General features: G+C 38.4%; 1 protein-coding gene and 1 pseudogene across 4 annotated transcripts; both read left to right on the top strand.

Annotated features, from left to right (window-relative positions):
* The first annotated feature begins 17,798 nt into the window (after positions 1–17,798).
* Positions 17,799–20,637, top strand: LOC101711736 (testis-specific gene 10 protein-like; annotated as a pseudogene).
* Positions 20,638–75,637: 55,000 nt separating this feature from the next.
* Mrap2 (melanocortin 2 receptor accessory protein 2) lies at positions 75,638–143,784 on the top strand. 4 transcript variants are annotated; one of them, XM_004860251.4, is made up of 5 exons: positions 75,638–75,757; positions 75,979–76,077; positions 101,705–101,838; positions 135,534–135,633; positions 143,260–143,784. In XM_004860251.4, exons 3-5 carry the CDS (start codon positions 101,712–101,714, stop codon positions 143,648–143,650), a joined length of 618 nt encoding a protein of 205 aa, XP_004860308.1. In that variant the 5' UTR covers positions 75,638–75,757; positions 75,979–76,077; positions 101,705–101,711; the 3' UTR covers positions 143,651–143,784. The 4 variants fall into 4 exon arrangements, with proteins under 4 accessions (XP_004860308.1, XP_021096392.1, XP_087044205.1 ...); XM_087188079.1 differs by lacking the exon at positions 75,979–76,077 and adding an exon at positions 100,019–100,124 and having other exon boundaries at positions 75,673–75,757; XM_021240732.2 differs by lacking the exon at positions 75,638–75,757 and adding an exon at positions 100,019–100,124.
* The last annotated feature ends 395 nt before the right edge of the window (positions 143,785–144,179 follow it).

The raw sequence follows: 144,179 nt of genomic DNA, 5'->3' as shown, positions 1-144,179 counted from the left end.
CCTGTCTTGTCGCAAGCAGCCTCATGCTCCCCCAGGAGGGTCTTGTCTGGATGCATCTTGAGACAGAGCAGCTTACCTAGAAAACAAAGACCTCCACCTCTAGGACAAAAACACAAGTACCTCTCACACAGCTGTTTCATGAGGCATCCTTACACACACACACATACACACACACACAAACACACACCACACACACACAAAAGATGATCAGAAGAAGGCTGAGAAGAGCATTCTCTAAGAATAGAAATTACTCACAGAAATGAAACTGAATGCAGGAAAAATAAGTTCATACTGGGAATAAACATTCTGGATTATGTTACAAATCATGTATATTTGGGACAAGTCACCCTGCCTAAAATGATCAATGAATCTTCTTTTCTGTCTGGTGTACACTCTCTTCAGATACTGTGAAGTTGATTTGACAGGGCTTGTTTGGTGTCAGCCTTAATCTCTGGCTGTGGTCTGTTCAAGAGATGCAGGTCATCATTATAAACTTGAGGTAGTCACATTATGTTAGCTGCACCTTCAAATCACTTCTAATTGGGTTAGTTGCAAAACTTTTTTCCATGTTTAAACTACAGTACACAGAGTGCACATCTGTTTAATTTCCTATGAGCTGTTAATGAGGATAATGTTCTTCCAGGTTAGAATAAAGGAAAAATCATCTTACATAAGCACTTGGAGGCCTAAGAAATCTTAGGAAGTATTATGCCCTAGAGATAAGACCCAGCCATTATAGAAGAAATATTTTAAGATCAAAGTTTCACATGATCTATTCACCATGTTTTGTGTTCTAGGCAAATACCAATAACTAAGCAAGAAAACATTTGTGGTCATCAACAAATGTTTGAGAAGACCCTAGAATTTCTGCATTTCTCAATGGATGACTTAAGAAGCAGTCTGTTGACCTGCAGAAATTGACCATACCTCTCTTCCTGGTGTTTAGAAGCCATTAGCCAGGTAATGGGCAGCAGTGCCAAAAGATGGAGAGGAGGAGCCTCTAGTGTAGCTGTGCAGAGCACATCTGTGACCTAGTGACAGCACTTAGTAGACATGCAGTAATGTTAGTGTCCTTTCTTGACTTACCCCCAAAAACACTTGACTCCAGTTGCTTGGGGGATGCTGATAATCCATGTGATCTGTGTCTACCTTCAGAGGCACTAGGGTCCCATCTAAGTTTAGTCATTAGGTTTAAGAGAATAAACAGTGTAAGAAAATATAGTCTCATCAATCAACTGTCTGGCCTGGTGCTTGATGTGTTTGTTAGTAAGAAGAGAACAGCAACCTCCACAGAAGGCTAGAGATATCTTCCAATGTCCCCAGTTCCCTCTAATAGCTCATCATGACTCTACCTTACCATTAATTTATCTAGCATTAATTTGTCTTTCTATAGTCTTCCACATACTGTTCTGTCAGCAGCTCTGTGTTTCCTTTCATTTATTTTCTAATGCCTCTCTGTGTGGCCTTCCTACCTTGTTCAGGCATTCTGAAGCTCAGTGAGCAGGTGCGCTTGTACTATATATGTATTGAGGTGGTAAAAGACTTCACTACCCCCCACCAGGCCTGGACTTGTCACATCAATAAACTCTAATCACTTAGTTCTTCTGTGGATGTGCTTACTGTTTTCCTGTTGCTGTTCTTGTTTCTAATCACTTGGAATTGGCCATGTCATCCTCTCATCCCATCCCACAGCCATGCAAGGAGATGGAAGGGGCAGAGTAGTGTTTTGGAGAAAAATCCTGAGAGAACTCTTCCTCTCTCTCCCTTTCCCCTTGATTTTTAATTTTTGGGCAGAGTTTCCCTAAGTTTTGCAGGCTGACTTCAAACTTGTGATCTTGCCTCAGCCTACTTGGTAGCCTGAATTATAGTCACTACAGTTTTCACTTTGATGGAATGTAGGCCCAGGAAGTTTGTTTTGTATGAACAGAAAGTAGCTTTCTAAAGATGATTGTTTACAAATTTTGGTTCAAAACCTTCAAAATTAGTTCTTGACCTCAGGAGATCAGCCTGAACAAGATTCCATATATAGACATGGTTTAAAAGGAATTTATCAGAAACACCTAAGACCAGATGCTGGGAGGGAAATTTCTTTTTCAACTGCACATCCTTTTATTGGTGCATTTTAGGTGTACAATATAATGACATTCATCATTGGAAATTTGCACCTTTACATAATCTCTCTTGGTTCTTATTTTTTCCCTCTTCCCCTGCTCTCCCTTCAACCCCTCCATCCCTCCCTATTTACAAAGACTTGGTTTCCTTTTTTTCATTTTCTCATATTAATTCCATTCCCTTCCTTCCTTTCCCCTACCCCTCTCACTTCCTCTTCCCCTTTGCCCCTTTTCTTCCTATTTCACATTATCTATTATACCTTCTAGTCCTTATTTACCCTTTCAGTTTCTCACACTAGAAAAACTATTCGGTATTTACACATTTGTGTCCTATTTATTTCACTTAAGAGTATCACCTTAATGTGCATCCATTTAGCTATAAATGTCTCTAATTTCTCATTTTTTATGGCTGAGTAGTACTCCATTTTATAAAAAAAAACCCACATTTTCATTCTCCTGTCTCCAGTTGATGGGCATTTGGGCTGTTTCCAACTTTTACCTATTACAAATTGTGCTGCTATGAACATGGGTGCACTTATCACTGTGGTATGATTCTTTTAATTCTTTGGGGAAGATACCCAGCAGGGGAATAGCTGTGTCAAATGGGACTTCCAGTCCTAGTTCTTTGAGGTATCTCCATACTGATTTCCACAGTGGTTGCACCAGTCTACACTTCCACCAGCAGTGGAGCAGTGTTCCTCGTGCTCCACAGCCTAGCCAGCATTTGTTGTTGGTTGATTTCATGATAGCAACCATTCTTTCTGGAGTGAGGTGGAATCTCAGCATTGTTTTCATTTGCCTCTCTCGAATGACCAGTGATGTTGAACATTTTTTCATATGTTTATTTGCCATGTCTACTTCTTTCTGTGAGAAATGTCTGCTCATTTCAGATGCCCATTTTTGGATTGGGTCCTTAAATTTGGGAGGTCTGATTTTTGTAAGTTCTTTATAGATTCTAGATAGTAGACCTTTGTCTGAGGGACTGCTGGTGAAAATTTTTTCCCTCATTGTGGGTTGTTTCTTCACACTGCTGATGGTTTCTCTTGCTGTGCAGAAGCTTTTTAGTAAAAAGAGATCCCACTTGTTTATTGTTTGTGCTAGTTCATGGGCAACTGAGGTTTTGTTCATAAAATATTTTCCTACAACAGTGTCTTCAAGAGTTCTACCTAACCTCTGTTCCAGCCTGTTCAGCATTTCTGTTTTAATAGTTAGATCTTTTATCCATTTCAATTTTAATTGAGTGCATGGTGAGAGATACAGGTTTAGTTTTAGTCTTTGGCAAGTTGAAATCCAATTTGTCCAGCACCATTTATGAAAGAGGCTATCTTTCCTCCAGTGAGGGTGTTTGGCTCCTTTATCAAAGATGAGGTGGCTGAGTGTGTCTGAAGTTGTTTCTGCAACTTTTAATCTGTTCCATTGGTCCTTAGGTCTGTTTCTTTGCCAGTACCATGCTGTTTTTATCACAGTAGATTTGTAGTATAGTTTCAAGCTGGGGGTTGTGATACCCCCTGCCATGTCTCTGTTACCTAGAATTGATTTTGGTATTCTGGGTCTCTTCTTGTTCCAAATGAATTTTTGGATTGTTTTCTCAAGGTCCATGCAGTATGCTGCTGGAATTTCAATTGGAATTACATTGAATCTACATAGCAGTTTTGGAAGTATGGCCATTTTCACTATGTTGATCCTTTCTACCCAGGAGCAAGGGATGTCTTTCCATTTTCTGATATCATCTTCAATCTCTCTTTTCAGAGTGCTATAGTTTTCAGAGAAGAGGTCTTTGATTTCTTTTGTTAGCTTGATTCCTAGGTATTTCATTTTTTTGGATACTATTGTGAAAGGAATTATTTTCCCTATTTCTCTCTCAGTGAGTCTGTTGTTCACGTAGAGGAAAGCTAATTGACTTTTGTGGGTTGACCTTGTATCCAGCTACTTTACTGAATTTGTTAATTAAGTCTAGAAGACTTTTGGTGGAGTTCTTGGGGTCTTCTATATAGAGTATCATGTCATCTGCAAAGAATGACAATTTGACTTCTTCATTTCCTATCTTTATTCCTTTTATTTCTTTCTCTTATCTAATTGCTGTGGTTAATATTTCCAAGACTATATTGAACAGGAGTGGTGATGGTGGACATCCTTGTCTTGTTCCTGATTTTAGTGTGAAGGATTTCAGTTTTTGACCATTTCATATGATATTGGCTGTTGGGTTTTCATAGATGGCTTTTATCAGATTGAGGCAGAGACCATCTATTCCAATTTTTTGTAGGGTTTTTATCATAAATGCATGTTGGATTTTGTCAAATGCTTTTTCTGCATCTATGGAGATAATCATATGGTTTTTGCCCTTGGCTCTATTGATATAGTGTATTACATTGATTGATTTTTGTATATTGAACCATCCCTGCATCCCTGGGATGAATCCCACTTGGTCAGAGTGTATGATCTTCTTCATGACCTTCTGCATTCTATTTGCCAGTATCTTAGTAAGGATTTTTGCATCTATGTTCATTAGTGAGATTGGTCTATAGTTCTGTTTTTCAGTTGGGTCTTTCTCTGCTTTGGGGATCAAGGTGATGCTTGCTTCCAGGAATGAATTTGGGAGTATTGTTTCCCTTTCAATTTCATTGAAGAGTTTAAACAGTATTGGCAGTAGTTCCTCTCTAAATGTCTTGTAGAATTCAGCAGTGAAACCATCAAGACCTGGGCTTTTCTTAGTAAGTTTTTAATTATGTTTTCAGTTTCATTGATTGATATTGGGTTGTTTATAATTTCTAGGTCTTCCTTGTTCAACTTTGGTAATTCCTACATGTCTAGGGATCTGTCCATTTCTTTTGTATTTTCCATCTTATTGGCTCATAGGTTCTGGAAGTAGGTATTGATGATCCTCTGGATTTCTGCTGTGTGTTGTAATTTCATCCTTTTCATTCCTAATTGCATGGATTTGGGCCTTTTCTTTCCTTTTCATGATAAGGTTGGCTAAGGGTTTGTCAATTTTGTTTATCTTTTCAAAGAACCACCTCTTAGCTTCATTGATTTTTTTGTACTGTTTTCTTATTCTCCATTGCATTGATTTCTGCCCTGATCTTTATAATTTCCTCCTTTTTATGTGCTTTGGATTTGTCCTACTCTTCTTTTTCTAGAAGCTTGAGGTTCAGCATCAAGTTGTTTAATTGGGCTCACTCTGTTTTCCTAATATGCGTATTCACTGCTATGAATTTCCCTCATAAGACTACTGTCATTATGTCCCATAGATTCTGATATGTTGTATTGTCATTGTCATTTAATTGAAAGAACTGTCTTATTTCTTCTTTAATTTCCTCTGTGACCCATTGGTTAGTCAGATGTGTGTTGTTCAATTTCCATGTGTTTGTGAAATTCTTGCAGTTTCTTTTGCTATTGATGTCCAATTTAATTGCAGTATGGTCTGATAATATACAGAGGATAACTTCAATTCCTTTGCCTTTACCTAAATATGTTCTATGACTGAGTATGTGGTCTATTTTGGAGAATGATCCATGTGCAGCTGAAAAGAATTTGTATTGTGATTTTGTGGGGTCAAATACTCTGTAAGCATCTGTTAAGTTCATTTGTTCAAGAGTTTGAGTTCTAGTATTTCATTGCTTGTTTTTTGTCTAGTTGATCTATCTACCTGTGACAGTGGGGTATTGAGGTCTCCCACTACTATTGTATTAGTGCTTATATGATTTTTCATGTCCATTAGTATTTGTTTTATATAGTTGGGTGCACTAGTGTTTGGTGCATACATATTTATGATTGTCATCTCTTCGTGTTGGATTGTTCCCTTTACAAGGATGTAGTGTTCTTTGTCTCTCTTAATCAGTGTTGGTTTGAAATCCACTTGGTCTGCAAAGAGGATAGCTACTCCTGCTTTTTTTCAGGTTCCTGTCACATGGAGTATTGTTTTCCACCCTTTAACTTTCAGTCTATGAGTTTCTTTTTGAATTAAGTGTATTTCTTGTATGCAGCCTATTGTTGGATTTTACTTCTTGATTCATTCTGCCAGTCTACTTCTTTTGTTTGATGTGTTGAGACCATTAACATTAATGGTTATAACTGATATGAATTGAGTTATCAATGTAGTGACTTTTTCTTTTTGTTAGATTCTCCCCCTTTGCTTTTAGTTTCTTGTTGTGCCTGGTGGATTCATTCTGCTGCATTGTCTTTTCCTAGGATTTTGATGGGAAATTTTTTGACACCTCCTCTGGTCCCTTGGTAGTCACTGAGTTCTCTGCTTGGCACAGAGGTGGAGTCAACAAGGTCAAGAAAGAAGACACAAATAGTGTAGAAACTTGTGGTGTTGCCATAAAGAAGTGGATTTGGTATAATAGGGGAAAATCAGAAAAATGAAACTTTAAAATGAAAACTTAAACATAAAGTTTTGCTCAGAAAAACTCTGCAAAATAAAGAACGGATTTTGTGACCAGGAGTATTAAGTTCCAGTTTTTAAAAATTACAAAACCATGTAGAGGAGAGTCTTGTGGGTGTAGATACAACAGAAATTCTTCAGTGGAAGCACTCAATACTCTCAGGTATCTGGTATGCGAAGAAAGACAGGCAAGTCCCACTAGAAAGGGCCAGGTTTTCTAAACCCCTGTGATGTGAGTTCTGTTTTCACTTTCACTAGCTATATGACCTCAAGTTACTTTGGCTAAGTCTCCATGATATAGGAATTATAATGCCACTGACCTTATAAGATTTTTTTGAGGTGAGCTAACATAGCAAAACATTCAACTGAGTGTTTAGTGGTGAGCACTCAATAAATGTCAGCTTTATCATGATAGTGTCTGACCGAGCTGTGCATTAAGCAATCATCTCCTGTCAGAGTCCTCCAACTTGCTTCAGCATAGCAATCACCAGTGCCTTTACTACTAATTCTGAGGACCTACCTGCATTGTGTTAAACATGCATTTCTAGGGGAGGGGCCTGGGAGTTTGCTTAACAAGAACCTCAGGGCTCCAGGCTCATTTAGGAAACAGAAGTTGTGTGTAAAATTCTTTATTCTCATGCTATATCTGTGAATCTCATATTTGAGGATGCATAAGAATCATCTGGGAAATCTGGCCAAAATACATACTTGTAGAACACCCTCTCACCAAGATTCTGATTTAGGTCTGGGATGGAGTCCAAGAAACTGCATTTTAAACAAAGCTCTCCCTATAATTCTGGGACCATGAGCTCTTAGCCCATGTCTTAAAAATCACTTAAGAACAATACCATTCTACTCCATTCACCATAACAAGAGACCTCTGGGAATAGTCTATCATCCTGGACAAAGTATTCTACACCTTTGCTTCTGCTACCAATTCATGAAATATATGAATTAAAATGAATCACCTTGTGACAAATAATTTTCTTTCTCACTATCAATTGAAATTGTTCGCTTTTATGCCAAACTCTTTGGCTTGAAGTTAAAGTAGTAACTCACTAATCTATTCCGCATTTGATACATCCATTGAGGGCTTTCATGATTGTGCCTGTGTGGGCCTTTTTGCTGGGTTGGATTACTTACTCTGATTTAGTGCCTTGAAGGCATCTTGAAGGTAAAGACTGCTTGCTTAAGTTGGGTGTGATGTTGGGCACTTCTGAGGCATTTCTGGTAATCAGAGGCCTTGAGAAAAGCATGAAGAAGAGCAGTGAGAGCTGGCTGGGCCCAGAGGACTCAGTTTATGATGAGGCTTAGTGGTGCTGTCCTCATGGTTCTGGGTTCATCTGATGGGCTGAGAAGAAACAGCAAGCAAATCCTAACAGTCGAGTCAGGCTACATGGAGATTATATGTATGGACTTTGTTGCATGGCATTTGATGAATCAAAGGTAAATGCTCAGGCATGTGAGTAACCATGAGACAGGTCTGGGAAGATGTGCCAGTATGTCTGAGCTTAGAAATGCTGAGGCTTGGAAGAGAAGCAGAGAATAGCTGAGAGCTTTTCTTTTAACCCTTTGAACTTAACCATGCACTGAGAAGTCATTTCACAGGGACATATTGCAGCCATTCATCCACAGGAAATTAAGAGCCATAACAAAACAGGATTTAGGGTATAAGTAAACCAAAACCGTGCCACTGATTTGAGAAAACAGTTCAATAATAATTGACATCTTCCATATGTGTATTCTACGTGAGCAATAGATCCATTTTATTCATCTCTTTTGGAAATGGATTCAGGTTATTTTTAGAAGCCAACCCAGGTATTCAGTTTCATTTTTCATAATGTTCCATATTGAAATTCTATACATAGTTCTTAAAGCTCATCTAAAATAAGAATTTAAGAAATGTTTATTTCTGCAGCTATTCTTTTTTTATATATATATGTGGTATACAATAAACTTGTAATTTACCTCTGATAAGAACCATAATTTAGATTGAAAGTTAAACTAAAAAAATAACAATTTGGGAAACACTAAGGTCTACTCCTACTTTTTCTTCTCATTTACTGGGAAAAATCCTGGCAAGTGACTTTCACCCTTTGTTACTGAATTTCTTCTTCCTGCTCTATATCCAGTATCATGTTCACACTAGATATCCAAAACATGAGTTCATGTTCTCTAAAATCAAAGAATGAATTCTAGAACAATGGAGGTTAAGAATAGGAAAAATTTATCGAAAGAAAGCTTCTGTCTAAGAGAAACAGGAGGGGGACTGGAAAATAGGTTGCCCTCCCACCCCGCTTTTCAAAGGTGTTTTATATGGCAAAGCCATGAGGGGAGGTGGGTACAAAGTGGGGCAAACTATGAGGCCCAGTGGAAAAATTACAAGGTGGGCACGAGGTGGAACAAAACCATGATCAGCCAATAAGATTACAAGTACAGTCACCGAGGTATTATTGATGAAATGGGGATCCAATGGGAAAGCAAGTCATGTACAAGGGATTTCTGGAAGGGAATGGGCTAGGGAGATTGATGTCTATTTAGAATATCACTCACTGCTATTCATCTCTAGGAGAAGTAGTAACTCTTTTCTTTTTATAATGCTCAATTGAGCTCCATGTTGGCTCTCAGCTGTCCTCCATATTGGTTCCTTGAGGGCCGGCCCTGTCTAACTGCCTACAAGATATCTAATTAACTTACATATCTATAATAATTACAGTGACTCCACAGAGATCACATCTATTGAATAATAAAGAGGAAAAATAATCTACAATTTGAAATGTAAGAAATATTGGGAATTTTCAAGATGTAGGACTTCTTACAAAAGTTCTAGGATACAGTTTACTAAATGAAGGTGGTTATTGTATTTTTGTTGTTCATTTTTAAATGGCCACATTGTTACACTCCAGTAAACAGAAAATCTCATTAATATCCTTCCCCATGCTAGTCCATATAACTTAGAAGCAAAGGAAAGATTAATTCATTTCATTTTCAGGGACAGAGACCTATTTAAAAAGTTAAGCCATGGATTAATTTGAAGCAGATTCATACAGAAGTGACCTCATCATTAAGTAACATTTACTATGTTACCATATTTGGATAACTTTTATAACTTACAGAATTCAAGCTGTAACCAGCAGTTCAAAATGGAACTTTAAAAGTTAGATTTTTTTCCTTTTAGAGATAAACAACTTCTCCAAGCTTCCTCCTGCTGAGCACATAACCAACACCCGGGCCGGGGATTAAGCTCAGTGGTGCTGCACCTGCCTCACAAGCAAGAGGTCCTCAGTTTGATCCCTGGTACTGAGAAAAAAAAACCATAAACAAAATACCCTCTCCTCTCCTCAGGCCAGATGAAGTGACAGAATATGCAGACGCTGGTGTCAGGAGGCTAGAGCCCAGTTTCCTTTCTATGAGGAAGGAGAAAGTGAGCTGAAGAAGCCAAGAAGCAATAAGAAACTAGAGGGCCGAGGATTTAGCTCAGTGGTGCCACCGCCTTCCTCACAAGTACAAGGTCCTGAGTTCGATCCCCGGCACCAAAAGAAAAGTGTAGAGATCTGCATTATTTCTCTGTACTCTTGCTACACTCAGTTCCTTCCTATAAAAAACCCTTACCCACCTATACATGGTGAGCTGGTGATTGAAGCCAACAGGTCTCACCATCTCCTCAGAGCTAGATTTTTCCTTTTTACCAAAATATTGTACAGTGGACCCTCTCATTACACCCAGCCTGACATACAAACAACTTGGGTTATGATGGGAATTTTAGTTTCAACTTATGAACAAAGTCTTGAAACATGACCCAATGCTGGCCACTTGTGCTTCCAGATGGTCTCAGATACAGACTTAACCCTTAAAGAGTTCTGGAAGGAACATTACAACATCCTTTCCTGTGTGAAGTTAATTGAGAAATCCTGAGCCAATGTCTCTCTAAGGACACTGAGATCTGCCTGTACACAGGAGAGAGACTTTAAAAGCTGTGAAGAGGAGCCTGAGCCACCAATTTGGCCAACCTGAGTTATAACCAGCCCTCATGAATGAATTGAGTTTGTAAGTCAAGGGTCCACTGTATATGGTCTTCTTTGATTTGGTCAGTATTGAGCAAACAAATCTGAGCTAATAAACCTAAATGGCCAGTAACAAAGCCAGTTTATAAATTTCATGCATTTCTTTCTTACCAATCTTCTAATCTACCCCTACCTCCCTACATATTATCAGGAGTGGTTTTTTGCTGCAAGAAACAATGCCCAGTTAAGGGTCACTCAAATCATGAAAATATTGTTTACTTAACAAGATGTCCTAAGTAAATAGTCTCATGGTTGTAAATAGCCTATATTATTATATTTTCTCAAATGGGAAGGGGATCAAGAGGTGGAGGGAGGGGAGCAGGAGGGAAGGGAAAGGGGATGGAAAAGGAATAGAAATGTCTGAAGTACATGTACAAACTTCACACAAGGAATGTAAACATGTACTGACTGCAAACAGGTACTAATAGAAAAAAATTTTAAATTTAAACTATTGTAACTATATTATAGAATGTTTAAAAAAGAGGAAAGATGAAAGAAATGTTTGAAAAGGAAAAGAGTTACCCATAACCCTACTACCAAGCACAGATGATTATTTTGGTATAGTTCCTTTAAGTTATTTTTTTCCAATGAATAGCTTTTAAAGGTTGTAATCACAATATATAATCAGTGGCCCTTTTTCACAATCATTAAAAATTACTTATTTAATATCTTTAAAAATTATTTATTTATTTGCTTATTTTTATGCTCTAACTTGGACCAAAGTGCACTAAACCAGCCTATAAAATTACAAATGTCCAGCTAAATGAAAGCTGGATACCAGTTGGGGCTTTGTATTTCTCAGAGATTTATGTAAACATACATGGCAAATGAGAATCCAGGGCCCCCCTAAGATCTTGCGATTTTTTACTACTCTGACTTATTCATATTGTTCTAGGGAAGTAACACCCAACCTGTTAGATGTTCTGAGTTCACGTCTCAGGGTGCTGCAGAATGGAATCGAATCAAAAGGAGGTTAAGAGTAGGAAAAGTTTATTAAGAGAAAGCCTCTGAGAGGCAGAAGGGGTCCCGAAAGTGGGTTGCCTCTGAGACTGATTGTGTAGGGAGGTTTTATACAGTAAAATCACATCACAGTTTACCTTGGGTCAAACTACAATCAATCTATGCTACAAGATTACAAGTACATTCACTTAGCTAATTTAATGTAATAGAAAAAAACAAGGTACATGGAAGGGTACATAGCAGGGAGAAGAACAAAGGCATTTCTGGAAGGGGTAGGAGTAAAGGTCAGAGTGTTCTGGTCATCTACCTACATGTTCATTACTTTGTTTCTATGTGTTTGTTATATTATTCAGGTTTATTGGACCAAATGATGTAGTTACAGTACAGATCTGAGCTGTATGTCTGGGGAGGCTTGCAAGTGTAGCCAGTGTGTCTCTATCTTGAGGCCTAGTTTCTATCAATTCATCTCTTAACCACAGGCCTGGTTTGCCTTATCCATGTTCTGACTCATCTTGGGCCTGGTCCCTTTCTAACTGCCTATCAATCTCTATGTAATGTAGTTATTTATAATAATATCTTTTTCCTCAGCTCCTTTGTCTGCCTGAGGGCAACAAATGGTATCTACATCTTATTTATTTATTTATAATTTATTTTTATTTTATTAGTACACATTTGTAGTTCATACCATTTATCATCATCTTGAGGAATGGTTACATGTGCAAATTACAGCTTGTTTTATTTTTTTTTTAAATCTCCTTTCCTTTCCCACCCCCTCCCTCCTCATCCAATTTACCTATACCTTTTTTTTTTTTGGTACCAGGGATTGAACTCAGGACCTAACACTTGCCAAGCAGGTTCAGTGCTCATTTTTCATTTTTGTTGCTTTATTAATCTTAGCTTATATATAGCATATGAGGTTATTAGGTTCTTGTACATGGCATATCTTTATTCTTATTTCCCCTTCCCCTCCTCCTCATCCCTCATGTTTTTTTCCTTTGGACCACTTCATTATTGCAAAAGATCCATCTCCTTGTCCCCTTCTATCCATCCTTTATTATTCTCTTTGTATTTTGCCTCACTCAAATGAGAGATACCATGAGGTATTTAAGCTTGTGTGTCTGGTTTATTTCACTCAATATTATTGTCTTAGTTACTTTCCTCATTGCTGAGACAAAATACCCAACAACCAAAGTTAAAGGGAGAAAGGTTTATTGTAGCTCACAGTTTGTAGAGGTTTCAGTCCATAGTCAGTTGGCTCCAAGGCAGGGCAGCATGTCAGAGGGTATCACAGAGGAGAAAGATTTCCTGGCAGGCAGAAGTCAGGAAGATAGCAAAGCTGAAAAGTAGCAAGGAGAGCGGTAGCTGGCCCTTTATGGTTAGGTATCCAGGGTATCCACCCTTTGGGTGGTGCCATCTACCCCCAGGGTGGACCTTCCCATTATCCACACCCAGAACTATGCCAAACTAATCAGTGGATTAATTTAGTAATCACACACTCTTAATACCAGCATCACAAAACTTAATCCCAAAATTACAAACCCTAGAACCAGCCACCTCTGAAAAGCCCATCTACAACCACATGAGGCTTTGGGGAAATGTATAACAATATAACAATTATACTTTCCAGGTTTATCCATTTTCCTACAAATATCTCAAATCTGTCTTTATAGCAGAGTAGTATTCCATTATATATAGATACCACATTTATTTTATGATGAGTTGTGCTGCTATAAACGTTGGTATGCATGTATTGTTGTAGTATGATGTTTTAAGCTCTTTAGGGAAGATACCTAGCAGGGAGATTGTTGGGTCATATGAAATTTCTAATTTCAGTTCTTTGAGAAATCTCCATACTAATTTCCATAGCAGTTTGCATTCCTACCAATGGTGAAAGAGCGTTTCTTTTTTACCTAGCTTCATCAGCATTTGTTATTGTTTGATTTATTAATAATTGACACTCTTTCCAAATTAAGATGCAATTTTAGCATTGTTTTAATTTGCTTGTCTCTAATGGCCAGAAATGTTGAACATTTTTAATATATTTGTTGACCATTTATATTTCTTCCTCTGTGAAATATCTGTTCATTTCTCTTGCCCATTTCCTGACTGAGTCTAATTTTAGGTGGTTTAATTTTTTGAGTTCTTTTATATTTTAGATATTAGCCCTCTGTCTGAGGAGTAGCTGGCAAAATTTTTTCCCGTTCTGTAGGTTGTCTGTCCACCCTACCGATTGATATGATCAAGATGTAGATGAAAGAATCAATCTGAATGATGAACACAGCACTTTCACTGTTTGCCACACATGGAGACACACAAAAATCACAAAGTAGACAAAAGAAAAAAAAACATTTTAATTGTGCACCCTGTGACTCTGTTCATTTCACTGTTTTGTAGACCCAATGTTTTTGGTTCCTACCTTCTTCCTCATCTGCTGAAGTGACTGAAGAATTCTTCCCTTCACCCCATGCAACATCATGTAAGACCACCCATTTTCAGGCCCTTCAGACTGAGCATCTACCCTAAAGCACTTTATATACGCATTCCTTCAACAAGGCAGGTTTTACCCTACAAGGGCTTCTCGGTTTTTAAAAATTAATAAAAGAAGGAAAAAAATATTAAAATAAAGAGGTGAGAAAATAGGTCAGAAAGAAAAAGAGAGTAGAGAGAGTATGATACCAGGAGGTTAGCGCAGGAAGTATGTTTATGAATTTTCTGCACCTGAAAAGTTTCCAGGGAAGGCAGAGGAAGGGTTGAAGTCAAACAATGAAGTTGTTGTTGACCAAGTTGATATGACCAAGTTGTATCCAAATAACTCAGCAGCTGGTGGAACCTGTGGAACAGAACAGGCAGGGAAGTAAAAAGTTCCAAAATTATAAATCTGGGGCTTTTTGTGAAAGTGGCCCTACCATGGGATGAAGTGAGGAGGGAGAGCCACTTTGGAGGGGAAGATGAAGCATTTATCTTCACACATGAAGACCTGGCTGAAGTTATTGGTCACTGGACATGAAGTGTGGATGAACAGAACTCTGGTATAGTTATTAAAGCTGGCCTAATTCCTGTCTGTCTATGAACATCTAGGAAGAACTAGAGAACACCAACACTATCGATGCAGTCCAAACAGAAGGGAGATTTGTAGCAAGGGGTGGGAGTAATAAAAGAAAACTATTTTTGGTGGATGTCAGGTGCTGGGGTGATGTTTGGAAATGGATTAATGGAGCAAGTTTCTGTAATCTAGAGTGTACACAGTTAAGGATTTATTTTTCTCTTAGTTTTCCTGATTAAAGTGGGCTGACAATGAAAAATGATGTTCTGTCACTTACTGCTGGTAACTGTTACCATAGCAACTGATTTCCCCAGCCAGGAGGGAGGATTTTACTACAGAGACAGCCTACATGAGAATGTTGTGATTGCAAAGGGAAATATTGGCAGCTCTGTCAGAATAGCTACTTTAGTTGTGATTACAACACCATGGCAGATTAAACTGTTTCAAGGATTTCTAAAGCATTTATCCATTATTGACTCCAAACAGCACTATTTCTGACCCATTACCAAAAACAAACCCTGCACATGGACAGTCTGTGGTACCAGATTGTCTTTTTCCTTTTAGTTCTGTTGGTGAAATTAGCAGGTCCCCTTTGGGGTTTAAATCAAACCAAAAGGTTAAAATTGTGTGGAACAGATGCTAGGCCTTATAGACAGCTTTTGTCTCACTGCATTCAGAACTCAGGTCTTCTTATTCTTCCAATAAAAAGCCTCTCTGGGGGGGGCTGGGGATTTAGCTCAGTGGTTTCGCCACCTGCTGCACAGGCGCAAGGAGCCGAGTTCGATCCCCAGTACCAAAAAAAAAAAAAAAAAGAATTAATACAAATGAATGCTGGAATGACATTTGGGCCGGGGATTTAGCTCAGTGGTTTCGCCACCTGCTGCGCAAGTGCAAGGACACGAGTTCGATCCCTGGTACAAAAAAAAAAAAAAAAAAAAGCCTCTCTGGACATTTCCCCAAGGCTTAGTGGGGGAGCAGGTTTATATCTCAGAACTCAGTACCTTTCAGCTCTTCTCCTTATGGGCAATATTTCCTCATGCCATGGTTAAGTCTCTCCTGTTCTCTGCCTCTTTCTTCTTCCCTCCAAGCCCTTCTGCCCCCTACATCTCCATTCCTAGACAGAACAATGATAGCACAGATTTCTTCAGGTGAGGCTTACCGTAGTCATTTTTTTTAAACACTCTATAAAGATAGAGATAATCATACATGAGATGCCAGTGGCTTTATTTGTGTTCTGCAAACAAAATCTTTTTTTCTTAGGATTCATTTTCTTTGGAAAACTGATGATAATTATAAATATACATTTTAAATCTATTTATTTGCTGTGTTTAAAAACTGAGTCATTTGAGGTCTCTGCATGTCTTTGGTTTGACAACTAGGTTTCCTGGGCTTCTGAAGTAGACAGAGCACCTCTCTAGATTCCTACCACCTCAAAATCTGGATCTATTCTTCTGCTCTCAAAGTACAAAGAATGACAGTAAGAGTCTGAGTCCTTCAGATTCAGATTTTTTCCATTCTCTTTCAGTAAGATTGACTATGATCTTAGCTAGCAGTAGTTCTAATTATTGTAGCATTTTAATGATTATTTTACTTACTCCTTCCATTTCCCAATGGGATTTCCCATTTTGAAAGATGATCTTGTTAATTAAATTAATCTTTATTGATGTAATATTTATTTGGAAGAGGGATTTGAAAAGGGAGATGTTGAAGACTCTTGAGTATTTCCAGCCCTATGTCTAGAATCAACATTATTCCACTTTCAAATAGTTCATCAGAGAATTAAATACTACATACCAAATCACCTTATAAACAGTCATCATTGAATCTTTTAAAACTTTCACCTAACACAGAAGACCTCTCATTCATTCTGTTTTCATCTATAGATCCATTGAGACATTTTTATGACCTTTGGACATGATGAACATATATTATGGTCATTATGTGAGTCAGCTTTCTGTCACTGTGACAAAATACCTGAGATAAACAACTCATGAGGAGGAAAAGAAACCTTATAAGATTTATTTTGGATCAAGTTTTGGAGGTTTTGGTTCATGGTTGGTTGCCCCATTGCTCTTGAGCCTTTAGCAAGACAGTACATCATGATGGAAGTTCATGACAGAGGAAGCTGTTGACCTTATGGCAGACTGGAAGTATAAGAAAGAGACAGGAATGAGCTGAGGTTCCAATAGCTCCTTCAGGTATGCATCCCCAATGACCTAACTTTCTTTCACTAAGCCTCATCCCATAAAGGTTTCACCACCTCCCAATAGTGTAGCAGGCTGGGGGCCAGGCCTTTAACACAGGAACCTTTAGGGGACAAGCAGTCAACATCCAAACTGCAGCAGTCATAGTTCAGGTTATGCTTGGATTTGTCTCTGGCAGGGTTGCCATTTTATTTTACTTACATGGCAATTAAGGAAAACACTGGGCCAAGAATCTGAGGTTCTTTAGATTAAGAGAAAAAATTATGCTGTTATTTTTTCAAAGGTAACTAACTCAGTACTTTATTTATTTTTTTCTCTCAGGAATAAAGGGCTTTTCCTTTAAGGATTTTTTTTAGCAAAACACTTATTGGTATAAATGAAACTTTATATTCTCTAATATCTCCTGTTTTTCTTCTCCTCTAGATTCTGTCAAAAACCACCATTCTACTATCTGCTACTATGAGTCTATTTTATATTTATGATATAAATCCCATCAGATAGTATTTGCAAAAATGGTGCCTCCTCTCAAATATATGAAAAAATGTTCACACACAATAAGATAAATGCAAATAGTACCACTAGATATCATTGTCTGCCTGGAAATAGAAAATTGATAACCTTCTTTTGATGAGTGTATGAGGAAATAGAACTCTCATTGTATTGCAATGGGAGAATGCAATTTGGAATTATCTATCAAATTATAATTACATATATCATTTGACATAGAAATTCCACTTCTAAAAATTTATTCTGTGGCCAGGGATTTAGCTCAGAGGTTCTGGTGCCTGCCTCGCAAGTGCAAGGTCCTGAGTTCAATTCCCGCTACCAAAAAAAAGAATTATTCTGTAGATATATGTGCATATGCGAAACTGTGACTCCAAACATGTACACACAATCTAAGTGCCCATAAACAGAGGGTTAATTAAACAAATTATAGTCCTGCACAATGAAATATTATGGTTATTTTTTAAAATGCAGATAAACTCCAATTACTTTGGGAATATTTTTAAGATGTCAAGTGAAAGGCGGAGGATGGAGACCCAGCGGGACCTGGACGGACTGTGGTGGCCTGGGCCTGGCAGTCACAGGAATAAGAACCGGGGAGTACATTGGGCCTGAAAGCCCAGGGAGGGCCCCAGAGCTCCAGGTCACCACCAAAGAACATTGTTCTGGGCTCCAGTTTCTGAAGCTAAAAAAACCCAGAATACTTTCCAGCTAGAACAAGAAGTGAAAAACCAAGATAAATTCATCTCTACACTGAAATTACAGATTAAAGATCTCAAACAGACAAATCATGGCATGGAAGAATATGTTAGGAAACTCTTGGATAGTAAGGAAGTGGTAAGCAGTCAAGTAATGATTTAACCAGCCACAATGAGCATCTTTGTAAAGAATCAATTAAAATTGACCAACTAGCAGAGCAACTAGAAGAAGAGAAAAATTTTGTGGTGGATACTGCTGACAAGGAACTTGGAGAAGCAAAGATTGAACTAATATACCAACAAAATAATATAACAGTATTGGAAAATAAAATAATAAGGCTTAGATCTATAATTTTAGAGACTGAAAAAGCACAAAAATCAATCTCCTTCTAGACTTGATTCTTTTGTCAAGCCTTTAGAAGCAGGGAGACTACTATAAAAAGTGAAGCTCAACACTTATGAAAAATGCTCAGAAATACAACTAAAAGCCCAAGATGGCCATCTCCATCTTCCAGGGGTGCAAACTGTGACATAGAGCTTTTGAAGTCAACAACAAGAGATTGTGAAGAACTCAAATGCATGCTGGAAAAATACCAGCATCATTTGGCAGAAATTCAGGGTAATGTCAAGGTTCTTACATCTGAGAGAGACAAGACCTTCCTTCTTTATGAACAGGCACAGGAGGAAATTGCCCGACTTCAACAAGAAATGATGAAAAACTGTAAGTCTCCTAAATCAACAACAGCGCATGCTATTCTCTGGTAGGTGGAGACTGAGAGAGAAGCAGCCTTCACTGATTTACAAAGAATGACCACAGAGAGAGACAGTCTGAGGGAAAGGCTAAAGATTGCTCAAGAGACAGCATTTAATGAGAAGGCCCACTTTGAACAAAGAATGGAAGAGCTAGGTGTACAGTTCATAATCTTGATGATGAATGGATGGAGCAAATGTCAAATATGACTTTGATGGAGGAAACCATAACCACTGTGGAAAAAAATGAAATCATTAGCAAGAAAGGCAATGGATACTGAGACTGAACTTGGCAGGCAAAAAGCAGAGAATAATTCTTTGAGACTTTTATATGAAAACATACTTTTATATGAAAAAGACATTTCTGATACTCAATGAGAACTTGCTAAGAAAAAAATATGAGCTACAGATTACTCAGGAGAAAATTACATGCTTGGATGAAAAAATTGATAATTTTACAAGGCAAAATATTGTACAGTGAGAAAAAAATTAAGCATTCTTGGTGGAGCCGTCAAAGATCTGGCTAAAGAAAAGGAATGCCTGCAAGCATGTATGGACAAAAAAAATCTGAGAATATTGCATCCCTTGGAGAGAGTTTGGCCATGAAAGAAAAGACTATTTCAGTCATGAAGAATATCATTGCTGAGATGGAACAGACATCAAGACAGTCTACTGAAGCCCTCATTATGTGTGAACAAGATGTCTCTAGAATGCGTTGACAAGTGGATGAAACAAATGATGAGCTGGCTCAAATTGCTAGGGAAAGAGAGATCTTGGCTCATGACAATGACAATCTCCAAGAGCAGTTTGGCAAAGCTAAGCAAGAAAACCAGGCATTATCAAAAAACTGAATGATACATGTAATGAACTTAATGAGATAAAACAGAATGTCCAAGATACTAGCTTGGAAGTTAACAAGCTGAAGAATATACTAAAGTCTGAAGAATCTGAGAACTGGCAAATAATGGATTAACTCCAAAAAGCCAGTGAAGATGCTGAAAACTGGGAAAATAAGGCCTGCCAATTAGAGGCAAATAACAATACCCTCAAATTGGAACTTATCACTGCTGAAGCAGAGGGTAACAGATTGAAAGAAAAAGTAGATGCCCTCAACAGAGAGTTGAGCAACACTTAAATGCAGAAAGGTCTTACAAGTCCCAGATTTCAACCTTACACAAATCTCTTGTAAAGATGGAAGAGGAGGAGCTACAGAAGGTTCAGTTTGAAAAGGTGTCTGCCCTTGCAGATTTGTCTTCTACCAGGGAGCTCTGCATTAAACTTGACTCAAGCAAAGAACTTCTTAATCGACAGCTGGTTGCTAAAGATCAAGAAATAGAAATGATAGAGAATGAGTTAGATTCTGCTCATTCTGAAACAGAACTAACTTCTCAGGAGTCAGATAACAAATGAGAGAATCTCCATGTAGAATCTAGAAGCTTTGCTTGTGGCCAATCGAGACAAAGAATATCAGTCTCAGCACTTCAAGAAAAAGAATCTGAAATTCAGCTTCTTAAAGAACACCTTTGTTTGGCAAGAAATAAAATGACCATCCTGAGTAGAGACATGGCCCAGTTCAAAAATGTTGTAACACAACTGGAAGCTGATTTACACATTACTAAGTGACAACTAAGGACAGAAAGTTTTGAAAGGGAGAGGGCTGTCCAAGAACTTCGTCACCAGAATTACTCAAGTAATCCTTACCATTTGAGTTCAATGAAACCAAATCAAAATATCATTCACCAGAATGTGCTCACCATCGATCTCCTTTTTTTTCTTTCTTTGGTACAGGCAATTGAACTCAGGACCTTGTGTTTATGGGGCAGGTGGCAGAACCACTGAGCTAAATCCCCAACCCTTGATCTCCTGACTGAGGCCTAGATTGATCCCTAGAAGAGAATCTTTGCTATAGAGATTTCTAACATGCAGAAAGATTCTTCCCATCCTCAGAAAGGTTGAAGTTACAGATGGATTTTTTTTTGCTATATAATTGCATTTATCTTTTTAATGCTTAATGATGTTAAATGTATTTATTAATGTTGTGCCTCTGTCTCTGTTCTTGTGTGCCATATCGCTGTGATCAGAGATGATTTATACAAACAAAAGTGCATATGGCTGTTTCTATCCATACAATAATAGTGAGTGCAAAATCTGCTCACTTTGTTGGACACTGTTTTGTCAACTATCTGGAGTAAATAAAGAAGCTTAAAAAAGAGGGAAAAGTGTTTCTACAAAACTGATTTCCTTTCCTTCCTTAGTATCTCAAGTAATTGGCTGGTTAAATATTTTTCCCTTTGATTTATGTTATCATGGCTGAAGAAGTTGTGCCCAAACAGCACAATTTACCAGTAGTGGCCTAGGACCCAATATTGTCCTTTGAAACTAACCTGACATAAGTTCCATGCCATAATCTGACTTCAAAGCAGCAGGAACTAGGAGTGTGTCAGGATTTTAAATCCATACTATTTTATCACTCAAAGACTGGCATGAATTTTCTACAGTTGTGTTTTACTCCTACTAGTTTTAGAAAGGTAGGTGATAATAGATGTTGAGAATGTAAGCTTTTTTAAAATCTGTATTTTTAATAAATTTTCTTTGAAACATTAAAGTACTTCAGGCAACCTAAAATAAAAAAGATGTTAAGTGAAAAAGTAAAACAAAGTGAAACCTAGTATTTATAATTTAATAAGAGAAAAAATAGTATATATTTGAATTGGCTTTTATATGCATAAAAATTCTGGAAAGGCAAATAGAAAACTGACAAAAGTATAGTTAATTTTGGTATTTCTTTTCTTTTCTTTTTTTGGTACTGGGGATCGAATGTGGGACCTTGCACTTGCAAGGCAGGTGCCCAAACCACTGAGCTAAATCCCAGGCCCTGTATAGTTAATTTTGGAAAGAAATTGTAATAAAGGGATAGATAGAGGGTAGTAGAAATGATACTATTGGATTTTATGGCTGGATTGTGTGTATTCCCTAGTCAAAAATTATTAAGTGATTTCATTTAAAAAGATTGAGGGCCAGGGATTTAGCTCAGTGACACTATGCCTGCCTTGCAACCACAAGGTCCTGTGTTTGAATCCTGGTTCCCCCAAAAAAAGAAGATTGAGATGGGTGGTAAAAGAATTTGGCAAAAGGCAAATATTGAGTGGAATGTTACGTGTGCAATATCAAATGGCTTGAAAATAAACCACAAGAGGAGTAAGGAGAGAGTTTCTGTTTCCTTAGCTCAGAAAAGAGAATGATGAGTTCATAGAACTCCTGCATACAAGATGACTGCAGGCCACTGACCATCTTCCTTGCAAGCAGAAGGCAGTAGGGATGAAGCATGAATAGTTTAGCTTGAATACCCAAGTAATACTATGAAAAGGGGAAATAGACTCAACTTCTCTGAAGCCAACCACTCCTCTCCATGGGCTGTTCTGACACTCCCTCTTGCCTTGAAACACAGAGTTCTCAGTTCACTGAGAACATACCCTGTATGACTTTTGCCAGAGTCTGGTCACTTTAGAACAGATTACAGAGCCTGCACCAGCCTAGCTTTTAGCCTAGGACAGTGATGGGGAACCTTTTAGCACTTTCAATGATACAAATAGCCTGCTGCAGCATGTGTGCCATAGGTTCACCACCATTGGCCTAAGAGTATCAGTGGGTGCTTTCTGCTGTTTTCTTTTAAGCCTGGTATAATTTCCTGTTTTCAAAACCTACTGTGCATTTTTATGCCTTCATGCTTTTGCTGATGCTGACTAGTTGGGCTTCTTTTGAAAAGTTTTTCTTTAATTCATTTACCCATTTATTAACTGTGTTTTAAAATTTTTGAATTCTTTATGTATTCTCGATATTAATCCTCTGTCAGAAGAGTAGCTAGCAAACATTTTCTGCCAATTTGTAGGCTTTGTCTTCACTTTGCTAAATGTTTCTTTTGTTTGTGGAGTAACTTTTAAATTTGATACAGTCCCATTTATTGATTCTTGCTGCTATCTTCTATGCTTTTAGAGTTCTATTCAAGAAGTTTTTGCCCTGTGCCTATGACTTCAGCTGTTTCCCCTATGTTTTCTTTCAGCAGTTCCAAAGTTTTGGATCTTTTTAAATTTTTTAATGAATACAGAGCACATCTAAATTATTTCATCTCCTTCATTTTCCCTCCCTTCCCTTCCCTCAGTCTTTGGTCCCCTTCCCTTTTTAAAAGATCTATCTCCTTTTATGGACATGTAGGTCACTTCCAAGATTTGGCTATTATGAATTGTGCTGCTATAAACATGTATATGCATGTATCACTATAATATGACATCTTTAACTCTTTCAGGAAGATACCCAGAAGGGGAACAGCTGGGTCAAAGGGAATTTCTAATTTTAGTTTTTTGAGGAATATCCATACTGATCTCCATAGTTGTACTAGTTTATAGCTCCACCAAAATTATAAATGGGTTTCTTTTCCCCCACAACCTCTCTGGCATTTGTTATTTGATTTCTTGATAATAATCATTCTTTCTGAAGTAAGATGGAATCTGTGTTGTTTTAATTTGCATTTCTTTAATGTTGAAATTGTTCTCATGTATTTATTGACTATCTGTATTTCTTCTGTGAAATGTCTATTCATTTCAGTTTTAGGTCTTTTACTTAGAGCTTTAATTCATTTTGAATTGATTTTTTTACAAGGTGAGAGACAGGGATCTAGTTTTAATCTTCCATATATGGATATCCAGTTTTTCCAGCACCATTTATTAAAGAGTCTGTCTTTTCTACAACATATGTTTTTGGCTCCATTGTCAAGAAATCAGACACCTGTAGTTGTGTGGGTTCATTTCTATGTCCTATATTCTACCTCAGATCTACATGCCTATTCTCATGCCAGTGTTGTGTTATTTTTCTTACTGTGTTATTATTTTTGTTTTGTCCTTCAAAGTACTTGTTAGTTGCTGCTGAATGAAACCAAATACAGGGCCGAGGATTTAGCTTAGTGGTTCCGTCACTTGCCTTGAAAGCGCAAGGACCAGAGTTTGATCCCTGGTACCAAAAAAACCCCAAAACAAATAGTTGAAACCAAATACAAAAAAATATTGGACTCATAAAGCAGAAATAGCCATCTCTTAGAAGCTCTGATTACCTAGTGTGGCTCATTTTGATTAGAAAGGCACCACCTTCTGCAGGTATGCATATAGAAATGTATGAAATGACAGGAAGAAATGATAACCCATTTTAAGATGAACATGAAGGTCCTTTATACTTACATAATACAACTTAGAGAACTATGAGTTGTGTCCTAGTGCCAGCTGCCACTTACTCCTCATTAAAAGAATGATGTTGGGCAATCCACTTTCTGGCCCCCTTCTGTCTCTCTTAGACAGAAGCTTTCTTTTACTCAATAAATTTTCATACTCCTAATCTCCATTGTTCCTAGAATTCATTCTTCAATTTTAAAGAGCTTGAACTCACATTTTGGATATCTAGTAGGTTTGGGAGTTACATCTCTTCCCCTTATATCATTTTGAAGGTCTTCCACTGAGATTACTGGTCGGAGGTAAGAATTTTCTTTCATAGGTTCTTTGTTCTTTTTGCTTCATAGATTGTAACCTATTATTTCATAGGCCCTGGACATTTGTTTCATAGATTCTGGTTTTTGTTTCATAAATTCTGGCCTTTGTTTTGGCTTTTGCTTCAAAAATGTCTTAAATTGTGTTTTAAATGTTTGCAAATTTGTTTTTCTTATGCATTGTCTTTTGTAAAAATTACATTTTATTTTGTTTTGTATGTGTTGCATTTGAACTTAGTTCCTTAAAAATGTTGTAAAATGGGTCTCTTATAAAATTGTCTCAGATAAAGACAGTTCAGGCTTTTATCTGTCCCTTATAGAATGCCAAGGAGTGGTTACTCTGCCAGCTAGTAATTGCCTTTAGGGCAGCTGCCACTGTCAAAGCAGAGGACAGGCTTCTCCAGTTGCCTTCTGGTGAATTCCCACTCCTATTGACACCAATGGCGGGTGGAACATTGACCAGATAGGCAATTGGGTTCCTTTCAGAGACAGATCTCTGATTGCATGGAACTAGCAGAAACTGAGATGACGAATGAGGGATCATGGCCAGGGCTACACTCTGGCAGATACCCAAAGGTCCCTCAGAAGAAACTAGCTCCCAACAGCCCTTCACTATGTAGACTGTGGCCACTAGGAGGACCTATGAGTTTCAAATACTTAGTAAATTTAAAATGGACCTTGAAGGAGTAGCCTTGTATTGCTGCTAATAAAACTTGCCTAAATGACTGGATAGACAACAGAAATTTCTCAGAGATTTCTCTGCCCTAGGGCCAAGGGCAGAACCTCTGACTTACCGTCTCTGGAGGTGATTTCTTTTGCAGGAAAAGTGACCTAATTTGACTGTTGACCTATTTTCCTCTCTCAAGGAACTAGAAAATAGTGGTTTAAATTTCTTGGTTTGCTAGCAATACTTCCTTCTCTAAACATGATTGTTATGGCTGAAGTCAATTGTAACTTGCACTTCGAGAGTACCTACCAGTAAGGCTATGAGTTACCTGAGGAAGATAAGATCATGCACTGGTAAAGAGTAGATAGTCCAGTCCAGTTTTATTTTTTTGGTTCTCTCTCCAGATGGTAGCTACCTACCCTGGAGTGGTATAAACCTGGGGGACGCCCTTGGGGGCACAGGAATCAAGCAGACTTATGGGACACCATATTTGTTTCTCTTATTTCAGATTAGGAACTCCATATTTGAACCTTCTACTCTTTTGGAATGTATTAAGGAGCAATTTAGTATTTCCCTACACCCTTGCATGGTGTGCCTACCTCCTAAAGCCAAGTACACAGAGAAAAAAGTACTATGATGCTATCTCACAATTAAAAGTATACTTTAAAAGAGAGAAAATGGTCAAAATCATCTTATGTTGAGATTTTCTTTACATTAAGAAGTAATTCTTGCTTGTGTTCAAATGTACATGTAGGCCATAAAAAAAAGGCATTGGGCAGCTGCTCAACAGCCTGTAGGGTATTTAAATCATAAATTAGATATTATAGATTCAGAGTAATTCATTAAAAGGGTAAGCCCTAAAAAACATAGAACACTTTCATTCCCTTTCAAGAGGCAAAAAGCAGCCATTTGGGCTCTTTGATTATTCGTTTGATTTTCTGCTTGACAATTCAGTTGGAGTCAATCATAGCTTTTGTCTCTGAAGACAGGTTTTGCTAAGGATTGCAGATCCACTCTAAAAAAAGCTCCTGATCATAATTGTCCTTCTATAACTGAGATGGTTATGATTTAGTTCTTGTGCCATACTTAAAGACACTCCTCTGTCCCTTCTCCACTGCCCTGCCCCTGAAAACACAGTTTGTTCAAGGCACTTCCCTCTTCTGTGGCTGTGGATTTCAAGACAAATCTTCCAGAATGGTGAGTTTCCCCTCCCTGGAATCCTTCTAGAGTAAAGCTGACCTTCATTTATCTCTGGGCCATATAGAAAACTGGTCTAGGTTTAATCCTGAAACTTTCAAAAAATAATAATAGTTTTAGTTCAAATTTATCTGTCTTTAACCCCTCAGGCAAAATTAGAGAATGGTAAGAACAGCTAACCTGGCTCTGGACACTTCCTTGCACCTCTAGTCTGTTGCCACTGGCACTGGATGAAATAAAGTTTAAGGGACACCTTACATTGGGCACAGAAGAAGAGGGATACAAGGGGATGCCTTCTTTTCTTATGTCTTTTTTTCAAAATGGGAAAAATTGTCATAGGTAGACATCTGAAGCACAGCAGGTTGGACCCTTGGCAGGCCTTTTTCTCTCACTGCTTGGAATGCATAGATAGCTCCAAAGAGTGCCACCTAGTCTCTTCTACATGCAAACCTGGCCTGAGTTGACCCCCACTGGAGGTAATTGAAATTGCCTTTAATAATCTGACCCTTTAGAGGGAACAATTACATGTGGCTATCAAACAATTATGGTTAACAAAGCAACAATAAACTGTCAGCTTAGGGCCCATCTTAAAATAGGTTTTTTCCCCCATTAAGTTTATTGGTACATTTTCGGTATAAAATACAGTTACATTCATCATTGGGATCTTGTACCATTACATGAGTCTCTTGGTTCTTATTTTGTTTCCCCTTCCTTTGCCTTCCCTTCACTCCCTCCACCCTTCCCTATTTGCAAATACTTTGTTTCCATTTTTTCCATTTTCTCATATTTTTTCTTTTCCCATTTTTTCTTTCCCCTACCCCTCCCACTTCCCCTACTCCTTCAGACCTTTTCTTCCTGTTACACAATATCAGTTATACATTTTTTAAATTACAATATTAAGATCTAGGAGACATTACCACAGATTTTACAGAATTTAAAAGGATATAGAAAGCATATTACAAAAATCTTTTTTGAAATAAATTTGACACCTTCTAAGAAGTACCTTGGAAGACAAATTAATGAAACTAACTCTGGAGGAAATATAAAATTTGAATAGCACCTATTAAAGAAACTATATTCCTAGCTTGAAAACCTACCTACATGACAACAGCAGGCTCATATACATTTTAACTGATAAATTATATCAAACAATTAAAGCAGAAAAAAGAAGGAACACTTCTCCCCTCATTTTAGGAACTCAACATTGTGCTAATCCTAAAACTGGATAAAGATAGTAGAAGAAAAAAGTATGAACATAGATAGAAATTTGTTTAACAAAACAAACTATTGGAAGTCACATCTGGCAGGGATGTAGAAAGTGGTTTTGTTATAGGGATGGCAGTGTTGGTTCAGCATTGGAAGATCCACCCCCAGAAGTCATCATTTTAACAGAGGAAAGGAAAAAGCCATATGATCCTGTCACTAGTTGGAGAAAAAGTGTTGGACTAAATTCTACAGCTGTTCGTGGTAAAAGGTATCAGGAGACTAGAAGTAGAACAGAACCTTCTCAACAGATTAAAGATATGTACTCCATACTACCAGTGAGAACGCCTTATATGAATGGAGAAGATACAATGCTTTCTCCTTAAGGTGGGGAACAAGGACAGATATGCTTACGCTTTATCTCTCCATTAAACTTTGAAATCTAGTCCGCACTAAAATAGTCTGGCAATAAAATGAGACAAATAGGATAGGATTGGCATGGCATAAGCAAAATCTTTATATGTAGAAGAAATGATCACCTACAGAGAAAATACTAAGAAATCTCTAGGAGGCCCTAGAATTTGTACATGAATTTAGCAGGATTAGAAAACACAAGGTATATATAAAAATTCAGGTCTGTGTATACTTGCTATAAATGAAGAACTGGATATTGAAATTTAAAAGTTATGTAGGAGTACAAAGGACCTAGAAAAGTTAAAAACAAAAACAGTGTTGGAAAACGTTTAGTACCTAATTTTGAGATTTCTTCTAAAGCTACAGTCATCAAGGCAGTGTTGGTGTAAGGAAAGACACATAGATCATTTGAATAAAACAGAATCTAGAAATAGAACCACACATGTACGGTCCACTGAGTTTTGAAAGATTATTCAACATTAGCATTTTATAGAATATAAACTCAATTCAAGAGCCGAGGAAGAGATAGTGTTTTCAGCAAACAGCACTAGAACACCTGGTATCCGTATAAAAAAATTAACCTCAACCCTTTTTTTTTCATACATGAAAATAACTTGAAGGGATCTATGAGCCTAAATAAGAAAGCCTAAAAGTATAAAACTTGAAGAAGAAATTATAAGGGAAAATGTTTATGAATTCAAGGTACACAAGGACTACCTAGTATACAAAAGACATGATGTATAGAAGAAAAAAAATTGATAAATGAGATTCCATCAAAATGTAGAACTTTAAATGACATCATTAAAATGAAAAGTAGTCCTTAAACAGACCATATTTACAATGCATATAACCTATGAGCAGAATATATAAAGAATTCTTAGAGCTCATTAATAGACAACCCAATTAAAATGTAGACATAAGAAGATGATAAATAGCCAGTATAGCACAAGGAAAGGTGTGCAACTCTAGAATCAGAAAAATACTAATCAGTACAATAACAAGATTGAATTATGCACTCATTAGGGAGATGAAGTTAAAAGTTTTAAAAGCCTTGTCATGACTTTTTCTTTTTGTTGGATTCTCCCACTTTGCATTTAATTTGTCATGCCCAATGGATTCATTCTGCTGGGTTTCCTGGGGTTGTGATTCTCATTGTCTTTTCCTAGGGTATTGTCCAAAATTTCTTGGAGTGCCGGTTTGATATCCATGAAGTTCCTGAGGTACTCTTTATCATGAAAGTATCTTATTTCTCCATCAATTTTGAAAGATAGTTTTGCAGGGTACATCAATCTAGGTTGGAGGCTGTTTTCCTTTAGGGCTTGAAATACATCACTCCAAGCTCTTCTTGCCTTGAGGGTTTGCATTGAGAAGTCTGCTGTGATTCTGATGAGCTTTCCTTTGTATGTGATTTGTTTCTTTTCTCTCACTGCTTGTAGAATTTTGTTCTTCTGTTGGATTTCTGGAATCCTAACTATTATATGCCTATGTGTAGATATTTTTTGAATAAGGCTAGCTAGAGTCCTATATGCCTCACTTATCTGTATATCAAGTTCTTTTCCCCTCCTTGGGAAGTTTTCTGCCATCACTTCTGTGAACAGTTTTTTTATGTTATCTGCACTCTCTCCTCTTTCTTCATTAACTCCAATCAGTCTTATGTTATTCTTCTTTACATCGTCTAGCAGCTGCTGGATTGATTTCTCGTGTTCCTTTACAATTTTAAAGCAATTTTTCTTTTCCTGGTCATTAATTGCAATCTTATCTTCTGTATGTGAAATTCTGTCCTCACATTGGTTCATTCTGCTGTGCAGATTTTCAATGGAGTTTTTAATCTCTTGGAAATCTGTTTGTATCTGTTTTATGGATTCCATTTGTTTCCTATGTTGGGATTACATCATGTTCCTCAGATTCTCTATTTTTTTATCTGTGTCCTCTCTAGATTTATTAATCATGTCTTACACCATGAGCAAAATCTTTGCTGTTATCTGAGTAATTATTTCTGATTTCATTTTTCCCAGATCCTCTTTTGTTGCCAGTTCAGAGAGTCCAGGTTGTTGAGTATCAGAGTGTTCCATCTCATTTCCCTTTGGGGTTGCTGTAGGTGATCTGGAAGTCTGTTTTTGAGGCTTGTTTATGTGTTTTCTCATTTTCAGGGGGAGGGGTGCTTCTGGCGCCCACATGGCTCACCTTCTCTGCCCTAGGAGCCTGGGATGGCAGCAGGGGAGCTTCCTTCTGGGTGCTGGGACTGGCTGAGCTTCTCTGCCCTAGGAGCCTTCTCTGCCCTAGGAGCCTGGGATGGAGGTGGAAGCTTCCTTCTGGGCGCTGGGACCAGCTTAGCTTCTCTACCCTAGGAGCCTGGGATGGATGCAGGGAGACTCTTTCCAGATGCTGGGACCAGCTTAGCTTCTCTTCCCTAGGAGCCTGGGATGGAGGTGGGGAGCTTCCTCCTGAGTACTGGGACTGGCTGAGCTTCTCTGACCTAGGAGCCTGGGATAGAGGCGGGGAGCTTCCTTCTTGGTGATGGGACCAGCTCACCTTCTCTGCCCTAGGAGCCTGGGATGGCAGCAGGGGGCTTCCTTCTGGGTGCTGGCACTGGCTGAGCTTCTCTGCCCTAGGAGCCTGGAATGGAGGTGGGGAGCTTCTTTGTGGGGGCTGGGACTGGCTCACCTTCTCTGCCCTAGGAGCCTGGGTTGGAGGTGGGGATCTTCCTTCTGGGTGCTGGGACCAGCTGAGCTTCTCTGCCCTAGGAGCCTGGGATGGAGACCTGGTTATTCTTTTCTGTTGCGTGTTTAAAACCAAGTTAAAGTGAGACCTGTGTCAATCAGTATGAACATCTTGCTATCTACCAAGGTCAGCTAAGTCTCCTCAGGCATTACTTTGGAACCATTCATAGAGCTTCTCAGCTCCTGTCAGTGTCAGCCATCAGGATGGGTCATGGCCTTGCTTGACCATGTTGCTTTCAGTGAAAACATGGGAGATTTTTCCCTTTTGTGACCCTCCTTTGGCATGTGGTACATTTGTCCTCTGGTGTCCAGCAATCTCCCTGCTCAGGAGGTTGAGTGACTTACCACAGATGCAGGATCCTGTAGGAAAGGTTCCTTTGTGTCCTGGGTCTTTGTTCATCTTGAGGGGCCAGGGCCAAAATATTGGCTGTCCTCTTATCCCAGTTATCTTTCTAGTTTTGGTCTCCAAACTTTAGTTGTTGAACACCCAGAAGAGATGATCAGTGGCATAAGTATTTCAGTAGGAGCAGTGAGCTTAACTATTATAATTTCATCTGGACATTAAGCACTTTTGAAATATAAAGCAGCGAGAGGGCTGTTACTTTACCAACCATGGTCGTTTAGTTGAAACCCTGCAGAATGTCAACAGACAACAGTTGTATATTATAGAGAAACTTAAGATCAAGAGCTACACATAGTATTTTAGCATGACAATTATAATGACATTTTCTTTGTTACACTTACATGTCCATCTAAGTATGGAATAGTCTTTCAGTCAAACATCTCCATCTGATCACAAGACATTAAATGACATAAAGAAAACTCTTTTTTGTTATCTTTAGTAGGTTGCTACCTAAAGAGAACATACACATTGGCCTATAAATATACCTTAGGAATTGATAACGTCTAGCCTCTGATTTCAGTGTGTGACACTGTTTCAGCTGTTTGGTGACTGCATATCCCTAAGTGTGGTGACATATATAATATACATCACATAAGTTTTTAAGAAAACTATTATTTGACTGGTTTTCGCATGCTGGCTTGACATGTACCTCTTATCACAAGCAGCTGGAGTGCAAGAGAGGCAGATACCTGAGCCAAAAAAGATCATTACCATAAACAATATCCTAGAAGACTTGTACACCCAGAAGGCATGAATGTATATACCATAAAATAACAATGAATATCAGTTACATGAAACCCTTTGTCCCTTAATTTTGTTTTGTACCAAGAGTATTTTAAATAAAACCTTGTTTTCCCTCAGAAAATGTAGACCATGACCAAGGTATACATATCACAATAATATGTTTAGCAATGTATTTCCCATGAGGCTATGGAAATTATTGGGGTCCCCTTTGTGAACAAAGGCTGGAATAAATTTTTTCCAGGCAACTGCTCCTTTATTTACCAAGGGGAGTCCTGTCCAGTAGTTTTCCTAAGCCCAAGTGTCTTTATTTAATTATCTTAACAAATCTTTAGAAGACCTATGAGAGCCAGATCATAACAATTAGCACATTATTCATTTTGACCAATGAAAGATTCCTGAGATATTATATATAGACAACAGTATGTACTGTACTTGTAAAACCAGTTGACATTATTTGGATAATCTGGCAACCTGGGGAAACATGTCTCTAATTATATTTTTCTATAAGCAAACCTGAGTTACAGGTAAGCATCTTAAAAAATCCAAAATGCCAAAAGGAAAAAGCTCAAACATAACAGCTGTTGTAACAAATTGAGCAGACAGACACACACAGAAGACAACTTGTTTATAAACCAGAGTGCACTCAGATGTATTTGGCCAAGTTGAATTATAAAACTTATTGTATAATTTTTAGGTTTATAACTATAAAAAGACAGTCAAAACTTTATAGATTAAAATAGATCTCTTGTAATAAGAATCAAAAGGAATAAAAATCTTGTACACATGTGAAAGCAAAAACAGTTTTAAAGTTGTGCTGAAAACACTGAATCAGCCCTCTGCAGACAGGCAGGTCTGGGGACTTGGTCCTGAGGTCTCCAGTCACGTGGAAAACACCAAATCAGCAGAAGGAAGCTCCCCCACCACCATCCCAAGCTCCTAGAACAAAGAAGCTAAGCCAGTCTCAGCATCTGCAAAGAAGCCCCCACACTGCCATCCCAAGCTCCTAGGGAGAGAGGTGAGCCATGTGGGCGCCAGAAGCACCCCTCCCCCTGAAAATGAGAAAATACATAAACAAGCCTCAAAAACAGACTTCCAGATCACCTACAGCAACCCCAAAGGGAAATGAGATGGAACACTCTGATACTCAACAACCTGGACTCTCTGAACTGGCAACAAAAGAGGATCTGGGAAAAATGAAATCAGAAATAATTACTCAGATAACAGCAAAGATTTTGCTCATGGTGTAAGACATGATTAATAAATCTAGAGAGGACACAGATAAAAAAATAGAGAATCTGAGGAACATGATGTAATCCCAACATAGGAAACAAATGGAATCCATAAAACAGATACAAACAGATTTCCAAGAGATTAAAAACTCCATTGAAAATCTGCACAGCAGAATGAACCAATGTGAGGACAGAATTTCACATACAGAAGATAAGATTGCAATTAATGACCAGGAAAAGAAAAATTGCTTTAAAATTGTAAAGGAACACGAGAAATCAATCCAGCAGCTGCTAGACGATGTAAAGAAGAATAACATAAGACTGATTGGAGTTAATGAAGAAAGAGGAGAGAGTGCAGATAACATAAAAAAACTGTTCACAGAAGTGATGGCAGAAAACTTCCCAAGGAGGGGAAAAGAACTTGATATACAGATAAGTGAGGCATATAGGACTCTAGCTAGCCTTATTCAAAAAATATCTACACATAGGCATATAATAGTTAGGATTCCAGAAATCCAACAGAAGAACAAAATTCTACAAGCAGTGAGAGAAAAGAAACAAATCACATACAAAGGAAAGCTCATCAGAATCACAGCAGACTTCTCAATGCAAACCCTCAAGGCAAGAAGAGCTTGGAGTGATGTATTTCAAGCCCTAAAGGAAAACAGCCTCCAACCTAGATTGATGTACCCTGCAAAACTATCTTTCAAAATTGATGGAGAAATAAGATACTTTCATGATAAAGAGTACCTCAGGAACTTCATGGATATCAAACCGGCACTCCAAGAAATTTTGGACAATACCCTAGGAAAAGACAATGAGAATCACAACCCCAGGAAACCCAGCAGAATGAATCCATTGGGCATGACAAATTAAATGCAAAGTGGGAGAATCCAACAAAAAGAAAAAGTCATGACAAGGCTTTTAAAACTTTTAACTTCATCTCCCTAATGAGTGCATAATTCAATCTTGTTATTGTACTGATTAGTATTTTTCTGATTCTAGAGTTGCACACCTTTCCTTGTGCTATACTGGCTATTTATCATCTTCTTATGTCTACATTTTAATTGGGTTGTCTATTAATGAGCTCTAAGAATTCTTTATATATTCTGCTCATAGGTTATATGCATTGTAAATATGGTCTGTTTAAGGACTACTTTTCATTTTAATGATGTCATTTAAAGTTCTACATTTTGATGGAATCTCATTTATCAATTTTTTTTCTTCTATACATCATGTCTTTTGTATACTAGGTAGTCCTTGTGTACCTTGAATTCATAAACATTTTCCCTTATAATTTCTTCTTCAAGTTTTATACTTTTAGGCTTTCTTATTTAGGCTCATAGATCCCTTCAAGTTATTTTCATGTATGAAAAAAAAAGGGTTGAGGTTAATTTTTTTATACGGATACCAGGTGTTCTAGTGCTGTTTGCTGAAAACACTATCTCTTCCTCGGCTCTTGAATTGAGTTTATATTCTATAAAATGCTAATGTTGAATAATCTTTCAAAACTCAGTGGACCGTACATGTGTGGTTCTATTTCTAGATTCTGTTTTATTCAAATGATCTATGTGTCTTTCCTTACACCAACACTGCCTTGATGACTGTAGCTTTAGAAGAAATCTCAAAATTAGGTACTAAACGTTTTCCAACACTGTTTTTGTTTTTAACTTTTCTAGGTCCTTTGTACTCCTACATAACTTTTAAATTTCAATATCCAGTTCTTCATTTATAGCAAGTATACACAGACCTGAATTTTTATATATACCTTGTGTTTTCTAATCCTGCTAAATTCATGTACAAATTCTAGGGCCTCCTAGAGATTTCTTAGTATTTTCTCTGTAGGTGATCATTTCTTCTACATATAAAGATTTTGCTTATGCCATGCCAATCCTATCCTATTTGTCTCATTTTATTGCCAGACTATTTTAGTGCGGACTAGATTTCAAAGTTTAATGGAGAGATAAAGCGTAAGCATATCTGTCCTTGTTCCCCACCTTAAGGAGAAAGCATTGTATCTTCTCCATTCATATAAGGCGTTCTCACTGGTAGTATGGAGTACATATCTTTAATCTGTTGAGAAGGTTCTGTTCTACTTCTAGTCTCCTGATACCTTTTACCATGAACAGCTGTAGAATTTAGTCCAACACTTTTTCTCCAACTAGTGACAGGATCATATGGCTTTTTCCTTTCCTCTGTTAAAATGATGACTTCTGGGGGTGGATCTTCCAATGCTGAACCAACACTGCCATCCCTATAACAAAACCACTTTCTACATCCCTGCCAGATGTGACTTCCAATAGTTTGTTTTGTTAAACAAATTTCTATCTATGTTCATACTTTTTTCTTCTACTATCTTTATCCAGTTTTAGGATTAGCACAATGTTGAGTTCCTAAAATGAGGGGAGAAGTGTTCCTTCTTTTTTCTGCTTTAATTGTTTGATATAATTTATCAGTTAAAATGTATATGAGCCTGCTGTTGTCATGTAGGTAGGTTTTCAAGCTAGGAATATAGTTTCTTTAATAGGTGCTATTCAAATTTTATATTTCCTCCAGAGTTAGTTTCATTAATTTGTCTTCCAAGGTACTTCTTAGAAGGTGTCAAATTTATTTCAAAAAAGATTTTTGTAATATGCTTTCTATATCCTTTTAAATTCTGTAAAATCTGTGGTAATGTCTCCTAGATCTTAATATTGTAATTTAAAAAATGTATAACTGATATTGTGTAACAGGAAGAAAAGGTCTGAAGGAGTAGGGGAAGTGGGAGGGGTAGGGGAAAGAAAAAATGGGAAAAGAAAAAATATGAGAAAATGGAAAAAATGGAAACAAAGTATTTGCAAATAGGGAAGGGTGGAGGGGGTGAAGGGAAGGCAAAGGAAGGGGAAACAAAATAAGAACCAAGAGACTCATGTAATGGTACAAGATCCCAATGATGAATGTAACTGTATTTTATACCGAAAATGTACCAATAAACTTAATGGAGGAAAAAAAAGAAATCAACCAATAACAAATGCTGGTGGGCATGTGGGGAGAAAGGAACCCTTCTCCATTGTTGGTGGGAATTTAGATTGGTGCAACACTGTGGAAATCAGCATGGAGATACCTCAAAGAACTTGGACTATAGGTCCCATTTGACCCAGGTATTCCCCTGCTGGGTATCTTCCCAAGAGAATTAAAAGAAACATACCAGAGCAATATATGTGCACCCATGTTCATAGCAGCACAGTTTGTAATAGCTAAAGCTTGGAAGCAGCCCAAGTGCCCATCAATTGGAAACTGGATAAAGAAGATGTGGATTTTTTAATAAAATTAAGTACTACTCAGCCATAAAGAATGAAAAACTAGAGTCATTTATAGCTAAATGGATGCATATAGAGGCCATAGTTTTAAGTGAAATAAACAGGACACACATGTGTAAATATCAAATAATTTCACTAGTGTGAGAAACTGATAGTGTAAACAAGGGTTAAAATGATTAAAATGAATATTGGATAATTTGAAATAGGAAAAAAGTTCCAAAGATGAAGGGGTCAAGGGAGGGGAAGGGGAAAGGAAAGATGGGGAAGGAAAAACTATGAGAAAAGAAAAAAAAATGGAAATGATGCCTGTGTAAATAGGGAAGGGCAGAAGGGTTAAAGGATGCACAGGTAATGGGGAAAAAAATAAGAACCAAGATACATCATGTACAGGTACAAACACCCAATGATAAATGTAAACGAATTGTATACTTAAAATGTACCAATAAAAGAACTTAGAAAAAAAAAAAGAAAAGAATAACCAAAAGAGGTATAAAAATAATAGTAATAAAGTTAGATATAAAAAATTACTGACTCCTTCTGGCAGTTTCCAGCTATACCAGTAGCTGACCATGGTTATGGATCATTAGGAAAAAAATTATAATAAAATCTATGAGCTCAGGTAGAGTTTTAAATTTCTTAAAGAGATTTGCTCACATTGTCTCTTCTTACATCTTAAACTAGAGAGACTTATGAAAAAGTATGAGACTTATAGATAACCTCCATCAATAAGAGTCTACGAGGTAACAGGTTACAATCACTCACTATTCCAGTATTAAGTGTGACTTTCTCCCAAGCCTGCCCTTCCATTCTAGTGTACTCATGCTTAGATTTTTCATGCTCTAATTTCTTAAAAGTTTTGTTTATTCTTGTCTTAGAGGCTGCCAAACTCCAAGCAGTCATACAAATGGAATGAATGACAAATGTGCTGGAGTTCTTTTACTGGGATCTACCAGATCGACCTTGTAAACAGCTCATAACTGCTAAATTACTTCTATGATGGATTCTGAAGTCCCTTGGACCTTCTCCTTATCCTCTGTGGGAGGCTATTACTAGTTCCTCCCAGTGGAAACCCTTGTTGGCTACATTCATAGCAGTACTGCTGACCTCAGTATTTGGTCCATGTATTCTTAACTGTTGCTTTGATTTTGTCTCCTCCAGACTGAAAGGTATAAGGCTACCCAAGATGATAATGCCTGGCACCTATGGAAGGCCTTTAGTTAGACCCTCTGTAGAGTAACTCTGACTGCTGATCACAGCTATGACACTCTTCAGCTGGAAGTAGCCAGACTGGTCTTTACCCTTTGCCCTTTCACAGACATTAGGGGTACTTCTTCCAAGGGGGGAATATTGTAGATAGGTAAGTTAATTAGATATCTTATAGACAGATATACAGGGCCTCCTCTAAGGCACCAGCCCTCCAGCAGCCAACATGAAGAACAATTGAGGCACATTCACTGGTTAGCATTATAAAAAGAAGAGGCACTGCTTCCCCTAGAGATAGATAGTAGTGACTGATATTCTAAATGGGAAATTCCTTGTATGTGACTTGTTTTCCCATTTGATCCTCATTTAATAAATATTATCTGGATGACTGCATTTGTAATCTTATTGATTGGTCATGGTTTTGTCCCAACTCATGCCCACCTTGTAAATTTCCATTGGGTCTTATAGTTTTGTTCCACTTTGTACCCTCCTCACCACATAGCTTTGCTGTATAAAACATCTTTGAAAAGTGGGGTGGGCAGGCAACCCACTTTCTGGTCCCCCTTCTGTCTCTTTTAGACAAAAGCTTTCTTTCACTCAATAAATTTTCCTACTCTTAAAAAAACGAAGAATGATGTTAACTTTACAAAGGAAGTTGTCTTGCCTGCAGAACAGCCTGGAGTCACATATGTATTGTTGTGGCTCTTGTCCTCACCATCTGTACTGAAGTAATTTCTGCCTTTTGCTCAGGGCCTTTATTACAAAGTCACTGTCTTTTGAAAATCTTCTTCAATTAGAGTTTAGAATTTATTTACTGAATCTTTGTCAGTGTTTACACACACGGGTGCAAATGCATATGCATGTGTTGTGCCCAGATTACAAAGTCCCAAAGACCACCAGGAGGCTGTTTCCGATGTAAGCACAGGAGGGTCATTTATTCAAGCTTAAGCAGGGACTCTCAATTGTCACCAACACAGCGGATCGAGATTGAGAGCCCCGAGTTCCAAATTAGCAAGGTTTTTATTGAGATTACAACAAGCTTTGGTCATTAGCAGCCATATGATTGGTTAACATTTAGCAAGTATGAAGTGTAGAATTTTGATTGGCTAGGCTCATTGAGGGTTGAAGGGGATTACGTATAGGTTTTTACAAGAAAAATGGGGACAAAGGTTAGTGGTCTACTGTCACGTACTGATGGTCAGCAGACATCTTGACTAATGGTCATGACCACCTTGTGTGGATAGTCAGCACGTTAACAGATTGTCCTATAGATAGTGGGCCCAGGACACTTGTTTCTAGGGCAAACAGATGGCTGAGTAATGAGCTTAGGAATCTTGAGTTATAGATCATGTTTTTTGTCCCAGATTAAGCACATTTAATCATTAATTTGAAAGAACAAAGGAGACTGCTCCATTTTGGACAAAATGGAGTCATTCTGGTCTCACATTAGCAAAATGAAGTCACTTTTGGTCTCACACATGCACACTCATGCATTGCAGATTGAGCCCAGGGCCTTTTGCATTGTCAGTTTATTTTTACAAGAGGGTTCTCTACCCTCCAGTGCATTCTGAATGGGGTTCCTTCAGAAGAAAGGATCCTCCCCAGTGAGAATCTCCAGTAAAAGCTATCATGACACCCTGACTGTGGAACTCCTGAACCTCCCTCTACTACCCAGCAGTAGCAACTAGGGAAATTACAATTCAGTTACCTGCTGTCCTCTAAAATGAAGAATTGTCAGGCTGGATAAGCAGCTCCTGTGAATAAAACTGCTGTATCAAGGAATGTCAGCATTTGACAAACTCAAACCAAGGAATATAATTTATAATATTAGACCATTTACAGTTGTATTATAATTTTTTATTGACCACCTTCTCCAAAGCTTGTATGCTCTGTAAAACAGGCATTGAGTGTATTTCATTTGCTAAGATATCAGCAGAACCTAGGACTGAGCAAGGGACACAGGGCAGTTAATAATGCTACTTTTAATTGATATTATCACTATGTAACCCTGGTGTTTAAAAAATGGGGAATGAATCTCTGTTCTTTGATCTGTGTGAGATATTTGGAATTAACATTGACTTCCTGGTTTTCTAGTCTCAGTTTTATTATATTTCCAGTTCCATTCTTTTTTGTTTCTGGGGATCAAACTCAGGACCTCACACTTGTCAGGCAGGTACTGTGACACTGAGGTACATCCTTGGCCATCCAGTTCCATTCTTATTATTTTCACTCTATAGAAGATACTCAAATATTCTACATGCCAAGTGTGGGCTTTGGCACATGAAAATTATGAAATGAATAAATGAAAAAATAATGATCTTGGGAGGTTATTTAGTATCCAATAGGCAACAATAACTTGGGAACTTGGGCATAGAAAAGAACAGGGAAACAGATGGGACCCTTCATAGAGACCCAATCAATGGAGGCCTGAGATAAGAGGGGACTTTCCAGGCCTTGGTAATGTGCTTGAATCAAAGCAGCAGTTGCCCATTTTGTCCACCATCTTATGAGTGATCTCTGCCCATTTTCTGCTGGAGAGTCCCCAACCTACATGCTGAGATTTCCATGCATGTAGCTTTTTTGGATATAGAAGGAATATTTTAAGGTTGATAATAAAATACACTTAAAATTTTGTGATTAAAATATCTATTGATGCAGCATAGCATAGTGATCAGAGCACAGACACTAGATTTGAATCAGCCAGGCTGTGTAACCTTGAGCAAATTTAAACTTTCTGTGCTTTGTTTGTAAAATGGGGATGAAGTTAATAATAGTGTCTATTTCATACAGTTCTTTTGGGGACAAAATTAGTTTACTTTATAAGGTACTTATAAGAGTGTGCAATACAGTAAATGCTAAATAAATGTATATTAACCTTTTGAGGAGGGAAGATGGGGGAGTTGCCATGTATATTAGCCTCCAGGCCTATTATTCTATTGTAAACATTTTATATTCTTTGGAGTATGCATAAATCTACTATCTACATGAGATTTAAGGAAGCATTAAACTTTGATTTAAGCCTTGCATCTCAAATAGAATTAAACCTCTGTTGCCCAATGAGACATCTGAGAAGTAACCCACAGTTGATTGCTGTTTGATGACTTGTTTTCTTTCCACTTTCAAAATCTGGTGGGATATCCATTAGAGTTGGATAGAAACTCTTCTTTATCAGCACAAGCCCTGAGTTTGCCTCAGAAGCTGGAGGGAAGACTTGGTTTTCAAACAATTTAATTGTTATCTAAAGACATACATGGCTTAGATTGTCTGATTTATGATTTAAATGATTTCACATGGTCCGGGGAGGACAGTTCATTCAGTTTCTCATCTCCATTCCACAGATAGCTATTTCTGGTGACCACAGCAATCACACACGCATTCATGTTCTGAATTTAATCAGGCGACATGCGGTCTCATGATTCATTTGAGTTGTACAGCAGAATACTCAAGAGAACTAACAGAAGCCAGTTCTCCCTTCATCAGGAGGAAGTGCTTTGTGAACTTTGATTTTCTTTTTCTTATAAAACAGGTATTTTACCAAGGTTGAACCCAAAGAGAATTAAAAATAACATAAGAAACGAGTGGAGAACCAAAATGATTGGGAGCCCAAAGACAAAGATGTACTTTTATAGACCAAGTGGAGGGGTTGGTAAGGTAAGAGGCAGATCTGGAGGTAGGATAGAATGGCATGTGCCCAAGGGGCTGCTGACCCACATACCACCTGAAAAGTATCAGCATTCCTGGCTTGCATGGTTGTCTTACTTGATTAACTACTTTTGTTCAAGCATCCATCCTTCTGGCAAGATTTGACATGATACAGCCACCGGACATTATGGGCTTAGTGGCATTCTTTAAGGAGACTCCAGGGGTAGTTCATAATGAAGCCCTTTATTTATTTTTTTAGTAAAATAACTATTATCAAACACACACATACAAAAAATTAAAACCAGTCAAAGAAGAACAATTCAAGGGGAAAAAAACTACAATGATATTCAAATACAGTAGAACTCAACCAAAACAAAACTGAAAAGCACTTAAACATTTTCCCATATAACTTAAAAAAGCATCTCAAGCATAAACAAGACACCAAAGGGTGTGACTTCTTTCAGAAAGATCCCCAAAACCAACATTGAAAAAATAATGATGTGTAAAAAAAACTCCAGTTAGTCAGGAGACTCCACATAAGCCAGACTTCTCCCTAATTTAAATTCTGATACAGTCATATGACATTCAACGGAAACACAATCTGAGAAATATGTTATTAGGTCATTTCATTCATTTGTATCCTTAATTACATTTTCAGTTTCTCACACTAGAGAAACTATTCGGTATTTACATGTGTGTCCTATTTATTTCACTTAAGAGGATGGCTTCAATATGCATCCATTTAGCTATAAATGTCTCTAGTTTCTCATTCTTTATGGCTGAGTAGTACTCCATTTTACAAAAAAACCACATCTTCTTCATCCATTTTCCAGTTGATGGGCACTTGGGCTGTTTCCAAGCTTTCGCTATTATGAACTGTGTCGCTATAAACATGGGTGGACATATATCACCGTGGTATGATTCTTTTAATTCTTTTGGGAAGATACCCAGCAGGGGAATAGCTGGGTCAAATGGGACCTTTAAGCCTAGTTCTTTGAGGCATCTCCATACTGATTTCCACAGTGGTTGCACCAGTCTGCACTCCCACCAACAACTGAGAAGGGTTCCTTTCTCCCCACAACCCTGCCAGCATTTGTTATTGGTTGATTTCTTAATAGCAGCCATTCTTTCTGGGGTGAGGTGGAATCTCGGTGTTGTTTTCATCTGCATCTCTAGAATAACAAGTGATGCTGAACATTTTTTCATATATTTATTTGCTGCTTTTACGTCTTTGAGAAATATCTGTTCATTTCATCTGTTCATTTTTGAATTGGGTCTTTGAATTTGGGGGATCTGATTTTTTTCAATTCTTTATGTATTCTAGATAGTAGTCCTTTGTCTAAGGTACAGTTGCTGAGAATTTTTCCCCACATTGTAGGTTGTCTCTTAGCTCTGTTGGTGTTTCCTCTTGCAGTGCAGAAGCTTTTTAATAAGATAAGATCCCAGTTGTTGATTCTTTGTGCAAGTTCCCATGCCACTGAGGTTTTGTTCATAAAGTCTTTTCCTATACCAATATCTTCAAGAGTTCTACGTAACTTATCTTCCAGCAAATTTAGTGTTTCTGCCTTAATATTTAAATCTTTAATCCACTTTGATATTAATTTAGTACATGGTGATAGGTATGGGTCTAGTTTTAATCTTTGGCAGGTTGAAATCCAGTTTTTCCAACACCATTTATTAAACAGGCTTTCTTCCAATGAGGACAGTTGGCTCCTTTGTCAAAGATGAGGTGGCTGAGCATATCTGTATTTTTTCTGCATCTTCTAATCTATTCCATTGATCCTCAGGTCTGCTTCTTTGCCAGTACCATGCTGTTTTTATCACAGTGGCTTTGTAGTACAGTTTCAAATTGGGAATTGTGATACCCCCTGCCATGACTCTGTTGCCTAGAATTGCTTCTTCTATTCTAGGTCTCTTCTTGATCCAAATGAACTTTTGGATTGTTTTCTCTAGTTCTGTGAAATGTACTGTTGGGATTTCAAATAGGATTGCATTGAATTTGTATAGAAGTTTTTGAAGTATGGCCATTTTCACTATATTGGTTCTTCCTACCCAGGAACAGGGGATGTCTTTCCATTTTCTTATATCCTCCTCAATCTCCTTTTTCAAAGTGCTACAGTTTTCAGTATAGAGGTCTTTTGCTTCCTTTGTTAGATTGACTTCTAGATATTTCATTTTTTTTGGATGCTATTGCAAAAGGAATTGTTTCCCTAATTTCTCTCTCAGCCCTTTATTTTGAATTTGAGAGAAACCTAATGAAGTGAAATGACATCACCATTTGAGTTTTTAAATTCCATCCCTTTGTCTTCTTAATACTCATCTGACTTACTTTTCTTTGAAGACAAAGTTCCAGGTCCTCACATATAGTGATTCAAAGAGGATTCAAAATGGGCAATTGATCATCAGGATGGGACTTTCAAATCCGATTCAAATCAAAGATCTTACCCAGTGCCAACATATACTAATAAGTTCAATTAATCAAGACTCATAGGCTAAGCAGGGATGGGAGTGGGACTGTCAGTACAGGAGTCCAGGCTCTTTGTGGAAGTGAAAGTATTGGATCTACTCTGGCCTAGGGTAACACAAAGTATCAAAATGATGAACATGTGCTATTTGAGTCTTGAAATCTCTCAATTTCATGCTTGGTTAGTTACACAGCTTACTATACTGTGACAAGGATCCCTACCTCAGAAACTTACAAATCCCAGGTTTATTTTCCAGAAACAATCCAATGCATCCTGGTACACACAGCTCCACATTTCCTTATGGATCTCCCACTTACTATTTGCTTGGCTGGAGAGCCATCATTAGCATCTTGACAAAAGAGTAGATCATTACCTTATTTTCTGGTGGGGGGGGCACCCCTGCCACTTTAATGAGGTGAATGGATTATAAACCTGCAGCCAAATCCTGTCTTTATGGTTTGTTTCTTTCACTACTAAGATTTCTCACCCCATGATCCCCTAACTCTTTCAGGCCCCCATGGTCCTGCCTGGTCATTTATGGTCTGATCAAAGCCCTGAAGATCTGTCTGACATTATGGACATTTAATAAGCAGTAAGATGCAACTTTTCTCCATATTCCAGCAAAGACCAAAGTAGGAATAGTAAGTGAAAGGAAGTTTGGGGAAAGAATGATCATGGGCCAGGATGTGGCAGAAATAATGTGGCTATGCACTTGTAAAGGCTGAAGGAGAACTGCACTAGGGAATTCACATTTAAAGCAAACCAATAAGAGCCATGGTGTTGCATCTCTTGCATGAGGACAACTTCTTTTTTATGTGTATTGGGAATGTTTTGGTCTGGAGATTTATTTTCCTCATTATGTTTTGCTTGAGTTATTTTAAGGAACAGGTTTGAGTTCCCCAACCAGCCAGTATTTCTTGTCAGAGAGAAGCAGCCCAGCTCCAGAAAACACTTCTAACACAGAGAAAAATTGACCTGGCAAAACAGGAAGCTCAGAGAACAGCTTCAGCCACTCCTGGGAGATACCATAGTTTCATGGAAAGTCTATTTGAGGCACAACTCATTTAAATCGAAAGGCTATGCTCTTTTGAAATGAGCCATCCTAGATTCCATTTTTTATTTGACTCTGAAATTGAAGCAAGATTGGTTGTATCACCTGTGAGGACTGGATAACTGATGCTTTGTCACAAAAAGGAGAAAATGCAGGTTTATTGATTTGCTGAAGTACCAATATTATTTACTTTGGGGCTCAAACTTAAAGGTCCAGATTTGAAATGTCATCTTTTCTCCAAGTGGTGGTGATGGGGGCCATGTTGGTGTCAAAAACATCATGCATAACAAACAGTAAACATCATACATAACCAAGAGCAACATCATGCATAACCAAGAGTAGCCCTGTCTGCTAAATGGCAGACACTGTACTAAGCTCTGCACATATGGGATCTCATTTCACAATTGCAACAATCCCTACCTCTCAGATGAGGAAATCAAGGCACAGGGCACTTTAGTGGCAGAACAGAGATTTGACCTATATCTCTTTTATGCTGACCCTGTGTTCTCACTGCCTACTCCATTGCCTCTCCTTCACTGCCTGATCTTTCCGATGGTGAGCAATCATTTTACCAGGATAAAGACACCTTGGCTTTGAAACTATCTTTAATACTAAGTTTTTCCTTGTTTTCCCATCTACCTAGATAGATGTGAGCTTTAAATTATTTTCACTTCATGCCCTTTCCTTTTCATAGAATATTCTTCCTCTCATATATTACATAAAATATATAAATATACACATATATGATACATTTATGTTTTATATGTTCTTTTATTATAGACAGCTAAGTTAGTTAAAAATATTATAGGCACTCAGACAAAACTAAGCCCTCAAGGGAGTCAGTGCAGAAGATGAGAACACATTGCAACTGTGGCTAGAGGTACATCTGTCAAAGGCCAGGCCTCTAGATAAAAACAATGTGACCTGGCTTACAAGCCTTCCCAAGGAATAAGCAACAAATTAAAGATTATACTATAATTGGCATCACCCGGTCCAATAAAGTCTAGATAAATGTCAGTCACTCAGGTGGGTGACCAAGACCTCCCAATCCATCACTTCCTTAAAAGGTCCTTGTTCATTCCATGCTCACTTGCTACATGACCTATTTCCCCACTGGATCAATATTACCTAAGTGACTATACTTGTAATATTATTGCTGGGTCATAGTTTTGACCTACATTGTACCCATCTCATGATTTTGTACCCATTTTGTGATTTTTCTCTATAAAACTTCCTTTGAGAAGTGGGTTTATTGGCAGCCCACTTTCAAGTGTCCCCACCCCCACCCCATCTCTCAGGAGCTGTCTCTCTCAAAAACTTTTCCTGCTCTTGACCTCTGTTGTTCCTTAAAACTCATTCACTGGGGAACTCAGCATATTTAACATCTAGCATATTTTGAATTATATTATTTCACCTATTTTACTTTCATCTGAATGTTTGTGTCTGCCAGAATTCTTTTGTTGAAACACTAACCCATAAGGTAATGATATTAAAAGGTGATGACTTTTGAGAGGTGATTAGGTCCTGAAGGAAGAGCCTTTATGAATGAGATTAATGTCTTCATAAAATAGGCCCAATGGAGCTTGTTCATCCCTTCTATCATTTGAGGACAAAGTGAGAATGTGCTTGTTCTAGGAACCAGGAGATAGGCCCTTGCTAGGCACTATATTTGCTGGTGTCTTGATCTCGGACTTTGTTATCATTTGGATCAGAAATGTCTGCCAAAAGCTTCTGTGTTGAAGACTTGATCCTCAGAGTAGCAATTTTCAAAGAGAGCATCTGTGAAGTGACTGGATCATCAGGTCTTGATCTTGTCAATGAATTAATCATAATTGGATCGGCCATTTGGAATTGGTAGGACCTGTAGGAGGTGAACTTTGTTTGGAGAAATTGGTCACTCCAAACATGCCATGGAATAGTATATGTTCTCCCTGGCCCCATCCTTCCTTTCTCTCCCTCTCTCTCTCCCCCTCTGTCTATCTCTCCCTCTCTCCCTCTGTTTCCTAACTGCCAGGAGATGAAAGTCTTCCTCCACTACACACTCCTGCTGTCATGATGTTCTGCTTCACCTCAGGCCCAAAGTAATGGAGCCAGCAAATCACAGACTGAAACCTCGAAATTGTGGACCAAAATAAATCTTTGTTCTCTTTAAGTTGATTTTCCTAGGTTATTTTGTTATAGAGACAGAAGGCTGGCTAACATAGATTTACAGCCTCCAGAACTGAGAAATAATTCTTTGTTTATAAGCCACCTAGTTTATGATATTTTGTTACAACATAAAACAGATTAAGATAATATGTGTGCATATTTATGTCTTCTACTTTAGATTTATTCTGACTTCATCATCAATCAGTGAGCACATGAAGAAACAGCATGCTCACATCTTTTCATTAATTTTTCCCTCTAAACAGAGACCTACTAGATACCTATCATGGAAAGGGTTTTATTTGTGTTAATTAGTAAAGTATTAGAAAACTAAAGGCCAGAATTAATTATGATTGAAATCCATTAAAATAATCATGCAATTATGAAAATTACTTTGGAATTATAATTAAACCAGACTTCTATTTTCCCAAAGCATCAGTTCCATCCTATGTGTTTTATTGAGCATTTTTGTTATTGATACACAGCTCTCTATCCTACTTTTCCAGACTTTTTGATGTCATATGAAACATCATGGCTTTCCATTTATAAATTACTGTAAATTCACAGTAAAAACATACTTTAAAAACACAATATAGGGTCATGGATGTAGCTCAGCAGTGCAGCACCTGCCTAGCAAGTCCAAGGCCCTGAGTTTGATTCCTGGTACCAAAAAAGGGAAAAAAATACAACAACATTAGTAGAGTGTTTGATTTGTATGAGTTGTACTTACCCTGTTAACAAACATTTTTAAGGCATGTGCTATGTGCCAGGCACAAAATTTTTTTTAAAATGAGCAAGATACAACATCTACCTTTGTAAACCTCATAGCTTAAAACTAAAAATATATTGGGCTAATGATGATAATTTCTTCTGAGGTTCAAGCTCTTTGCAACATAGAGAATACAGGGATTTTTAAAGAAAATTTGGGGTGAGTCTGAGGTGGAACTGTAGGAAAGTATCTCCTTTCACAGATTAGATGACATGGTTGGCACAGAGCACTGAAGCAGAAGCCAGCAGGGCTGGACCTTCATTTTCCTCCACCATTTACTGTGCAGTGTGCTGCTGGACCAGTTATTAAAACTCTCTGTGTCTCAGCTGACTTGTCTAAAGCAGGGATAGGAGCTACTCTGCCTATCTCAAGCAATCATCATGGAGTCAAACAAGAAATATCTGTGAAGGATTTTGAAACATATCAGGCATTTGTCAGCCCCATAAAGGCAGTATATTTTGTCTGTTTTTCTCAGTCATAGATCCCTAACATCTAAAACTATTTTTGAATTATGATATGCATACAACATATTTATTGAATAAATACACGCCACAATAAAAGAACTTGGCTTTTTACTTTAAATAATTCAAAATTATAATTGATTCTTCCTATCTTATAAAAAGACATTTTCAGTGTAAATTTTAAAGACATTGCATGTGAGAGCTAGATCTTAAAGAACACATCATCTAGCCTTGTAGGGTGACTTGAATGGGCTTGACTCTGTCCTTGCCATGTGTTGTCTGGCCTATTCCAGATCAAAGCCACCAAGGAGGGGAACTCTGGGCCACTTAGAATTTCCTGTCACTCAGCTTAAACCTGCCTCTACCTGAGGCCACAGAACAATTCTGCCCCAGGTTTTAAGTCTTCATATATTTGAAGACATTTATTAATCACCTCTCCTCACCTGCAGATTTCTCATGTCCAGGCTAAATGAAATGATATCTCATTTATAAACTTACTAACTCTACTTCTTGTTAATAAGACAACCAGGAATTTTAAACTTTAAACAAAAACTGTTAGGGATGTATTACTGCTGTACCCCACAGCAGGCTCTTGCTTGCAAAGGTGAACACTGCTGGCCTCACCTATTTGCAGTCATCTGAAAAATGTCTGCAAATGTAAAACACTTATTAAGGCACAGAGATTGATTGCTTTGTATTTTGTCATATCTGCTATTTTGTAAGATAAACATAAATAACATTGCAGTAATACTTATAGTAGAAAAACATCTGGAATCTATCTAAATATCTAATGATAATGAGAGTTAAGTAAATTGTGGCACCTACTCAATGAAACGTTATCACTATTAAGAATTGATACTTGAAACTGTGTGGCACATGATTGTAATTCCAGGAGGGGGCCCAAGGCAGGAGGATCATAAGTTCGAGCCCCACCTGGGCAACTTAGTGACTTAGATAGACCATATCTCAAAATTTAAAAATGTAAAATAAAAAGGGTTGGGGTTGTAGTTTAGTGCAATGGCCAGATTCAATCCTGGTTAACACACAAACACACACACACAAAATTGATGCTGCTCCTCTTTCCAGACCCAGCGAGACATGTGACTTCCCATTCCCAGACCCCACCAGACATGCAGTCTCCTGTTCCCAGACCCAGAGAGATGTGCAGTCTCCTCATACTCATGAGGGCATCCCACAGATCCAGATCCATGTAGCCCAGGCACCTGGGCCCTGAGAGCCATTGCTGTGAGCTCAGGAAGATGGAGCAGTGGTGAGCAGCAGAGACAAGGCCTCTCTGAGGTTTGTTGAAAATTTAAGCCCACTAGGACAGCAAAGATAGAGTAGACTACAGCAATTGGTGAGTTGCTGGAACCAGCACCTCCTACCAAACCTGGACCTGGTATGGGGGAACGGAGGCTCAAATCTGCAGTAGAACCTTGTAGATTTCTAACCTGCAGGAGGGCAGGGAGCTCAGTTTTGGGCTCACAACCAGAAACCAGCCTGAATCTCTCTAGACTACAGCTGGTTTACTGAGATTAAGCCACTCGGCTCTACACACAGCTGCCCGTGTTGTATGCCAGCAACAGCAGAGTCATACCTCAAAGAGGATCTTTCTTTATTTCTTCCTTCCTTCCTTTCTCTTTCTTTCTTTCTTTCTTTCCTTCTTTCCTTCCTTCCTTCCTTCCTTCCTTCCTTCCTTTCTCTCTTTCTTTCTTTCTTTCTCTTTCTTATCTCTTTCTTCTTTTCTTTGCTCTCATTTCTCTCTTCTTATTCATTTCTCTCCTTTATTTTTCCCATTTTTGTCCTGTTCTGTTATTTTCCTGATTGTTCTTTTTTTTTCTCTCTCTTTAATTCTTTTATTGGTACATTTTAGGTATACAGTACAATTACATTTCTCATTGGGAATTGTACCTTTACATGATGCATCTTGGTTCTTATTTTTTCCCCATTCCTTGTCCTCCCTTCACCCCCTCCACCCTTCCCTGTTTACAAAGACTTTATTTCCATTTTTTCCATTTCTCATCATTTTTCCTTTCCCTTCTTTCCTTTCCCCTGCCCCACCCACTGCCCCTACCCCTTTGGAACTTTTCTTCCTATTTTACATTATTGATTGTTCATTCTAATAATTGGTACATTTTAGGTATAAAATATAATGACATTTATCATTGGAAATTTGCACCTTTACATAATTTCTCTTGGATCTTATTTTTCACCCTTGCCCAGCCCTCCCTTCAATCCCTCCATTCCTCCCTATTTACAAAGATTTTGTTCCTATTTTTCCATTTTCTCATATTAATCTCATTCCCTTCTTTCCTTTCCCCCACCCCTCCCACCTCCTTCCCCTTTGCCCCTTTAAATTCCTATTTCACATTACCTATCATACATTTTAGTCACCATTTACGATTTCAGTTTCTGACACCAGAGAAACTATTCAGTATTTATACATATGTATCCTATTTATTTCACTTAAGAGTATCATCTCAATGTGCATCCATTTAGCAATAAATGTCTCTAATTTCTCATTTTTTATGGCTGAGTAGTACTCCATTTTATTAAAAAAACACATTTTCTTGATCCAGTCTCCAGTTGATGGGCATTTGGGCTGTTTTCAAGTTTTAGTTATCACAACCTGTGCTGCTATGAACATGGGTGCACATATATCACTGTGGTATGATACTTTTAATTCTTTGGGGAAGATTCCCAGCAGTGGAATAGCAGGGTCAAATGGGACTTCCAGTCCTAGTTCTTTGAGGTATCTCCATACTGATTTCCACAGTGCTTGCACCAGTCTACACTCCCACCAGCAGTGGAGCAGTATTCCTCTTTCCCCACAGCACTGCCAGCATTTGTTATTGGTTGATTTCATGATAGCATTCTTTCTGGTGTGAAGTGGAATCTCAGCATTGTTTTCATTTGCATCTCTTGAATGACCAGTGATTTTGAACAATTTTTAATGTATTTATTTGCTATTTCTACTTCCTTGTCTGAGAAATGTCTGTTCATTTCAGATGCCCATTTTCGGATTGGGTCTTTAAATTTGGGAGGCCTGGTCTTTTCAAGTTCTTTATAGATTCGAGATAGTAGACCTTTGAGGAAAAGCAGGTGAAGATTTTTCCCCACATTGTATGTTGTCTCTTCACATTGTTGGTGGTTTCTCTTGCTGTGCAGAAGCCTTTTAATAAGAAGAGATCCTACTTGTTGATTGTTTGTGCTAGTTCACAGGCAAGTGAGGCTTTGTTAATTCAATCTTTTAATACACTGATGTCTTCAAGGGTTCTACCTAACCTCTGTTCCAACTGGTTCAGTGTTTCCATTTTAATATTTAGATCTTTAATCCATTTCAATTTTAGTTTACTGCATGGCAAGATATATAGGTTTAGTTTTAATCTTTGGCAAATTGAAACTCAATTTTTCCAGCACCATTTATTAAAGAGACTATCTTTCCTCCAGTGAGGGTGCTTGGCTCCGTTGTCAAAGATGAGATGGCTGAATGTGTCTGGTGTTGTTTCTGCATCTCCTAATCTGTTCCACAGGTCCTCAAGTCTGTTTCTTTGCCAGTACCATGATGATTTTATCACAGTAGTTTTGTAGTAGAGTTGCAAGTTGGGGACTGTGATACCCCCTGCCATGTCTCTGTTACCTAGAATTGATTTTGGTATTCTGGGTCTCTTCTTGTTCCAAATGAATTTTTGGATTGTTTTCTCAAGGTCCATGAAGTATGATGCTGGGACCTCAATTAGAATTGCATTAAATCAATATAGCAGTTTTGGAAGTATGGCTATTTTCAGTATATTGATCCTTCCTACCCAGGAGCAGGGGATGTCTGTCCATTTTCTGATATCATCTTCAATCTCTCTTTTCAGAGTGCCATAGTTTTCAGAGAAGAGGTCTTTGATTTCTTTCGTTAGGTTGATTCCTAGGTATTTTAGGGTTTTGGATGGTATTGTGAAAGGAATTATTTGCCCTATTTCTCTCTCAGTGAGTCTGTCATTAGTGTAGAGGAAAACTATTGATTTCTGTGTGTTGACTTTGTAACCAGCTACTTGACTGAATTTGGTTATTAAGTCTAGAAGACTTTTGGTGGTGTTCTTGGGGTCTTCTATATACAGTATCATGTCATCTGCAAATAATGACAACTTGACTTCTTCATTTCCTATCTTTGTTCCTTTTATTTCTTTCTCTTGTCTAATTGCCATGGCTAATGTTTCCAAAACTATATTGAATAAGAGTGGTGATAGCGGACAGCCTTGTCTTGTTCCTGATTTTAGTGTGAAAGTTTTCAGTTTTTGACCATTTAGTATGATATTGGCTGTTAGTTTTTCATAGATGGCTTCTATCAGTTTGAGGTAGAGACCATCTATTCCAATTTTATGCAGGGTTTTTATCATAAATGCATGTTGGATTTTGTCAAATGCTTTTTCTGCATCTATGGAGATAATCATATGGTTTTTGTCCTTGGCTCTATTGATATAGTGTATTACATTGATTGATTTGTGTATTTTGAACCATCCCTGCATCCCTGGGATGAATCCCACTTGATCAGGGTGTATGATCTTCTTGATGATCTTCTGCATTCTATTTGCCATTATCTTATTCAGGATTTTTGCATCTATGTTCATTAGTGAGATTGGCCTATAGTTCTCCTTTTCAGTTGGGTCTTTCTCTGCTTTGGGGATCAAGGTGATGCTTGCTTCCAGGAATGAATTTGGGAGTATTGCTTCCCTTTCAATTTCATTGAAGAGTTTAAACAGTAGTGGCAGTAGTTCCTCTCTAAATGTCTTGTAGAATTCAGCAGTGAAGCCATCAGGGCCCAGGCTTTTCTTAGTTGATAAGTTTTTAATTGCATTTTCAATTTCATTGCTTGATATTGGGATGTTCAGAATTTTTAGGTCTTCTTAATTCAACTGTGGTAATTCATATGTATCTAAGAATCTGTCCATTTCTTCTGTGTTGTCCATCTTATTGGTGTATAGGTTCTGGAAGTAGGAATTGATGATTCTCTGGATTTCTGCTGGGTCTGTTGTGATTTCACCCTTTTCATTCCTAATTGCATGGATTTGGGCCTTTTCTTTCCTTTTTCTGATAAGGTTGGCTAAGGGTTTGTCAATTTTGTTGATTCTTTCGAAGAACCAACTCGTGGCTTCATTGATTTTTTGTATCATTCTCTTAGTCTCCATTGCATTGATTTCTCCTCTGATCTGTATAATTTCCTCCCTTGTATGAGTTGTGGTTGTCCTGCTCTTCTTTTTCTAGAAGCTTGAGGTTCAGCATCAGGTTGTTTAATTGGGCTCATTCTCTTTTCCTAATATGCGTATTCACTGCTATGAATTTCCCTCATAAGACTGCTTTCATTGTGTTCCATAGATTCCAATACGTTGTATTGTCATTGTCATTTAATTGAAGGAACTGTCTGATTTCTTCTTTAATTTCCTCTGTGACCCATTGGTTATTCAGAAGTGTGTTGTTCAATTTCCACTTGTTTATGAAAGTTTTTGAGTTTCTTTTGCTATGGATCTCCAATTTCATTGTGTTTTGATCTGATAATATACAGGGGATAACTTCAATTCCTTTGCACTTACTTAAACATGTCCTATGAGCGAGTATGTCATCTATTTTGGAGAATGACTCATGTGCAGCTGAGAAGAATGTGTATTCTGATTTTGTGGGGTGGAAGACTCTGTAAACATCTGTTACGTTCATTTGTTCAAGAGTTCGATTGAGTTCTAGTATTTCATTACTTATTTTTTGTCTAGTTGATCTATCTCTTTGTGACAGTGGGGTGTTGAGGTCCCTCACTACAATTGTATTAGTGCATATATGACTTTTCATGTCTGTTAGTATTTGTTTTATATAGTTAGGTGCACTAGTGTTTGGTGCATAGATATTTATGATTGTCATGTCTTCCTGTTGAATTGTTCCCTTTACAAGGATTTAGTGTCCTTCTTCATCTCTCTTAATCAGTATTGGTTTGAAATCTCATTAATCTCCAAAGAGGATAGCTACTTCTGCTTTTTTAGGGGGGTTCCTGTCATATGGAGTATTGTTTTCCACCCTTTAACTTTCAGTCTATGAGTTTCCTTTTGAATGAAGTGTGTTTCTTGTTTGCAGCATATTGTTGGATTTTGCTTCTTGACCCATTCTGCCAGTCTGTTTCTTTTGATTGGTGAATTGAGACCATTAACAGTGATGGTTATAACTGAAACATATTGACTTGTCATTGCCATGACTTTTTCTTTTTGTTGGGTTCTCCCCCTTTCCATTTAATTTCTTGTCATGCCAGATGGGTTCATTCTGCTTTGCTTCCTGGGGTTGTGATCCTCAATGTCTGTTCCTAGGATATTATGTAAAATTCTTTGGAGTGCTGGTTTGGTATTCACGAAGTTCCTAAGGTGCTCTTTGTCATGAAAGTATCTTATTTCTCCATCAATTTTGAAAGATAGTTTTGCAGGGTACATCAGTCTGGGTTGGAAGCTGTTTTCTTTTAGGGCTTGGAATATGTCACTCCAAGCTTTTCTTGCCTTGATGGTTTGTGTTGAGAAGTCTGCTGTGATTCTGATGGGCTTTCCTTTGTATGTGATTTGTTTCTTTTCTCTATCTGCTTGTAGAACTTTGTTCTCTTGAGTTTGTGGAATCTTAACAATTATATACCTATGTGTAGATTTTTTTTGATCAAGGCTATTTGGAGTCCTATATGCCTCACTTATCTGTATGTCAAGTTCTTTTCCCCTGCTTGGGAAGTTTTCAGCCATTACTTCTGTGAAGAGGTTTTTTTATGTCATCTGCACTCTCTCCTGTTTCTTCATTGACTCCAATCAGTCTTATGTTATTCTTTTTTGCATCATCTAGCAGCTGCTGGATTGATTTCTCATGTTCCCTTATAATTTTGAAGCAATTTTTCTTTTCCTGGTCATTAATTGCAATCTTATCTTCTATATCTGAAATTCTGTCCTCACATTGGCTCATTCTGCTGTGTAGACTTTCAATGGAGTTTTTCATCTCCTGGAAATCTATCTGCATCTGTTTTATGGATTCCATTTGTTTCTTATGTTGGGATTCCATCATGTTCCTGAGCTCCTCTCTAGATTTATTAATCATGTCTTGCACTAGGAGCACAATTTCTCCTGTTTTCTGAGAAATTATTTCTGATTTCATTTTTTCCAGATCCCCTTTTGTTGCCAGTTCAGTGGGTCCAGGTGGTTGGATATCAGAGTGTTCCATCTCATTTCCCTTTGGGGTTGCTGTAGGTGATTTGGAAGTCTTGTTTTGAGACTTATTTACATGTTTTCTCATTTCAACTGGTGGGCAGGGGGGAATGCTGTTGGCATCTGCACGGCTTACCTCCTCTGAGCTGGGAGAGGTGGGCCAGGGGCCAGGAGTGGTGGTAGGGATAGTGGCATGAAAGCCCCTTCCTCTGGGCTGGGAGTGGTGGGACGTTTGGCAGCCTGGAAGCCCCTTCTTCTGGACCAGGAGAAGAGGCATGGTGGCTCAGAAGCCCCTACCTCTAGGCTGGGAGTGGCGGGATGGACAGCAGCCCAAAAGCCCTTTCCTCTGGGCTGGGAGCAGCAGGAGGGATGGTGGCCAGGTAGCCCTTTCTTCTGGACCAGGAGCAGTAGGACGGCAGCTCAGAAGCCCCTACCTCTGGGCAGAAATTCTTTAAATGCTGAGAACTTGATTAGGTCCAGTACAATGGTCTGGTGGTCCAGTGTCCTCTGCATCTTTGTAGTGTGGAACCAGGTGGCTGTCTGCAGCAGGCTGATTCAGTGTTTTCAGTGCAACTCTTCCTGATTGTTCTTATTGTTAAAAGAGAGTGAATACAGATTCTAGTTTTCCTGTTGCTGTTAGTTTGTTCTGTTCTTGTTTCTGTGCCTTCCATTTCTCTTTTCCTCCTGTCTTCACCAGTTTCCCAAAAGTTGTGTTATCCTCCTGTTCCCTGTACCCTACTTCTAACTTCTCCTTCTATCTCTCTACCCCCCTCATTCCTTCTAAATCTTCTTCCCAGAGGTTCAAGCTGCTATATTGAAGACTTACTAACTGTATGCATATTTCTGGTTGGTCCTTGATCTTGATATATAACCACAAGTCTAGTTTATGAGTTAAAGATTAATAGCTACCAGAACTTGTCATTTTCTAATCTGTGTTTGATGCTATTGTTGTTGCTGATTGTATTACTTTGGCCAAGGTGTCATGATTGCTTAGTCAGTTGGCTTTACTGGTATACCAAGACTGAGATAGCTCAAAGGCCATTACACACTCAGAACCAACTATACCAGGAAGACAATCCAAGAAATATCCATTCCCTAAGGGCTCTAAATACTAGCAATAAAGATACTTGCAATAAGCAATTTACAAGGAGAAAATTACACCCAAAATTTCAACAATAACAAAAAATAAAAATGAGAAAACACTTAAAGAAGATGCAAGCCCAGACTTCTAGATCACCAAAGGGAAATCCAGGGAGGTCAGATGGGAAAAATCCAAAACTCAACCACCTGGACTCCCAGAACTGGCAATGAAAGAGGATCCAAAATAAATGAAATCAGAAAAATCTCTCAGATAACAGCAGAGATGGTGACCACAGTAAAAGACATGATTAATAACTCTAGAGAAGACACAGATAAAAAATAAAGGAACTCAGGAATAAGATGGAATCTCAGTATAGGAAACAAATGGAATCCATAAAACAGATTCAAACAGATATCCAGAAAGTTAAAAACTCCATTAAAAGTTTACATAGCAGAATGAGCCAATGTGAGGACAGAATATGAGATATAGAAGACAGGATTGTGGCTAGTGACCAGGAAAGGAAAGATTTCTTAAAAATAGCAAAAGACCATGAGAAATGAATCCAGCAGCTGCTAGATGATACAAAGAAGGATAACATAAGACTGATTGGAGTTAATGAAAAAACAGGAGATAGTGCAAATGACATTTTTAAAAAATCTGTTCACAGAAGTAATGATAGAAAATTTCTTAAGCAGCGGAAAAGAATTTTACATACAGATAAGTGAGGGATATAGGACTCCAACTAATCATGTTTAAAAAAAATCTACACCTAGGCATATAATAGTCAAGATTCCAGAAACCAAACTGAGGAATAAAATACTACAAGCAGTAAGAGAAAAAAAAAATTACGTACAAAGGAAAGCCCATCAGAATCACAGCAGACTTCTCAACACAAACCCTCAAGTCAAGAAGAACCTGGAGTGAAGTATTTCAAGCCCTAAAAAAAAAAAAACAACAACTTCCAACCCAGACTGATGTACCCTGCAAAACTATCTTTCAAAATCAATGGAGATATAAGATATTTCTCAACAAAGAACACCTGAGGAACATCATAAATACCAAACCAGCAGTCCAAAATTTTTAAACAATATCCCAGGAAAAGACAACAAGGGTCACAGCCCCACATTCCCCAATGGAATGAATCCATCAGGCAACACAGGAAATTAAATGCAAATGGGGAGAATCTAACAATAGGAAAAGGTCATGCCAAGGATGAGTTAACATATATCAGTTATAACCAACAATGTTAATGGTCTCAATTCAGCAATCAAAAGAAGTAGACTGGCATAATGGATCAAGAAGCAACATCCAACAATAAGCTGCATATAAGAAAAACACTTAATTCAAGAAGAAACTCATAGATTGAAAGTTAAAGGGTGGAAAACAATACTCCATGAGACAGGAACCTGAAAAGAGCAGGAGTAATTATCGTATCTGCAGGCATAATGGATTTGAAACCAAGAATAATTAAGAGAAACAAAGAAAGTTAGTACTAGAATTGACAGATTCAGGAGAGTAGCTGGATACAAGGAAAACACTCAAAAATCAATAACTTTCTTGTACACAAATAACAGACTCACTGAGAGAGAAATCAGGAAAACAATCCCTTTCACAATACCATCCAAAAAAATGAAATATTTAGGAATCAATCTAACAAAGGAAGCAAAAGACCAGTACATTGAGAGCTATAACACTCTGAAAAAAGAGATCAAAGAGGATATAAGACATCCCCTGTTCCTGGGTAGGAAGAACAAATATAGTGAAAATGGCCATACTTCCAAAACTGCTATACAAATTCAGTGCAATCCCATTTGAAATCCCAACAGTGTATTTCACAGAACTAAAGAAAACAATCCAAAAGTTCATCTGGATCAAGAAGAGACCTAGAATTTTAAAAAAAAGTAATTCTAGGCAACAGAGTCATGGCAGGGGGTATCACAATTCCCAACTTGAAACTACTACAAAGCCACTGTGATAAAAACAGCATGGTACTGGCAAAGAAACAGACCGAAGGGTCAGTGGAATAGATTAGAAGATGCAGAAACAACTCCAGACACACTCAGCCACCTCATCTTCGACAAAGGAGCCAAACACCCTCACTGGAGGAAAGATAGCCTCTTTCATAAATGGTGTTGGGAAAGCTAGATTTCAACTGGCCAAAGATTAAATTAGACCCCTATCTTTCACCACACACTAAACTAAAATACAAGTAGATTAAAGATCTAAATATTAAAACAGAAACACTAAACTTGCTGAAAGATAAGTTAGGTAGAACTCTTGAAGACATTGGCATAGGAAAAAACTTTATGAACAAATCCCCAGTAGCATGGGAACTAGCACAAAGAATCAACAACTGGGATCTCACCTTATTAAAAAGCTTCTGCACTGTAAGAGAAACCACCAAGAGAGCTAAGAGACAACCTACATGTGGGAAAAAATTTTTACCAGCTATTCCTCACACAAAGGTGTACTATCTAGAATATATGAAAAACTGAAAAAAATCAAACCCCCAAAATATAAAGACCCAATTCAAAAATGGGCATCTGAAGTGAACAGACATTTCTCAGACAAAGAAGTAGAAACAGTAAATAAACATGAAAAAATGTTCAACATCATTGGTCATTCAAGAGATGCAGATGAAAACAATGCTGAGATTCCACCTCAGGACAGAAAGAATGGCTGCTATCAAGAAATCAATCAATTAGGGCTGGGCTGGGGATTTAGCTCAGTGGTTTCCCCACCTGCTGCACAAGCACAAGGACCTGAGTTCGATCCCTGCTACAAAAAAAAAAAAAAAAAAAGAAATCAACCAATAACAAATGCTGGCGGGGTTGTGGGGAGAAGGGGACCCTTAGGAGTCCCATTTGACCCAGCTATTCCTCTGTTGGGTATCTTCCTCAAAGAATTAAAAGAATCATACCACAGCGATATATGCTCACCCATGTTTATAGTGCACAGTTTGTAATAGCTAAAACTTGGAAACAGCCCAAATGCCCATCAACTGGAGACTAAATAAAGAAGATGTGGGGTTTTTTTTAAATGGAGTACAACTCAGTGATAAAGAATGAGAAACTAGAGACATTTATAGCTAAATGGATGCACATTGAGGCCATAGTCTTAAGTGAAATAAATAGGACACATATGTGTAAATACCAAATAGTTTCTCTGGGGTGAAACACTAGAAGTGTAAATAAGGATCAAAATGTATAATTAATATTGTGAAATAGGAAGAAAAGGTCTAAAGGAGTAGGGGAGGTGGGAGGGGTAGGGGAAAGGGAAAAAGGGAAAAGAAAAAATATGAGAAAAGGTGAAAAATGGAAACAAAGTCTTTGTAAATAGGGAAGGATGGAGGGGGTCAAGGGAGGGCATGGAATTGGGGAAAAAATAAGAACCAAGATACATCATGTACAGGTACAAGATCCCAATGAGGAATGTAACTGTATAGTATACCTAAAATGTACCAGTAAACTTAATGAAAAGAAAAGAAAGTCATTACATTATTGTAAAGGTAACAATCCAGGAGGAAGAGATGACAATCATAAATATATATGGACCAAATACTAGTACATCCAACCATATTAAACAAATATTAATAGACATAAAAAATCAAAAAAGCACTAATATAATAATACGGTGGGACCTCAGTACTCCACTGTCACACATAGATCAACTAGACAAAAATTCAACAATGAAATACTAGAGCTCAATCAAACTCTTGAACAAATGGACTCAACAGAAGTTTATAGTGTTCCACCCCACAAAATCAGAATGCACATTCTTTTCAGCTGCACACATGTCATTCTCCAAAATAGACCACACACTTGTTCATAGAATATGTTTGAGTAAATACAAAGGAATCCCCTGTATATTATCAGATCATAGCACAATGAAATTGCAGATCAATAGCAAAAGAAACCGCAAGAACTTCATAAACACATGGAAATCAAACAACACCATCTTGAACAACCGATGGGTCACAGAGGAAATTAAAGAAGAAATCAGACAGTTCCTACAATTAAACAACAATGCCAATACAACATATGGGAATGTATGGGACACAGTGAAATCAGTTTTATAAGGGAAATTTATACCAATGAATACCCATATTAGGAAAATGGAGTGAGTTCAAATAAACAAACTAACGCTGAACCTCAAGCTTCTAGAAAAAGAAGGGCAAGACAAACCCAAAGCTCACACAAGGGAGGATATTAGAAAAATTAGATCAGAAATCAATGCAATGGAGACTAAGAGCATGATACAAAAAATCAATAAAGCAAAGAGTTGCTTCTTTGAAAAAATTAACAAAATTGACAAACCCATAGCCAACCTAATCAGAAAAAGGAAAGAAAAGGCCTAAATCCATGCAATTAGGAATGAAAAGGGTGAAATTATAATGGAACCAGCAGAAATCCAGAGAATGCTCAATACCTACTTTGAGAACCTATACGCCAATAAGATGGAAAACACAGAAGAAATGGACAGATTCCTAGATACATATGAATTACCATAGTTGAATGAAGAAGATTTAAAAATTCTAAACAACCCAATATCAACCAATGAAATTAAAAATGTAATTAAAAACTTACCAACAAAAAAAGCCTAAGTCGTGATGGCTTTTATTATATAAGATGCTAAATTATATAAGACATTTAGAGAAGAACTATTGCCACTACTGTTTAAACTCTTCAATGAAATTGAAAGGGAAGCAATACTCCCAAAATCATTCCTGGAAGCAAGCATCACCTTGTTCCCCAAAGCAGAGAAAGACCCAATCGAAAAGGAGAACTATAGGCCAATCTCACTAATGAACATAGATACAAATATCCTCAATAAGACACTGGCAAACAGAATGCAGTTTCATCAAGAAGATCATACACCCTGTCCAAGTGGGATTCATCACACGGATGCAGGATGGTTTCACATACACAAATCAAGGACAAAAACCATATGATAATCTCAATATATTCAGAAAAAGTGTTTGATAAAATCCAACACCCATTCATAATAAAAACTCTACAGAAAATTGGAATAGATGGCCTTTATCTCAACCTGATAAAAGCCATCTATGAAAAAACCAACAACCAACATCATATTAAATGGTCAAAAACTAAAATTCTTCATGCTAAAATCAGGAACAATACAAGGATTTCCACTATCACCACTCCTGTTCAATATAGTTCTGGAAACATTAGCCATAGCAATTAGACCAGAGAAAGAAATAAAAGAAATAAAGATGAGAAATGAAGAAGCTAAATTGTCATTACTTGCAGAAGACATGACACTCTATACAGAAGACCCCAAGAACTCCACCAAAAAAGTCTTCTAGACTTAATAACCTAATTCAGTCAAGTAGCTGGTTACAAGGTCAACACACAAAAATCAATAGCTTTCCTCTACACCAATGACAGACTCACTGAGAGAGAAATAGGGCAAATAATTCCTTCACAATAGCATCCAAAAAACTGAAATACCTAGGAATCAATATAATGAAAGAAATGAAAGACCTCAACTCTGAAAACTATAGCACTCTGAAAAAAGAGATTGAAGAGCATATCAGTGCTGCATACAAGAAACAGACTTAATTCAAAAGGAAACTCATAGACTGAAAGTTAAAGGGTGGAAAACAATACTCCATGTGACAGGAACCTGAAAAAAAGCAGGAGTAGCTGTCCTCTTTGTAGATCAAGTAGATTTCAAACCAACACTAATTAAGAGAGATGAAGATGGACACTACATCCTTGTAAAGGGAAGAATCCAAGAGGAAGAGATGACAATCATAAATATCTATGCACCAAACACTAGTGCACCTAACTATATAAAACAAATACTAACAGACATGAAAAGTCATATATGCACTAATACAATTGTAGTGGGGGATCTCAACGCCCCACTGTCACAAATAGATAGATCAACTAGACAAAAAATAAGTAATGAAATACTAGAACTCAATCGAACTCTTGAACAAATGAACGTAACAGATGTTTACAGAGTCTTCCACCCCACAAAATCAGAATACACATTCTTCTCAGCTGCACATGAGTCATTCTCCAAAATAGATGACATACTCGCTCATAGGACATGTTTAAGTAAGTGCAAAGGAATTGAAGTTATCCCCTGTATATTATCAGATCAAAACACAATGAAATTGGAGATCCATAGCAAAAGAAACTCAAAAACTTTCATAAACAAGTGGAAATTGAACAACACACTTCTGAATAACCAATGGGTCACAGAGGAAATTAAAGAAGAAATCAGACAGTTCCTTCAATTAAATGACAATGACAATACAACGTATTGGAATCTATGGAACACAATGAAAGCAGTCTTATGAGGGAAATTCATAGCAGTGAATACGCATATTAGGAAAAGAGAATGAGCCCAATTAAACAACCTGATGCTGAACCTCAAGCTTCTAGAAAAAGAAGAGCAGGACAACCACAACTCATACAAGGGAGGAAATTATACAGATCAGAGGAGAAATCAATGCAATGGAGACTAAGAGAATGATACAAAAAATCATTGAAGCCAAGAGTTGGTTCTTCGAAAGAATCAACAAAATTGACAAACCCTTAGCCAACCTTATCAGAAAAAGGAAAGAAAAGGCCCAAATCCATGCAATTAGGAATGAAAAGGGTGAAATTACAACAGACCCAGCAGAAATCCGGAGGATCATCAATTCCTACTTCCAGAACCTATATGCCAATAAGATGGACAACACAGAAGAAATGGACAGATTCTTAGATACATATGAATTACCACAGTTGAATTAAGAAGACCTAAAAATTCTGAACAACCCAATATCAAGCAATGAAATTGAAAATGCAATTAAAAACTTATCAACTAAGAAAAGCCTGGGCCCTGATGTCTTCACTGCTGAATTCTACAAGACATTTAGAGAGGAACTACTGCCACTACTGTTTAAACTCTTCAATGAAATTGAAAGGGGAGCAATACTCCCAAATTCATTCCTGGAAGCAAGCATCACCTTGATCCCCAAAGCAGAGAAAGACCCAACTGAAAAAGAGAACTATAGGCCAATCTCACTAATGAGCATAGGTGCAAAAATCCTTACTAAGATACTGGCAAATAGAATGCAGAAGATCATCAAGAAGATCATACACCCTGATCAAGTGGGATTCATCCCAGGGATGCAGGGATGGTTCAAAATACACAAATCAATCAATGTAATACACTATATCAATAGAGCCAAGGACAAAAACCATATGATTATCTCCATAGATGCAGAAAAAGCATTTGACAAAATCCAACATGCATTTATGATAAAAACCCTGCATAAAATTGGAATAGATGGTCTCTACCTCAAACTGATAGAAGCCATCTATGAAAAACTAACAGCCAATATCATACTAAATGGTCAAAAACTGAAAACTTTCACACTAAAATCAGGAACAAGACAAGGCTGTCCACTATCACCACTCTTATTCAATATAGTTTTGGAAACATTAGCCATGGCAATTAGACAAGAGAAAGAAATAAAAGGAATAAAGATAGGTAATGAAGAAGTCAAGTTGTCATTATTTGCAGATGACATGATACTCTATATAGAAAACCCCAAAAATTCCACCAAAAGTCTTCTAGACTTAATAACCAAATTCAGTCAAGTAGCTGGTTACAAGGTCAACACACGAAAATCAATAACTTTCCTCTACACCAATGACAGACTCACTGAGAGAGAAATAGGGCAAATAATTCCTTTCACAATACCATCCAAAATACTGAAATACCTACGAATCATCCTAATGAAAGAAATCAAAGACCTCTTCTCTGAAAACTATAGCACTCTGAAAAGAGAGATTGAAGATGATATCAGAAAATGGACACACATCCCCTGCTCCTGGGTAGGAAGGATCAACATAGTGAAAATGGCCATACTTCCAAAACTGCTATATAGATTTAATGCAATTCCAATTGAGATCCCACCAGCATACTTCATAGACCTCAAAAAAACAATCCACAAATTCATTTGGAACAAGAAGAGACCCAGAATACCAAAATCAATTCTAGATTAACAGAGACATGGCAGGGGGTATCACAATCCTCAACCTGCAACTCTACTACAAATCTACTGTGATAAAAACAGCATGGTACTGGCAAAGAAACAGACTTGAGGACCTGTGGAACAGATTAGAAGATGCAGAAACAACACCAGACACACTCAGCCATCTCATCTTCAATAAAGGAGCCAAACACCCTCACTGGAGGAAAGATAGTCTCTTTAATAAATGGTGCTGGAAAAATTGGGCTTCAACTTGCCAAAGATTAAAAGTAGACCTGTATCTCTCACCATGCACTAAACTAAAATTGAAATGGATTAAAGATCTAAATATTAAAATGGAAACTCTGAACCAGTTGGAACAGAGGTTAGGTAGAACCCTTGAAGTCATCAGTGTAGGAAAAGATTTTATGAACAAAACCTCAGTTGCCCATGAACTAGCACAAACAATCAACAAGTGGGATCTCTTCTTATTAAAAAGCTTCTGCACAGCAAGAGAAACCACCAGCAGTGTGAAGAGACAACCCACAATGTGGGAAAAAATCTTCATCTGCTCTTCCTCAGACAAAGGTCTACTATCTCGAATCTATAAAGAATTTAAAAAGATCAGACCTCACAAATTTAAAGACCCAATCCAAAAATAGGCATCTGAAATGAATAGACATTTCTCAGGCAAAGAAGTAGAAATAGCAAATAAATGCATGAAAAAATGTTCAACATCACTGGTCATTCGAGAGATGCAAATGAAAACAATGCTGAGATTCCACTTCACTCCAGAAAGAATGGCTGCTATCATGAAATCAACCAATAACCAATGCTGGCAGGGCTGTGGGGAAAGAGGAACCCTGCTCCACTGCTGGTGGGAGTGTAGACTGGTGCAAGCACTGTGGAAATCAGTATGGAGATACCTCAAAGAACTAGGACTGGAAGTCCCATTTGACCCTGCTATTCCACTGGTGGGGATCTTCCCCAAAGAATTAAAGGAATCATACCACAGTGATATATGTGCACCCATGTTCATAGCCGCACAGTTTGTAATAGCTAAAACTTGGCAACAGCCCAAATGCCCATCAACTGGAGACTGGATAAAGAAAATGTGGGTTTTTTTTTTTTTATAAAATGGAGTACTACTCAGCCATAAAAAATGAGAAATTAGAGACATTCATAGCTAAGTGGATGCACATTGAGGCAATACTCTTAAGTGAAATAAATAGGACACACATGTATAAATACCGAATAGTTTCTCTGGTGTGAGAAACTGAAAATGTAAATAAGGACTAAATGTATAATAGGTAATATAAAATAGGAAGAAAAGGGGAAAGGAAAGGGGGAAAGAAGTGGGAGGGGTAGGGGAAAGGATAGAAGGGAATGGGATTAATATGAGAAAATGGAAAAATAGGAACAAAATCTTTGTAAATAGGGAGGACTGGAGGGGTTGAAGGGAGGGCTGGGCAAGGGTGAAAAAGAAGAACCAAGAGAGACTATGTAAAGGTGCAAATTTCCAATGATGAATGTCATTATATTGTATACCTAAAATGTACCAATGATTAGAATGAATAATCAATAGTGCAAAATAGGAAGAAAAGTTCCAAAGGGGTAGGGGCAGTGGGTGGGGCAGGGGAAAGGAAAGAAGGGAAAGGAAAAATGATGAGAAATGGAAAAAATGGAAATAAAGTCTTTGTAAATAGGGAAGGGTGGAGGGCATGAAGGGAGGGCTAGGAATGGGGAAAAAATAAGAACCAAGGTGCATTATGTAAAGGTACAATTCCCAATGAGAAATGTAATTGTGTTTTATACCTACGATGTACCAATAAAAGAATTTAATTTAAAAAGAGCATATCAGCATATGGAAAGACAACCCTTTGCTCCTGGGTAGGAAGAACCAATACAGTGAAAATAGACATACTTCCAAAATTGCTATACAGATTCATTGCAATCCCAATTGAAATTCCAACAACATATTTCATAAAACTAGAGAAAACAACCATTTGAAACCAGAAGAGACCCAGAATAGCAAAAGCAATTCTATGCAACAAAGACAAGGTAGGGAGTATCACAACCAGCAACTTGAAACTATACTACAAAGGTACTGTGATAAAAACAGCATGGTATTTGCAAAGAAACGGACCTGAGGACCAGTAGAACAGATCAGAAGATGCAGAATCAACTCCAGACACACTCAGCCACTTCACCTTTGACAAAGGAGCCAAACAGCCTCACTGGAGGAAAGACAGCATCTTTAATAAATGGTGCTGGAAAAATTGGGTTTCAACTTGTCAAAGATTAAAACTAGACCTTTATCTCTCACCGTGCACTAAAATAAAATTGAAATGGATCAAAGATCTAAATATTAAAACAGAAATCTTAAACTTGCTGGAAGAGAGCTTAGATAGAACTCTTGAAGACATCGGCATAGGAAAGACTTTATGAACGAAACCTCAGTGGCACAGGAACTAGCACAAAGAATTAACAACTGGGATCTCCTCTTATTAAAAAAGCTTTTGTACAGCCAGAGAAACCACCACCAGAGTGAAGATACAACATACAATGTGGGAAAAAAATTTTACCAGCTGTTCCTTAGACAAAGGTCTGCTATCTAGATTATATAAAGAACTTAAAAAGTCAGATCTCCCAAATTTAAAGACCCAATTGAAAAATGGGCATCTGAAATGAACAGACATTTCTGAGACAAAGAAGTAGAAACAGATGAAAAAATGTTCAATATCACTGGTCATTAGAGAGATGCAAATGAAAACAATGCTGAGATTCTACCTCACTCCAGAAAGAATGGCTGATATCAAGAAATCAACCAATAACAAATTCTAGCATGGTTGTGGAGAAAAAGGAACCTTTCTCTACTGCTGGTGGGAGTGTAGACTGGTGCAACCACTGTGGAAATCAGTATGGAGATACCTCAAAAAACTAGGATTACTGGTCTCATTTGACCCAGCTATTTCCCTGCTGGGTATCTTCCCAAAAGAATGAAAAGCATCATACTACAGAGGTATATGCACACCCACGTTTATAGCAGCACAATTGGTAATAGTTAAATCTTAGAAGCAGCCTAAATGCCCATCAACTGGTGACTGGATAAAAATGATGTGGGGTTTTTTTTTTGTAAAATGGAGTACTACTCAGCCATAAAGAATGATAAATTAGGGACATTTATAGCTAAATGGATGCACATTAAGACCATACTCTTAAGTGAAATAAATAGGAGACATATGTATAACTACCAAATAGTTTCTCTGGTGTGAGAACCTGAAAGTGTAAATGAGGTGTATAATGTACAATAGATAATGTTAAATAGGAAGAAAAGATCCAAAGGGGAACAGGCAGCAGGGGTGGGGGTAGGAGAAAGGAAATAAGTGAAAGGAATAAATATGAGAAAAGGAAAAAATGTAAACAAAGTCTTCTTAAATAGGGAGTGGCAGAGGGGTTAACAGAGGGCAGGGGAATGGGGAAAAAATTAGAACCGAGATATATCATGTACAGGTAAAAATTCCCAATGATGAGTGTTAACATACTGTATACCTAAAATGTACCAATAAACTTAACAAATTTTTAAAAAGTTGATTATTGCACATGTTAAAATAACCTAAATGAATGCAAAATGCTGCTGTTGGTAATTTTATGGTAATGAAGTTACAATTTTATTTTCTGTTTTTTACACAGTGTTGATACTATTTTTAATATAATTTAAAATTTTAATTAAATATTTATTTTAGCATTTCTTTCTGAGGTTTTATATACAAACAGACATGCTTGGATACACACATACCTCTCCTCCTCCCAATTATTCATCTTCATGTTCAGTTTCTGCAAAATAGAGACATGCATTCTGGTGATGCCAGTAATGCTAAGAATAGTATTAGAGGTGATTCCCTAGGAAGCAGGGCAGCTTGGCTAAATTGGTATGGTATTTCTGTCCAGGTCCACTATGTTGAAAGTTTCCTTTAAGATCACATAGGATCTGCAGATACAGTACAAAATACTCGGTGGCATTTAACATACACTGAAAACACCAAGAGTGAATAAAACAATAAAGGGTGACTCACCCATTGTTTCTTCTTGTTCATACTCTTCATGTGAAAAGGTCATACAGCAGTTGACTGCTATCTCAAAACACAAGTAGGGAGTTCATCTGTGGCAAATGGATTATCCAACTATGTTTTTTACCCAGTGGGTGATTCTGATAATTCAGTCTGAGAACATTTTGAAAATTAAAATTTCCTAAATGATATATAATTATCTCTTAGTTAAAATGTAAAAGAATTATGGATCATAGATGGCAGTTTTCTTGATAGCATCTGTTTTGTGGGCTGATAAGTAGTTTGAATCTTAAATATATATTTTATGATAAAAGTAATAGGTATACCAATGAATAGTTAACTATCTTTTTATCATTTCTATTTTTCAAATTTTCAAACTTTATGGTTCATACAAATTTTAATTCAGTATAAAAAAACTAAAATTTGGATTCCTTGATCTAACCATTATGTGCATAAATTAATCTTCTAAACTGTATAGTTGAATGGTCACCTTGCGGAATCCAATATTTGCAATAGTGGGAGTTGATAATGCAGTAGTAACATCCCTTGATGAATTATGTATTTTATTAATCTTTTTTAATATAACTTTTAAGACAGACATCCCCAAGAAACTATTGTCTCTTTTGTTGTTGTTGTTGTTGTTACTAGGGATCAAACTTGGGACCTTGCGCTTGCAAGTCAGGCACTGGAACCACAGAGCTAAACCCCCAGCCCACTATTGTCTTTTTGAGGATAATATTTCTAAACAGCATTCTGGAAGAGAATACTTTATTGTTGCATAGAAGATCTGAAGTTGACAACTGATTAGAAATGCTGATGAGTTACACTCATTGAAGAATTAACTTTTGAGGCAGCGCTAATGTTAATCACCCACATGGATAAGAAGTCAGGAAAGCAATGATGGAAAATCCTGGATGATCTGGCTGTGGCAAGGACAATAGTGAAAACGAAAAGAAAAGGGTCACCATGTGTTACAGGAAATGCCAACTTGTTACACAGAACTGTGGCAGATATGTTGGAAAAACTGAAAGAGAAAATAAAATACTTGACATGGTCTTAGAAAGCAAAGTGTAGGCCTGTCACTATGCAGATTTCAAAGTATCCCTGATGGGAATTCAAAGAATGATGTGGATAAGAAAAGACTGTATTTGCAGAGGAAATCAATATCTCTACTCAGTGGTTCAGAATCAGTGCTTGACCTGCTGTATTATAAGTGGAGAGCTCTCTAAAGCAGGGTTGTCTGCTGTTTCTTTCTACAGCTGGAAATATAGTAGGCTTTCCATAAATAACTCTAATATTATTCATAAAAAATAGTTTTAGAGGTGATTTGAGGAGAGGCAGAAGTGTGCTGCAGTCCTATCCTTGTGAAACCTTAATTCCTCATCTGCAGAAAGAGGATAGCAGTGATAGCCACAGTGTGTTCACAGCTGAATATGATGTTTGTAAAGCCCTTGACATAGCATGCAGTAAGTGTGCTATTACTGGCTTCTACTTGAAGTTAATTGTAAAATTGCAATGGATTAAAATTGTGCATGCATGTGCATGTGTGCACGTGTGTGTGGGGGGGGAATTTGAATTGTCAAGAAAGGCCAAAGGACGTGACCAAGGGTGACAGGACTGTGTCTGAGAGGTCAGTGAAACCTCCCCAAGGCAAGTTCAGTAGGCCCTGACTACCTGCTGCTGAGTGGTGATCTGGAAGATGAGGGAGAAGTGTGAAGATGTGAAATTTGCTGGATAAGTTCCATACCAGCAGTGCTAAGGAGCCCAAAGGTATTCTGTGGTGATCAGGTCCCACTTAAACTCTCCAGGTGTCATTTTGGGCATTGCAATGGGGTCAATTTATGTTTTATGATGGCAGGGCCTCATAAAGCTGGGTCATAAGCTGAAACCAAAAAGGGAATGAAACCTCTGAATGAGGGTGGTGAGCACAAAATTCCCAGAGGGGAAGGGAGCAGGAAGGGAAAGGTGGCTTCCTATGAAGCCAGGCAGGACTGCCTCACCAATGGGAAACATCAGGCAGGTATGCAGACATACAGAAAAGAGAGTGGGCAAAAATACATGTAGGACATCACTCACATAGCTGTAACTGCCAATGTTAGAGCTGGACTCAGTAGGTTTTTCCATTTTAGAATAATTGCAGCATTTCTTATATTGGCTGTGATACAATTTAAGGAATAACAAGAAACAAGAAGCCAGAACAAAACAGTTTCTCTTTTCTATTTACTGTCAGAGAGTGAATGAGCACAGAACCCATAAACTGAAGACCTCTCATTCTTGTGGGATAGGAAACACATAAGAATCTGCCAGAAATTCACTCCAAAGATGCACCGATCCAATTTTGAGGGAAAGGGATATTCCAGTCTTGCAGCCCAGGGCTATATATGACCCCCATGTGGCCTTAGTTCGTTCATTCTTTCTCTCTCCTCTCTCTCTCTCTCGTGAAATGTATTTTAGTTGGCATTTCAGAGACACTCACAGCTCCATCATTCTGACAGAATGCCAAGCATGAACTAAACACATTAGATGTTTTGTTTACCTGGTGCCACACTCTGTGGATGGATGTTTGCCCAGGTCTATTGGAGGAAAATCAAGACTAGAAACAAGAGGAAAGGGCTGAGTAAATGGGAACATACTTGATGTGTTTCCTTGCTGTATATTTTTCCCCCAAAAACTTCTTAACTAGATGGTGTCATCTTGCACAAATAGAAATGAATATATTTTATGTTTTCTTTCTATCAACCCTGCCCCTCAAATAGGCTCACCATCCCTAAAGAGTGCAAAACAATGCAAGATATTCACCATTAAATGGATAAATAAGTACATTTCCCAAAGAATGATTCAGATTTTTTTCCTCCAGCATTCTCTTGACTCATTTTAAAAATTTCTTTAGTATCTTATTTCTTCTATTAACTGTCTTCAACTTTTTTCTTCCTTTTGCGTTCTGGCTCTCAATCTATAAACATGTTTAAATCTCTGAAACATGAATAAAGACTAAACAATAAAATACACATGACATTTCCTTTCTCCTTACATTCCATTAATTTATTCAACATGTTTGCTATGTTTACCAGGTGCCAGGAACAGTTCTCATGTTGAATCGAAACAGAATAGCTGCTGCTTTTGTGGAGCTAGTGAGAGGATTCAGATAATAAATAAACAAACAAACAAAAAAGATCTAGCTATAGCTCCACACTAGGGCTAAGGCTATGAGTCTTTGCTGGAAAACCTTCCATCAGCCCTTGCAGCAGGCTGATGTAGCCTTGGTAGCAGTGTGTGGGCTAGATTTCAATCCTTCTGGTACCCTGGCCTACACAGGCTTGCACCTCATTTAACTCCCTTCTCTGCAGCCTCCTTGGAAGAATAGCTTGTGATTGTACCCCTGTTCCTTACCGGTAGCAATCTGCCCCAGTTCCCACCATATGACCTCCAGGCTAAGACCTGTGGGCTTTGATTCTTAATCACATGACCTTGGGCCTTAGACATTACTGCCCATTTCTCTATTGAGTTCTATCTTCTAGTTCATCTCTTATTTCTCTAGCTGCTCTTTCTGCCATCAGCCCTCTTCTCTTCTCACTTCTGTTTTCAAGGAACCACCCATCTGTCCCCCCAGCTTCAGCCACTTCTCCACTGAGGGATTCCATGTTGTATTCAGATTTCCATTCCCACATTCCTAAGATCTGGCTTCATAGGGTGTGACCAGAACAGAGGTACAGAACTTTGTGATTAGAGGGGGCCACAGCCTTGAAATTTAAAGTTATTCTGTCACCATCTTGAAATTAATAAAAATTTTTCTTTGAATTTTGAAGCGGTGTTCTGTAAGTTTGTGAACCACCATAAAACACTCCATACCAGGTGGCTTAAACATAGAAAATTATTTTTCACAGTTCGTAGACTGGAAATCCTGATCATGATACCAGCAGGGTTGGTTTCCATTAAGACTCATAAGAGGGGCCGGGATTTAGCTCAGTGGTTCCGGTGCCTGACTTGCAAGTGCAAGGTCTTGAGTTCGATCTCTGGTACCAAAAAAAAAAAAAAAAAGAGTCCTAAGGGAAGGCTCTCTCCAGGCCTCCCTCCTTGGCTTGCAGATGGCTGCCCGTTCATGTGGTGATCTGTCTGTGCTCATGTGTCCCCGATGTTCCTCTACGTATTAATCTTCTTATAAGAACACCAATCAGGTGGGATTAGGACTGCCCATATGACCTCATGTAATCTTAATCACCTTCTAAAAGGCCCTATTTCCAAATACAATCATATGCTAAGATACAAGGGGTCAGAATATATACATTTGGGTGCTACACATATTATCTCATTGCAGTAAGTGAAGAGCAATGGGGCAATGGAACATACAATATGGCCTCAGAGTCCTCCCTCATTTCAGGCCTGCCTCCTTCTGCCTCCCCAGGATATGTTCTCAGCTGCCAGCTACCTGTCTCTTGGCCTGGTAGTAGGGAACCTGGCAGTTCCCTACTCTTGTCCTTGGAATATGGATGCAGGTGAAGACATGGCTGGAATTCAGCTTTGTTGCCCAGAGATGGCATAGAATAGGAAAGGTGAATCTTACAGCCATCCAAAATCCAAGTATTCAGCATATCCTGGCTAATATCATAGTTCTTTGGAGTTACTTGTGGCCCATGGATCAGGCAACAGGCTGCATGTAGGGAAACTGAAATGCTCTACCTTGATCCTTGACCCAACTTCTCTACCTGTCAGCCCTGCCGAAAACTTGCACAGATACAAATTCCCTTTTATGCATTTACAGGGGACAGTGGACCCCATGAAGCTACTCTATGGACCCCTTGTGATTTGACCCTGACAATTTCTCCAGCCTCACCCTGGCACCCTTACCATGCTGCAGTCCTCCTGAATTAGTGTAGCCATCCTCTGCATGTGTTTCACTCTTCACGCCTGCAGGATTGCACATGCTCTTTCTTCTGTATGCAATGCAAGAACTTCATTACCATTGTAACAAATTACTGTATATCTTCAAAATTAAAATCACATATTCTATCTACTTAGTGAATCCTTACTGTCATCAACCACTTCCCATTACCAAAGGTGAAAGAAAGAGCACCTTTAGGTCTCTGTGAATCTCCTTTTATAAGGATCATAACATTAAATTTTGTTTCTTTACTTGCCTGTCCCTTTTATTAGATAATGAGCAATTCTGAGGAGAAAGAACAGTGTTTTAATGATTAAAAATTTCCTGATGCTTGATACAGAGCTGAGCATAGTATCTGTAAATGTCAAAAGGTCAAAGGAGTTCCTGAAGGAATGACTGAATGAGGTAAAGTATGAGCTTGTGGTGAAGAGCATACATTTTGAAGTCAAATAGTCCTGAGTTTAAATCTTAACTCCATCAAATGTTAGTATTGTAATCTTAAGGAAATTACTATTAAATCCCAAATTTTCCAATCTTCAAATAGGGAAAATATAATTTACCACAAGGCAAACTGTTTGCCAACTTATATTAATAAGCATCTATAGCAACATACAACTGAGTCTTGTCAATAGATTTCTGTGAGCTGGAAAGTTATTCCGGAATGCAAGGACAAAATTAAAAGACAATGAATTTGAGTTCCTACAGATTAGTATGTGCCTTTAGGATGCAAGATATTATGCTGGAACCTGCAGAGGAACAAAATAAAGTAGGCCTAGGGAGAGTTAAAGTATATATGCCACTCTAAAGTAGAAAAAGACAGATGCCGTAGGAGAGGTATCAGGTTGTAGGTCAAGAGCTTCTTCGTAGCTGGGCAGTGAGGAAGGCCTCTTGGAGGAAGTGGTATCTGAGGTACACCTTGAGGGAAAGTTAGAAAGGTATTGTTGCCCTTGGAGTAATGGAGAAGGAAATGTAGCCAGGGAAAGGCAGAGATACCTAGCAGAGACGTGGTAGCTCTGCTATCTTATTGATGATGTTCCCTGGTGCTACAGCTTTGGCTTCTGAAACTAAAGATGAGCAACCCACATCTTTTTACACAGGACAATGGGCCCTGGCTCTCAGTCTCATGACCCTTTGATACTCTGACTAGAACAAGGCCCCCTAAACCTGACAGCAAGTGTGGAGACTGGTCTGTGTGCACTGCTGCCTCTCAGCAGCAGCAGTTCTGTCCCTGTGCTCTCTGAACACTTTCACCAGATGCTGATGACATGCAGCTCTGCTGCATGGGTGATGGATTGCTTCGCCATGAACAGGAACAACAGGAACATGCAACTTGCAATGAGCCAGAGACTCAGAAACTATTAGCAACTCTGATCACAGATGGGCAAATTCTGTCATTTAGAATTCAATTGGCTATAGATGAGGCATGTGTAGCATATATACATATGCTATGAAGATGGTTTCCAAAATATTTCACTTTATACGCGACAATGAAGCTACTTTACAAGAATCAGTGACTCAGATGTCATTTCCAGGAACGATATCTCTTCTGGCACCACCAGCCTGCACATGTGCTTCATGGTTGCATCCCACCCTCCCCCCTGGCAGAATGGCTGTAATTAAACTAGTAGTTGGGGTACCAGGCTTCTGTGCTTGGAGATTAACTCCCTCAATTACTAAGGAGACCTAACTGGGACTACTAACCGCTTTATCTGGCATATCTAAATAGTAAACATCTCAGTGCCAGCACACAGCAAGAGCTCTCACTCCAGACACTAGCCTGATTTGCTCTCTCATTTCCTTGTGTTCTTATTCTACTGTGAAGGTATCTCCAACCACTCTATTTAAAACTGCCCCTCACCAAACATCCATTTCCTCCATTTTTGTTTTGTTTTGTTTTTCTGCTTTTGGTCCACAGCACTTTAAAATTATCTTAAACATTTCACATTTTATGTATGTGAATATAAGTTCTAGCAAGCTGTACCCCCTAGTGCCTAGTGTCTGGCAAGGAATATGGTCTCAATAAAATATTTGCTGGAAGGTAGAAGGATCCAGCGAAGGCTGTTAATTTGAAACTACCCCAGCCCAGTCGCATCCCTTTGGTCCCCTGCTTAAAGGACATTTGAGTGACCATTGGCACCTGCGTCTGTGGGCAGAGGTAGGCCCAGAAATTGAGCTGCCATGTTAAGCAGCACGCTGTGGAGGACGCAGGCCTTACTGAACTTGAACCCAATGCTGAGGATTTTTAGGAGGCTCAAATCACGCTGCTCCATTCCTTCTCCCTGAGCCCAAAGTTGGCTTGAGCAACCCAACCCACAGCAAAGGCAGGGAGAGCAAAAAAATTCCGGTCCTTTTTCCTTTCCTTTGTAGCAGGTTCTGATCCAAATTCAAAGGACAGCGTGGGCAAACAAAGGTTCTGCATGGGCAGATAAGGGTTCTGGCTCTCCTGCTCGTGGCTCGGTGTCCGAGGTGGGTTGGGAGGAGTCTCCGGCGCTACAGTCCCTGCTCTGCGTCCCGCGCCCGGCGCCGCCTCCGCCTCCTGTCGGGAGCGCGCGTCTCCGCAGCACCGCGGCGCTGTACGCGACTCGTCCACTGCAGGCAGCGGCAGCAGACGCGGCTACCGCACGTCGGAGGAGCTGTGACACGACCGAGCCCTCGGTGGCCGAGTCACGGTGCGCCAGCCGGTAACCCCGGGGCGGGGCGGGGCGCCCGGGCCAAGCAAAGCCGGGGCGCGGGGTGCGTACGGTTCCGGCCAAGGAAGTGGGTTTTTTTTTCAGTTTGGCGGGTGAAGGGTGGAGTGGAGAATGGGGTGGGAGGGCAGGAACAGGGTTTGGAAGGTACCCGGGGAAGAGTGTAGGAAGATAGAGAACCCCAGTTTAAAACCTTCCTGCAGCTTGCAGGTGTGCGTGGGTCCTGCCGGAGAGCTTCCGAAAGAGCTGGAAGCTAAGGCGTCTGGCCAAAGGTGGGCTTCCTCCGCCACCCTCCCCTTCAGGTGAGAAAACTTTCCCGGCCACAGGGGTCTGCGTGTGCCCGCGGTGCCTTGGCGCTTAGCTCCCTCTTGGGCTGGGGGACTCTGCGCCGCCAGTGAAATGCGTTGTCCTTGGCCCAGGCACGCGCCCCGTCGGTGGGTAGGGTTTTCCCAGTGAACCCTGGAGTGACAGTTCTGTTATTTGGGGTGACCCTGTGTGGATCATCATGCTGATGAGAGGGAAACTGTGGTTTCATCCTCCCTTTCTGTGTAATGATTTGAGGAAGGCCTTCTCAAAGTAGCCTCATTGGAAACCTATTTTTCAGTCTTGTGATTTCCACAGCATTTCAGATGACACAGGCTCTCCGATTATGACACTCGATTAAATCTGACAACAATAAAACAATGATGTTTTGAAAGCAAAAGGAGGAAAGTTGCCATGCCACTCCAGGGAAGATAGGAACTTTCATACATATGTTAATTCTTATGAAAACCCCAAAAGTAAGCAGCAGTATTTCCAGTGTGCAAGTGAAGAAAATGAGGTTGAGATATTAAATAGATTTTTCCAGTTGACTTCCCCGGTTAACAGTGGGAGAAGGGTTCTGGAAATTAGGACTGTGAGTCTGGCCTAATCTAGTCTGTATATCAGGTGGGTAGGGTACATCACCAAGAGCAGGTGCTGCAGAGAGGCCTGAGGCGGCAAGTAGGGGTGAGGGGCTACTGGAAGCTGCATGCCCTCAGAGAATTTTGTTCTGATGAGGAAGATTACTGGGTGATATGGTAGACAAGAAGATATTAACAGGGGAGGGACAGGAATAGGTAGAGCCTTTCCTTTCAAAAGTGAGAAAGGTTGTCTCAACATTTGTAAGAAGATCTTGAAGCTTGAAACTGGACTAGATGGTGGTCCTGGTGACAGGCATCCCAAAGCAGTGAAAGCCTTTATAGTCATCTTTGTACAGGTGTGAGAGATGAGAACTGAGCCAGGAGAATTGAGAGCTGAGCTAGAAGACTTTTCAAAAGAGAGAAACATTGAGTCCTGGCAATGTTTGAGAACAAATTCATTACAACGAAAGCTCAAAACGAGCCAAGAAAGCACTTACAATGATTTTTTCCAGACTAACTTCTTTCCTCTTTCTTGCAATCTACTGGGCTATAGATTGGGGCATGCTGTATCTACTGTTCCTCAGATGTGAGTTATGACTCATTAGGGTAATGATACCAGTCTAGTGAGTCATGTTTTAAAACATAAAACTTAGTAGGAAATATCAGAGTACATTGAATGAGTGACGGTAAGCATTGCTTTGTGAACTCCACGTGTCTGTTGTCTATCCTGCTGCCTCTGCACACCTAGCCTTGGCTGTCCCCATTCAGACTCCAAGACTAACCCCAGGTTACAGTAGGTGTAGTTTTCTACCTTGCAAATGCCATTATCAGGACCTTTGCAAGGAGTAAATTTCTTTCTCCATATTTCTGTGGACCGCCAGATGCTGATATATTTCACCAATGAGAATTCTTCTCTGAATTCTTTCCTTTTGAGTTTCTCATGACTTTAGGATGACAATACTTTGGTTAAGTGTTTCTAATGCAGTCTCCTTTGGTTACTTCCATTTTACCAAGGGAGGTTCCCCAAACCAGAGACCCGAAGATAAATTATAGTTGCTGACCCCTCCCATTAGTAGACAATGTTAAGTGTGTCTGGCCTTTGCAGAAACATTTTAGACAGTTTCTTGGTAAGGAGGGGAAAGGGTGGAATAAAATAAGGCTCTGTCTTTGTCACTTGTATTTTGTGTCACTCACCAAAATAAAGACATAGAAGGGACATAGAGCAGAGTTACAGCAACTAGAAATCTGGGAGGATAATCTATGAGACCCATATTATTATATCCAGACAAGAGAATATAATACAGGAGTAGTGGGCTCACAGTGGGGTTAAAGCTCTATTTCTGCACTAAGGTTCAAAGAGTTAATTAATTAATTTATTTTTAAAAATTAATTTTATTGGTACATTTTAGGTATATAATATAATGACATTCATCATTGGAAATTTTCACCCGTACATAATCTCTCTTGGTTTTTATTTTTTCCCCATTCCCCTGCTCTCCCTTCAACCCCTCCATCCCTCCTTATTTACAAAGACTTTGTTTCCATTTTTTAAATTTTCTCATATTAATTCCATTCCCTTCTTTCCTTTCCCCTACCCCTCCCACTTCCCTTCCCCTTTGCCCCCTTTCTTCCTATTGCACATTATCTATTATACCTCAAAGAATTAATTTAAACAGCAAAAGATAAAGCAGCCCCACAGAGAAGCAGCTCATGTGAAAGAAAAAACCTAGAGTTTCAGTAGCCCACCAGCTCTGAATGAACCGTTGTGTGAAGTGAACTCAGGAGCCACTGCAGATTTCATTGATAAGGTTGCGCCTTTCCTTGCAGACATTTGCATTGATCTTGTTGGTAGTCAGGCATAGTCATGAGTGTTTACAACTTTAAATCAGCCCCTGTGACAACCCTATAAGTAGGGAATGTGAGTATCACTGTTCCCATTTAATAGATGAAGAAACTAAGGGAAAAAGAAATGAAATAACTTTCCTGTAGTCACATAGCTAATAAATAGTAGAGCTGAAATTAGAACCTGGGGCCTGGCCACAACCATCTGCTTCCTGCCTGTGCTGTTTGGATCAAAAGAACCCAGAGTCCACTCTAGTCCTTATTTCATTCTGGGCCCCACATTTATAAAGGACAGGGACCACCTTCAGGCTATCCAGGTTAAAGTGGCCTGGAAAACAAGGGTCTGGAATTAGGCCAGAAGGAGAATAAGGAGCATTAAACTGGCAGAGAGGAATCTTGGCCAGGTTCTGGAAACCAGTGTAGATAGCTGAAGAGCAGGAAGTAGGTTTGTTTCCAGTAGTAGAATTAGGACCAGAAGTCAAGCCAGTGATGAGTGATCTTTAAAACTGTGGCGAGGTAAGACTCACCACTGAGTGTGTATATGTGTTGGATTTGATGACCCTGAGTACCCTCAGAATGTTCAAATTTTTATTAGAAATAGGAGTAAAAATGAACTTCAATTGGAAGTTAACAGTCTATCCTAAACATTTGTGCATGTGTGTGTGATAAAATAGGGTAGTAAATTAAAGTTTTGACTAAGGAATACTTTCAAGTTCTGTGGATTTCCAAAGGAAAGTGCTAGGCTACTGAGTAGAAATGTCAGCATAGATATTTGAGAACATTTTGGAAACTTGCGAATCTACTAGCCACTTCAAGAATCTGAGGGATTAGGCTGAGGATGTTGCTCAGTGGTAGAGGGTAGCATGCAAAGGCAGGTTTCAATCTTTAGTACTGTGGAGGGTGGGGCATGAGGATTGAGAGGAAAGATGTTGTTGGGAAGATGTCTTAAGAGAAATCTGTTGGCACTTTATCATAAGCCTCGTGCTAGTGATAGGGATAAAGGATCATGAATTGAGGTGTACATGCATTTCCTGCCTGTATTTGAGGCTCATTAGGTGACTTGGACAGCTGGATCACCTGCTTTTCCTAAGTTTGACAGGCAAAGGATGACTGAGGAGTAGCTGGAGGCCCAGATGGGGCCACATAGGAAGGAGAGCTAGTTAAAAGTGTGGACACTCCAGCCGCTGGTTTCTCGAAATTCAGAGGCAGAAGAAGGAATGAGAAGCCATCAGAAGAAAGGTGAATGTCACTCAGACACTTAGAGGAGTGTGTGAAGACAGTGAATGTGGTTCTGTTTCCTGCCCTGATCTTGGAGGGGTGAGAAACTGGCCAGCAGGAAAGCGAATGGTGAAGAAGAAGGAGGCCAGCCTTCCCCCACTCCCTGCAGGAGGCAACTGGAAGTGGGCAGAAGTCATTTTATAGCCAGGTCAGGTCCTTTTTGTCTAGAACTGGACATTTTAATTCTTCTTGGACTCTGAAGTGATTGTATAAATAGAAGAGTTATGGAATCTGCCCCAGTATTCCTGTGTATAAATCCCTGGGATACCTTTGAGAAGATGATAGAAAACAAAAGTAAAATAGAACTTTGATCAGACCCTGAAAGCTATGCCAGTTTAGAGAATGGTCTAGTTTTGTATGGTTGGATTAAATTAGTAAAGAGTGGAAGTTATTTGCCTCATGTTATAGTTACTTCTGAGAAAGATTCAGAGGCAGAAGTGGTTAGAAAAGAAAACATTTCCTGGTGTGCAAAGGAGTACTTCTTCAGAAGACTGGTTCAAATAAAATCGCCTAAGTACTTAATGGAGAATACCCCACAAAATTACCAGCACCTCAAGTGTACATTAGCCTTTTGTTCATGGTTGAACTTTATTGCATGATTTCATTTTCCCAAAGCTCATGAATTACATTCAGATATCAGCGTAGCAAGCAGGGAAATTTTTTTTTCTTTTTTTAAGGAGCAGGGCATGTTCAAGTTTTTATTATTTTGGAGACCAACTTCCAGATAAGATGGTCATGTGGTTTTTGACTTATGTTTGGAAGCAAAATAACTTTTTTTATTTCCACTGGTGTGTGAAAAGTGCTTACTGATGTCTGAAAGAGGGGAAAGTATGTGTTTTTACTTCTTTTTCTTCACAAACATGATTTCCCAATCCACCATAATATTGTTGAGATGTGAGGTAAAAAAGCAGAAATTGAGAATTCTTTATAAGATACTATAATTGTGAAAATTAAAAATCTAAGTTTGTTGCCCATGTTTCTGTTATCAAGACCTGTGTAATTTTGCCCAACTAGAGAATATTAATAAAACTTCATAAGCCTTCAAGTGAGGATAATTTATAAGCGCCAAATAATTATTCTCCTCAAAGGGGCATTTGTTTTCCTCACACATGTCCTTGGTAACAGCAAAAACAACAGTTGGGAGAAGGCAGATTGGCCAAGGGTGGTGCATCCTAAGGGCTTGTTGTGAGTTTCCTGGTTGGTCACCAACCTTTTTGATGCTAAGAAGCAGCTTCATGGAAGACAGTTTTCCCACGGATGGAGGTAAAGGTGGAGGTTTTTTGATGATTTGTATGCTTGCGCAGTTCATATTAGGGTTCGAGGTCCTAGGACAGTGATGGCAAACCTTTCATAAATGAGTGCCCCAACTGCAACCCCAAACCCACTTGTTTATCGCAAACTGCCAACACTGCAATTAAACTTGAGTACCGAGGTTTTAGTTTAGCAAAAACAACTCATACATTAACATTTTTTGTCTTAAAAGAAAAACAAATAACATGGGTGCCATAGGTTTGCCACCACTGTCCTGGGAGAATCTAATGGAGTCCCTGAGCTGACTGGAGGTGGAGCCCCGGCAGTGATGCAGGTGATGGGCACAGGCTGTGAGTGCAGATCTTGGCCAGCTCCACTCCCACTCATCTCCTATTGTGTGGCCCAGTTCCTAAAAGGCCATGGACCAGTGAGTGGGTTGGGACCCCGCTGGCCTGGAGAATCAAGAAGGAAAATAGAGGAGATGAGTGAGAGGCCATGGTTGTAAACTTTACCTGTCTTTCTACAAGCCTTTGTTTACATTCTTCAGAAAATATAGCTGTATTTTGGTTGACAGAAAAGAAGAAGGAAGCGGGGAACAGAAATTTAAGATGAAAATCTAGAAATTATATCATATAAACTTACATTATATTCCAACTAGTGCTTTAAAATATCTACTAAATTAGCCCAATGGGAAAAGAAAGTTAACCTATATTCCTGGGAGTCTAAAGCAGAGGCTAGGGGTGCGAGAACCAAGTACAATATGTGTTTATTGTGAATGTTCACTTAATATTTGTAGTCTATTCTGTCACATATCTCTACTATTAATTTAACATAGATAGTAATCCTCTAGGTTTACCTGTAAAATTGATGCATCAGGAAGATGAACCAAGTATGTTTGAAGACTTGGGGTTCTATTTGGCACCCTCTGACATAAGCAAGGTGAGGAACCTGCTTTCAGCTCCCTGCATTACCATGTCCCCTAACTCTCTTCTGGCTGGGCCCTCCCTGTAAGTGGAGGACCCTAGTTTGCCTGCTCCAGCCAGCCCAGTTCTTTGTCATCAGCCATCTTGCTGAGGGGTCTGTGGGTGGCTAGGAGGAGAAATCAGAAAGACGAGCATCCTGGTTTCAGAACCCCAGACCAAGGAGGACAAGACGACCATTAGAAATTTGAGGTTTCCTGCCTGTTGCTCATCTCAATCTGTCAAATAAGTCAGTGCTTTAATTTACATTTCTGTGGAACAGAGATGGGCAGACCAGTCCCTCTCTCTTTTTCTTTTCTTTTCCCCCCTCCTTTCTTTTGCTTGTCAAAAGAATGATTGAGCCCAGGGCTACCAAGAATGGTGTATGCTTCTTAGAGACAGAACAAAATAGGTTTTTATGGAAAACCATCCTCAAAGTGCTTTAAGATATGGCTGGTCTTATTCTCCAAGGTCTTATTGTGTTACGTGTTTCAAAAACTCCACTAGTTAAAATTTAAAGTATAGCAAATTCCTTAATAGTATGATGGTCTAATTTTAAAGTTTTATTCTCTGGCCATGTTGTTTTAGAATAGCACCTGTATAAATCAGTATGCAAGTTCAGTGAGAGACAATCTGATCTTTAGGGAGTCTGATTTATTCTGTCTTGTTATTAAAATGAGGGATTCAAGTAATCTGTGTCCTGGGATTTGAGAGAAGAGAGAGGTCTTCGTGGGCTCAAATAGCTGAATCAGACTCCATGGAGGAGGTGGTGACTGACTTCTACCCTCAAAGGAAGGCAGGATCTGGAGAGAAGGGAGGCAAAAGTCCAATATGGCAGACAGAAGAGGGTGGGCAAGCACAGCCTCAGAGAACCATCTTTGAGGGTGCCTAGCCCAAGCTCTTGTACTGAAACAAACCCCTATTTCTTAATGACCCCACTGCAACTGTTGTTTATATCATCATACTTTTGTGTTGTCCCTTAGCCACTCCCATGTGTATGTGTGTGGGTGTGTGTGTTTTGGATAGGGTGAAGTTAAACGGGGGAGAGAGTGGATCCAAATATAAGCCTGAATTCTTGGAGGGCATAGGCCAATTTTTGTCTCTATTAAATCTTTCTTAGTTAAGCTCATAGTGTTTAAAATACTCTTGTTGATCAGAATTGACTCATACTGATTTTAGCATGTTCAAAACCAGTGCCCTTTCTCCTTAAAGGGAATGCTTATGAGAACTTAATAAATGCATTTGTTGAAGATGGAATCTAGTGAGATGGATTAATGACATTTTGAAAGTGGTTTTCGAAAATGTATTTGTTGTTTAGTCACAGCAAGAGTGGTTTGGATAGCATCAGTTTTAGTGGACTTTCTAATTCAGCAAAATGACAGTTTAATTTCTCATTGCAGTGTAACTCATTAAAGTGAACATTGTTTTCCCACAATTAATTTCAGCACCTATATAAATTTACTGGCCCTGTCATGACAAAATACCACTTAACAGAAATTAATTTTCTCAGAGTTCTGGGGACTGGAAGTTCAAGATCAAGTTGCTGGCAGGGCTGGTTTCCTCTGAGGGGAGGCTGTGTTCCAAGCTGCACCTTGCACATGGCCACATTTTTGCTGTTTACACACGATTGTCCCTTTGTGCACACATCCCAGTGCCTCTCTCTGTGTCCTAATCTCTTATAAAGATATCAGTCAGATTGGGTCAGGGCCACCCTAATGGCCTCATTTCAACTTAATCAGCCCTTTCTCCAAGTACAGTGTGGCCACATTCCAAGGAAGAGTTAGGGCTTCTGTAGTACTATATGAAGGGAACACAGTTCAACCCACAACACACCCTGTCTGTCTGTCTGTCTATAGCTGGGTATGTTGGTGCAAACCTGTAATTACAGGAGGATCTCTGTGGGTTCTAAGCCAGCCTGGGGTACATAGCAAAATTCTGTCTCCAAAAAAATCTATCTATATAGACTCATGTGCATGTGCACATATGTCCACAAGTACACACCCATAATTTATACAAAAGATACACATATTGAGTTAGGGATACATGGAAAGGAACTTGGTTACAGAATAGTAGGTCTAGAGTGAATGTCACAGTGCCCCTTTCAGTCCTTTTCTTTTACTTTCAGAGGAGATGAGTATTTCAGCTGAGACAGTAACTACCATGTGAATGTAGCAGGCAGAGGCAGTGTAGTGCAAACCTACAAAGAAGTGTCTGGATGTTGTGATGATACTGATCTCAGCCTGCAGCTCACCTGTCTGGGAGACAACGGCCTTTATTGTGAAATGTATCTGTCCCACTTGCAGGATGCTTAAGATGACTTTTTAAGCTATGAAATGATAACTTTTAATGAGAGTTGTTTTTTAAAAATTTTCCTTACTTGACAAAATAAAATTGTTGTCAACCCAGGTCTGCAAAATCCAGCTGGTCTCCAGAAAACATTCCCAGCAAGTAGGCCAGTTTAGTAAGATAAAGGTGCTTCCTCTTTGGCATTAGGAAGCCACTAACTTTTAAAATGTTGCCCCTGAAAAGGACCTAAGAGCTTACAGTAATTAAAATTATTTTTTCCTGATTTTAAGGTAATACAAGTAGATATTTAAAAAGAAAATTTTAAAAACACTCTTCTATGAAGAAATAAAACAAAATTTCATAGCAAAATAATAAGAGAATAACAATGGTTAATATACTATGAATCATGATAAGAATGGTCAAAATGTTACTCCCAATACAAGTCATAAACTAAAAGAATCTCTTACAAAGAAGAAATAAATAAAAGGACAAAACTTTTTTTTAATGAAAAAAAGAAACTAATGGTGTAAATGGAACAAATTAGCATCTATTTTAAAATAGTTTTGAAATAACAGAATAGATAATTTGGGGAGTTATTTGAACTTCTCGCTATTTCCTATTTATCTACTATTTTACTATGGATATAGATATAGATCTTACTCATGTAAGAGAAACCATGAGATATTTAACCTTGTGTCTGACTTATTTAATTTAACATTATGTTCTCCAGTTGCATCTGTTAGCTTATGAATGCCTCAAGTTTATTTTTCTTTATGGGAGAATACTGTAAGGAAATGGATGAAAAAGTAACCTTTCTACATTTTGGTGGGAATGTAAACTACTATAACCACTATGGAAATCAGAGTGGAGATTTCTCAAAACGTTAAAAATAGAAATTCTGTTTAACCTAGCTATCCCCCTTCTAGGTATCTTACCAAAAGAGTTAAAGCCATCATATTATAAGGATACAAGAATGCCCATGTTTATAGCAGCACCATTTATAATAGCTAAATCTTGGAAAGTGTATATGCCCATCAACAGATGAATGGATAAAGAAAATGTGGTATTTATACACAATGAGGTTTGGAATAATTTGTAACAGAGTGCTGCTGAAATGAGCTGGGCTAATGACATTGAGGGACAACAGAAGGTGGGGCTTATAAAAAGTAGAATTTGGAAAGCAGTCATGTGTTTTCAACACAGACAGTCTCCATCTTTTCTTGACTCTCCTGGTTGAGAAGGGTGTTCCTCACAGGCTAGATAGATTTCCAGAACTTTTTCATTACCTCAAACTGAAACTTTGTATGTATTAAACAATAACTTCCCTTTCCCCCATAACCCTCAACCCCTCGTACCACTATTCGACTTTATACCTCTAAGAATCTGACTAGTCCAGTTAACCTCATATAAGTGGAACCATGTAATATCAGCCCCTTTGTTTCTGGCTTATATCACTTAGCATAATGTTTTCAAACTTTATACATGTTTCAGAATTTCATTCTTTTCTAAGGATTAATAATATTCCACTGGATTTATATAACACATTTTTTTTCCATTCATCATACGTGCACACTTGGGTTGTTTCTACTTTTTGACTATTGTAATAATGGTGCTATTATATGGGTGTACAAGTATCTTTTTGAGGCCCTGCTTTTGGTTCTTTTTGATCCTTTTCTGAAGTGGAGTTGCTGGATCACATAGTAATTCTGTGTTTAAGTTGAAGATCACCTATTCTGTCTTCCATGGTTGTTTTACCATGCATCCCAAGATTCATTTATTTGCCCACATCCTTGCTAGCACTTGTTTTTTTCTGATCTTTAAAAATAGCCCTCCTGATGGCTTTGAAGTGATATTTCAAAATGAAGCATTACTTTTTGGTGGCTGGTTCTTTGGCTTTAGTTATTTTAAACATGCTCTTACTGAAGGCTCAGGAATAAAGCAAAAATAAACTGTCCTGGAAACCTGGAAAGCCTGACTGTAATAGAATTAGTTGTTGGTTTGGAATTCTACTTGTGCCCTCAACAGGCCTAGAATTTTTTTTTTGTACAGGTTAAATTTATTATCCTTTTTTTTACCCCCATTAACTTTATTGGTACATTTTAGGTATAAAATACAGTTACATTGATCATTGGGATCTTGTACCATTACATGATGTATCTTGGTTCTTATTTTTTTTCCCCTTCCCTTGCCCTCCCTTCACCCCCTCCACCCTTCCCTATTTGCAAAGGCCTTGTTTCCATTTTTTTCCTCTTCTCATATTTTTTCCTTTCCCTTTTTTGGCTTCCCCTACCCCTCCCAATTCCCATGCTCTTTTAGACCTTTTCTTCCTGTTACACAATATCAGTTATACATTTTTTAAATTATAATATTAAGATCTAGGAGACATTACCACAGATTTTACAGAATTTAAAAGGATATAGAAAGCATATTACAAAAATCTGTTTTGAAATAAATTTGACACCTTCTAAGAAGTACCTTGGAAGACAAATTAATGAAACTAACTCTGGAGGAAATATAAAATTTGAATAGCACCTATTAAAGAAAGTATATTCCTAGCTTGAAAACCTACCTATATGACAACAGCAGGCTCATATACATTTTAACTGGTAAATTATATCAAACAATTAAAGCAGAAAAAAGAAGGAACACTTCTCCCCTCATTTTAGGAACTCAACATTGTGCTAATCCTAAAACTGGATAAAGATAATAGAAGAAAAAAGTATGAACATAGATAGAAATTTGTTTAACAAAACAAACTATTAGTCAGATCTGGCAGTATGAAGAAAGTGGTTTTGTTATAGGGATGGCAGTGTTGGTTCAGCATTGGAAGATCCACCCCCAAAAGTCATCATTTTAACAGAGGAAAGGAAAAAGCCATATGATCCTGTCACTAGTTGGAGAAAAAGTATTGGACTAAATTCTACAGCTGTTCATGGTAAAAGCTATCAGGAGACTAGAAGTAGAACAGAAACTTCTCAACAGATTAAAGATATGTACTCCATACTACCAGTGAGAACGCCTTATATGAATGGAGAAGATACAATGCTTTCTCCTTAAGGTGGGGAACAAGGACAGATATGCTTACTCTTTATCTGTCCATTAAACTTTGAAACCTAGTCCCCACTAAAATAGTCTGGCAATAAAATGAGACAAATAGGATAGGATTGGCATGGCAGAAGCAAAATCTTTATATGTAGATGAAATGATCATCTACAGAGAAAATACTAAGAAATCTCTAGGAGCCCCTAGAACTTGTACTTGAATTTAGCAGGATTAGAAAACACAAGGTATATATAAAAATTCAGGTCTGTGTATACTTGCTATAAATGAAGAATTGGATATTGAAATTTAAAAGTTATGTAGGAGTACAAAGGACCTAGAAAAGTTAAAAACAAAAACAAAAACAGTGTTGGAAGACGTTTAGTACCTAATTTTGAGATTTCTTCTAAAGCTACAGTAATCAAGGCAGTGTTGGTGTAAGGAAAGACACATAGATCATTTGAATAAAACAGAAAATCTAGAAATAGAACCACACATATATGGTCCATTGAGTTTTGAAAGATTATTTAACATTAGCATTTTATAGAATATAAACTCAATTCAAGAGCCAAGGATGAGATAGTGTTTTCAGCAAATGGCTCTAGAACACCTGGTATCTGTGTATAAAATATTAACCTCAACCCTTTTTTTCCATACATGAAAATAACTTGAAGGGATCTATGAACCTAAATAAGAAAGCCTAAAAGTATAAAACTTTAAGAAGAAATTATAAAGGAAAATATTTATGAATTCAGGGTAGGCAAGAACTACCTAGGATACAAAAAACATGATGTAGAAAAGAAAAAAAATTGATAAATGAGATTCCATCAAAATTTAGAGTTTTAAATGACATCATTAAAATGAAAAATAGTCCTTAAACAGACCATATTTACAATGCATATAACCTATGAGCAGAATATATAAAGAATTCTTAGAGCTCATTAATAGACAACCCAATTGAAATGTAGACATAAGAAGATGATAAATAGCCAGTATAGCACAAGGAAAGGTGTGCAACTCTAGAATCAGAAAAATACTAATCAGTACAATAACAAGATTGAATTATGCACTCATTAGGGAGATGAAGTTAAAAGTTTTAAAAGCCTTGTCATGACTTTTTCTTTTTGTTGGATTCTCCCCCTTTGCGTTTAATTTGTCACGCCCAATGGATTCATTCTGCTGGGTTTCCTGGGGTTGTGATCCTCATTGACTTTTCCTAGGGTATTGTCTAAAATTTTTTGGAGTGCCAGTTTGATATTCATGAAGTTCCTGAGGTACTCTTTATCATGAAAGTATCTTATTTCTCCATCAATTTTGAAAGATAGTTTTGTAGGGTACATCAATCTGGGTTGGAGGCTGTTTTCCTTTAGGGCTTGAAAAACATCACTCCGAGCTCTTCTTGCCTTGAGGGTTTGCATTGAGATGTCTGCTGTGATTCTGATGAGCCTTCCCTTGTATGTGATTTGTTTCCTTTCCTCTCATTGCTTGTAGAATTTTGTTCTTCTGTTGGATTTCTGGAATCCTATCTATTATATGCCTATGTGTAGATTTTTTTTGATTAAGCCTAGCTGGAGTCCTATATGCCTCACTTATCTGTATGTCAAGTTCTTTTCCCCTCCTTGGGAAGTTTTCTGCCATCACTTCTGTGAACAGTTTTTTTATGTTATCTGTACTCTCTCCTCTTTCTTCATTGACTCCAATCAGTCTTATGTTTTTCTTCTTTGCATCATCTAGCAGCTGCTGGATTGATTTCTCATGTTCCCTTACAATTTTAAAGCAATTTTTCTTTTCCTGGTCACTAATTGCAATCTTATCTTCTATATGTGAAATTCTCTCCTCACATTGGTTCATTCTGTTGTGCAGACTTTTGTTGGAGTTTTTAATCTTGTGGAAATCTGTATCTGTTTTATGGATTCCATTTGTTTCCTGTGTTGGGATTCCATCATGTTCCTCAGATCCTCTATTTTTTTTATCTGTGTCCTCTCTAGATTTATTAATCATGTCTTGCACCATGAGCAAAATCTTTGCTGTTATCTGAGTAATTATTTCTGATTTCATTTTTCCCAGATCCTCTTTTGTTGCCAGTTCAGAGAGCCCAGGTGGTTGAGTATCAGATTGTTCTATCTCGTTTCCCTTTGGGGTTGCTGTAGGTGATCTGGAAGTCTGTTTTTGAGGCTTGTTTATGTGTTTTCTCATTTCCACAGGGGTGTGGTGCTTCTGGCACCCATGCAGCTCACTTTCTCTGCCCTAGGAGCTTTAGATGGCAGCAGGGGAGCTTCCTTCCAGGTGCTGGGACTGGCTGAGCTTCTCTGCCCTAGGAGCCTGGGATGGTGGTGGGGGAGCTTCCTTCCAGGTGCTGGGACCGGCTCACCTTCTCTGCCCTAGGAGCCTGGGATCAGGGCTAGAATTTTTAAAGCACAGATAAAGAAGAAAAAGGAAAGAGGCAGGAGATGAGCTATGATTTTTCTGTGATAGGGGCCCCAGCTTTGTGGTAATGAGAAGGTGTTGGTATTCAGATATAAGACAAGTAGTGTAATGACACATGCAGTAGGTAGAGGAATGGGTGTTACCTAACTCCCTTGTCCTGTTTGCACATTCACTAGCTAATCTTCTGACCTTAAATTTTATTGTCACACCATGTAAAATGTGCCTTGATCTGCTTGGCTATTGTATTTCTTTTCTTTCTTCTTCTTCTTTTTTTTTTTGGTACCAGGAATCAAACTCAGGACCTTGTGCTTGCCAAGCAGGCATGGTGCCACTGGGCTATATCCTTGACCTGGCTATTGTATTTCTTACTGTAATTCAACAAATGCATACTCTAGTTATGTCATTCTCTATGCTTGGGTAATGTGACTCAGTCTGTAAGGTTTTCTCACACCTGGAAAACTGAAAATCCAGCTCCCTGAACTTGCAGGGCAAGGTGCAGTCACTCCTCACCTGGCTGGGTACAGTGTGTTTGCAACCCCCATGTGTATCTCAACCCATGCCTTGTCCTAAGAACACCTCCTCAAATGGGGGTTTTGTAACTTCTTTAAGGAGTTTTATTCCTTTATGGGCCTGGCATTCTTCAGCTGAAGTTCACTATCAGAATGGAGACTGCTGTTCTCGGGTTCAGGGTTGAGAGGGAGAGGTAGAACACAATAATTTGGTTTATTAATTGCATGTGCAATAATTATTAATTATTAGTTGCCTTGTGCAGTGTCTTAGGCTGTTCATGCTGCTCAGACTGATAATTTATTGCTCACAATTCTGGAGTCTAGGAAACCCAAGATCGAGGCACCAGCAGATTCAGTGTCTGGTTATGGCTCTCTGCTTCATAGATAGCACCTTGTTGCAGTGTCTTTACATGGATAAGTTCACTTGAGCTTCTTTTACAAGGGCACTAATCATATTTGTGAAGTTTGAGCTCTCATGACATAATCACCTTCTAAGAGTCCAGTCTCTTAATACAATGACATGGGGTATTGGGTTCCAACACGGTGATATCTCACTTCCTGAACTTAGTTCATTCCATGATTCTGGGGAAGATGGCTGCAGTCGTGTTCATCATTCAATGCAGAGTTCTGCAACAGAAGCAAAATTTTGCTGAATGCTTCTGTTTGTGAACCCATTTTTTCCTGAAAAGAAACATTTGTGAACCAAGGATCCACTGTATATGAATTTTGAGGACATCAACACTGAAACTATAACATGTAGTTGCTAGGAATCCACTAAGGAACAAAACAGAAGAGGTCTCTGCCTAGATGGTGCTGACTGAAAAACAAACCAAAAGAAAAGAAAAGGCTGTGGGAGAATTGGTTAATGCAGTCTTCTCCTAGCCCTTAGTATGATGTATTGGAAAGACCTGTTACCATCTCCAGAAATATCTCCAAAACTCAGGACAATTATGTGCTAACACCTAAGAATTTAGTTAATTAACATTTTCTGGACTGAACTTGGGAATGCTAAAGAGCCAGGCAATGCTAACTTGAAAAATTACCTTTTGGCCTATTTACTACTATAAGTTGTACAGGACATAACCAAAGAAATTGATTTATGAGGTCCAAATGGCTTGTCTTCTTTAAGCCACTATTGGATAGAGGAAGGATGTCCACTCTTCAAACGACAGTAGTCAGATGAAGACTCCAAAGTCGTGGAAACATGACTGTAATTGGAAGAAAGAAAAATCTACACCCTGTGAAAGAAGTTGCTAACTTTAAATACTTTCATGGAAATGTGTTGAACTAAATTTGACTTAGGGATGCCTCCACATATGAGTCCTTATGGAATGAATTGCACCCTAATTTAATATATGGACTAATGGAGAGTCTAATTTAGGAATGTACTCCTGTAACAAATAGCTGAGGTTCCATCAGTCAGAGCAGCTGAGCTTCAATTCAGTCCTTTGCAGGCAGCCAACTGATTGAAACAAGCCCAAACATTAAGCTGGCTCACACTAAGCTGTGTCAATACCTCACTTCTGTTTTCTGTTTTTCAATTTTTATTTGTTTATTGGTACATGTTTGCAATACATAATGATTACTTTCATCATGGGAACTTGGTACATGTATATAACATGTCTTAAATTTTTTGTCCTCTTCTCTCTTCCCTCCCTACTCCATCTCTTGGTCCCCTTCTTTTTTGCAAAAGATCTGTCTTCCTATTTCCTATTATCTATCTTTTATTTTGCTCTTTATTTATGTTTGGATTTCTGATATAGGAGAAACAATGTGATATTTAAGGTTTTGTGTCTGATTTATTTCACTTAACTTCATGACCTCTTTTGGACCCTATCCATACAGTCTGCCTGGCTCCCTTGCAGGCTGGAATGCTTAGAACCTGCTGTGACTCTGAGGGCTGAGTCACAAATCATGCTTAGCTCGGTTAAAGTTCTGTTAAATTTATCTTATCTGAGGTTTTTCTTTTTAACAAACGGAATCAGCAGACTTGCGAGTGAAAGTGGCAAGTGGAAGAAGGAGGTAGACATTTACATGGGACCTATAAAGGTGAGCATGTGAACTGGGGACAGAGACTCATCAACATAATGTGAGTACTACTCTGGGAGGACATTGTGCAAGCTCTCACTTAAGAGATCAAGCTTGATTTCTTGCTGGCATGTGTTGCCTTATTGAGATGTTAGTTCTGGTCTAAGTAGGAGCCAGACTCAAAACCTTGTAGTCTCATGTTCTCTGTGTACATCTACTTACCTAAACACTGGTAAGCTGTGTGCACAGGCAGCCTTGTCTCATGTGCCTGATCATGCCTCAGTGAAATGAGAGTATTAAGGTACTGAAATTGTGATTCTAAGGTTCTGCCCTTAGGCTGGGGAGCTACCAAAATACAGCTTGTCTGGACTTTGGTTTCTCCTGTGTTGTTGCTGGAAAAGACAAAAGGAGATAAGTCAAGAGGTAACTTCTGGGCCAGGGATTTAGCTCAGTGGTTCTGGCGCCTGCCGCTCAAGCGCAAGGTCCCGAGTTCTATCCCTGGTACCAAAAAAAAAAAAAACCAAAAAAACAAAGAGGTAACTTCTGTGTGTTGTGCTAGGGACAGCTGTTCCTGAAAATGGGAGGAAAAAGAAAGAAAAGCAGGTAACCAATGAGAGAGAACTTTATAACCCAGACTAGAACTGAGGTTGGTGGTCCTGGTGGTATGCCTATTTTCAGAGAGAGAATCATTGCAATTATTGATTTCAACTGTGAATGGGCCAGTAGGTCTTTCTCTGTACAAGCTGGTCACTGTGGGTCTATGGATCAGTGACATTGGCCAGGAGCTTCTTAGAATGCCTTTCTGGCTACACTATGTGTGTGTGTGTGTGTGTGTGTGTGTGTGTGTGTGTGCATGCGCATGCACATGCACACACTCGCATATGTGAGTACATGCTCATTTTTCAATGTTTCTGGATACCTCTCAGACCTATATATATACATTTTATTTTTTGCTTAAATTCTTTTATTAGTGAACTTTAGGTATACAATACATTTACATTTATCACTGGATGCTTGTACCTGTACATGATGTATCTTTGTTCTTATTTCTTTGCCCATTCCCTGTGCTCCCTTCACCCCTTCCACCCTTCCCTATTTACAAAGACTTTATTTCCATTTTTTTCTTTTCTCATAATTTTTCCTTTCCCCTTCCCCTCCCATTTCCCCTACCCTTTTGAGTTATTTCTTCCTATTTCAAATTATCAATTATTTATTTTTTGTGGTTTTTTTGGTATGGGGATCAAACTCGGGTCCTTGCACTTGCAAGGCAGGCGGCGGAACCACTGAGATAAATCCCTGGGCCTCAATTATTTGTTTTAATCATTTTAATCCTTATTTACACATTCAGTTTCTAACACTAGAGAAACTGTTCAGTATTTACACATGTGGGTCCTATTTATTGCACTTAAGAGTATGGTCTCAATATGCATCCATTTAACTATAAATGTCTCTAGTTTGTTGATCTTTATGGTTGAGTAGTACTCCATTTTATAAAAAAAACCATATCTTCTTTATCTAGTTTCCAGTTGATGGGCGCTTGGGCTGTTTCCAAGCTTTAGCTATTATGAACTGTGCCGCTATAAACATGGGTGCACATGTATCACTGTGGTATGATTCTTTTAATTCTTTTAGGAAGATACTCAGCAGTGGAATGGCTGGGTCAAAGGGACTTCTAGTCCTAGTTCTTTGAGGTATCTCCATACTGATTTCCACAGTGGTTGCACCAGTTTGCACTCCCACCAACAATGGAGAAGGGTTCCTTTCTCCCCACACCCCACCAGTATTTGTTACTGGTTGATTTCTTATTGGTACAGTTTAGGTACACAATGTAATGACATTCATCATTGGAAATTTGAACCTTTACATAATCTCTCTTGTTCTTATTTTTCCCCCTTCCCCTGCCCTCCCTTCAACCCTTCCGTCCCTCCCTATTTACAAAGACTTTGTTTCCAGTTTTTCATTTTCTCATATTCCATTCCCTTCTTTCCTTTCCCCTACCCCTCTCACTTCCCCTTCCACTTTGCCCCTTTTCTTCCTATTTCACATTATCTATTATACTTTTTAGTCCTTATTTACACTTTCAGTTTCTCATGGTAGAGAAACTATTCAGTATTTACACACGTGTGTCCTATTTATTTCACTTAAGAGTATTGCCTCAATGTGCATCCATTTAGCTACAAATGTCTCTAATTTCTCATATTTTATGGCTGAGTGGTACTCTATTTTATTAAAAAAACCACATTTTCTTTATCCAGTCTCCAGTTGATGGGCATTTGGGCTGCTTCCAAGTTTTAGCTATTACAAATTGTGCTGCTATGAACATGGGTACACATATATCACTGGGGTATGATTCTTTTAATTCTTTGGGGAAGATACCCAGCAGTGGAATAGTGGGGTCAAATGGGACTTCCAGTCCTAGTTCTTTGAGGTATCTCCATACTGATTTCCACAGTGGTTGCATCAGTCTACACTCCCAGAAGCAGTGGAGCGGGGTCCCTCTTTCCCCACAGCCCTGTCAGCATTTGTTATTGGTTAATTTCATGATAGCAGCCATTCTTTCTGGAGTGAGGTGGAATCTCAGTGTTGTTTTCATCTGCATCTCTCCAATGACCAGTGATGTTGAACATTTTTTCATATGTTCATTTGCCATTTCTACTTCTTTGTGTGAGAAATGTCTGTTCATCTCAGATGCCCATTTTTGGATTGAGTCTTTAAATTTGGGAGGTCTGATTTTAAATTTTAAATTCTTTATAGATTCAAGATAGTAGACCTTTGTCTGAAGATTTTTTCCCACATTGTAGGTTGTCTCTTCAAACTGCCGGTGGTTTCTCTTGCTGTGCAGAAGCTTTTTAATAAGAAGAAATCCCACTTGTTGATTGTTTGTGCAAGTTCACAGGCAACCGAGGTTTTGTTCATAAAATCTTTTCCTGTACCAATGTCTTCAAGAGTTCTACCTAACCTCTGTTCCAGCCGGTTCAGCCTTTCTGTTTTAATATTTAGATCTTTAATCCATTTTGATTTTATTTTAATGCATGAGAGATATAGGTCTAGTTTTAATCTTTGGCAAGTTGAAACCCAGTTTTTCCAGCACCATTTATGAAAGAGGCTATCTTTCCTCCAGTTAGGGTGTTTGGCTCCTTTATTGAAGTTGAGATGACTGAGTGTGTCTGGCGTTGTTTCTGCATCTTCTAATCTGTTCCACTGGTCTTCAAGTCTGTTTCTTTGCCAGTTCCATGCTGTTTTTATCACAGTACCTTTGTAGTATAGTTGCAGGTTGGGGATTGTGATACCCCCTGCCATGTCTAGAATTGCTTTTGCTATTCTCGGTATCTTCTTGTTCCAAATGAATTTTTGGATTGTTTTCTCAAGGTCCATGAAGTACGCTGCTGGGATTTCAATTGGGATTGCATTGAATCTACATAGCAGTTTTGCAAGTATGGCCGTTTTCACTATGTTGATCCTTCCTACCCAGGAGCAAGGGATGTCTGTCCATTTTCTGATATCATCTTCAATCTCTCTTTTCAGAGGGCTATAGTTTTCAGAGAAGAGGTCTTTGATTTCTTTTGTTAGGTTGATTCCTAGGTATTTCAGGGTTTTGGATGGTATTGCGAAAGGAATTGTTTGCCCTATTTCTCTCTCAGTGAGTCTGTTGTTCATGTAGAGGAAAGCTATTGATTTTTGTGTGTTGACCTTGTATCCAGCTACTTGACTGAATTTGATTATTAAGTCTAGAAGACTTTTGGTGGAGTTCTTGGGGTCTTCTATATAGAGTATCATGTCATCTGCAAATAACAACAATTTGACTTCTTCATTTCTTATCTTTATTCCTTTTATTTCTTTCTCTTGCCTAATTGCCATGGCTAATGTTTCCAAAACTATATTGAACAAGAATGGTGATAGTAGACAGCCTTGTGTTGTTCCTGATTTTACTGTGAAAGTTTTCAGTTTTTGACCATTTAGTATGATATTGGTTGTTGGTTTTTCTTTTTTTTTCTTGGTACTGGGGATTGAACTCGGGTCCTTGCGCTTGTGTAGAAGGCGGTGAAATGTTGTTAGTTTTTCATAGATGGCTTTTATCAGATTTAGATAGAGACCATCTATTCCAATTTTTTGTAGGTTTTTTTTTATCATAAATATGTGTTGGATTTTGTCAAATGCCTTTTCTGCATCTGTCGAGATAATCATATGGTTTTTGTCCTTGGCACTATTGATATAGTGTATTACATTATTGGTTGATTTCTTGATAGCAGCCATTCTTTCTGGGGTGAGGTGGAATCTCAGCATTGTTTTCATATGCATTTCTCAAGTGACTAGTGATATCGAACATTTTTGCATGTGTTTATTTGCTGCTTTTACTTCTTTGAGAAATGTCTGTTCATTTCAGATGCCCATTTTTGAATTGGGTCTTTGAATTTGGGAGGTCTCTCAGACCTATATTTAATGTGCTAGTCCCAAGCCTGAGGTGGTAATCACTTGAAAAACTTCTGTGCTTATGCTCATCCCTTAACAGAGAAATAAAGGTTGTCCAACTCCATAGAAATAGCTTCAGTAGTCTGAATATCATCTTACCAATGACATGATGAAGAGCCTTTATTCACTCTGCATGAAATTCCACATCTGTGTACATCATGGAAATGGAGAGAATTGCTTGATTTTGTGTATTAGATGGAAGAGCACCCAGGAGTGGTGTGGGAATCTGGGTTGAAGGAAGAAAGATTGGATAGTCAGAAGAGAGGGTGAAAGTGTTGGAATTTGGGTGAGAGAAAGGGTGATGGTTTAGGGAAAGATGTCTGAGTTTTGCTAATCAACCTTTCTCTGCTTGGATTTGAACCCCCCAAAGCTTCTCTTGGTAGGTTAGCCAGTCTCAAACTACTTCCTTTTCAAGTATGGCTTTCAGATGCAATTTTAATTTTTATTATTGCTTTTTGTTGGCAATAGTGCTTCCGGCTGCTCAAAAGAGCAATTTCTCTGCTGCTGCTGTTGTTCCAGGAATCTTGTCTAGGATATATTTCCTATCAAAGAAGTTATTCTTAATGACTTTAATACTGCAGAAACATCTGACATTGAGAACGTCTTGGCAGGGGTGCATGCCCTGCCTAGGAGCAACGGGGGACAGAGGGCAGCCCCCAAAAGAGCCCTGCTATTTCCTGTTTGTTGAGCTCAGGAGAGCAGCTGCCAGCTTTTAGCACCCCGTTGAGTAAGCCTTGATGTCAGACTGTTCTCACTGCTCCTGAGCCAGACCTGCCAGATGTACTTTACTGTGGTGAAACTATCAGACTCTGGGGACTGCTACCCAGCTATGCTGGCAATTTATATCTAGTTTTTGTTTCATCAAAGCTCAGAGAGGCAACCCTTGGTATCAATAATGGGTATGATATAAAATATTGCCTTCACCATAGCCTTCTATTTGCTGTTTGTCCTTGGGCATCTGATGCCTTAGCTGACTTGAGACTTGAATGAAATATTGCCTTGTGGGCTGTTTCAAGGGCACTAGGTGTCTGTTTTAGTCTTTTTTTTTTTTTTTTTTTGGTACCAGGGATCAAACTCAGGACCTTGCTCTTGCGAGGCAGCTTCCAGAACCACTGAGCTAAATCCCTGGCCCTAGATGCCTGTTTTAAAGGAGAGGCCAGAAGTTCTGTCCTCCAAACTTACCTTTGGGAGGTAAGAGCTGAAAAGAAATAGCCAGTAAAGAACAAAAGCCCTTCTTTTTATCTGAAGGCTACCGAGATGGCAGCTGTCTGGGGAGAGAAGGGTTAATATTCCATTCTGCATTTTTCCAGGACCTTGGGGAGCTCTGATGTTTATTCTTTCCATCTCCATTTATTTGCCAGAACTTTGCACATCTCTCGACATGGCTGCCCACTTTCAGAACCTTGGCACATGGAATGTTCATCCCCTTCTAATACAATTTGATAACATATCCTGAAATAGTTTATTTAAATGAAAGATGCAGAAGAGAATAAGAAATGAAAAAACACAGCATGGTAGGAATGTGGTCAGTGTTGCCTGACAGCTGACTTTGACAGAAACATACTTTATTCACCATCCCTAGCTAGCCCTGTGAGAGTGGTGTTACTACTGCTTTCTACCTGAGAGAGCAGCAGGAAGATCTACAGCTCCTATGAACCTTGGCAGCCTCAGGGTTGGAGGTCACTACTGTGTGAATGTGTGGTGTGGTGAAAGCAACTTTGGTGCCTGAGGTGTGCTATTTGTAGGGAGGATGGAAAACATTTCCTATCTTGATTATCTTTGTTTTGTGTACTTCTCACTACTTTGCTGTTCTAGACAAAGCCTAGAGGCTCCTTTTCCCTATAATATTTATTTCCAACACAAATGATATGCTCACACTAGACTTTTATCTTATTTTCCTTTAAAAAGCAATTATTAATTCAGACTTTATCTTATTTTCCTTTCAAAAAAATTCACCAACTCACAAATATGGTAGAGCTACATGAATCACAGAATATAAATTTTGATCTATGGCTTTTAAACAATCTAGACTAATACATTTATATTGTAATTTTATGCACATGGATCAAATAACCACATGGTAAATTTGAGGAATTGGCTGACTGAGGAGTTAGTAGCAAGTGTCTGGCAGAACAAACCTAGGCTTTTCTGTCCCAGCCCCGCATGTCTTAGCTTATAATAGCAGTTCTGGCTACTGCTTATTCATCATAACCTGAGAATTTTCATGCAACATTGCATTTAATTGTAAGGGCAACTCCATTAAGTAGGTATTGTTATCTTTATTTTCCTAATGGAAAAACTAAATCTCAGGTAATTTTTTTTAATGGGTTTGTAGTAGAGGTTGGCAAATGTTTTTTGTAAAAGACTAGAAAGTAAGTATTTTATGTTTTTTGAGCTATCCTGTCTCTGTTGCAGCTACTCATCTTTGCTATTATAATGCTAAAGTAGCCATAGAAAATGTGACAAATGGGTGGTTCTGTTGCAATGAACCTTTTTTTTTTTTTTTTGGTACTGGGGATTGAACTCGGGTCCTTGTGCTTGTGAGGCAGGCAGTGGAACAACTGAGCTAAATCCCCAGCCCTATGAAGCCTTTCTTATGGACACTGATATTTGAATTTCATATAATTTTCAGTGTCACAAGATACTATCCTTTCGATATTTTTTTTCAGTATTGGGGATTGAACTCAGGGGCCTTACACTGAGCTACATTCCTAGACCTTTTTAAATTTTTATTTTGAGGCAGAGTCTTGCTATGTCACTAAATTGCCCAGGCAGGGCTCAAATTTGCCATCCTCTAGCCTCAGCCTCCCAGAGTGCTGGCATTACAGGTGTGCACTACCACACTCAGCTTTTTCATAATGTTTAGAAACATAAATGTACTTCTCTTGCAGGCTATACATGAACATAAGTATGATGGTTAATTGTGGTGTCAACTTGTCTGTTCTTTCACTGATTACTTTCCCTCATTCTTCAACTGCTTGAGAGTAAGTCCCCTTGAGCTTTGGTGATAGCATCACTGGGATGTATATTTTATGGTTGATTTTGCTGTACCAGAGTACTTCATTTCCTATTTCTAATCACTTAATAATATACATTCTGATTCTTTCCTTCCCTTTTTATTTCTCTGGGAAAATGTAATATATAAAGACTCATTGATTAAAAAAAAAGTGGAAGCAGAAAAACCAGTTAGGAGACCCAAGAAGTGGTCCAGGCAGGTGATGATGGTACTTTTCCTACAAAAGTATTTTCAAGTCATTATGGTCGGTTTTACAGATGAGGAAAATGGAGCTGAAATGATAGCCTGAAGATGCAGCAGATGGAAACAGTAAAGATGAAGTCCCTGGCCTTCTGACTTCGATCCAGGGTCTTGTTCTATGTGGTATGGAGTTCTTAATACTCTCCTTTGGAGATTAGCTTTATCCCACTCTACCATGTATTTCTGACCTATTCTCCTGAATGCTCCTCAGTCTCTGTCACAGTTCTTCTCTGCTGGGGGAAGTGCTTATTAATGAGGATAGTGTTTCTTAAGTTTGAATTGTTAATTTTCATTTCCTGAGGAAATTTATTTTATCATTGAGGGAAAGAGTTTCATGTTCAAATAATAAAAAAACCAAAGATGATACCGTGGTAATGGTTTTATATTATTTCCATGCAGGTGTTGGAAAGGTGGGTGAATGTTTACTTAAAGGTCAGCTTTCCTTATAATTTGTGTCTTTCCTAAATCAAAGTCAACACATTCTTTCCTGCATTTGGAGGAATGATTTGTCTGACTAGGCCTCAGAGTCACACACTCTGGTTTCTGACATTGGCAGAAATCTCTGGATCTGAGCACCCATCCTTTGAACAGTGTATGCTGAGGGATTGGAATCTCTTTCTATGGGGCCCAGGTCTGGGAACAGGGAAGAAGGGATGTGAGAAAGGAGAGACTCATGATTGGGGATGAAGGATGGTGATGATTTTGGCTTAGCTGTCCTGGGAGTTATGCCCTATAGGTACTTGTGGATGACTGGCCCACAGTGACATGGAAGAACTGGCACTTCAGAAAGCTCTTGCAGAATGAGTGCAGTGGTGGTGACTGCTTGGTTAATCTTAGTTTTGGCTGGTGTTTCACTTAGGTTTCTCCTTATATTACTGCTATTTGTCTACTTGTCTGTTTCCTCATTACAAAGGAAGGTCTATGGGGTCTTGGTCTGTGTTTCAGGTGTCTCTGCCTGCCCCACAGGGGGCAGACTTGTACACAGTAGCTACACAGTAATGAAACACAATTGTGTTGTTGTGTTGACTTCTTGGAATCCCTGCTGCCCAGTGCTGTGTATTCCAAAGAAGTCAGAATATTGTAGTCCAAAATGATCATCATGAACAAAGATTACACTTGGGAAATCCTGAAAATATGATGAACTTAAGGAGTAAGCAGTGGGTATAAGGGGTCCTTCGCTGAGGATCTTGTTCCATTGTGCAGCTTTAGCTGTCCGTGTCTCTTTGCTTCACTCCATTTTGTTATACTTAGACTGCACATCTTTAGTGATACATAATAAATGTGTACTGAGTTAGTTCACTGATTTTATTTATTTTCTGTAGGTGATTTACATACTCACATAGGTATGTGTGATATGGCTGAAATCGTACTTTCAGAGATTTTTTACATACTTTCTCCCTCCTTCCCTTTTTTTTTTCATTAATTATTGAACATTGGCTATATGCCAGACATTGAGGCAAATTCACAAAAAAGATGTAGTATCTGATTTCAATTATCTTGCAAACTAGTGAATGAATATAAAAAGATGATGGCCACATGGTGTGAGGTGTGGGCAGCTGCTGAGAACTTCCTCCTAACATAATGGGGAAGATCATGTTGAGGCTTTTGCTCCTGAATTCCTGAATGTGGTCAAGAGTAATTAGAGTAACTGCAGTTGTGAAAGAATTAACAGGTTTTGCACTTGCCTTTCTCCATTTGTGCAGGGTAGAGATGTCTGCTCAGAGGCTAATCTCTAACAGAACATTCCAGCAGTCTGTATCTAATTCTGATTATACCTGGGAATATGAGTATTATGAGATCGGACCAGTTTCCTTCGAAGGACTGAAGGCTCACAAATGTAAGTATTACACAGTTCCCCATTGTGATTACTTCAGTGATTACTTTTGCCGAACCTACTGTCTTCTTACTGAACTCTGTCTTCTACCTCTAAAACCTCACAAACCACCCTTTCCACACGTAGACTAATTGCGCAGAGATGGTATTATGTGGGGGCCTTAGTGATTCTGATTGATGAAAAACTTAAATGATTTCTTTAGTGAGAGAATGTGAATCAGTGTCAATCTCAGACAGTGCTTTTTTTAAACATCAACTATCTCAGTTCCCACAAATTATGAATGTTTGAATGTGTACAAAAGTAGAATCCTGAATTATTATTTGAAGAATCTTCTTTTGTTTTTTAAAATTAATTTTATTGATAAATTTTAGGTATACAATATAATGGCATTCATCATTGGAAATTTGCACCTTTACATAATCTCTCTTGGTTCTTATTTTTTCCCCATTCCCCTGCCTTCCTTTCAACTCATCCATCCCTCCCTATTTATAAAGATTTTGTATCCATTTTTACATTTCTCATATTAATTCCATTCTCTTCTTTCCTTTCCCCTACCCCTCCACTTCCCCTTCCCCTTTGCCCCTTTTCTTCCTATTTCACATTATCTATTATACCATTTAGTCCTTATTTACACTTTCAGTTTCTCACACTAGAGAAACTTCGGTATTTACACGTGTGTCCTATTTATTTCACTTAAGAGTGTGGCCTCAATGTGCATCCACTTAGCTATAAATGTCTCTAGTTACTCATTCTTTATGGCTGAGAAGTACTCCACTTTATAAAAAACCATATCTTCTTTATCCAATCTCCAGTTTATGGGCAATTGGGCTGTTTCCAAGTTTTAGCTATTACAAACTGTGCCGCTATAAACATGGGTGCACATATATCACTGGGGTATGATTCTTTTAATTCTTTGGGGAAGATACCCAGCAGGGGAATAGCTGGGTCAAATGAGACTTCCAATTCTAGTTGTTTGAGGTATCTCCATATTGATTTCCACAGTGGTTGCACCAGTCTGCATGCCCACCAACAATGAAGAAGGGTTCCTTTCTCCCCATAACCCCACCAGGACTTCTTATTGGTTGATTTCATGATAGCAGCTATTCTTTCTGGGATGAGGTGGAATCTCAGTGTTGTTTTCATCTGCATCTCTTCAATGACCAGTGATGTTAAACATTTTTTCATATGTTTATTTGCTGCATTTACTTCTTTGTGTGAGAAATGTCTGTTCATTTCAGATGGCCATTTTCAGATTGGGTCTTTAAATTTGGGAGGTCTGATATTTTTTAAGTTCTTTGTAGATTCTACATAGTAGACCTCTGTCTGAGGAACAGAAAGTGAAAATTTTTTCCCACATTGGGAATTGTCTCTTCACACTATTAGTGGTTTCTCTTGCTGTGCAGAAACTTTTTAATAAGAAGAGATCCCACTTGTTGATTGTTTGTGCTAGTTCATGGGCAACTGAGGTTTTGTTCATAAAATCTTTTCCTATACCAATGTTTTGAAGAGTTCTACCTAACCACTGTTCCAGCCAATTCAGCATTTCTGTTTTAATATTTAGATCTTTAATCCATTTTGATTTTAGTTTAGTGCATGGTGAGAGATACAGGTCTAGTTTTAATCTTTGACAAGTTGAAACCCAATTTTTCCACCACCATTTATTAAAGAGGCTATCTTCCCTCCAGTTAGGGTGTTTGGCTCCTTTGTTGAAGATGAGGTGGCTGAGTGTGTCTGGTGTTGTTTCTGCATCTTCTAATCTGTTCCACTGGTCCTCAGGTCTGTTTCTTTGCCAGTACCATGCTGTTGTTGTCACAGTAGCTTTGTAGTACAGTTTCAAATTGGGGGTTGTGATACCTCCTGCCCATGTCTCTGTTGCCTAGAATTGCTTTTGCTATTGTAGTCTCTTCTTGTTCCAAATGAATTTTTGGATTGTTTTCTCAAGGTCCATGAAGTATGCTGCTGGGATTTCAATTGGGATTGCATTGAATCTACATAGCATTTTTGCAAGTATGACCATTTTCACTATATTGATCCTTCCTACCCAGGAGCAAGGGATGTCTTTCCATTTTCTGATAATCGTCTTCAATCTCTCTTTTCAGAGTGCTATAGTTTTCAGAGAACAGGTCTTTGGTTTCTTTTGTTGGGTTGATTCCTAGGTATTTCAGTTTTTTGGGTGGTATTATGAAAGGAATTGTTTGCCCCATTTCTCTCTCAGTGAGTCTGTCATTGGTGTAGAGGAAAGCTATTGATTTTTGTGCATTGACCTTGTATCCAGCTACTTTACTGAATTTGGTTATTAAGTCTAGAAGACTTTTGTTGGAGTTCTTGGGGTCTTTTATATATATATATATATATATATATATATATATATACACACACACACACACACACTCTTATCATGTCATCTACAAATAATGACAATTTGACTTCTTCATTTCCTATTTTTATTCCTTTTATTTCTTTCTCTTGTCTAATTGCTGTGGCGAATGTTTCCAAAACTATATTGAACAAGAGTGATAATAGTGGGACATCCTTGTCTTGTTCCTGATTTTAGTGTGAAGGATTTCAGTTTTTGACCATTTAGTATGATATTGGCTGTTGGTTTTTCATAGATGGCTTTTATCAAATGGAGGTAGAGACCTTCTATTCCAATTTTTTGTAGGTTTTTTTTTTATCATAAATGCATACTGGATTTTGTCAACTGCTCTTTCTGCATCTATTGAGATGTTCATAGGGTTTTTGTCCTTGGCTCTATTGATATATTGTATTACTTTGATTGATTTGTGTATGTTGAACCATCCCTATATCCCTGGGATGAATCCCACTTGGTCAGGGTATATGATCTTCTTGATATTCTGCATTTTGTTTGCCATTATCTTATTAAGGATTTTTGCATCTGTGTTCATTAGTGAGATTGGCCTATAGTTCTCTTTTTCAGTTTTATCTTTCTCTGCTTTGGGGATTAAGGTGATGCTTGTTTCCAGGAATGAATTTGGGAGTAATGCTTCCTTTTCAATTTCGTTGAAGAGTTTAAACAGTAGTAGCAGTAGTTCCTCTCTAAATGTCTTGTAGAATTCAGCAGTGAAGCCATCAGGACCCAAGCTTTTCTTAGTTGGTAAGTTTTTAATTATGTTTTCAATTTCATTGATTGATGTTGGGTTGTTTACAATTTTTAGGTCTTCTTTGTTCAACTTTGGTAATTCATATGTATCTAGGAATCTGTCCATTTCTTCTGTGTTTTTCATCTTATTTGCATATAGGTTCTTGAAGTAGGTATTGATGATGCTCTGGATTTCTTCTAGGTCCTTTTTAATTTCATCCTTTTCATTCCTAATTGCATGAATTTTGGCCTTTTCTTTCCTTTTTCTTATAAGGTTGGCTAAGGCTTTGTCAATTTTGTTTATTCCTTCGAAGAACCAACTCTTGGCTTTATTGATTTTTTTGTATCGTTCTCTTAGTCTCCATTGTACTGATTTCTGCTCTGATCCTTGTAATTTCCTCCCTTGTATGAGCTTTGGGTTTGTCCTGCTCTTCTTTTTCTACAAACTTGAGGTTCAGCATCAGGTTGTTTAATTGGGCTCACTGTGTTTTCCTAATATGAGTATTCACTGCTATGAATTTCCCTTGTAAGACTGCTTTCATTGTGTCCTATAGACTCCAATATGGTGTATTGTCATTGTCATTTAATTGTAGGAACTGTCTGACTTCTTCTTTAATTTCCTCTGTGACCCATTTGTTGTTCAGGAGGGTGTTGTTCAATTTCCATGCGTTTATGAAGTTCTTGTGGTTTCTTTTGCTATTGATCTCCAATTTCATTGTGTTTTGATCTGATAATATACAGGGGATAACTTCACTTCCTTTGCACTTACTTAAACATGTCCTATGAGCGAGTATGTCATCTATTTTGGAGAATGACCCATGTGCAGCTGAAAAGAATGTGTATTCTGATTTTGTGGGGTGTAACACTCTTTAAACATCTGTTAAGTTCATTTGTTCACAAGTTTGATTGAGTTCTAGTATTTCATTGCTTATTTTTTGTCTAGTTGATCTATCTATTTGTGACAGTGGGGTATTGAAGTCCCCCACTACAATTGTATTACTGCTTATTTGATTTTTTCATGTCTGTTAGTATTTGTTTTATATAGTTGGGTCCACTATTGTTTTGTGCATATAAATTAATGATTGTCATCTCTTCTTGTTGGATTGTTCCCTTTACAGGGATGTAGTGTACTTCTTTGTCTCTCTTAATCAGTGTTGGTTTGAAATCCACTTCATCTGCCAAGAGGATAGCTACTCCTGCCTTTTTTTTGGTTCCTGTTGCATGGAGCATTGTTTTCCACCCTTTAACTTTCAGTCTGTGAGTTTCTTTTTGAATTAAGTGTGTTTCTTGTATTCAGCATATTGTTGGATTTTGCCTCTTGACCCATTCTGCCAGTCTATTTCTTTTGATTGGTGAATTGAGACCATTTAAATTGATGATTACATATTGCCTTATCCTTGTCATGACTTTTTTTTGTTGTTGGATTATCCTCCTTTGCTTTAATTTCTTGTCATGACTGATGGATTCATTCTGTTGGGCTTCTGGGGTTGTGATCTTCATTGTCTTTTCCTAGGATATTGTCTGAAGTTTTTTGGAGTGCTTGTTTGGTATTCATGAAGTTCCTCAGGTGCTCTTTGTCATAAAGTATCTGATTTCTCTATCAATTTTGAAAGATAGTTTTGCAGGGTACATCAGTCTGGGTTGGAGATTGTTTTCCTTTAGGGCTTGAAATACATCACTCCAAGCTCTTCTTGCCTTGAGGGTTTGCATTGAGAAGTCTGCTGTGATTCTGATGGGCTTTCCTTTGTATGTGATTTGATTATTTTCTCTAACTGCTTGTAGAATTTTGTGCTTCTGTTGGGTTTCTGGAATCTCCTTTTCGTATAATTTTTTTTTTTTTTGGTACCAGGGATCAAACTCGGGTCCTTGCGCTTGCGAAGCAGGCAGCAGAACCACTCATCTCCGGCCCTTGGAATCTTAACAGTTATATGCCTATGCATAGATTTTTCTTTTGAGCAAGGCTAGTTGGAGTCCATATGCCTCACTTATCTGTATGTCAAATTCTTTTTTCTTGCTTCGGAAGTTTTCTGCCAGGACTTCTGTGAACACTTTTTTTTATGTCATCTGGACTCTCTCCTCTTTCTTCCTTGACTCCAAACAGTCTTATGTTATTCTTCTTTGCATCATCTAACAGCTGCTTGATTGATTCCTCATGGTCCCTTACTATTTAAAAGAAATTTTCTTTTCCTGGTACTAATTGCAATCTCATCTTGTATATCTGAGATTCTTTTGTCACATTGGCTCAGTCTGCTGCATAAACCTTCAGTGGAGTTTTTAATCTCCTGGAAATCTGTTTGGATGTTTTCTGGATTCCATTTGTTTCCTATGTTGGGATTCCATCATGTTCCTCAGCTCCTCTATTTTTTTTATCTGTGTCCTCTCTAGATTTATTAATCATGTCTTGTACTCTGGGCATAATCTCTGCTGTTATCTGAGAAATTGTTTCTTATTTCATTTTTTCCAGATCCTCTTTTGTTGCCAGTTCAGGGAGTCCAGGTGTTTGAGTATCAGATTGTTCCATCTCCTTTCCCTTTGGGCTTGCTTTTGGTGATCTGGAAGTCTGGTTTTGAGACTTGTTTACATGTCTTCTCATTTCAGTGGTGTGTGGGGGAGGTGTGTGTTGCCAGTGCTGGCAAGGTTCACCTCCTCGGTGCTGGGGGCAGCTGTGCTCCTTAGCCAGAATCTTCTTTTGTAATGCACAGTCAGTAGCATCATTTAAATCTGGATGGTTTTCTGGAGCTGTGAAGAGCAACCTATATGTATTCATAGTAACGGACAAGAATATCTGGCTACCATTCCTAATTCCATGTTGTAGGTATTAATTCTCTTTTATGACATTGGGGTGACTAATGATTCTGTACAGAAGAAGGAATGAAATTTTGTGAAATATTACTATTCAGTTCCTATCCTAACCTGATGCTGCCATCATGAAGCATCCTTGTTTTGTTAAATAGATAAGCAGGAACTGCTGCCCACTCTCTTGGCCATCCCATAAACATCCCTGAGATGTTTGGTGGTTTTATATTGAATATCTACAGCACTGCACACATTTTAGGTTATAATTGTCCAGACTGATGGGACACATTGGGAAATATAAGTGGGATTAGAATTAGAGATGTAAATATAGCAAAGGAAGGACCTTCATTCTTTTAGTTATTTCCTGGTTGTTTCTTTTCCACTCTACCCTGTCTTGACATTCATGATTCCTTGTACCCATTTACTGCTCCCATTAGTTTCAGGTGGGGCTTTCTATTTTTGTTCTTTAAGCAAAAGTTCTTAACTAAATTATATATTCTTTACCCCTAAAGTAATAACTAAATGCTTATTGATAACTTCTTAGTATTTAAGGGAAGAAAAAGTACATAAACCCATGGGACATACTGTCATTGATGGAATGCTTTTGTGGTATGTGTGTGAACCTGTTCCTTTTGTAGGATAACCTTTAGGTAAGGATGCTTGCTTATTATAAAGTATAGTGGAAATCAAAATGACGAGGTAAATTGCCATTTATCTCCCAATACTGTACCCTTTTGTATCACCTTTATGTTTTTGGTCAATTTGATCCTGTACCTTTTCTTTAAATTAGGGACACAGAAAACAGGTCTGGTGTTATAATTTTGGTTGGTACATCTCCAGAAACAACTGGGGAAAATATTTTGTGAGCATATTATATTCTAGAAATGATTATAGCTTTAAAAAAATCTTTCAAAATGTAGTCAGTGCTGTAATACATTATGTACTTACTTTCACAACTACACTACTAATGAGAATTGCTTTGGTTTTGACATTCACATCATGAAAGTACAAAAATGCCCAAGGTAGTACTTGCTGTTCCAATGTCTCAGAACTGAATTAAGTAGATGTTCCTAGTATCAGAAACCTGACACCATGAGACATAGAGAAGAATGAAAAAGAAAACCCCAGATATACAGGAAAGTGAAAAGATTAAGTCAACTATTATAATGTGTACATTGGTACAGTCTCTTCCATTTTAAAAATCCATTATTCTAACCTTCAAGTGTGGCATATTGTTTTGCTAAGGAAAATATAAAACTGGTTAGCTGAAGTTTCTACAGAATAGAAGAACATTTCAAAGAGAAGTATTAACTGAGAATAGGAACAACTATAACAGTTATCTTCATTTACTCTATCTGGCCATGCTTGGGAACAATAGCCACATCTTTAGTTAGAGTAAGTTCCTCTGCCTACTGAAATGAAAATTCCTATACTTTTTGAGTCTTTATGTGAGAAATGACCTCCTACAGTCATTGTGAATTCTTCTCTTGTCCTCAGTTGTGGACATATATCTGACATGCATTTGGAACCAGAAGAGTGGAAATCCATTCATTTATTCCTTTAATACATTTATTGAGCATTTGTTTTATGCAACACTGTTTTAAGCACTGAAGATACAACAGTGAACTGAAAAGATAAAAATACCTTCTTTATATGGAGCTTGTATCCTAGTGAGAGAGATAGACAACAGATTAGCTAAATAAACTGTGTCAGATGGTAAACAAGGCTTAGGGAATGAGGATGTAGAGTGTGGAGTTAAACATATAAATAGTGTAGCCGTGGAAAGGCCTTATTGAAAAGGAGAACTTTGAGAAAATACCTGAAGAAAGTATGAGATTAATCCTTAAAATATCTGAGAGAAGGATACTCCAGAAAAAGCTCTATGGCAAGGGTGAGCTGACATATAAAAGGAATAACATGGAGGCCACCATGGTGCCAGGAGAATAAATACAAGGCAGAGTAACAGTAGGAGAAGTCAGAAAGGTCTGGAGGCCAAGGCAAGGGGCCTTTAAGGTCATGGTAAAAATTTTGGCTTTCAACATGAGAGGTTATTTAGGAGTTTAGAACAGAAGAATGGCCTCTGTTTTAGGTTTCAATAGTATTACTCTGCAACTGAGGAATGAAAGTGATGAAATTAGAAGCAAAGACCAGTCAGGAGCCTCTTGTCATAGTCTAGATAGCTAGTGATGGTGGTTTGGAACAAGAGGGAGGCAGTATAGCTGTGAGAAGTGCATAAATTTTGGATAGATTTGACAAGATTTGTCAGTAGAGTGGGAATGGGTGTATCAGAGAAGAGTAAGAGATTCTTTAGAGATTTATTACCAGAGTAACTGGCAGGTTGAAATTGCTATTGATTGAGATGGGAAGGAGTAAGGAAGAAGCAGGCTTTAGAAAGGAACTTTGGGAGCTCTTTAAGACCTCACTTTAAGACCAATGAAATTAAGACATCTATCAGCTATCCAGAGGGCATAGGGGAGAGGTGTGAAGTGAAGGTAGAAATTTGAGCATCATCAGCATATAAATGGTATTTCAGGCTGAGAAGCTGTATAAGTGTATTTCAGAAAGAAATCTGAAAAGGTCCTAAGTGTGTTAATCCATTTTCTGTTGCAGTGACAAAATATCTGAGATAAACTTAAAAGGAGAAAGGTTTGTTTGGGTTCATAGTTGAAGAGGCTTTTCATCTATGGCCACTTGGCCCTGTTGTCTTTAGGCCTGTGGAAAGGCAGTAGTACATAATGATGGGAAATACATGTTAGAAAAAACTGCTTACTTCATGGAAGCCAAAGCAAAAAGAAAGAGGGAGAGACAGGGTCCATATCGCCCCTTCAAGGACATGCCACCAGTGGCCTCACTTCTTTCCACTAGGCTTCATCTCCTAAAGGGCATACCATCTCCCAATAGCACCACAGGCTGGTGATCAAGCCTTTAGCACTTGGCCTTTGGGGTTATTTCAGACATAAACCATAATATTCCCTCTTAGCCCCCAAAGGCTCATGTTGATATTGTACTGTAATATGAATTTAGCCTATCTCTAGAGTCCCCAAAGCCTCAACAGTTCTAGTAGTACTCCAAAGTTCAAGTTGAACGTTTCCTTTGAGACTCAAGGCAAAGTTTTAGCTGTGAGCCCCAGTAAAAATCAAAGAACAAGTTATATACTTCCAAGATGCTATGGCACCGAGTAAACATTCCCATTCTAGAAGGGGAGAAATAAGGGAAGAGAATGGAAGGATTGAATCAAAACAAGACTGAAACAAGGCAGGCCAAACATTAAATCCTGTAGCTTCATATCTGGCATCTGGGGCACATGGAATTGCAAGGTGAGCTCCAAAGGGATTAGGTAACCCCACCACTAGTCTTGGTGGCTGCAGTCCACCTGGCTTCTTTCTTCAACTGGCTCTGTTCATTGGCTCTGGTTTTCCTCAGCAGATGTTCCAAATCCTTGGCATCTCTAACTTTGTGGGGTCTTCATTGCAGCTTTGGTTTTATTCTCACAGCTTCATTCAGTGCACTCTCAGGGGCTGCTGGTAGTGACTCTAATTCTGCCATATACTGCCTAGTCTCCAAGGATTTCTATCAGAATCTTGTTGGAAGCCTCCATGACCCCACAACTCTTGCATTCTGCATGCCTGCAAACTAGCATCATGTGAACAATGCCAAAGTGTGCCACTGGCTGAAGTAGTAGCCAGCCTGCTTGGACGATGGCGGTAACATGGCAGTAACATCCAGTGCCTGGATGTCTGAACATGGAGAGTCAGATTCCAGGGAAACAATTCCTTACATGGCGCTATACAAGAAGAGTGCCCTGAGCTTGTCTTCTCAAACAAAAATCTTTGAGGCTACAATAGGTATGTTCTTGCTAATTCCTGAAATGCTCTCAAGGCATTTTTCTTGTTGTCCTGGTGCAAAGCAAGTGGCTTCTTTTTAAGGGTGGCAGTCTTTTTGGCAATTGTACCATCCTTGGCTACAACTTTAAATGTTTTCCCTTTCTGACAAAATTGCAAGTTTTTCCAATTTTTATCTCCTTTTAAAAAATTATTATTATTCCTGATTCTTACTGTAAATCTGGCTGGAAACAGCCAGCAATATCCATACTACAGCCATAATGTTGTGCTACCTTGAAATTTCCTTCACCAAGTAAGCTGATCCATTACCTTTAAACTCTACCTTCCATAAAATCTCAGAGCATGGAAAAAAATGTAAAGTTCTTTGCCAGAATCTAATACAAATGGCCTCTAGTCCAATTCTGAATAGAATTCCCAATTCTTCATTTTTGTCTGAAACTACACCATTATAGCCTTAACTGCCCATATTTCTGTCAGCATTCTAGTCTGAGTGCCCATCAGAATGGTCCAGTAAGTGCTAGTTATAGCATCCTGGGTCTCTTTTTTTTTTTTAGCCCATTCCTCCAAACTCCTCCCATAAACCACTTTCAAAGGCTTCTGAACCATATTGTCAAGAATAGTCACAACAACAGTCCCACTTCAAGGTACTGATTTTCTGTGTTAGCTTTCCATCATTATGACAAAATATCTGAGATAACAACTTAAAAGGGAACAAGCTTTGTTTTGGTTCAGAGTTTCAGAAGTCAGTTCATGATCATTTGGACCGGTTGCTTTTGGGCATGTGACAAGGCAATATACCATGCTGGGAAATGCATGGCAGAAGACTCTGATCACCTTATGGCAGCCAGGAAGTAGAGGAGAGAGAAGAGGGGTCAAGGTCCTAATACTCCTTCAAGGGCACACCCTCAGTGACCTCACTTCCTTTCGCTAGGTCCCATCTCCTAAACTTTGTACCACCTCCCTAGAGTGCCAAAGGCTAGTGATCAGGATTTTATCACTTGGCTTTTGGGGAACATTTCAGACTCAAACCACAATACACTGTTACTTTTAGAAGTTGACCATTTGATAAAGAAATAGCAAAGGAGCCTGAGAAGAATGTACAGAGAAGGAGAAAGAAAACTGGGAAATTGTGCTTTCCCGAAAGCCAATTGAGGAAAGGGTTTCAAGGATGAGACATTAGTCTGTATCACATGCTACTATTAGAGGAGTGACCAGTGAGCAGACGGGTGAGGACCTCAGCCACATGGAGCTGGGGCTGTGGCCCACCCACCTCACGCTGCCCCCAACCTCACCTCACTCTGTCCCCACCCCACCTCCAAGCAATGAGCAGAGCCGTGCAGGCACCTGCAGCACCACTGAGCCAAGCACCCCCACCCCAGCCCAGCAGGACCCCACCACCCCCCAACCCTGTCACCTCTGACCTCCTGGCTGCATAGGTACCTGGTCCCACACTGCACACACTGCAGAGGCATAGGGGGTCATAAAGCCCATTGTCCTGAGCTCCAGAAGATAGAGCACAAGTGAACAACAGAAAGAGGGCCTCTCTCAGGCTCCTTGATGAAAATTAAAGTCCACTGGAAAAGTGAAGAGAATCTCTGCAATAACGGCACACTAGACCACTGTAGTTGGTAAGTCGGAGGGATCATCACCTCCCATCAGAACCTGGACTATCTTAAGGGGAAAGGCAGCTGGAACCTGCAGTAGAACCTTGCAGAGTTCAACCCTGCAGGAGGTCAGGGAGCTCAACTCAGGGGTCTGCTACTGGCTTGCTGAGACTAATTGACTTATATCTGCACACTGCTGTCCATGTTGTCTATTTTGAGCAGAGACATACCCTGAAGGAGGCCCTTCATTTTTATTTTTTATTTGTTATTCTCAAAATTATATTTTGTCTTATTTTTAATTTTTAATTTTTATTTTTTTCTACTCTTTTCAAATTTTTCTTTTATTTCTTCTTTTTCCTTTTTTTTCTTTTCTTTCTCTCTCTCTCACTCTCTTGCTCTCGCACATTGTTCTTCATATCCCTTTTTGTCCCTGTTCTGGCCCTAATTCAGATTTCTTCTTTCTTCTTCCTTCTCTCAATTGTCACTAGTTTTAAAGGAAAGTAGATACAGTTTCTAGCTTCCCTATTGGTGTTAGGTTGTTCTGTTCTCATCTTTGTTCTTTCATTCTGTCTTTTCCTCTTGTCTTCAACAGTTTCCTAGAGTTTGCATGATCTTCCTCTGTCCTCTGGCCTCACTGCTAACTTTTCCCTATCCTTCTATCTACCTTTCCCTCCTTCCCCAACTCCTTCTAAGTCCCCATCCTGAGGGGTAAAGTTGCTATATTGAAGAGTTTATTCACTGTAAACATATTTTGTGCTGGTCTTGGATTTTTATTTAATTCACACAGTTAAAGGTGATAGATTAGTAACTACCACAAATTGTTATTTTCTAAGCTGTGCTTGATGCTAGGTGTTGCTGAATGTATCACTTGGGCTAAGGTGTTGTGATTGATCTAATTAGTTGTCCTTCCTGATATAATGAAAATGAGATTGCCTCAGAGTCATTAGAGACTCAAAACCTAAAGACCAGCTATATCTGGAAGACACCTCTGAGAAGCAATCATTCCATAAGGGTTCTCAGTACAAGCAACAAAGATACAATAAGCAATATCAAAGTATCAACCCAGGAATTAAACCAAAGACAGTACCAACAACAAAAATAAAAATGAGAAGACATTTAAGCAAGGCACAAACCCAGACTTTCACCCCACCAAAGGAAAATTCTGGGGGAAACAAGGTAGAAAAGTCTGATAATCAACCACCTGGATACCCGAACTGATAGCACAAGAAGTAACAAAAAAGATGAATGAGGCTCTAGAAAAATTCAAAACAGAAAAAATTTCCCAGATAACTACAGAAATGGTGAGCAGAATGAAAGACATAATTAGAGACTGTAAAACAGAAACAGATAAAAAAAAATAGATGAGTTCAAGACAATGATGGAAACCATGAATGCCCATCATAGGAAAGAAGTGGAAAACATGAATACCCTAAAAAGGAATGAAGTGGGATCCATGAAACAGATTTGAACAGATATCCAGGAGATTAAAAACTCTATTGAAAGCATACACAGCAGACTGAGCCAATCTGAAGACAGAATATCAGATAAAGAAGACAGGATGGCAGTCAGTGACCATCTTAAAAATAGTAAGGGACCATGAGAATCCAATCCAACAGCTCCTAGATGACACAAAGAAGAATAATATAAGACTGATAGGAGTCCATGAAAAAGCAGGCAAAAGTAAAAATGACATTAAAAAACTTCACAGAATTAATGACAGAAAATGTCCCAAAAAGAACAAAAGAATTTGATATACAGATAAGTGAGGAATATAGGGCACCAAATAGCCATGATCAAAAAAAATCTACACCAAGACATATAATAATCAAGATCTCAGAAACCCAACAGAAGAACAAAATACTACAAGCACTTAGAGAAAAGAAATAAATCACATGCAAAGGAAAGCCCATCAGAATTACAGCAGACTTCTCAACACAAACCCTCAAGTCAAGGAGAGCCTGGAGTGAGGTATTTCAAGCCCTGAAAGAAAACAACCTCCAACCTAGACTAATGTATCCTGCAAAACTAGCTTTCAAAATTGATTGGGAAATAAAATACTTCCATGACAAAGAACACCTGAGAAACTTCATGAAAGCCAAACTAGCTCTCCAAACAATCCTAAACAACATCCTAGTAACAAAGGTCACAACTCCATGAGGCCCAATAGAGCAAATTCATCAGGCAAGGCAAGAAATTAAAGGGAGAGGGAGAAAAATTTTAAAAAGAACCAACAACAGGAAAATAATGATAATGATAAGTCAATACATATCAGTTATAACCATAAATGTTAATGGCCTCGATTCACCAATTAAAAGAAAAAGACTGGCATAATGGATTAGGAAGCAAAGTCCAACAATATGCTTTATACACAAAATGAACCTAGTTAAAAAACAAATTCAAAGACTGAAAGTAAAAGAATGAAAAACAGTTCTTCATTTGACAGGAATCAGGAAAAAACAGGGGTAGCTATCTTATTTGCAGACAAAGTAAATTTTAAACCAAAACTAAGAGAGACAAAGAAGGTCATTACATCCTTGTAAAGGGAACAATTCAAGAGGAAGAGATGACAATCAAAAATATATATGCATCAAACACTAGGGCACCCAACTATACAAAACAAATATTAGGGGACATGAAAAACCAAATAAGCACTAATACAATTGTAGTGGGGGACCTCAGTACCCCACTGTCACAAAGAGACAGATCATCTAGGTGAAAAATCAACAACGAAATACTAGAACTGAACCAAGCTTTTGAACAAATGGTCTTAACAGACGTCTACAGAGCGTTCCACCCCACAAAATCAGAATGTACATTTTTTTTGACTGCACACAGGTCATTCTCCAAAATACACCACATACGACCTCATAGAACATGTTTAAGTACATGCAGAGGAATTGAAGTTATCTTGTGTATATTGCCAGACCATAGTGCAATTAAACTGGAGATCAGTAGCATAAGAAACTGCAAAAACTTTACAAACACATGGAAATTGAATAACACTCTCTTGAATAACCATTGGGTCACAGAGGAAATTAAAGAAGAAATTAGACAGTTTTTACAAATAAATGATAATGTCAGTACAACATACAGGAATCTGTGGGACACAGTGAAAGCAGTTCTACAAGGGAAATTCATAGCAGTGAATGCCCCTATTAGGAAAACAGAGAGAGCTCAAATAAATAACCTAATACTGAACCTCAAGCTCCTAGAAAAAAGAAGAGCATGACAAACCCAAAGCTCATATAAGAGAAGAAATTATAAAGATCAGAACAGAAATCAATGCAATGGAAACTAAGAGAATGATACAAAAATCAATGAATCAAAGAGTTGGTTTTTCGAAAGAATAAAGAAAAGTGATAAACCCTTAGCCAACCTTATCAAAAAAAGGAAAGTAAAGGCTCAAATCCATGCAGTTAGGAATGAAAAAGATGAAATCACAACAGATCCAGCAGAAATCCAGAGGATCATCAGTACCTGCTCTGAGAATGTGTTCTCTAATAAAATGGAAAACAGAGGACATGGACAGATTTCTAGATACATATGAATTACCAAATTTGAATGAAGAAGATACAAAAATTCTAAACACTGCAATTACAATCAGTCAAATTAAAAATGTAATTAAAAATTTACCAGCAAATAAGATCCCAGGTCCTGATGGCTTCACTGCTGAACTCTACAAGACATTTAGAGAAGAACTATTGCCACTACTCTTTAAAATTTTCAGTGAAATTGAAAGGGAAGCAATACTTCCAAATTCATTCCTGGAAGCAAGTGTTACTTTGATTCCAAAACTAGGGAAAGACCCAACCAAAAAAGAGAACTACAGGCCAATCTCCATAATGAACATAGATGCAAAAATCCTCAACAAGATCCTGGCAAACAGAATACAGAGGGTCATCAAGAAGATCATACACCCTGACCAAGTTGGATTTATCACAGGGATGCAAGTTCAACATACTTATATCAATAAATGTAATCTGTTAATATTAACAGATTGAAGATCAACACCCATTCATGATAAAAATCCTACAGAAAATTGGAGTAGAGGGTCTTCATCTCAACTTGATAAAGGCTATCTATGAAAAACCAACAGCTGACATCATACCAAATGGTCAAAAACTGAAAACCTTCACACTAAAATTAGGAACAAGACAAGGATGTCCACTATCACCACTCCTATTCAATATGGTTTTAGAAACATGAGACACAGCAATTAGACAAGAAAAAGAAGTAAAAGGAATAAAGACAGGAAAGGCAGAATTTAAACTGTCATTATTTGCTGATGATATGATACTCTACCTTGAAGACCCAAAAACTCCTCCAAAAGACTTCTAGACTTAATTGACAGATACAGTACAGTAGCTGGTAAGGTAAACTCTTCAAAAATCAGTAGTCTTCTTGTACAGAAATAACAGACTCAGTGAGAGAGAAATTAGGGAAACAATCCCTTTCACAATAGCATCCAAAAAAATGAAATATCTAGGAGTCAATCTAATGAAGGAAGCAAAAGACCTCTACATTGAGAACTGCAACACTCTGAAAAAAGAGATCAAAGAGGATATAAGAAAATGAAAAGATATCCCTTGTTCCTGGGTAGGAAAAACCAATATAGTGAAAATGGCCATACTTCCAAAACTGCTATACAGATTCAACGCAGTCCTGTTTGAAATCCCAACATATTTCACAGAACTAGAGAAAATAATCCAAAAGTTCATCTGGAACCAGAAGAGACCTAGAATAGCAAAAGCAATTCTAGGCAACAGAGTCATGGCAGAGAATATCACAATTTCCAACTTGAAACTGTATTACAAAGCCACTGTGATAAAAACAGCATGATATTGGCAAACAAACAGACCCGAGGATCAGTGGAATAGATTAGAAGATGCAGAGCTGGGGATTTAGTTCAGTGGTTTCTCTGCATGCTGCGCAAGTGCAAGGATGCGAGTTTGATCCCCGGTACCAAAAAAAAAAAAAAAGGTTATCGAAACAATTTCATTGTTGACTTCGAGGCCCAGTGTTTAGCTCAGTGGTTTTGCCACCTGCTGCGCAAGTGCAAGGACCCAAGTTTGATTCCCGGTTCCAAAAAAGAAGGTGCAGAAACAATTCCAGACATACTCAGCTAACTTATCTTTGTCAGAGGAGCCAACCATCCTCACTGGAGGAAAGATAGCTTCTTTAATAAATGGTGTTGGAAAAACTGGAGTTCAACTTGCCAAAGATTAAAACTAGACCCCTATCTTTCACCATGCACTAAACTAAAATCCAAAGGCATTAAAGATCTAAATATTAAAACAGAAACAATAAACTTTCTGGAAGATAAGTTAGGTAGAACTCTCAAAGACATTGGCATAGGAAAGGACTTTAATCCTCAGTACCTAGGAAATTAGCTCAAAGAATCAACAGCTGGTATCTCATCTTATTAAAAAGCAAGAGAAACCACCAACAGGCTAAAAGACAACCTACAATGTGGGAAAATATTTTATCAGCTATTCCTCAGACAAAGGTCTACTATCCAGAATCTATAAAAAACTAAAAAATAATCAGACCCCCCCCAAATATAAAGACCCAATTGAAAAATGGGCATCTGAAATGAACAGACATTTCTCAGACAAAGAAGTATAAATAGCAAATAAATAAATGAAAAAATGTTCAACATCACTGGTCATTAGAGAGATGCAAATGAAAACAATGCTGAGATTCCACTTCACTCCAGAAAGAATGGCTGCTATCATGAAATCAACCAATAACAAATTCTGGTGGGGGTGTGGAGAGAAAGGAACCCTTCTCCATTGTTGGTGGGAGTGCAGACTGGTGCAACCACTCTAGAAATCAGTGTGGAGATAACTCAAAGAACTAGGGCTGGAGGTCCCATTTGACCCAGCTATTTCCCTGCTGGGAATCTTCCCCAAAGAATTAAAAAAATCATACCACAGCAATATATGTGCACTTATTTTTTTTTGTATTAAATTCTTTTATTGGTACATTGTAGGCATACAACACAATTACATTTCTCATTGGGAATTGTACCTTCATATGATGCAACTTGGTTCGTATTGTTTCCCCATTCCTAGCCCTCCCTTCATGCCCTCCACCCTTCCCTATTTACAAAGACTTTATTTCCATTTTTTCCATTTCTCATCATGTTTTCCTTTCCCTTCTTTCCTTTCCCCTGTGCCTCCCACTACCCCTACCCCTTTGGACCTTTTCTTCCTATTTTACATTATCGATTATTCATTCTAATCATTGGTATATTTTAGGTATACAATATAATGACATTTATCATTGGAAATTTGCACCTTTACATAGTCTCTCTTGGTTCTTATTTTTCACCTTTGCCCAGCCCTCCCTTCAACCCCTCCAGCCCTCCCTATTTACAAAGATTTTGTTCCTATTTTTCCATTTTCTCATATTAATCCCATTCCCTTCTATCCTTTCCCTTAGCCCTCCCACTTCCTTCCCCTTTGCCCCTTTTTCTTCCTATTTCACATTACCTATTATACATTTAGTCCTTATTTACACTTTCAGTTTCTCACACCAGAGAAACTATTTGCTATTTACACATCTGTGTCCTATTTATTTCACTTAAGAGTATTGCCTCAATATGCATCCACTTAGCTATAAATGTCTGTAATTTCTCATTTTTTATGGTTGAGTAGTACTCCATTTTATTAAAAAAACACATTTTCTGTATCCAGTCTCCAGTTGATGGGCATTTGGGCTGTTTCCAAGTTTTAGCTATTACAAACTGCGCTGCTATGAACATGGGTGCACATATATCACTGTGGTATGATTCTTTTAATTCTTTGGGGAAGATCCCCAGCAGTGGAATAGTGGGGTCAAATGGGATTCCCAGTCCTAGTTCTTTGAGGTATCTCCATACTGATTTCCACAGTGCTTGCACCACTCTACACTCCCACCAGCAGTGGAGCAGGGTTCCTCTTTCCCCACAGCCCTGCCAGCATTTGTTATTGGTTGATTTCATGATAGCAGCCATTCTTTCTGGAGTGAAGTGGAATCTCAGCATTGTTTTCATTTGCATCTCTCGAATGACCAGTGACATTGAACATTTTTTCATGTATTTATTTGCTATTTCTACTTCTTTGTGTGAGAAATGTCTGCTCATTTCAGATGCCCATTTTCGGATTGGGTCTTTAAATTTGGGAGATCTGATCTTTTTAAGTTCTTTATAGACTGGAGATAGTAGACATTTGTCTGAGGAAGAGCAGGTGAAGACTTTTCCCACATTGTGGATTGTCTCTTCACACTGCTGGTGGTTTCTCTTGCTGTGCAGAAGCTTTTTAATAAGAAGAGATCCCATTTGTTGATTGTTTGTGCTAGTTCATGGGCAACTGAGGTTTTGTTCCTAAAATCTTTTCCTACACTGATGTCTTCAAGGGTTCTACCTAACCTCTGTTCCAACTGGTTCAGAGTTTCTATTTTATTATTTAGATCTTTAATCCATTTTGATTTTAGTTTAGTGCGTGGTGAGAGATACAGGTCTAGTTTTAATCTTTGGCAAGTTGAAGCCCAATTTTTCCAGCACCATTTATTAAATAGGCTATCTTTCCTCCAGTGAGGGTGTTTGGCTCCTTTATCGAAGATGAGATGCCTGAGTATGTCTGGCGTTGTTTCTGCATCTTCTAATCTGTTCCACTGGTCCTCAAGCCTATTTCTTTGCCAGTTCCATGCTGTTTTTATCACAGTAGCTTTGTAGTAGAGTTGCAGGTTGGGGATTGTGATACCCCCTGCCATGTCTCTGTTACCTAGAATTGCTTTTGCTATTCTGGGTCTCTTCTTATTCCAAATGAATTTTTGGATTGTTTTCTCGAGGTCTACGAAGTATGCTGCTGGGATCTCAATTGGAATTGCATTAAATCTAGATAGCAGTTTTGGAAGTATGGCCATTTTCACTATATTAATCCTTCCTACCCAGGAGCAGGGGATGTCTGTCCATTTTCTGATATCATCTTCAATCTCTCTTTTCAGAGTGCCATAGTTTTCAGAGAAGAGGTCTTTGATTTCTTTCGTTAGGATGATTCCTAGGTATTTCAGTATTTTGGATGGTATTGTGAAAGGAATTATTTGCCCTATTTCTCTCTCAGTGAGTCTGTCATTTGTGTAGAGGAAAGCTATTGATTTTTGTGTGTTGACCTTGTAACCAGCTACTTGACTGAATTTGGTTAAGTCTAGAAGACTTTTGGTGGAGTTCTTGGGGTCTTCTATATAGAGTATCATGTCATCTGTAAATAATGACAATTTGACTTCTTCATTTCCTATCTTTATTCCTTTTATTTCTTTCTCTTGTCTAATTGCCATGGCTAATGTTTCCAGAACTATATTGAACAAGAGTGGTGATAGTGGACATCCTTGTCTTGTTCCTGATTTTAGTGTGAAAGTTTTCAGTTTTTGACCATTTAGTATGATATTGGCTGTTGATTTTTCATAGATGGCTTCTATCAGTTTGAGGTAGAGACCATCTATTCCAATTTTATATAGGGTTTTTATCATAAATGCATGTTGGATTTTGTCAAATGCTTTTTCTGTGTCTATGGGGATAATCATATGGTTTTTGTCCTTGGCTCTATTGATATAGTGTATTACATTAATTGATTTTCATATATAGAACCATCCCTGCATCCCTGGGATGAATCCCACTTGATCAGGGTGTATGATCTTCTTGATGATCTTCTGCATTCTGTTTGCCAGTATCTTATTCAGGATTTTTGCATCTATGTTCATTAGTGAGATTGGCCCATAGTTCTCTTTTTCAGTTGGGTCTTTCTCTGCTTTGGGGATGAAGGTGATGCTTGCTTCCAGGAATGAATTTGGGAGTATTGCTTCCCTTTCAATTTCATTGAAGAGTTTAAACAGTAGCGGCAGCAGTTCCTCTCTAAATGTCTTGTAGAATTCCGCAGTGAAGCCATCAGGGCCCGGGCTTTTCTTAGGTGATAAGTTTTTAATTACATTTTCAATTTCATTGGTTGATATTGGGTTGTTCAGAATTTTTAGTTCTTCTTCATTCAACTTTGGTAATTCGTATGTATCTAGGAATCTGTCCATTTCTTCTGTGTTGTCCATCTTATTGGCATATAGGTTCTGGAAGTTGGTATTGATGATCCTGTTGATTTCTGCTGGGTCTGTTGTACTTTCACCCTTTTCATTCCTAATTGCATGGATTTGGGCCTTTTCTTTCCTTTTTCTGACAAGGTTGACTAAAGGTTTATCAATTTTGTTAATTCTTTCAAAGAACCAACTCTTGGCTTCATTGATTTTTTGTATCGTTCTCTTAGTCTCCATTGCATTGATTTCTCCTCTGATCTTTATAATTTCTTCCCTTGTATGAGCTTTGGGGTTGTCTTGCTCTTCTTTTTCTAGAAGCTTGAGGTTCAGCATCAGGTTGTTTAATTGGGCTCATTCTGTTTTCCTAATATGCATATTCACTGCTATAAATTTCCTTCATAAGACAGCTTTCATTGTGTCCCATAGATTCTGATATGTTGTATTGTCATTGTCATTTAATTGAAGGAACTGTCTGATTTCTTCTTTAATTTCCTCTGTGACCCATTGGTTATTCAGAAGTGTGTTGTTCAATTTCCACATGTTTATGAAATTTTTTGAGTTTCTTTTGCTATGGATCTCCAATTTCATCGCACTATGGTCTGATAATATACAAGGGATAACTTCAATTCCTTTGCACTTACTTAAACATGTTCTATGTGTGAGTATGTGGTCTATTTTTGAGAATGACCCATGTGCAGCTGAGAAGAATGTGTATTCTGATTTTGTGGGGTGGAAGACTCTTTAAATATCTGTTAAGTTCATTTGTTCAAGAGTTCGATTGAGTTCTAGTATTTCATTACTTATTTTTTGTCTAGTTGATCTATCTATTTGTGACAGTGGGGTGTTGAGATCCCCCACTACAATTGTATTAGTGAATATATGGCTTTTCATGTCCATTAGTATTTGTTTTATATAGTTGGGTGCACTAGTGTTTCGTGCATAGATATTTATGATTTTCATCTCTTCCTCTTGGATTCTTCCCTTTACAAGGATGTAGTGTCCTTCTTCATCTCTCTTAATTAGTGCTGGTTTGAAATCTACTTGATCTGTCAAGAGGATAGCTACTCCTGCTTTTTTTCGGGTTCCTGTCGCATGCAGTATTGTTTTCCACCCTTTCACTTTCAGTCTATGAGTTTCCTTTTGAATGAAGTGTGTTTCTTGGTTGCAGCATATTGTTGGATTTTGCTTCTTGCCCCATTCTGCCAGTCTATTTCTTTTGATTGGTGAATTGAGACCATTAACGTTGATGGTTATAACTGAAATGTATTGACTTGTCATTGCCATGACTTTTTCTTTTTGTTGGGTTCTCCCCCTTTACATTGAATTTCTTGTCATGCCATATGGGTTCATTCTGCTTTGCTTCCTGGGGTTGTGATCCTCAATGTCTGTTCCTAGGATATTGTGTGAAATTCTTTGGAGTGCTGGTTTGGTATTCATGAAGTTCCTAAGGTGCTGTTTGTCATGAAAGTATCTTATTTCTCCATCCATTTTGAAAGATAGTTTTGCAGGGTACATCAGTCTGGGTTGGAGGCTGTTTTCTTTTAGGGCTTGGAATATGTCACTCCAAGCTCTTCTTGCCTTGATGGTTTGTGTTGAGAAGTCTGCTGTGATTCTGATGGGCTTTCCTTTGTATGTGATTTGTTTCTTTTCTCTCACTGCTTGGAGAACATTGTTCTTCTGTTGTGTTTCTGGAATCTTAACAATTATATGACTATGTGTAGAGTTTTTTGATCTAGGCTATTTGGAGTCCTATATGCCTCACTTATCTGTATGTCAAGCTCTTTTCCCCTGCTTGGGAAGTTTTCTGCCATTATTTCTGTGAAGAGATTTTTTATGTCATCTCCACTCTCTCTTGTTTCTTCATTGAGCCCAATCAGTCTTATGTTATTCTTCTTTGCATCATCTAGCAGCTGCTGGATTGATTTCTCATGTTCTCTTATAATTTTGAAGCAATTTTTCTTTTCCTGGTCACTAATTGCAATCTTATCTTCTATATCTGAAATTCTATCCTCACACTGGCTCATTCTGCTGTGTAGACTTTCAATGGAGTTTTTCATGTCCTGGAAATCTATTTGCATCTGTTTTATGGATTCCATTTGTTTCTGATGTTGGGATTCCATCATGTTCCTGAGCTCCTCTCTAGATTTATTAATCATGTCTTGCACTAAGGGCACAATTTCTCCTGTTATCTGAGAAATTATTTCTGATTTCATTTTTTCCAGATCCCCTTTTGTTGCCAGTTCAGTGGGTCCAGGTGGTTGAGTATCAGAGTGTTCCATCTCATTTCCCTTTGGGGTTGCTGTAGGTGATCTGGAAGTCTGGTTTTGAGATTTATTTACATGTTTTCTCATTTCAACTGGAGCGGGGGGCTGTTAGCGCCTGCATGAATTACCTCCTCTGAGCTGGGTGAGGTGGGACAGGGGCCAGGAGCAGCGGTAGGGATGGTGACCCAAAAGCCCTTTCCTGTGGGCTGGGAGCAGCCGGAGGGATGGTGGCCGGGAAACCCCTTCCTGTGGGCCAGGAGCAGCGGGACAGAAGGTGGCCCAAAAGCCCTTTCCTCTGGGCTAGGAGCAGCGGGAGGGATGGTGACCAGGAAGCCCCTTCCTCTGGACCAGGAGCAGTGGGACGATGGCTCAGAAGCCCCTACCTCTGGGCTGGGAACAGTGGGACTCAGTACCTTGGTCTGGTGGTCTGGTGTCCTCTGCGCCTTGGTAATGTGGAATCAGGTGGCTACCTGTCTGCAGTGGGGTGATTCGGTGTCTTCTGGGTGACTCAGGACCTCGGCAGGGCGTGCACAGACCTGCCTGTCTGCAGCGGGCCGACTCGGCGTGTGTTCCATGCGACTGAGGACCTCCAGTGTGCACTTATGTTTATAGCAGCACAGTTTGTAATAGCTAAAGCTTGGAAACAGCCCAGTTGCCCATCAACTAGTGACTGGATAAAGAAGATGTGAGTTTTTTTAATAAAATGGAGTACTATTCAGCCATAAAGAATGAGTAACTAGAGACATTTATAGCTAAGTGGATGCACATTGAGGCCACACTCTTAAGTGAAATAAATAGGACACATGTGTAAATACCGAATAGTTTCTCTGGTGTGAAAAACTAAAAGTGTAAATAAGGATTGAAATGTATAATTGATATTGTGAAAAAGGAAAAAAATTTCTAAAGGAATAGGAGAAACAGGAGGGGAAGGAGAAAGGAAAGAAGGGAAAATAAAAAATATGAGAAAAGGAAAAACATGGAAACAAGTCTTTGTAAATACGGAAGGATGGAGGCGGTGGAGGGAGGGCAAGGGAATGGGGAAAAAATAAGAACCAAGATACATCATGTAAATTTACAAGACCCCAATGTTGAATGTAACTATATTGTATATCTAAAATGTACCAATAAACTAAATGGAAAAAAAAATGCTGCCATTAGATCAAACTAGGTGAAGACTACTGGTTGTGACTACTGGGTTTGTAACATAGAAGCCACTGGCAATGATTGTAATAGCAATTTTAGTGGAGTAGTGGTGGTGAAAGAATCAGCTCAAGAGAAAAGTGAGGAGGGATGAGGAATGGTAAAGAGTACACACAGACAAATATCTCAAGTGTTAGCTACAAAGGGAAGGAGAGAAACAGCTTTTTAATTATTGGCTTAGCTGGGTGAGATAGTATGTTCTTAGAGGAGTAGAAGCAAAAGTCCTAAGCCTATGAGTAGACACCCGTATTTTGGCAGGGCCACCATACTAGAGACTGAAGGGTATCCTCTTGCCACCATGAGTAGGCAAATCCCATACTTTTTTTTCATATTCCAACTTGCGCATGCCAGATACATGCATGGACAAGTTAGCAGGAAGCCAAATCATTAAGGCAAGAAGTAGGGCTCATTCTTGCAAAAGCGTGGAGTAAGATATGTCACTGAGACAAATGTAAGAACATCATTTGAGAGAGAAGTGCAGGCCCTGTTCGTGGAATTCATACCACAGAACTGATCCCTCACACTTTAGGAACAGAAGTCTTTGTGGACAGAGCTGGCTCAGGTGTCCTGAACCCTCCCTTTCAAATGATGTATTAACCCTTGTTTTTCATACAACCATGAAATACAAGGTCATAATTTATTCCTAAGAGGAGAAAGAAGAGAGAAAGGGATAGTGTAGTTGCTCTAGTCCTCCCTTAGAATGGAAAAGATAAGACTTGAAGAAAAAGATCACATCAGCTTTCAGCTATCCTGTTTCATTCCATTCATTAGAGGTCAGGTTAATGGGAGATATTTTATGATACATTCCATTTGGAGTTCCCCTGGGCAACTTGTTCTACTTCCTTTCAGTAGTTGGTCTCCAAGTAGCTCAGTGTCTAGACAGAACAGTGTAGGACCTGTCTGAAAGGCATGACTGTGGTAGAACCTATCTAAAAGGCTTTTCTTGATTTCCCTAACCATCTGGCCTCATTGGAGCCTCACTCTGTGTATACCTCTATTTCGACTTCTTCCCAGTAAGGGATGGTTTTGGGAAGATCAGTGCCTTTGCATGAAACTTGGCACGTAAATAAAATTGCAAGGAATTTTAGATATTCCTGGCATGAGATGGGGATTTCTATTGTTCCCTGCAAAGAACTCAGGGTAACAAAGTATCCTGAGGCTGGGTCACATGGCAGATGGCATGGTTGAGGGAAAACTCATGGAAATAATTTTAAGAAGCAGAATTTTATTTGAAGGGGGATGTGAATAAGTACAGCTACTTATAGCATGCTGTCATGGAAAATGTAGATTGTCAAGGAAACATTTGGAAATACTCTTGGGTAAGGGCAGTTCCCCAGAATGACTCCTCTGAGGGCTGTGAGTCTCCTAAGCCCTACATTGTTCTGTGTTTTGATCCGTTCCCTGGGGCACAAGAGGGAAGAATGGAAGGGACTTGGTTAGGTTACAGGCATCCTCTTTTACCTCTTCCCATCTCTTGGCTGGGGACATAAGGGCATACTGGGGGTCAGCCAAACATTTGCAGCATGAAAGCAGTTCTTCTGAGAATACCTTCCTAGTATGCAGATTTGAAAAATGTCAGATATCATCACAAGACTAAATTATAAAATGAGAATTTAAATATAACATTGGTGTATAATTTTAGAATTTGCTTTTGTTGTGCAGCAGTTGATAAAGTACAATATGTAGAACTATTATCTGAATGTTTTTTGTAGCCTAGATAATTGAGATGTTATTTGAACTTGAATATATATATATTTTTGCTATTTTTCTTTATGCCTCATTTTCACTATATTAGAAGATGAAGTCTATAATTGGTACATCTTTTGCATTTACGGTTAAGGCACTAGGAAAAGCACATTAATTTTGCATCTGGAATTCTTAAATGTTGTTAGTCTATAGGTATTAGTATATAGGGTAGAAATATGAATTATGAAGAAGAAATCATTAATCTGATTTTTTCACTTAAAAAGTTGTACATATACATAGTTTAATCAGAATAATATTTTGCATTTAAGCACATTTGCTGTGTAAGCTACAGTTTATTTTTTCAAAATGCTAATCATCCTCACAATATTCTTACACAGGCAAACATTTTAGAATAGGTCAGAAAATACAGAATGACTGAACTCATTAACCATCTAGAATTTAGACTCTGGTGTTTATATGCCAAGTTCTAGTCTAATCCTTGTCCCAGAAGCATATACAGATGCACCTTAATTTAATAAGCTCATAATATCATAAGCTTAAAATGCACTTAGTATACCTAACCAACCAAACATCATAACTCATCAACACAGTACACTGTAGAGGTGCCATTCATCTCCCACCAGGTTGGATAACTGACTGGAAGCTGCTGCCCATCATTAAGAGACAGTTTTGCATCACGGTCAGTAACACAACATCAAAATTCAAAATTCTAAAAGTAGGGTTTCCGCTGAATGCATATTCCTCTCATACTGTTACAAAATTAAATAATTGTAAATTGGGGTCCGTCTGTACTTGTGACTATTACTTAAAGTAGGGTCAAGGAAAGGCCTGCTTAGAGAACCAGAAACAAAAATGAGTCTCAAAAGAAGGAGAGAGCAGATGGGATTAGATGATGTATTATAAAGTAGATGGTGCCCAGAATAGACTTTAGGATGGATGGCCTTTCCTTAGCTCCAAGTGGCTAAAGTTGTTTCTGCCAGGTAGAGATAGGGACTCCTATAAAGGTACAGGTGTGGGAAAGCTGTGGCCAAAACTAAGGTAAATACAACAGCAGTGTGGGTGCTCAGGCCCCAGCCAGGGCCTCCCCCATACAGCAGCAACTTGGGCACTCAGGCCCCAACACAAAGCCCTCCTGGAAAACATCCCAGCACTGGGATACAGAAGGCCATCATTCTGAAACCAAGTATTGGCCCAGTGGTGAGCAGTAGAGAGGGCTCTCTCAGGCTTGTTGAGAACTGAAGCCCACTGGGGGAGCAAAGAGTAACCTCAGTAAAGGTGCAGCTGACTGCATTGGTTGAAATGAGAAGGTATGTAAACAAGTCTCAAAACCAGACTTCCAGACCATCAAAGGCAACCCCAAAGGGCAACTAGATGGAACAATCTGAAACTCAACCAACTGGACTACCTGAACTGGCAGCAAAAGAGGATCTGGAAAAAATAAAATCAGAAATAATTTCTCAGATAACAGCAGATTGTGTCCATGGTAAAAGACATGATTAATAACTCTAGAGCAAACACAGATTAAAAAATAGAGGAGCTGAGGAACATAATGGAATTCCAACATAGGAAGCAAATGGAATCCATAAAACTGATGCAAACATATATCCAGGATATTAAAAGCTCTACTGAAAGTTCGTGCAGCAGAATAAGCCAATGTGAGGGTAGAATATCAGCTATATAAGACAGGATTGTGATTAGTGACCAGGAAAAGCAAGATTTCTTAAAAATAGCAAGGGAAGCACAAGGACCTGAGTTCAATCCCCAGTACCAAAAAAAAAAACAGACTGGGCCAGGGATTTAGCTCAGTGGTTCCGCCACCTGCCTCACAAGCACAAGGTCCCAAGTTCAATCCCTGGTACCAAAAAAAAAAAAAAAAAAAAAAGCAAGGGACGACAAGAAATCAATCTAGCAGCTGCTAGATGATGCAAAGAATGACATAAGACTGATTGAAGTAAATGAAGAAACAGGAGATAGTGCAAATGACATGAAAAAAAAACTGTTCAGAGAAGTAATGGCAGAAAACTTCCCAAGGAGCAGAAAAGAATTTGACATAAAGATAAATGAGGCATATAGGACTTTAACTAGCCATGATCAAAAAAACTCTACACCAAGGTATATTAATAGTTGAGATTGCAGAAACCCAACAGAAGAACAAAATTCTACAAGCAGGTAGAGAAAAGAAACCACATACAAAGGAAAGTCCATCAGAATCACAGCAGACTTCTCAACACAAACTCTCAATTCAAGAAGAGCCTGGGGACCAGGGATTTAGCTCAGTGGTTTCCCTGCCTGCTGTGCAAGTGCAAGGACCCAAGTTAGATCCCCAGTACCAAAAAACCAAAGAGCCTGGAGTGAAGTATTTCAAGCCTTAAAAGAAAACAACCTCCAAGCCAGATTGGTGTATCCTGAAAAACTATCTTTCAAAATTGATAGAGAAATAAGATACTTTCATGACAAAGAACACCTGAGGAACTTCGTGAATATCAAACCAGCACTCCAAAATATTTTAAACAATATCCTAGGAAAAGACAATAAGGGTCAAAAACCTGCAAAGCCCGGCAGAATGAATCCATCAGGGAAGACAAGAAATTAAATGCAAAGGGGGAGACTCCAACAACAGGAAAATGCCATGACAAGAATAAGTCGATACATATCAGTTATAACCATCAATGATAATAGTCTCAATTCACCAATCAAAAGAAACAGACTGGCATAATGGGTCAAGAAGCAAGATCCAACAATATGCTGCATACAAGAAACACAATTCAAAAAGAAACTCATAGATGGAAAGTTAGAGGTTGAAAAAGAGTGCTCCATGTGACAGGAATCCCCTCCCCCCAAAAAAACCAGGAGGAGCTATCCTATTTGCAGATAAAATGGATTTGAACCCAAGACTAATTAAGAGAGACAAAGAGCTGGGGATTTAGCTCAGTGGTTCCACCGCCTGCCTTGCAAGCGCAAGGACCCAAGTTCGATCCTCGGTACCAAAAAAAACCTAAACAAACAAAAGACAGGCAAAGAAGGCCACTACGTCCTTTAAAGGGAACAATCAAGGAGGAAGAGATGACAATCATAAATATACATGTTCCGAATACTAGTGCACCCAAATATATAAAACAAATAATAATGGACATGAAAAATTAAATAAGCACTAATACAATAGTAAGGGGGGACCTCAATACTCCACTGGCAGATATAGATCAACTAGACAAAAAATCAACAATGAAATACTAGAAATCAACCAAACTCTTGAACAAATGGACTCAATAGATATTTACAGAGTGTTCCACCCCACAAAATCAGAATACACATTCTTTTCAGCTGCACACAGGTTGTTCTCCAAAACAGACCACATACTTGCTCATAGAACATGTTTAAGTAAATGCAAATGAATTGAAGTTATCCCCTGTATATTATCAGATCATTGTACAATGAAATTGGAAATCAGTAGCAAAAGAAACCACAAGAACTTCATAAACAAATGGAAACTGAAGAACACCCTCCTGAACAACCAATTGGTCACAGAGGAAATTAAAGAAGAAATCAGACAGTTTCTACAATTAAATGACAATGCCAATACAACATATGGGAATTTATAGGACACAAAGAAAGCAGTCTAATGAAGGAAATTCATACCAATGAATACCCATATTAGGAAAACAGAGCAAGCTCAAATAACCTAATGCTGAACCTCAAGCTTCTAGAAAAAGAAGAGCAAGACAAACACAAAGCTCACAAAATGAAGGAAATTATAAAGATCAGAGCAGAAATCAATGCAATGGAGACTAAGAGAACAATACAAAAAACCAATGAAGCAAAGAGTTGGTTCTTCAAAAAAATAAACAAAATTGAAAAACCCTTAGCCAACCTTATCAAGAAAAGGAAAAATAAGGCCCAAATCCATGCAATTAGAAATGAAAAGGATGAAATTATAACAGACCCAGCAGAAATCCAGAGGATCATTCATACCTACTTTGAGAACCTGTATGCCAGTAAGATAGAAAACACAAAAGAAATGGATAGATTCCTAGATACTTTTGAGTAACCAAAGTTGAACAAAGAAGACCTAAAAGTTCTAAACAACCCAATATCAATCAATTAAATTGAAAACATACTCAAAAACTTAACAAAAAAGAAAAGCCTAGGTCCTGATGGCTTCACTGCTGAATTCTACAAGACGTTTAGAGAAGAACTATTGCCACTACTGTTTAAACTCTTCAATGAAATTGAAAGGGAAGTAATACTCACAAATTCATACCTGGAAGAAAGCATCATCATGATCCCCAAAGCAGAGAAAGACCCAACTGAAAAAGAGAACTATAGGCCAATGTACATAATGAACATAGACACAAAAATCCTTAATAAGATATTGGCAAATAGAATGCAGAAGATCATCAAGAAGATCATACACCTTGACCAAGTGAGATTCATCCCAGGGATGTAGGGATGGTTCAACATATGCAAATCAATACATGTAATATTAACAGAGCCAAGGACAAAAAACATATGATCATCTCAGTAGATGCAGAAAAAGTATTCGATGAAATCCAACACCTATTCATGATAAATACCCTACAGAAAATTGAAATAGAAGGTCTTCATCTCAACTTGATAAAAGCCATCTATGAAAAACCAATAGCCAACATCATGCTAATGGTCAAAAACTGAAAACCTTCACGCTAAAATTAGGAAGAAGACGAGGATGTCCACTATCATCACTCCTGTTCAGTATAGTTCTGGAAACATTAGCCACAGCAATTAGACAAGAGAAAGAAATAAAAGGACTACAGATGGGAAATGAGGAAGTTAAATTTTAATTATTTGCAGATGACATGATACTCTATATAGAGGACCCCAAGAATTCAACCAAAAGTCTTCTAGAGTTAATAGCCAAATTCAGTAGAGTAGCTAGATACAAGGTCAATACACAAAAATCAATAGCCTTCCCTGTACACAAATAACAAACCTTCTGAGGAACTGGAGAAACAACTCCTTTCACAATAGCATCCCCCAAAATGAAATATCTAGAAATCAACTTAATGAAAGAAATCAAAGAAAACTGTAGCACTGTGAAAAAAGAGATTAAAGAGAATATTAAAAAATGGAAAGACATCTCTTGCTCCTGGATAGGAAGTACCAGAATAGTGAAAATAGCCATACTTCCAAAATTGCTATATAGATTGTTATGGTTTGTGTTTAGATGTCCCCCCAAAGCCTCATGCTGATGAGACTTTCTTTTTCAGAGGTAGTTTAATCTGGAATGTGTAATGCTGGAGGTAAGGGCATGTGGTTACTAAACCAATACATGTGAATGCTTAGTTTGTCAACTCCCTAATCCCGGTAGTCTGAATAAGATAAACAGGGCAGAAAGATGCTGTTAACTCTCGTTGCCTTTGCCTTTGCCTTGTGGGCAAAATGTTTCTCCTCTGCAGTGCCTGTTTACCATTCCTGCCTTGGAGCCAGCTGATTATGGACTGAAACCCCTACAAACTGTAAGCCAAATAAACCTCTTTCTTTCCAACTTTTGGTGTCAGGTATTTTGTCTCAGCAACAAGAGAAAAGTAACTAACACATAGATTCAATGCAATTCCAATTGAGATTCCAACAGTATACTTCACAGAACTTGAGAAAAAAATCCAAAAATTCATTTGGAACCAGAAAAGACCTAGAATGGCATAAGCAATCCTAGGAAACAAAGACAAGGTAGAGGTATCACAGTCCCCAATTTGAAACTATACTACAAGGCTACTGTGATTAAAAAAAAAACAGCATAGTACTGGCAAAGAAACAGACCCAAGGATCAGTGGAACAGATTAGAAGACACAGAAACAACTCCAGACATACTTAGTCACCCAATCTTTCACAAAGAAGCCAAACACCCTCACTGGAGGAAAGATAGCCTCTTTAATAAATGGTGCTGGAAAAATTGGGTTTCAACTTGCCAAAGATTAAAACTAGACCCGTATCTTTCACCGTAAACTGAACTAGAATAGAAATGGATCAAAGATCTAAATATTAATACAGAAAGACTAAACCAGCTGGAAGAGAGTTTAGGTAGAACTCTTGAAGACATTGGTGTAGGAAAAGAGTTCATGAAAAAAACCTCAATCACATGGGAACTACCACAAAGAATGAACAACTGGGATCTCATCTTATTAAAAAGCTTCTGCACTGCAAGAGAAACCACCAACAGAGCTAAGAGACAACCTACAATGTGGGAAAAAATCTGTAGCAGCCATACCTTAGACAAAGGACTGCTATCTAGAACATATAAAGAACTTAAAAAAATCAGACCCCCCCAAATTTATAGACCCAATTCAGAAATGGGCATCTGAAATGAACAGACATTTCTCAGACAAAGAAGTAAAAGCAGCAAATAAACATCTGAAACAGTGTTCAACATCACTGGTCATTCGTGAGATGCAGATGAAAACAACACTGAGATTCCACCTCACCCCAGAAAGAATGGCTGCTATCAAGAAATCAACCAATAACAAATGTTGGTGGGGTTGTGGTGAGAAAGGAACCTTTCTCCACTGTTGGTGGGAGTGTAGACTGGTGCAACCACTGTGGAAATCAATATGGAGATACCTCAGAGAACTAGGATTAGAGGTCCCATTTAACTCAGCTATTCCCCTGCTGGGTGTCTTCCTAAAAGAATTAAAAGAATCATACTACAGTGATTTATGTGCACCAATGTTCATAGCACCACAGTTAACAGCTAAAACTTGGAAACAGCCCAAATGCCCATCAACTGGAGACTGGATAAAGATATGGGTTTTTTAGGGTCGGGGATTTAGCTCAGTGGCTTTGCTGCCTGCTACACAAGCGCAAAGACCCGAGTTCAATCCCCAGTCCCCAAAAATAAATAAATAAATAATGGGTTTTTGTTTGTTGTTTTTATAAAATGGAGTACTACTCAGCAATAAAGAATGAGAAACTGGAGACATTTATAGCTAAATGGATGCATATTGAGGACATACTCTTAAGTGAAATAGGGCACACATGTGTAAATACCAAATAGTTTCTCTAGTGTGAGGAACTGAAAGTGTAAATAAGGACCAAAAAGAATAATAGATAATGTGAAATAGGAAGAAAAGGTCCAAAGGGGAAGGGTAAGTGAGAGGTGTAGGAGAAAGGAAAGAAGGGAAAGGAATAAATATGAGAAAAGGAAAAAACGGAAACAAACTCTTTGTAAATAGGGAGGGGTGGAGGTGTTGAAGGGAGGGCAGGGGAATGGGGAAAAAAATAAAGGTACAAATTCCCAATAATGAATGTCATCATACTGTATACCTAAAATGTACCAATAAACTTCTTGAATAAAAAAAAAACTAAGGTAAATACAAGGACACAATGTTTTTGTTCATTTACACACAAATAGGATTTAAAATAGGGATAAATTAGAAGAAAGGGATGGTATTTCTAATGATAAAAACCAGTACCTATATTCTTGGATACCAGACATTGTATAAAGTGATCTACATATGGGGCTGGGGATTTAGCTCAGTGGTGCCACTGCCTGCCTTGCAAGCACAAGGTCCTGAGTTTGATCCCTGGTACCAAAAAAAAAAGTGATCTACATATGGAGACTCAATTTGAAAAAATACATTAGGTCTATCTTTGTTGAAGCATCCTTCATAAAATAGCAAGATCACGAGAGCTGTGATAAAGCAGGTTTATAGAGATGGAGTACAAAGAAAGGCAAAAGGTAAGAAGAGCAGTTCAGTGTCTGAATGTTTTTTGCAAGAAATGACATGGACTTGAATTAAGTATAAGTGAAAATACATAGTTCGGTTGATTGGAACCAGTTCATTTTAAACTTCTGATAGCAATCAGCAGAATAGTGCATTTTCTAGTTTAAGACAGGAAAATAGAATCTAGATGGCCTGCGTTTTATCCTAGGCCCTTCAATGAGATGTAGAAACACTCCATGAGGCCTAACCCTCTGTTTTATCTGAGACGGAAACCCAGGGGCAACAAACTCTACACTCTCTCTCCCTTTCTACAGTGAGGTTGTGGACATGTTCCTATAGTTCATGTTCCAGTGCATCTCCAAATGACTCAAATTTCTTGATCATTAAACTTCTGTGAAATACTAATCCCATTGTTAACTGTCTTACAGATTCCATTGTGATTGGATTTTGGGTTGGTCTTGCAGTTTTTGTGATTTTCATGTTTTTTGTGCTGACCTTGCTGACCAAGACAGGCGCCCCACATCAAGAGTAAGTCTGGGCTGTTTGTGAATGTTTGTATGCTCCACAGGGGACTGAGGAACCAGAATCAGGGCTGGGATTTCTTCCAGTGGGTGTAGGGTATGGGCAGGTTATAGATTTGATATGTGAGGTGGGTTTCTACTTTCTTCCTGCCTTTTGTTTGTGTTGCCCTTGTGAAATTGATTGTCTTGGTCCTTTCCTGCAGTCTTCTTGGGCCTGATATTTATATTAAAATGTTGGTTAATTGGAATGTATTTTCTCATTACTCTGAAAAGGATTTAGATGGCTTTCTAGATTAAAAGGAATGAAAAAAGATGGTGGCAAAATAAGATGAGAACTAGTTTTTAAAACTGTTTCAAAAAGCAGAGAAATAATTATTACCACATACTCAGTTAAACCACTTACTGACAATAACTGAGTTAAACACTGAGTTTCCTTGAAACTAACATCAAAAAGGAAACTGCAGATTATGTAATTCTCATCATCATCACATCACTGGTGTGAATTTTGAACTGGTGAAAGAAATTATTAAATGGAGGGTGTTTATGAAGGGTGCTTACTGAACACTGAGTAACAGAGAATATATGCTCAGTTGTGGTTTTTAAAAATTAAGAAGTGTCTTAGAGAATATGTTTTTATACAGATTCTTCAAAAAGAAAGCAAAATAATATGTAGAACTCCTTATTAATTGGTCCCACCAGGCAACAGATAGCCTGCTCAAATTGGCATCATAACTGCTTGTGAGGCTGTAGGGAAAAAGGAACTCTTCTGTATTGTTGGAGGGAATGCAAACTAGTACAACTACTATGGAAATCAAAGTGGAAATTCCTCAAAAAACTAAACATAAAATGTCCATTTGACCCAGATAACCCCCATCTAGGTATTTTCCCAAAAGACTTAAAATCAGCATACTACATGGATACATCCATACCCAGGTTTATAGAGGCATGTTTTATAATAGTTAGATTTTAGAAACAGTGCATACATCCATCAACAGATAAATAGATCAGGAAAATGTGGTATTTATATGCAGTGGAGTACTCTTCTGCCATAAAGCAAGATAAACTTGAAGAAATTTAGATAAATGGATGCAACTTGAGAACATAATTTTAAGTGAAATAAATCAGATACACAGGATTAAATATCTTATGGTTTCTCTTGTATGAGAAACTCAAAATATATGTATGCAAATAAAGAGCAAAATAGAGAATAGATAAATGGGAAGTAAGAAGTTCAGATAAATCTCCAAATTATCCATTTCATTGTTTCAAAAATATTATATGTATATGCTAATTTGTTTCATTTATACTACTAGTTTCAGTTCATTGAAAAGAAAGTTTTATGCTATTATCTGTTTCTTCTTTATAAGAGAGAATCTTTTCTATGTCTTATAATCTGAGTAACTGAAGAAAACAATACACAGTGCATTAATTGTTGTTATTCTGTTATTATTTAGTTATGAAATTTTATTTTTTCAAAAAATAGAAAAATGAGAGCTGGGAATTTAGATCAGTGGTGCCACCACCTGCCTCACAAACACAAGGTCCTGAATTCAATCTCCAGTACCAAAAAATAAAAATGATTAACAATATTTTAAAAAAGAAAAAAGAGGCTGTGGCTAGGGGGAAGGGAAGGGCCCTAGGGCCACAATGCTGAGGAGCCATTTTAGATCTTATGGGTGATTGAAGAAGCCAGGAATGAAACTCAGGTCAAAGGACACAGCTGGCCCAATGTGACCTCTCCAGGAAGCAGCCACAAAATAAAGAACAAGACATCCTGCTGCTACTCTTTCCTATTTCTCGTCTTTGCTCCCTGTTGCCTGAACACAACCAGCAGCCAGAGGCTGGTCAAAGTCCAGTTTACCAGAGCACTTAGCAGAGTGGGGAGAGTTGAGAGAGACACGTAGGAGAGTGAATGGAAGAAATTTCTCACAGATCCTAACATTTTTACACCCAATGTCCCCTTCACTCCTCAGAGCATGGCATCAGCATGCTTTCATGATTGTGTCATATCCTCCTGTCTCTGAAGTCTGTTGTTGGTTTCTTTAGTCTGCACTTGCTCAATAACAAATGACTAGGCAAAAGGAATAAAAGTTGTTCCCACTCTTCAGATATGTCCAGATATCAGGGAATGGAAAAATATTTTAAACACAACATTTTGAATGAAAAAATACCATTTTATTGATGCATAAGGAAACATGTGGCTGAGAATCTCTTTCAGAGCCACTAAAAAGACAAACTTCTCCTTTTTTCTCTCTGTGTTCTCAAAAACACATGCATGTCCCTTTGCTTTTTTATCATACTGGTCTAGGGAATTTGAAAATATGGTGTGCTTTTCAAGCATAGTAACAAAAGCTCAGAACAAACTCAGATTAGTTCAAATCTCATAGAGTAGTCAGGAAATAATACATTACAATCTTCCTTTTCCTCAGAGAGAGAGAGATGGATTTTTTCAGGATTATTGGGCTGGAATTTATGTGACACAGGAGGCAGATGATTTTACAGATGGAAACACCCTACCACAAAATGGAATGCGACCTCTTGGGTTGGTAAATTTCATGTGTCAACTTGGTTAGGCCATGGTATTGAGATATTTGGTCAGACACTATTCTAGATGTTTCTGTGAAGATTTTTAAGATAAAGTTAACATTTAAGTCTGTACACTGTGAGTTAAGCAAATTATCCTCCTTAATGTGGGTGGTCCTCATCTACTCAGTTAAAGGCCTTAGTAGGGTAATACTGATCTCCCCAAACAGTGGCTACTTCCAGTGGACTAGAACTGCAGCTCTTTCCTGGGGCTCTAGTCTGGGCCTACTCTGCAGATTTTGAACCTGTCAGCCTCCACAATCTCATGAGCCAGTTCCTTAAAATCTGTACACATGCAGACCAACATATATATATATATATATATATATATATATATATATATATATATATATATATCCTTTTGGCTTTCTTTCTCTGGAGAACTTTGATTATTTCACTTCCAAATGGTCTGTGTCATGGAGACCCTGGGTAACTTAGACTTGCATTCCTAGTATTTCAGTTGGCAGTTTAGTTTTACCACTAGATGATCTATCTCTCTTTTTGGCATCAGATCTGAATGATTCTCAGACACAGAGCAGCAGTTAGTGGTAACCTGCATGCTTCTAACAAGGTGAAGGAAGAAACTATGTATTTTTAATAAAATAATGGATCAGCCCACAAGGTCACTCTCTAAATGGTTCTCCACACAATCTGAGGTGGTATAAGCTATAGCACTTGGAGGGAATGTGTAATAAGTTAGATTATAAGACAGTAACAGTTCCTAGAATCGCAGCATAACAAGACTCAGGTTGATTCTTCCTTTAACTTCATGACTTCCAGGGTTGGCAAGAGGCAGACAGAAGCTTTTCTGTTGATATCTGTACTGTTTGCACCCTTCAGCCTCCTGGATTGATGTGCCAGGGGAGGAAAGGACTTGGGATGTCAGCCTGCCCATCTGTTCTTCAGCCCAGAAGGGTTGTGGGCCTCTTCCCACAGCACTTGGTTCAGAACTGGCTGAGTCCAGCTGATCACCCTGGTGTGGGAGGCTAGTCCTCTGTGTCTAGAAGAGAAGCAGATATCCCTGAGGATGAGGAAAATAGATGGCAGAGGGAAAAAACTACTATAAAGCTGACATCACCCTTCTTAAAAAGCTTTTAGGCTTAAGGCACAGCTTTGCTGGGGATTACTTTTTCCTGTGGAATATTTGCTGATGTGTAAAAGGGGGAAAAATCTCTTATCTGATGCTTTACAGACACTCATGATAAAGAACCATTTCCTCCTGCCCCTCAGCTAAGGAGCCATTTACTATGAATACTGTCTCCTTAGAGCATTATGGCCCCGTTATCATAAATCTTCCAGGAATTACATTTTTTGTTGAATATTTTGGACTTCTTAAAAAATTAGCAAGCCTCAGACATCATATACTTTAAATATCCTCCTTTTGTAGCCATTTCTAAGTGCTCCTCATCCAGGTGGGAGTGTTTTTACAGGGTTTTGTATGACCTTATAAAAATGGAAATCACATTTTACCTGAATTGTTATTTAGCTGAATATGGCACTCATTAATGGATGGGTATGTGCAACTAGAGCTATTAGCAAGAAAATATCAGGGCTGAAAATCTTTGATAATAACCATGGCCCCAGGACTAGGTGGTAAAGGGCAGATGTAGTGAGTGGTTGCTGAAGAAGTCCTGTCTTCCCAGCTGTCACTATCACAATCAACAAGTAGAATATCTATTTTATGTGTCCAATTTAATCTTTAAATCTTTCCTAGGAGTTAACTTTTAATTTCTCACCAATTAAGAGGTGAGTGCACAGCAACTGCTGGCCTAGCAGTGTGCCAAGAGTAGTTCCAATGTAGTAGAATCTTCTCTGTCCCCTCTAGACTGACATCTCCCTGAAATCAGTACTTCCAGTGAAAGTAACCTGAAGGTATTACCACACAGAAAGGTTGAGCTTATTATATAGAATAACCTAAATGTTAGTAGTTACTATTTTCTCATAGAAACTTACATTCTTACTTTGTCTTTGTTTAGCTTAAACAAATTTTAAATGCCTCTGGAAGTGACTACTGGAATTATGGGGCAATTCTAGGCTGCTCTGCTCACCATTTTTAATGAGTAGGTGAGGACAGTCATTGGCAGGCAGAAACTGAGCCCAGCAGCACACACTTCATTTGTAAATACTCTCATAAGTCTGCACCAGCCCTAGGGGAATAATTGAGAGTGTTACCGTTGTGGTCTCTCTGCAGGTGGAGATGGGTGGAGTCTCTCCTCCTGACTTAAATGGTCTTTCTGTCACAGAAAGATAAATATGAGGGGTGGCATTATGCCTCTCATAGTAGTCAGGTCTTTGGAAAAGCCCACAGAGAACTGTTCAGCATGTGGCTTTCCCTAAAGCATTCCCTTTGAAGGATACAACTGTGAGCAAAATGTGCACATCAGTATATAGGAAGGAAAAGATCATACATGAATATCTCTGATATAAGACAGAAAAGGATGCATCCTATAAGAGAAGATCAAGAAAATACAGCAGAACTGCAGAGGATGGACAGAATACTTTCATTGGGAATTAGAGTCTCCGTGGAAGTAGTGGCACTGGAATTAGTGAAGGAACTCAATTTCAGTGGATGGGTGGAAGGGCTTATTGGGTAGAAGGAAAGCACAGAGAGTGTCAGTCAGCTCCTGTGTGTCTGGACTATAGGGTGAGCAAGGGAACTGGTGGGAACAGACACTGGAAAGCCCAGGTGAAGTGAGAGTAGCAGGTAGGAATATCAGGCAGAAGAGGTTGGGAGTTAATGAATGTTTGTGAGCATGATTGGTGTCCCGGGGACTAAGACAGTCATTGTGCAGGTGTTCAAGGATTGGATGGAACCTCCTGTAAGATGATTTCTGTTCGAGTACAGAGAATTCTACAGGTATAAAGTATGAAGACAAAGAGAACAGTCTGAACAGTCTTTATTTTGGGGTTGGAGTGATGTAGCAGTCGCTAAGTTAAATCCAGACTGAAAATGAGGAGTACAGATTCTCACATCAGTGGGGAAAACATGGCTTTTAGACTCTATTAGAATAAACAGATACAGTTTTTTAAACCTTAGAAAGACACAGAAGAACTTGGAAACACACTAGCTAGATCTCAATTTCATGATAGCACAATGTGGAATGAGTGCGAACTTGACAAAATAAGTAAAGGCATGAAACTCTTGGTGAATGTAAATTTTCTGAGAAATATTCTTCATAGTCTTTCTGGGTAGTAGCTGTAACATGCCATCAGTTGCTAGCTCAGTCAACGTCTTCACAATTCTCATTTTTTCAAGTATCTAGTTGTTGAAGCTTGTGGCTTTGGTTTCAATTATAAGCTTAGTTAAGGTGGAATTTAAGATGTTGGGGCTTTGTGATTTTTAGTTTTTATAGGTATAGCTAAAGCTATGGGATGACAGATTGATTTTAAGCTCTTTTACCTGCTCTAATACTTGTAGGTATTGGTGAGCAATTATTTTTCCATGTGTCTCAGAATTTGAGAGGATGAGGCCACAGCCAGGCATTTTCTCTCTGTCATGGGAACATACATCCTGTGGAGTGGTAACGGGGCCGTAAGATTGGAAAGACATCCTAACAACAGTGTATGTTTCTTTCTTGAAAACTGAAGGCAATATCCAGCTACAGACTTCTTGCCTGCCTGGGTGACATTTTAGCTTGTTAAGTCTGAGGTTGCTGGCACATTCATCCCTGTTCTTGAACATCTTTTAAACCCAAGTGAAGTGATTGATACTTGTGGAAAAGTCATTTACTGGAAGACAAAGACCACTTAAATTTGCAATAAAGCACATGTTTAGAGTTTATCTCTGAATTCTAAATATATGACATAGTGAATGAATATTATACTCATGTAAAACTTTGATCTTCACAACATAGTTGTTTAGTGAGTAATGAAATTGTTAGGCAATCTTGTTATTTATCAACAACAAGGCTTCGGAGAGGAATTCCTTGTCTGATGTTACCCACGTAGTCATACTAGGAGATGATCTGAAATTCCATGCCTCCAGCTAGCTGCATTGCAAAGCTCCTAGGATTACTGAACTCTGAACTCTGATTCTTGATAATTTAGAGGTTAGTGATGTATATCAGATTGCCCACACCTGTATCCATGCTCCCCTTTCCATTGAGAATTTGGTTGTAAGCACTTCGTGTTGAGTGTTGGGAAAGAAGAGATTTAAGAACAGGAATCAGCGAGAAGGTTACATGTTCATTGAACATAATCTGCACAGCCTGGTTTTGGCAAGTTCTGATCTGTATTTGAAAACATTTGTATTTCAAACTATTTTCCATGGTTTCAGTTACTTATGGTCTAATCTTAGTGGAAAATTCCAGAAACAATTTGTGAGTTGTAAATTGACATTCTAAGTAGCACAATGAAATCTCATGCATTCCCACTTTGGAAGACATGAATCATCCCTTTGTCCGAAGTATCCATGCTGTAGATGCTGCCCACCTTGTGGCAGTTAAGATTCTTGTTCTTCTGGGGTCACCTTATAAAGTCTGGTGGTAAAGGAAATGGGGGTTCAGGTTTTTCGGTTTAACCATGCTTTCTTTCATGTACTTACCAGACTGAGAGTTATTTTATTCACTCCTTCATTACTATTTACTGCTAATTTGATTTTGGGTGTTTTTTTGGGTTTTTGTTTTTGTTTTGAGACAAGGTCTCACTAGGTAGTTTAGTCTGGCCTTGAACTCACTATGTTTGCTAGGCTGGCCTCAAACTCATGGCAGTCCTCCTGCCTCAGCCTTCTGATGCAGCAGATCTGAGAATCCACTGAGATATACCCATGTATGTGCACAATATTGGAGGATTCTTTAGCAAAGTGTCTGTCTTTAGGATAATCCAGGAACTCTCATCTTGAGGCATTTGTCTTGAGTTTATTTGTACATGTTCAAAAGTGATGTCTCTCATTGCTGATGTTTTTCTGCCTGCTCTTAAAAGGACACTCAGTAGGTGATTAGTGGAAGTATGCTGGCTGCCCTACATGCAAAAACAAAAACAAAAAGAAAAACAAAAACTATGACCCTGCAGGTGAACAAGCTGTAATCTTTTATTTTCATTTTCTTTGTAGCAATGTAGAGTCTTCAGAGAAGAGATTCAGAATGAACAGCTTTGTGTCAGACTTTGGAAAACCTCTGGATCCAGACAAGGTATTTTCTCACCAGGGCAATGAAGAGTCTAGATCTCTCTTTCACTGCTACATCAATGAAGTGGAACACTTGGACAGGGCCAAAGTTTGTCACCAGACCACAGCTGTTGACAATGATGCGCAACTCCAGGAAGCCATCAGAGGCAGCAGGAGGGCAGAAGAGGAGCTGAACAGGCTCATGAAGTTTGACATCCCCAACTTTGTGAACACAGACCAGAACTCGTTTGGGGAGGATGATCTTCTGATTTCGGAGCCACCTATTGTTCTGGAAAATAAGCCAGTTTCCCAGTCTTCACACAAAGACCTGGACTGAGACACATCTCTGTGTCTTTCTGAAGATATAGGTTTTGTCTTTATATAACAAGAAAGCTCCATTCACCAAATTGTATGCGTATGTGAGGCAGACAGAGAAGAGAGCCTCCCTCAGAATATAGCTGAAGGTTTTTATTGTTGGTGTTTGTTGTGTTTTTTTTAATCTGCATATGCTTTTATTGGTACATTTTAGTTATACAATATAATGACATTCATCATTGGAAATTTGCACCTTTACATACTCTCTTGGTTCTTATTTTTTCCCCCTTCCTCTGCCCTCCTTTCAACCCCTCCATACCTCCCTATTTACAGAGACTTTGTTTCCTTTTTTCATTTTCTCATATTAATCCCATTCCCTTCTTTTCTTTCCCCTAACCCTTCCCCTTTGCCCCTTTTCTTCCTATCTCACATTATCTATTACACCTTTTGGTCCTTATTTACACTTTCAGTTTCTCACAGTAGAGAAACTATTCGGTATTTACACATGTGTGTCCTATTTATTTCACTTAAGAGTATCACCTCAGTGTGCA

The sequence above is a fragment of the Heterocephalus glaber genome, unplaced genomic scaffold, assembly GCF_053883595.1.
Source record: "Heterocephalus glaber isolate CG9 unplaced genomic scaffold, H.glaber_assembly_v1.0 deba00001523, whole genome shotgun sequence".
In the NCBI taxonomy this organism is placed as follows: domain Eukaryota; kingdom Metazoa; phylum Chordata; class Mammalia; order Rodentia; family Bathyergidae; genus Heterocephalus; species Heterocephalus glaber.
Note: the sequence above shows the minus strand (reverse complement) of the source record. Positions and strands in the feature narration are given on the sequence as shown.

Excerpts from the sequence above, each read along its gene's own strand:
- Mrap2 (XM_087188079.1), top strand. Across the intron at positions 101,839-135,533 it reads AGGACTGAAGGCTCACAAAT|ATTCCATTGTGATTGGATTT; the intron begins GTAAGTATTACA and ends ACTGTCTTACAG. Across the intron at positions 135,634-143,259 it reads ACAGGCGCCCCACATCAAGA|CAATGTAGAGTCTTCAGAGA; the intron begins GTAAGTCTGGGC and ends TTTTCTTTGTAG.